The following is a 102,259-nucleotide window of genomic DNA, read 5'->3' as shown; positions in this document are numbered from 1 at the left end:
AGCTCATCAGCCTTCTGAAGCAATTCTTGTTTTTCCTTTCTGTAGGTCCTTTCATGTTCTTAGCCCATCCCCTTAAAAATTGCCTCAATCTTCTAATTTTATTTTGCCACCATTGTAAGGGTGTACCCCCTTTATTCTCCTTTTTCCACACTTCTAAGAATAACTAAAAAAAATCATCACGTAGCAGCCAACCAAGCTCAAATTTAAATTGAAATTGGGATTGATTTTTTACTCTTGTTCTCCTCTCCTGAATTTAACAACAGGGGAGCGTGATCTGAAATCTCCCGACTCAAAGCATCCACCGTTGCAAGAGGATATCTTTGCTCCCATTCAGTGCTGATAAGCACCCTATCCAACTTTTCATAAGTTGGTGTCGCCAAAGAGTTAGCCCAAGTAAATTTTCTTCCTGACATTTCAATCTCTCTCAAATCAAGACCATCAATAATGGCATTGAACAAGAAAGACCACTTATCATCATATCTCTCATTATTTTTCTCGCTCGCACTTCGGATGATATTAAAATCACCACCAATGCACAGAGGGAGATTTTCTTTAATGCACGTATGTACTAATTCAGTTAGGAAGATCTCTTTATATTCTGGCTGGGCTGCCCCATAAACAGCCACTAGCACCCATTTAAAATCATCCTTCTTATTTCTAATTTTAAACTTTACATAAAATTCACTCTCCTCTATGCTACCAATATAAAAAACATTAAGATTTACCCCCAATAGAATTCCACCAGATCTCCCATGAGGTGCAGTCCAATGCCATAAAAAATTTCTCCCAGCACTAAAATTATCTAGTGTCGACTGTGAGAAATCCTTTTTGCATGTTTCCAAAAGAGCAATAAAATCTAAATTTTGCTCCTTGGTTGTATCCGCTAAGAACCTAGATTTAGCCAAGTCACTAAGACCTCTGCTATTCCAAAAAATCACCTTCATTTGATATTACTCTTAGAATAATTAGACATCACAATCTTACGAGTCTTTTTCAAATGCGACTTAGCGCGGGACTTGTATTTTTTGGAAGTAGTTTTTTCCACACTACTTAGGTGGAAACTATCCTCCTCAAACACCTCCTCCATCAGATCACCTCATAAACACTTTAGCGCATCGATCTCTAAAGTCTCCAAATCTTCCTCTTCACTATCACTAACCGGCCAAAAAAACTCACCCTCACCAGGTTCAACCCCTGCCTCTTAGCATCTAAATCAAAAGGTTGTTGCAAATTTCTAATTCTATCGTTCTCACACGAACCAAAATTGATTCCTAACTGTTGTAAATTGCTAGATGCAACACCAAAACGCAAAGAAGAGCAAGGATCTGTGTGAGGCATACCTCCTGAGAGCTCGAGATTTTTCTTTGCCGCCCTCTCCTCAGCTCTAATCATGGTGTGATCATCTTTAGACTTCGCCAACCTTGGACTGGAGTAGACATGCGGCATTATCGCCTCCGGTATCATTGCTGCCCTTTCTATCTTCTTGTTGCTCTCCACTGAGTTCTCCATATGGTCTTCTGTCAAATGCATCCCATCAACCGTAGTACCCCCATCTCCTTCCTCACCAAAACCACTAAACCCCCCTGAGCTTGCTGTTGGAAAATCCTCTTCCCCCATCACTTTATCTGCGATCTCCCCCAAGACTCGATCAGCAGCAATATCCAGAATTTCCTCCACTTTCTCCTTTAGGAACATTCTGAATTCCTCCTCATTCATGTTCAACATTTGCTCTTTAAAGGTACTCAGATCATTTGCATTCAAGCAATTCTCTAAACCTGCAGCCTTCCCCTCCGATCCACCATTAGCACAAGAGTATTTGTGTCTCTTGGCCTCTCTCTCTCTCATGCTCTTCTTTCCTGGGAAAAAACTCCCTATCTCCCTTCTCTCCCTTTCCTTCATCATCCTCTTCCCCGCTCCACTCAAAAACTGCATCTTCCCCGTTCTCATCCACTCCAATTTTTTTACCTCAAAACCCAATTCGAAGTAGTGATCCCCAATAACCACATCAAGGCTTGCCAGGATAAGCTTTGGATTAAGGACAGCCACAAAGACGCGTCCAAAATCACTCTTTCTCATTGTCTCCATGTCCACTGTCTGTGTAGAACCAAGCATCAAGCCCACCGCCCATAGCTCCGAAAATTCCCTTAATTCCTTTCTAATGCCATAGATCCTTACCCATACCTTTGGTAGCAAAAATCCAGTCTCCTTTTCATGCCACATATCAAACCGAATCCTTACCCCCGAAGGGATGTCAGTACCTTTAGCATCTGCCCCTCCAAACGCATTTGTCCTTTGCAGTTCAATTTTTGATGGGAATGTAGTGATGAAAGAGTTATCTTCATGCTCACTAAGCTCCCATTGCCACTTTCCTGGGAAGATTCTCGCAAGTTGCCTTTGCACCTCCTCCTTATCAAGCTGCCCGCCCTCTACCAAAATCAGCGCCATATTAGTATCCTTTCTAGCCCTCAGCAAGGGAGGGTGAGGAATATGATAGAACCCTAGACCATGAACCGCATAGCCAACCGCATGCGCCACCGGCCTAGGCATCTTTAACACCGAGCATCTGAAATTGACATGGTCTTTCCGGTCACAAATAATACAATAAATTTCTGCTGTGCAGTTCGCTGCTGAGTGCCCTTTCTTCGTGCACCTTACACACTTGATTCCTATCCTCGCGTCAACACCTTCAGCTTCATCATCTCGTGATGCATCTATCATCTCTGTGTCTTGCTTGTCATGTTGATGCTTCCCCATCTCTTTCATCTTATCTTTGCTCTTAGTGCCCCCTTCAATGGAAGAAGAACAAGCCCTAGAGATCTTGTTTTTGAGCTGTTCCTGCGAGCTCCGCATTGAACCATCACTGGAATCCCTCCCTCCAATTGTCCGGCCAGAATTCTTCTCATGCCACCTTCGGCCCCTGAAGCCACCAGCATCATCTTGCTGAAAGTGGCCACGACCGCGCTCCATGAACCGCCACCTCCTCGCCCGTTGTTTCTGATTCACCCAGACTCCCTCGGAAAACCTCGCGCTTCATCGAACCTTCTTCCTCCCCGGTACCCGCCTTGCCCTTCAAACCTTGGCCGATGCTGGTCAGGCCACACACCTTCCTCCCTGCTGACGCCCATCGCGCTTGGCAAGATCACCAAAGCCATGAGACTTCTCCACGCCCTTCTGCCTACCAGCCATCGCCGCGTTCAATTAGTCGCTCGACGCGCACGGGAACCCAGGAGTCGTGGAAGTGAAAGATCGTGGCTTTGGGAAGACGGCGGGTCTCCCTGCTCTCATAAAGAGCATCCCTAATCACCTTGCACACTTGAAAATCCTTTGGGCCCCCAATTGTCCCTTGTCGGCCCAACATTCAGGCCCAGCAAGTTGAACCGCTATGCAGTTTTGAATTTCAAATTATGTATCTAGATCTGACGCAGACTTCATCTTCCCCAGCGACGGTGACCCCACGGCCGCTGGCGTTCGCTGAGCGCCGCAAAACTCCGACAGACTTTTTCTTGTTCCCTTAGCACGATGTGAACGAGTGTCTCACCACGATATCACCTAGTGATAACGGTGGGGAAGATCTCGCTAGCGGCAAAGGGCCTTTCCATGATTTGCTTTTCCGAGCTCTTCTCTCCGCCACTGCATCCACCACCCTTCGGACCAACATGCGTGGATGTTTCGCTTACCCTGCTCCGCAATTTGCTGAGCCAAAAACAGGAGATTGCACCTCCAGAGACAGAGCTTCTGCTCTTTTCAACTCATCAATCAAAAAACCTGAAAAGAGGGCGTCACGAACAAACTTACCATCTCTGCCCGACTCCGGCGACCCCTTACTGTGGCAGAACCGCCTAAATTATCCCGGCTCAAGTGCATAAACCATTACCATAAAGGCAACATTAGCTTAAACGCACTTCAAACGGAACAATTTTTGGTCTGTCGGGTAACGTCCCGATACAACCACCGATTCTCGGATCGAACAAGCATACCCCGCACGAAGGCGAGTTCAGAGATATTACAACCACAATTTTACAACACAGGCATATTAAAGATTACAAACCAGTTCAAAAGATTATTACAAAACCAACTTAAGTAAAACGGTTATACAAAACATAAGTGTAGAATCAGAGTTTAAAACAGCGGAAGATAAAACACGACGGCTACAACACGTCGCAAAAGGATACCAGGCTAGCCCAGGCATGGTATCACTCGTCATAGTCATTGCCGGCCGAAGACGTATCCCACTCTACGGACCAGCCAGGAGGCAACGAGCAAGGATAGGTCAAGCTAGCGATCTGATCCTCAAAACTCATACCTGAAAAAGGGTTTCAACAGCAAGGCTGAGTATTCTAATACTCAGCAAGACTTAACCGACAACGGGTATAAGTAGCCCACCTTAGTTAGACTATGCAAGGCTTTGTAAGGCTCTGGTTTTTCCTTTGCTGAAAAGCAATAAAGAGTAGGTCCTTACTTTCAAGTTTTAGCTTCAAGATTCTAGTTGATTAACCATTCTATGTATGCATCTACTAACCAAACATGGTGGAACTTCTAAGCAAACATCAAGATTAATAAGAATATTGTTGCTCTTATTACTCTGTGTGGCAAAGAGATCAAGCAGTCTCATTTCATCGTGAGAGGCGGACGATTCTGAATCGAAATTCAACCTTGCAAGGGTAACCTAGCACACACGTCTGGAATACCGTCGGGTCATTCCCAAACAACCGTTGACCTTTCTTTCCGGCTTGTGGATAGGGTCACTCTCCCCGACTACAGGGCTCCAAGGCCGAACCTTGTCCCTAGAAGTCGTAGTGTTGCGCAACATATAATAAAACCTATCCCTACTGAGAGAGTGAAAGGTATATCCACTCCCCGGTCCAATCGGCTACTAGGCTTGCCGCGTACCATATTTACGGCATGTGACTAGTACTTTCAAAAACTTAACCAGCACTACCACACACCGCGACCTTAGCAAGTTCATCAACACAGACGGGGTCTCACATAGGACATGATATCGAACACAACCCCGTCCGTCGTCCTTATATTGATAACAGAAAGTAAACAGGAAATTCCTATAAAGCTCGCGAGTGACAGGCAATCACTCGACTTTTACCGGTCCTATAAGCTTAGCAATTATTCGAACTCAAGTCTAGTGTTCAGTACATAGGTTCCTAGGATCATGCATCTAGAGTTTCAATTCAACTCCTATGAACTGTAAATGCACAAGTAAAATATTACAGTAAATGAAATTAATTTGAAGTATAGGTTATGTCCGGGGCTTGCCTTCTCGGTAGTTGCTAACTATTTCAGCGCTAGGCTCTTCCGAACTTTGGTTCGGGGCTTCAGTTAGTTCCGCAGTGTTCACTTGAGCTTCGAGATCACCTCCGTCAGACTCCGGAATCAACTCGTACGTCCCGTCTGACAAAGTAGTCGTATCTATATGTAATGCAAGAACAACATTATAAACAAACATGGGCAATCGTTTATAGAGTAGTTAAATAACAAATTTAACTACACAAGGCATCATGATCAACAGCACAAAAGAAGTTGACTAACTTCATAAACAAGTGGGGGTGATTTCCTATACAATTAAGTCACGGTTTACAAATAAATCAACAACTCAGAGTACAAATAGAAATAAATTATACCAAAATTACACTAAACAGAACATGAACATACTAAGCTACCCTGCAAAAATCATATGAAGACATGTAACCATTTAATCACAATAAATCATTTATGCAGGCAACACTTAGCACAAGCTTGAATTATACAGACTAAAATATAGCAAAGTAGAAGCTCAAAATTTAACAGAAGATCTACACAGGGATGATTTATCTACTGTGAATTTCTCACGATTTTATCTATAAAGAAATAATTCTGAGAAAATAAATAAAACAGACATCAGTTTAGAAAGATTAAATTTTAGCTCCTGTTCTAACCATCAACTGATTCTCAACCTTTCTGAACAAGTTAAGATATTCTAGATGAACACTCAGGAATATTTTTAGGATTTAACAAGAACAGAAACTATTTATCATGATTAAAGTCTACTAAACAAAGATTAAATCAAATAAATAGCTACACAAGGGAACTGATCATGAAATTTTTATATAAAAGCTAGTGTAACATGATTCAACTACCACAAAAATTTCAGAGCAATACAAGCTTTTAAGCATCAGATAAGAAAAAGATTAAAGAACAAGTATTTATATACCTATTAACACAAAACCATTTATACAGCAAAAGTTTGCAACTAAAGCCTAACATATTATGGTTCTACTGCATAGAGCTCTTCAAGAGGATTCCAAAACATCAAGATTTGCTATTTTACGAATTTTCTACAAATTGATATTGAATTTCAAAGATCACAGCAAACTATTTCAAACAAGTCCTTAGAGCACTATTCCTCTGAGTCACTGACATCGCAGACAACCCCCTGAGCTTTCTTAAATTCAAAACCGAGGTCCTCGGGTCGGGTCAGAGGGGGAGGCGAGGTTTGACCGGCGGTTTCCCGGCGAGGGGCTCACCGGCGGCGAGGGTGGAGGGGTGCGTGAGCCTCACGGGTTCAAGGCGCACCTCTGGGTGCTTGGAATCGAGGCTAGGGCGGTCGGAGAGGGGGTGTCGACGGCGAGCGGCGGCTCGCGGGCTCGGAGCACGGCGGCGGGGTGGCTCCGGTGGTGTTCGGGTGAGGGAAAATGGCCTGGGAGCTGCGCGAGGTCGAGGCGGTGCTAATGGTGGGGGATGTAGGGGTGGAGCGGGTCTGGGTTGGCGGGTCTGGGTTGGCGGCTCCGCGGTGGGGTGGAGCTCGCCGGGGTTCAAGCGGGGCGGCGATGGTGTTCTGCAGCGTGGGAGCGAGGAGAGAGCAAAGGAGCGAGTGAAATCGAATCCTGGGGTTCTTGTAGTGCTCAGGCGCGCGAAAGATCGAGAGCTGGGTCTCTGGTTTGGGCTCTCCACGGCGGCGTCGCGGTGGCGGCCGCCGGGGAGGTTCTGGGCGCGGCGGGGGTGCGTGGCGAGGGGTGGGGGCTCCAGCGCGAGGCAACAGGAGGGGGAGGAGCTCGCCGGCGACGCGTGGAAGCCAGCGCACGGCGAAGTAATGGCCGGGAAAGCCGGGAAGGCGCTCCACGGCGGCGCTGTCGGTGGCCGGCGGCGAGAGGCAGAGCAGGGAAGGGGAGATGGTCATAAGGGCGATTTTGCAATTTCCAAAAGTTCCAGGGACCTTTCTGTAATCAAGCAATAACTTTTAAACCAAAGCTCAAATGAAAAAGTGCCCAACATGAAAGTTGTTCAACTTTTCAAGATCTACAACTTTGATGTTGTGCAAAAATTTATTTGACCAAAGATTCAAGAGCTAAAATTAAAATCATTGAAGGGATTTTGAATTCCAGGAAATTTGTCTTTTTCAAAGCAATTTCACTTCAAATGTAGACTTACAAGCAAAAATGACTACCATGCATTAAATGCACTAAAATTTTGCACAAACACCCTCCACTAAAACTATAATTACACAACCTATTCAACACAACTGCAGAAAGGACCTTGCATAAAATCATAATTACACATATAACCTTTCATAATTACAAAAAGATCCTTTTTAAGCATTTCAAGCACATGATGCATAGTAAACAAACACAATTTCTGTGCAGACACCTATTTAATTACTGTGTAAACACCCGGGGTGTTACAGCCTTCCCCCCTAAAAGGAATCTCGTCCCGAGATTATAGTAAGAAAAGGGTGCAACGACTTGGTACCTGGGCTGGTTCTAAGAAAGTCGGGAAAGTTTCTTTGGAGAAAATTTTCAGTTTTCCAAGTAGCTTCTTCTACAGTATGCTGATTCCACTGAATTTTGTACATTTTAACTTTCTCCCTTCTAGTACTTCTTTCTTTTGTGTCAAGAATCTTGATTGGATACTCCGTATAAGATAGATCGGATTCAATCTCGATATCCTGTGGTTCAAGGATTTCAGTAGGTACCCTGGTGCACTTCCGAAGTTGTGATACATGGAAGACATCATGAACGGCGGCCAACTGAGATGAAAGACGAAGTCGGTAGGCAACGGGTCCACAAGTTTCGATAATTTCAAATGGTCCGATATATCGGGGTGCTAATTTCCCTTTTAAGCCAAAGCGTTGAACACCTTTAGTAGGAGATACTCGCAAATATACAAAGTCTCCTACCTCGAATTGCAAAGGATCTCTTCTTTTGTCTGCATAACTTTTCTGTCTTGATTGAGCTGCTTTAAGATTAACCTGAATAATTCTGACTTGCTCCTCTGCCTCAGAGACTAAATCTGGCCCAAAAATTTTGCGTTCTCCAGCTTGGGACCAATTCAAAGGAGTTCGACACCTTCGACCATATAATGCTTCAAATGGTGCTATTTGCAAGCTGGATTGATAACTATTATTGTAAGAAAACTCTGCCAGTGCTAGGCACTTAACCCAATTCTTGCCATATTGAATAACACATGCCCTCAACATGTCTTCAAGGATTTGATTGATTCGTTCAGTTTGCCCATCTGTTTGTGGATGATAAGCTGAACTACGAATCAATTTTGTTCCAAGGGATTCCTGCATTTGCTCCCAGAAACGTGCTATAAACTGAGGCCCACGATCAGAAATAATCGTCTTTGGAATACCATGTAAACGAACAATCTGATCGAGATAAATCTCTGCGTACTTCTTGGCAGAATAAGTGGTGTGTACTGGAATAAAATGAGCGGTCTTGGTGAGTCTATCAACGATTACCCAAACAGAATCATGCTTATGAGGAGTAGTGGGTAAACCAACGATAAAATCCATACTGATGTCCTCCCATTTCCAGGATGGAATAGATAAAGGTTGGAGAGTACCAGCTACTTTCAAATGACTAGCTTTAACTCTTTGACAGACATCACACTCAGAAACATATCTGGTGATCTCTCTTTTCATTCGAGTCCACCAGAAATTTTGTTTGAGATCATGGTACATCTTGGTACCACCGGGATGAATCGAAAATTTCGAAAGATGTGCTTCATCAAGGATTTGCTTTCTAAGCTGATGATCCTTAGGTACCACCAGTCGGGATTCAAACCATAGAACTCCCCTATGATCCACTCTGAAACATTTATACTTTGCTTCTCCCTGTGATAACTTTTCCTTGATGACCTTGATACCCTCATCATGTAATTGTCCCATGATGATGCTATCATGAAGTGTAGGCTCAAGGGATATATGGTTCAAACTTCCGTGAGGTACCATTTCTAGATTTAACTTCATCATTTCCTGGCATAGAGTTTCATTGAATGGTTCTACAGATAGACAATGGCATTGTGACTTGCGGCTGAGTGCATCCGCAACACATTAGCCTTTCCTGGATGATAGTGCACTTCTAGATCATAATCCTTTATCAACTCTAGCCAGTGTCTCTGTCTCATGTTGAGATCAGCTTGAGTGAAGATATATTTGAGGCTCTTATGGTCAGTGTAAACGTTACAGTGAGTTCCCATAAGATGATGTCTCCACATCTTAAGAGCGTGAATAACAGCTGCTAACTCTAGATCATGGGTTGGATAATTCTTCTCATGATCCCGGAGAGCTCTTGATGCATAAGAGATAACCCGGTTGTCCTGCATAAGCACACAACCAAGTCCCGTACCCGACGCATCACAATAGACATCAAAAGATTTAGTACTGTCCGGTGTAGACAATACTGGAGCGGTAGTTAATCTTGCTTTGAGAGTTTGGAAAGCTTCTTCACACTTATCATTCCAAACAAACTTCACTCCCTTCTTCAATAACTCCGTCATAGGCTTGGCTATTCTAGAGAAATCAGTAATGAATCGACGATAATATCCAGCTAAACCAAGAAAACTGCGAATTTGATGAACTGAAATAGGAGATTCCCAATCCATCACTTCTTGTACTTTAGTTGGATCAACAGATATACCATCACTGGATATAGTGTGACCTAAGAATTTCACATTGTCCAACCAAAATTCACACTTGGAGAATTTGGCATAAAGATGATGATCTCGTAATCGTTGGAGAACGATACGCAAATGTTCAGCATGATCTTCTTCATTCTTGGAGTAGATCAAGATATCGTCAATGAAAACCACGACGAATTTATCCAGCTCCGGCATGAAGACTGAATTCATCAAGTACATAAAATATGCTGGGGCGTTGGTAAGACCAAAAGACATAACTAAATATTCATATAGTCCATATCTGGTAGAGAAAGCAGTCTTTGGAATATCACAAGGCTTGATCTTTATTTGATGGTAGCCAGAACGAAGATCAATCTTAGAGAAAACCTTAGCTCCAGCTAACTGATCAAACAGAATATCAATGCGGGGAAGAGGATACTTGTTTTTAATAGTGACCGCATTGAGTGGTCGATAATCAACACATAGCCTCAAACTATTGTCTTTCTTCTTCACAAACAGGGCTGGACATCCCCAGGGTGAAGAACTTGGACGTATAAAACCTTTGTCAAGAAGGTCTTGGAGTTGGACTTTCAATTCTGCTAATTCATTTGGAGGCATTCGGTACGACCTCTTAGAAATAGGGGCGGTACCGGGTTGAAGTTCGATAACAAACTCGATGTCTCTGTCAGGAGGCATTCCAGGTAAATCATCTGGAAATACATCCGCATACTCCCACACAATAGGGATATCTTCAAGTTTAATTTCTTTTGCGGCATAAGCACAAGAGTTAATGTATTCTAGTTGTGGTAGATAGAGTATGGTGGCTCCTTGATGTGGTGAATCTATCTCGATAGCTCGGGAAGAGATATCTAACAGTACTTTATGTTTAGTCATCCAATCCATGCCCAGAATAACATCCATGGCTTCTAAATTCATTAAGATTAAATCTGTCTTGATCAATTTACTACCCAGATTAATTGGCACATGTCTAGTGATTTGATTGGAAGCTATCTTCCCACCAGGAGTTGTTATCATAAAAGATCCCTTAGTATGACAAAAGTCCAATCCTACTCTTGCTCCAAATTTTGCACTTATAAAACTATGAGTTGCACCAGAATCAAATAATATGACTGCGGGTTTATTGTGGATAGAGAAAGTACCCGTCATAACTGGTGCTCCTGCTGGAAGGTCTGCAAGAGTAGTAAAATTAACTCGCCCTTGCCGGACTTGCACCATTTGCCTCTTGCCCTTGCCTTTGTTGTTGTTGTTGTTGTTGTTGTTGTTGTTGTTGTTGTTGTTGTTGTTGTTGTTGTTGTTGTTGTTGTTCTGATTTAAATTTTGATTAATGTTGAACCTAGTATGTCAAGATGTTGAGACAGATTGTAAAAAATGTTGAATATAGTATTTTTTTAAAAAAAAATATTTCACTGCAGTTCTAGAAAATGTTGAATTCATTCTTTTTCAATGTTGAACTATTTTTCAAAAAATGCTGAATTTAATTAGACCTCTAATGGGCTGTGTTTCTAGACCTCTAATTGAATCCATTTCAGAAGTTACTAGAAATGGTATGGCCAGTGTGTGGGCTATATTTTTCATCGTATGTTCATCGAGGGAGGAGAAGATGGAGGCAACATAATGGATATATGGTGCAAGAAGAACATAAACATCTTATTCACTTAATGGCTAGGTAGAACTATATAGGGAAAGCTTACTACTACAAAATTCCATTAACAACGAACTTTTAAAATGGGCCCTGAGGTGGGTAGGCCGGCGGCCCGCCTCTGTTAATCATAGAAGAGAGAACTTTGTAATTCTTGAATAAGAGAAATAAAATATGCTTATGCTGCAGAATTTTTTTACAACCACATCAAGAAATGAGTTTACCAATTCTTAATAACAATCAGAATTTACATAATTTTTAATGAAAATTTTAAAGGATATTAATAATCGTTGACCATTGGGGGGAAATATTCCAGAAATCTTTGTGGTGGCAGCATGGTCCGGGAGTGATTAGAAAGTTCAAAATAATAGGGTCAGGGACACAAGTTCCTTGCCAAAGGTTGCAAGAGAGAAGAACCACAAGGATGACAAGTTGCATCACAAAAGCATTACTAATTTACTACAAGGTTCATGCCTACCCCGATCAACTGCGCTTCATTTTCTTTGCAGGATCATGGATAATATGGACATACATGGTGAGCCTCTTCTCCTTCAGCAGTTCAAACAGGCAGATGTCTCCCTATCGCAGCGTGTTTGTCTTTGATGAACTAATTCCAGCATCCACCAAGATGATACAACCCATCGCTCTGATCAAGAGTTTAGCTTCCCACTCTTCAGTATGAGCAGCGCCCTTCTTAAGCCTTCGGAGCATCAACTGTTGCTCTTCGTGTGGGAGATACTTTACAGCCAGTATTTTTCAAGCCCTGGTTGCGATGTGCATGGAAAATGTTATATAGGAATCGAAACATTCAACTGCACAATTGAGATCTAATAGCAATTTTTTGCCCTTGTAAAATGGTAAAAATTAATAAGTTGTTGAACATACCACACTCACGAACAATCCATTTGTCAAACGGTGATACAGCTAGGAAATCCAAACCCTTGGAATTATAATTCAGACCATTTGATCTTCTGGTGTAACACAATTGTACAAATGTGTTGTTAGTGTAGCAGCACTCTTCAATAACTGTTGAAAAACAAGTTATGTAACTCACTATCTTGTAATCCCCAGTACACCCCTTGGCAAACACAAAAATTGGGGTTTCAGACTGAATAGCTTCGACCTTTTTTACTATTTCCTCTTCTGCTGATTATCTAGAGTCTAGACAGGTTCTTTATCAGACACTCAGACCGCATACCAAGGTTCAGTATCTTCATATACAGAAATTTTAGAAGATGTAATTCCTTCCGCAGAATTTGTTTCATGTATAAAGTGTATCATATAAGGAATAAGTGTGAACTGCACTGTATAGGTCTACACCTAAAGCTCATATCTGGTACAACATGCTAGTAGTATACAAAAAACACCTGATGGATGGTATCTTTTAAGAAGATTAACGGTCATTGTGGTCCTTGTCTAGCCTGTTCGATGCTTCAGATATAGAAATATCACCTTCTTGCAACCCATTATCATGAAAAAAATCTGATAAGCCAATAGAAGAATGTGTGTACCATATGTGTTGAACTTGAAACCGGCATGCCATTTCTTGTTGTTGCTACGATGGCAAAGTGTGATGATCTGATATTCATGTGAAAGATGCTTGACAGCATAATCCTTGTCAATTATGAATTACCTATAACGAACATATGGAGGTTAAAATAATATCACCGGCTTCCATTAACATCTCTGGAAGCTGTAGCTTGTAGCCGTTAAACAAGTAGAAAGAAGAGTAATGTTTTGTCAATGAGTTCAACAAAGTTAGATGGTATACTTCGAATCTGAAAAATTAATATTTCTAGTTTAAAAAATTATCATGCAACAAAAGGTACAGTCTGAGTCAATTGCAATATGCAATTGAACATACCAGAAATCAACCAGACAGACTTGACTTGTCTTGTTAAAGTTTGTGACATACAATCCAATGTGGTGCCTAAGTTTCTGCTCAAGCATGAAAACTCTAGCCTTTTACACTGTAATCAGATTGCACCCTGTGGCTAAGGCAAAGTGAGATTGGGTGGGTGCCCCCATGTTGTGCTATAAGCGTGTTGCGTGCATGCAGTATATATAAGAGAGTTAGAAGGTAAGGATCAATTTAAATTTATACTTAAACTTTAGAGAGATGTTATATTCTACTGCTGTCAGAGGGTTTGAAGTATGATTTCTTAACAATAAAACATAGAATGAACTCCGTCTACCAAATATGTAATGAGAACTCATAATCTAGGAAACATGAAAAAAAGGAAGAGGTGATTGGCTGGAGCAGAACATCGAATACCTGCTGGCTGCCTCGTCGCCACCATCACAATCCTTGCACTGCTTGTTGGAATTATCTTGCAGCACCTCGTATCAAACACACATAACTTACCAATGTTTTTTCTCCTAAATCCTAATGCGCAATGAGGCCACAGCGCTACAGCAAACGAAGGCAAGAGTCCAAGAGGCTGGTTGGGTTACTTGAATCGAGCGGATAGGCAAGGATGAGCGTCATATGCAGCTCTGCTCCTTTCAGTGCTTGCGAGGAGGAGCCGTGGAGGGGATAAGACACCACGCGTCGACCCGGTTCTTGCTTTGCGCTCGGCACCGGGTCGCCACGGGAGCCACGCTCAGCTCGGCAGCCTTGATTTTGAGCAAGGAGGCGCTGAGCAACAGAACGCACAAGGCACTTTCCCCGGGCCGGTTTCACTTTTGGGTGGCTGTGTCGGATGTTCGAGGCTGGAAGCCTGGGACCAGAGGGGAGAGCTCTAGTGCGGGGCACTGAAGAACAGAGCGAGGAGGTGGCGTGGCTGGAGGAGGCAGAGGGTGGCCGGATAGGCAAGCACAAGCGGCGCAAGAGGCATGCAAGGAGGTGGCAGCAACGTCGAAGAGGCCAGCCGCAAGGCTTTGCCTTTGTGCAATAACCAGATTCAGGAGCTTCGGCGTAGAAGCGAAGGGGAGGCCCGAGAGCTGGGGTACGAGGCGGCTACCGCAGCACGGCAAGCGCCGGGCGACGAGCGACGCTGCAAGTGATGGGGATGAGGTGCTCACTCGGGCAGATTTTGACGTCGGGCGACGGGCGGCACAGCAGCGGAGCCGGCAGGCAGAGGGCTCCACCGTCTCGCGGGAGCCGCCACGCCGTGGCCTCGGCCTGGTCGCGGGATCTCGGCTCACCCAGCAGAGCTTGCGCCGGAGCTCCGCCCGCCCAAGGAGCTCGCGCTGGATCTCCGCCCGCGCAGCGGAGCTCGCGCCGGAGCTCCGCTCCACCCAGGGGATGTCGTGGAGGGGGCGCTGGCAAACCAGGAGTGGTAGGCGGAGGGCGCGATGGCGGACTCGGGAGGCGCCGGGACGTCGCGGCCAGCCGAAAGCTCGAGACTCGGGGCGGAGGGCAGAGGTTGGCGGGCGGAGGGTACGACGGTGGACTGGTGAGGCGGCGGCGGCGGCGATGTTGAGGAGGAGAAAGGGAAAGAGGAAGATGGAAAGGGGGAGGGGACTAGGTCTAATTTCGGTAGAGATTGAGGGGTTTTTTGAAAAATTACTGGGATTTGCCCGATCTGAACCGTCCGCCAGGCCGATCGGACGGCCGGTAATAGCCGGCGATGTGGCACGCTGACGTCGCACCTTTTGGTGCGCGAATCGTAGTTTGGAGATATAGGAGCTCCGGTTGCACTAGGCTATTTTTTTCCGAGCTCAAAGAAACTTCAAATTTTTTTCTCAAGTCTTAAAATAAATAGCTAAACCGTTTGAAGTTTGAGCACATTAGATTCACATGTGATTAATATTACTCCCATGCCGCGAAAGGTCGAGCGGCCAGTTGGCTAGCCCGGTCCGGTAGCGTCGCGCCCCAACAGGTCCTGAGTTTGATTCTCATCAGAAGTGAATTTCCGGCTATTGGGGTAAAAAAAACCCTCGCTGTGCTCGCCGCGAGGCTTTGCCCTCTCGGGCATGGGCCAGGGTTCGGGGTTTTCTCTACCCGGGTAAGCCGGTGTGACTTCCTCTTAATGAAAAAACGGTGGGGCCGTTTCCTCCCCCGGGTAGAGTTTGGTTGAGGGTGTAAAAAAATTTCGCAAATAAACTTCGTTTAGTATTTCATGCATGCATTCGTTTTTTTGTGTAAAAAATTTCGCGGAAAGAACCAAACACGGCCATTACTCCCATGCCAGGACACGGCCGGAATCCTTGGGCATCAGAAACCGAGTCGAGTGGATGTCCAAAGTCAACTCAAACCCGCACAGAAGTACAAGCTTGTGCGTTACGTTTTCGCTTGTCCAGAACTGCAAGCTAAGCTTGGAGACGAACTCAAGTCTCAACGGATTAAATTCTACGGAGTGAAAGCTCTAATTACGACGTCAAAGCCAACAAATCCTAAATCTCGCTGAATATTCAGGAGTTTTAAGTTCGGTGAGAAAAAGCGACGGCCGCCCCCTGCTGCGTCAGATGCTCTCATCATTCTGCAATGTCAACTGCTGCGGAGCGGAGGTCGCCGTTGCATTTCCTATTTCGATCGCCATTGCCCATTATTCTGGAGCTCACTACTCGATCTAACGAATATCCTGAACAGAACTGATGATATCATTGACAGCATGACAACTCAGTTGGCGCCTATATATAATTTCTCACCAGAAGCTTCCTTCAACGGTCGCGTCGCGTCGTTCGTGGCGATAGATAGAATCCGTTCAGACCTCAGTCTGTCAGACAGCGTGGTTTTTAGGGTTTCTGCTGCTGAAAGGTGGAACAAACTGCTCAGCAGTATCGCAAAGCGTATCGTTTCAGTGTCTGACAACGTTGTTTGCTCTCCAATCTCAACGGGAGATTCTGCTCATGCATGAAGGCAACTCATTTGGCTGCTCTGACGGTATTCAGTTCCTCGTGCGAATTATTTTTTTAATGCGATTGTGTGAATGACTCAACTTCAGAAGAGGTTTAACTTGCTTGTACTCAAACAAGGACAGAGCTGTAAACTGCGTGCACAGCTGTAATCCACCATATATATAAGAAAAAAGTCTATGTGTTGATTTAGTTATGGATTATGGAAGATTCAGAGGTGTAGAATATCCCAACCAGATTACCTGAATCATGCATCAACCAAATCTGACTCTGGAAACCTGCTTATTTGATTGGGCTTGAACATGTCAGATCTGATGAAATACGAATGTGACAACAAAGCTATTGTTCGAGTCTCGACCGTATAGTTACTTCTAGTAATAAACTGTACGGTTTTGTACAGCACCTGCATACCAGAATGTGAATTGTGGTAGTTTACGGTGTATTGCTACGGGTGTGGATTGTGATCAAAGAAATCAGCTAGCCGGCATAAACCAGGGGCACATCGTCATGTGTAATATGATATCTATAGCAGTTGTTAGACATGGAGTTTTGTCGGTTAGCGCATTGGTCGTTGACTTGTACTTACACGTTGACCATGAGCTGGACAATGAAATTGAATCTACCATTTTCTAGGCAAGGATAAGGAATCAACGATTTTGTACGGTCATCAGTACAAATTAACGTGCTACTCTCAAATAGTATAATCGAGGTCAAAATTCAGGCATCTCTCTCGGCCTTTCCCGTCGAGGTAGCTATCATGCACTGTCACGCTTGTCTCAATAGTACGTATACCCATATTTGTATTTTCTTAGGAAGAAAAGCTTTTTTGGCTTTAACTTATGAATTTAGTATATTGAGGTTCCTTTGGAAATCATTTGATTGGTGTTCGTTTTTTCCAGCATAACTAGACGTATAGCCCGCGCATTTGCACGGCTAGTATTAAAAATTCAAAAATTTACATGTCGTTGTATCCTTACTTAGATATTATACTATTTTTTTATCATACATCATCATGTTCATTATCGTAAATTATGTCTTATTGTAGTTAAAATAATTCAAATATGATTTACATATAATAACAATTTAATTTGTTGAGCTTTAATAATATTATGCATATAATTATTCTAAATTTCCTTTTATTTTGATTGATTGTTGTAACAATTTGATTTGTTGAGCTTTAATAATATTATGCATATAATTATTCTTATTTTCATTTTATTTTGATTGATTGTTGTTAGCTTTAGTTTTTATTAATAGTATATGTTTGTAATTGATACATAGCTAAATGGTATTTTATATTTAATTTTTCATAATGGCATTGGTGGGTGATTTTTAATTAGGCATAGGGGTATTTTAGGCTAATTTTTATTATAATGGCAGTGGTTTGTAATTTTTATTTTTTTATTTTTCTCCAATTAACGTGGAAATTTCTAGGCCTTGAGAGCGAATGTGGAGGCTCCGTTTGTTGGTCAAATAATAAGATAACTAGGCGTATAGCCCGCGCATTTGCGCGGCTAGTATTAAAAATTCAAAAATTTCAATATCGTTGTATCCTTACTTAGAGATTATACTATTTTTTATCATACATCATCATGTTCATTATCATAAATTATGTCTTATTGTTGGTTAAAATAATTCAAATATGATTTACATATAATAACAATTTGATGTATTGAGCTTTAATAATATTATGCATATAATTATTCTTATTTTTGTTTTATTTTGATTGATTGTTGTAACAATTTGATTTGTTGAGCTTTAATAATATTATGCATATAATTATTCTTATTTTTGTTTTATTTTGATTGATTGTTGTTAGCTTTAGTTTTTATTAATAGTATATGTTCGTAACTGATACATAGCTAAACGGTATTTTATATTTAATTTTTCATAATGGCATTGGTGGTTAATTTTTAATTAGGTATAGGGGTATTTTAGGCTAATTTTTATCATAATAGCAGTGGTGGGTAATTTTTATTTTTTTTATTTTTCTCTGATTAACATGGGAATTTCTAGGCCTTGAGAGCGAACGTGGAGGCTCCGTTTGTTGGTCAAATAATAAGATAATAGATAGATGTATTAGTGTATTTTTTTAAGATTACACAGTACAACCCAGATACTCGCATAACGCACGTACACTCACATTTATGGACGCACATACACAAATACTACCTCTATGAGCATCTTTGAAGACTGAACCTGCAAATTCTCGATTGATGAAGTCACCACAGACGTCTCACTGTCGACGGGAACGTCGCCTATCACTAAGAACGCAACATCATTAAATTTTAGAATATTCTCTATTATGGGGTCGAACCCAAGACTTGAGATGCTACGGAGATTCTTTTGACCACTAGACTACATGGTTTTTCGCTGTATTTAGTATAAAGTATCTGAGAAGTGGATGTTTATTTTGGGGGAATGTTGCACGCACAACCATTGTGCGTAACTCGGCTACAAACACGCATCGAAAGTTCTAAACTGCTCATATATTGATGATCGAGTTTCCCATCTAGGTGGATATATAGAATCACTACATCCTAATAAGTTGTGGTAGACAAGATGTACACAAATGGTTATACGTGTGGCAGTACTCGTTATTAATTTTTAATTCTAAGAATTGAATCTCAATAGAGTATGTCAGGGAAGTACACATATGCATGACCAGAATGAAACAAGCACCAATCAGCTTACCACAACATGGCGAGCTGCAAATGTATGGTACAGAGTAAATCAAACTCTGTTGAATTATTAATGGGCTTTATCGTATCTGGCAAGAACCTTTCCTTGCGTAGGCCTAGGCCTGCAAAAATCAACGCTAAGCGCGTGCTGTGATTTGATTTTCACGCCACACAGAAAAAAGTTGTTACCTGTTTCATCAAAAAAAGAGAGGAAAAGGTCATACACAGCGACAGGCGCAGTGAACCAGTGGCGGAGCTAGAAATGAGCCGTACGGAGGCCATTTTGCCTAACTTATAAACATATATACTAGCAAGCTGTTGCAAAGAAATTCATCTTCCATCATATTGTGTAGCCCTATTTTGACGATCTTCAAGGTAGAAAAGGCACACTCAATGCTCGCTGTTGAAACTGGCGGGGGGGCAAAAACCTTGTACTGTGAAGACATCAAAACCACTTCTTTTCTTTATATTCTTACTGAAAATGAAACAAAGAAGACAATATGCACGGTGGTTGCTCTTTCAATACTCTAACCAAGAAGGAAAGTCATTGAACCAACTTTGTTTTGGGATGGTTGTAAATGTGTTATGTTAGTGAACCAACTAAACTTGAAATGATGCTATGTGATTCCATGCAGTGAACTGGTGAGAGAATATTCTTTTTTTTAAGGAAGTGAGAGAATATTCAAACGCGCGCGCCTGTCAAGGTTCATGCATCTGCATCTCCTTGCTAACCTAGCCTAAAGATTCTCAGCTCCCGGCCGCAAGAATCTCTCTCTCCAGTTAACACTTGTTTCGTATTTTGAAAAAAGAAAAACACTTGTTTAATTTGTTGGTGGTTGGTGCGCCGGTCAGAACTCAGAACTCGAGAGGTGACGACGGCTCAGCTGCTGGCTCGGAGGCCATTCACACCACAGCCTGACTCTCTCTATCAATATAACGGGAACCAACAGCTCCTCCTGATGAGGTTACTAGCAGGCAGACAGTTTCACTCCCCTGGCTGTGGCCTGCCTCCTCAAGAGAAAAGAAAGAAAAAGAAAAAAAGATGTCGGCGTCGGGGGTGCCGCTGGCGTACCAGGGCTCGGCGTCGGCGCCGGAGTGGCTGAACAAGGGGGACAACGCGTGGCAGCTGACGGCGGCGACGCTGGTGGGTCTGCAGAGCTTCCCGGGTCTGGTGGTGCTCTACGGCGGCGTGGTGAAGAAGAAGTGGGCCGTGAACTCGGCCTTCATGGCGCTCTACGCCTTCGCCGCCGTCTGGATCTGCTGGGTCACCTGGGCCTACAACATGTCCTTCGGCGACAAGCTGATCCCCATCTGGGGCAAGGCCCGCCCCGCGCTGAACCAGGGCTTCCTCGTCGGCCAGGCCGGCCTGCCGGCCACGGCGCACTACCACGCCGACGGGACGACCATCGAGACGCCGGCGGCGGAGCCCCTCTACCCCATGGCCACCGTGGTCTACTTCCAGTGCGTGTTCGCCGCCATCACGCTGGTCCTGATCGCCGGGTCGCTGCTGGGGCGGATGAGCTTCCTGGCGTGGATGCTCTTCGTGCCGCTCTGGCTCACCTTCTCCTACACCGTGGGCGCCTTCTCCGTCTGGGGCGGCGGCTTCCTCTTCCAGTGGGGCGTCATCGATTACTGCGGCGGGTACGTGATCCACCTCTCCGCGGGGTTCGCCGGCTTCACCGCCGCCTACTGGGTGGGCCCGCGCGCGCAGAGGGACCGCGAGAGGTTCCCGCCCAACAACATCCTCTTCACGCTCACCGGCGCCGGGCTGCTGTGGATGGGGTGGGCGGGCTTCAACGGCGGCGGGCCCTACGCCGCCAACACGGTGGCGTCCATGTCGGTGCTCAACACCAACGTCTGCACGGCCATGAGCCTCATCGTCTGGACCTGCCTCGACGTCATCTTCTTCGGCAAGCCCTCCGTCGTCGGCGCCGTCCAGGGCATGATCACCGGCCTCGTCTGCATCACGCCCGCCGCAGGTACGTACGGACTACTAGTATTCTTCTCCTTCCTTCCTTGAATTTCTCGCAACGGTGATGAGCACGAGCGCGCGGCGCGGACAAGATTATCGTCGTCGGATGCTGGTTGACTATTTGACTTTGAATTCAAAAGAGTTGTGCGCCCAGCAAAACTGGAGGCGCGGGTTACCTGGCAAGCAACCACAATTTTCCCGTCTACGCTTAGTGTCAATCAAGCAACTTGATTAATCTTGCTCTTGCATTATTGATAGATTCATCGTATGCCAGCCAAAGCTCGGAAACATAACCTATCACCAACGCAAGAAAGCATTTTAATTTCCCATAGCTAGCAGTGACCTGACCTCTCTTGTTTGTTTGTGCACCTAATTATTCAAATTTCCTCATCAGGTTTCCTGTCAGTCGTTAACCGCTACAAACAGAGAGTATGGACACAATCTTTTTATTTGGATTCTGATGCGAGTGCAAGATACTACTAAAATAGCCACGCGTAGAAATTTCGTCGGGGGTCACGAATCTCATGCTTGTGTGGGTGTGCCGTTTTTGTCGCTGTTGTCAGTACTTATCACCACAACTAAAGTAAAGCAAAGTCAAGGTCAACAAATCTGTCTCTTTTATTCAGCAGCTTTTTCATTGCAGACAAAATTTCAGTCGCATTCAGACGTTTACAGTCATTATTTTGCCAAATTTTGTGCAGTAGAATATATGCCTGGTGGTTTTACTTCTTGACCTCGCTATCGATCTGAATCTGATCTTGTATGCATCCATGGCTTTTCTGCGCCGATGATGGATCGGACGACGCAGGTGTGGTGCAGGGCTGGGCGGCGCTGGTGATGGGGGTGCTCGCCGGCCTGCTCACGGGCCTCCTCGCGGACCCCACCCTCTGCAACCTCTTCCTGCCCGTCACCAACTCCCAGGGCGCCTTCTACGGCGGCGTCGGCGGCGCGCAGTTCGGCAAGCAGCTCGCCGGCGCGCTCTTCGTCATCGGCTGGAACGTGGCCGTCACCTCCATAATCTGCGTCGCCGTCAACGCCGTCGTCCCGCTGCGCATGCCCGAGGACAAGCTCCTGGTCGGCGACGACGCCGTGCACGGCGAGGAGGCCTACGCGCTCTGGGGCGACGGCGAGGTCTACGACAGCACCAAGCACGGCGTCGACGAGACCGAGCACGGCGGCCGCGCCGCCGTCGCGCCCGTAGCGACTCCCCCCAACTGATGATGGGAGATTGCCCGCGCATTAATGCATGATCATTGATGTATATTGCTCCGCCGATCGTGTTAACCGACCGGCCGTCGTGAAGAAACCAAGCGATACTAGCAGGCTTCAGGTTTTGGTCTTCTGAATCTTTATTAATGTTCGTCAGCTGCGACGTGTAAAATACGTTCTGTTTTTCTTCTTCATTCAGATCAAAGGCATGTAAATCATATTGACACAATGCAAGCATGAATGCATGTAATGGGTCAAGAAGCAAGTCTGTCCATAACAAGTTTGTTCGTTCGTTGTGCATTCGACTCATCTTTCCATGTCATGTCGAAGAGAGGAGGTAGCTAGGATCTGGGAGACTGCTATTTTTGGAGCTGTGGTAACGGCATTCCCTACCGTCCCGACTGTGGAGCGCCGCCGTTCACTGCGGACCCCTCGTCCGATCCCCTCTCCTCAGAAACTTTTGCCGGCCTGAGAACACATCGCGGCTTCGGCTGAACCACGAACCGTATCTCTTGCCATGAAGCATCCGGCGTCCATCTCTCTCGTTCTCGTCCTCCTCGCAGTCGCGACGGCGTCTGCTGGCGCCATGGACGGCGGCGGCGCGGCCAATTACCTGGTCTACGTCGACCCCCACCCCCCGGGCGTCGACTGCCAGAAGTACCAGCTCGGCATCCTCGCCGCCGCCCTCGGCGGGTACGTACGCTTGTGTGTGTGTGTGTGTGTGTGTGTGTGTGTGTGTGTGTGTGTGTGTGTGTGTGTGTGTGTGTGTCTCAACACGATCGGCCATGATCTTCGGCTGGAATAATCTGACCACAATCCAACAAATTGACTCCACGGCAATGAAAAATGGCTCACCAATTTTGTTGTTGTCTTTCTCTGGGGGCCGGGGCGGATGGATCATGGATGAAGTGAGGAGAAGGCGAAGGCGGCCATGGTGTACAACTACAGGAACGTCATGAGCGGGTTCTCGGCGAGGCTGACGCCGTCGGAGCTGGAGGCCGTCAAGAGTAAGCAAGCTAATTTCATCTCCTCGCTAATAATTAAGCATATTATATTGTTAATTATATATTATCTTGTAATCTGATTTGTTTTTTATTTGTGCAGAGCAACCTCAAGTGAACCGGGTGCTGCCGAGCGCCACGCTATCGCTGATGAGCAGCAACTTCGACGGCGTCAGCTAATTTATCTCAATCCTGCCGGCGAGCCGGCGACCAATCTCTTCCCTCGCCAAACATAAAAAGAAGAACCTCGGTTTTACTCGTGTTGGGCAACCTTATTTTGTGATTTATCCTTCTTGTGGTAGTTGTTCCGATCCGATCCTAGCCCATCTATATATAACGTGTTAAGGAACACAATAGACCTGGCCCACATAAGATGACTAGGCTTAACTCAGTTGGAACCAAATTACAGCCCGAGTACGTTTTTGAAGCCAAGAGGCCCAGCAAATTGAAGGTCCATGATGGTGCTGGTGCGTCATAATAAATAGACCTCCTCAAGATTCATATTACCATCAAACTAAGCACATTTTATATTACTAGTAAGGTGGCACGTGCGGAGATGCCAATTAAAAAACCTGCGTGTTGCCAACAACTTCTGTGACGACAACAATTTCTGCGACTCCCGATGCGAGGTGATCGTCAACGACTTCGTGCGCGCAGCTACGGACATCTGCTCTTGCCAAAGCATGCGCCACCGTAGGATATTGGGTGAGAGCGACAACAACTTCAAAAATATGTGAAAGCAGCAACGCTTGCAGTTTCAAAGTAGCTTCAACAGAATTGAGCAAGGCATTAAATTTACAATCTTCACAATCTCAAATTGACACACAGTCAGTTTTAATTGAGCAAAACATTCAATTTACAATCCCAAATTGACACCAATTTAGAATCTCAAATCAACATCATGCTAGCGTTGTTTGCCCAAGTCTGAACATCAACTTCTGAAGGTACTCTACAAAGCAGTGTGCAGTGCCCCGTGGCCACTCTTCCTCCTGCGTGGGTGCCTGGCCCCACATCCTAATCCAGCATGCACACACTCGTCGCGGCTTCACTCCGTCAATCACCAATTCACCATGCTCCCCGCCGCTCTCCTTCCCTCACCGGGCCACCTGCTTTCTCCCGCTCCTCTCCGCTGCCACGCATCGACAGCCGACCTAGCAATCCTCTACCGCTGCAGATGCCCACGACCTCCTCCTCCGCAGCGCAATGCTGTAGTTCGCGAGGGCGCCGGCGACGAACGAATGCAGCGCATCCCGCAGTGAATGCCTTGAGCTCAGGGTAGGCCTCTCCATGGCTAAGCTCCATCCACGCGTCCGGGGAAGCGGGCTCGTGGGGGCCATGTCGCCTCCACGCGCGGACAGACGGGAGTGGCGCGAGCCTTGTCGACGGGTACCCTGCGGCTGCCTCGCGCGCGCCCAACGAGTGCCGCCGTGCGCCGCGCTACTGCGCAGGGTCCAGGAGGAGCGGCGCTAAGGAACGGGAGGCAGCAGTGCCGTGGATGGCGTCATCGGGAGGGTCGGAGGGGCAGCGTTACGATCAAGGTGGGAGGGGTGCCGCCGCCGGCGTGCCGTGCGGCATCTATCTGGACTCTGGAGTTTGGCCGGGTCCGAAAAACAATGGGTGAAGTTTGGCCGGCTGGTAGCTGAGAGATTGGTGAGGAAAAAATTAAGTTTTTGGCAGAAACACGCTGCAACTCTCGGTTTCTATGGGTCACCACCCCTTCCCACCTCCCTCGATTCTGACAGGTGAGTCCAGCGTGAGGAATACAGTAGACCAAATGTGGGTGAGAAAGGTTTTCAATTATTTTCGATTTTAATAGTATAGATAGATAAAGATACATCTTACATTTCTGGATGATTGAGTTCCCGTAATCTACGATTACAATCGGGGCGGGGAGGCCCCCGCGCAGCCTGGCCACGGTGGCTGAAAATCGGCTTTTCTTACGGCTGTGCTTATCAGGATGGCAGTTCCATCATCTGGCGGTTTACCCGGCACGTGCGCCCGTCGACGAGCACTCGCCGTGTAGCGGAGGCTGGAGGAGTACGAGGCCACGCCCAAGACCTTCCACTACAACGAGCCAGCGACGTCGGGCCCACCTGCGTCGCCGTGGGGAGCTCCCCGCGCTTCAACATGTAGGACGTGGACTTCGGATTCGGCAGGCTGCAGGCCCGAGCGTGTGCGCAGCGGCGGCAACAAGCTCGACGGCATGGTGGACTTCTACCTGGTGTGTGGCGGCGAGGGAGGCATCCATGTCGAGCTGGCGCTGCAGCCGGAGCCGATGCAGGACGCAGACTTAAGCCTCCTGCATGCTCCGTCCTGATTTAATTAATTTATTGCATTGATAGATCGATTTCTTACGAGCAACCTGTTGGTTTATTATATTAGTATTCGGTGTTGCTTGCTTTAATTTGTCATTCCAATCATCAATCGATTCTACTCTTGTATCTTGTTATACGTACATAGGGGTGGTAATGGGCCATGGCCCTAATGGCCTCTTCACAGCCCAATAAAGCCCTTAAAATTTTTAGTTCAAAAATACATATGTTTAGAGCCCGGCCCTTTTAGGGCCCGATCCTTAGATTTTCTAGTTCAAAATGTTGGGCCCTTTACCACCCCTACGTACATACCACTGCAATCGATCGTCAAGAAGGGTGCTTCGTGTGATTAAGGAAGCGATTACAGCAAAGAGGCGTATCATCATTTGCACCGGCCTTGATAAGTACTCCCTCCACTTCATTTCAAATTATAGATTATTTTGACTTCTCTAAAAATATAGTGATATATATACAATTATAATTAGATACATAGCAAAAAAATATACACACCTATAAATATCAAAACGATCTATAATTTAAAATAGAATAAGTACAATCAGAAAAATAATGTCCAAAGTAGTTAGGAGATCTACATACGGTCAAAGTATTATCCCCGAATATAATTTGAGATCCTGAAACCCCGTACCATAGTATTAGTCATGAATGTTTGTATTATCTGATGAACTGTATTTTGAGTGCTAGATTGTTGTTTTGGGATGGTTGGCACTTGGCCGGCCAATCTTCATATTCTTTTTGAGCTGCTCGGAAACAAAAATATGGTTAACATACAACCGATTCTCATGTATTTTGAACTTCTTTCTTCACATTTTGCACACGGCTCGAAATGGTATAGTCATCCAAACTGAGCCTAGGCAGATTCTGACCGCTAGCCTGCAGAATGGAAACATAGACGCTGAACAAGAAGATAGAAATTAAAGCTCATATATACCTCGCTCCCTTCAAGTGCGTCCCTGTTGACCACCATCTCAAGATCCTTAATTACCAAGCACTTACAAATTCAAGCGAATAAAAAATAATTGTACACTTTTCTATATGCAGCGCATCAACCAACAAACTGCAAGGCTGATCAACAACCATCCCGGCATAGGTCGTCCTTAGATCGCTTCAACCCATGCAATCCCAATTGTAATTTACAATGTCGCACTCTTATGTAATATATGTAAACTAAAGATAGTTTAGTTCGATCAACTAGACCTGCAGTTGTATTAGTACTCACAACTACTCCCTATTTCCACTTCCATTATAATCTCTTTTTAAGTTCTTTGCTTATCCGCGCGCCTAACACTAGTATCTTACATTTCTGCACCTGAGGGCTGAGGAGCATCTGCGTGGTGGCGGAGGCGGCGGAGACGATGATGTCTTCCAGGGCATGTCGGCGGAGAGACTCGACAAGAAAAGTACACGGCCTGGGGATCCCTGGGCCGTGGCCCATATTTTGCGGTGGCCGGACTCCCTGCCACAAAAGTTAATGGGCCAGCCATGTGGGCCTGATTTTCGCCGGGTGAGGGGCCAGAATCCTCCCCTCTCCTCGGCCGCACAACACTTTTCATGTTCTTTTTTTTTTTTGAATACTGGGCAGGAGCGCTGCCGAATCATATTAGAGGGAGGAGAATGCAAAGTTTTACAAGAGGTCTATTACATAAATAACTTAAGCTCGCTCTTAACACTAAGAAGGATAACATTAGTAACTAAGTAACCACTGGATGACCACACGCTCTAGAGCGCAGGTTAACCTCCTCTTTTATTAGGTGAAGCACCACTACCGGTTGAGCCTCCCTTGCTTCAAACGTCCTTCTATTTCTTTCCTTCCAAATGTTCCAAACTGTGTACATGTTGATCGCTGCCCACGTTCTTCGCTGCGTCTTTGTTGGCAGGCGCACCTCCTGAGTCCACCAGTCGACAATGGTCATGTTGGCTGTTGGCTTCTTGATCATGCCACTCGTCCATGTTTGTACAAGGTCCCAGACTTGCTGTGCAAACGGGCAATGCAGGCAGACGTGAGCTGCAGTTTCAGGCACCTGCCGACATAGTGAACACAAAGGATTGCATGGCCAATGTCTCTCTATCAGTTTATCAGCCGTCAAGATCTTTTCCTGAACCAAGAGCCACATGAAGAATCTATGCTTGGGCTCAGCATGTGCAGACCAGACCCTCTTCGGTTGGAAGCAGCAATAAGATCCTCTGAACTGAACATCATAAGCTGATTTTGCCGTGTACAGGCCATCAGGGCTAAACTTCCAAGTAATCACATCCTCCACATCAGTGAGCTGTACCTCTTGCACCACTTTTCATGTTCTGAACTTGTGATGTCAAGGCACATATTTTCGAGTTAAAGGGCCTTGCTTGATCCTGTCCATAAACATTGCAACAAGACAATAATTCACAGTTTACAGTCTCGTCAGAAAGTAAAAGGAAACCTATGTTATATCCTACCCAGAAACAGCTGACGACGTACATCAACGCCACATTCTCAGTACTGACTGACTCACCCTACTGTTAAAACCTGCAGGTAGCCACCATTAGCATCGCCTCCAGAAGCACACAATTAGAAGGCAAATTCGGATCGTTTTTGTTCTGACGCGCGCCGGCAAAACCGTGCAGCTGAGAGCACATCGTCCTTGCTAGCGAGCCCAATGATGGGTAAAAAAGAATTTCAGTATTAGCATGCCAGTGATAGCTAGGGATGAAAAACGAACGGGAACGGGCGGGAAAATTCATCAACCATTTCCGTTTCCATTTTTTATTACGAAAATGGGAGCGGTAGCGGAATAGCGGGGTACGGAAGCGGAAACAAAATATAATGGTTACGGAAATAGGCGGGAACCGAAAAATCTACCGGAATACATTATTATTAAATCACCACTCATTTTGCATGAATATAACACTAGACACTTCTTTGCACAAGCTATTTCATCATGAATCCTATTCCTCACGCACGTGGATGCATGAATGCATGACGACGTTTCTAGAGCCGTGGGCTGCGGCCCAAAAAGGTCCAAGGGGCAGATAAGGTCCCTTTCGCGGCCTTCAAACCCACCCGTAAGACGGGACGATCGGATAACTCTCCTTGCTACCTGCTGGGCAATGCTAGGATTATTGCGCTCTCTAGTTTATTTTGACTTGGTAACTACTCACTACTTGCCAGATAAGCTCCAATAAAAGGGAATGATCTTTATTATTAGAATATTTGGTTACTTTACTGGTAGTAGCTTAAACTGTATGCCTAGGCTCACAGATGACTTGCCATGAATTTACTAGTGTTATAATAAACCTGCAAAGTCTTTGTTGATTGCTTTTCTTCTCAATACGCGCATACATCATACATGGGTTATGTGGCCTACGAGAAGTGTATATATATGTAGCAATATACTAGAGTATTTTGAGTAAAAGAAGGGAAATTGACAGCTGACGGCAGGCATGTCATTCAATACTTCCTCGTATATAAAATTTTGTCCCAAATATAAATTTTAAACTTTGACCATCAATATCCACATCTGACTTATAGCATATGCGCAATTATGCATGTGCGTTGCTACGGACAGAATTGGTATAAGCATCAGATACATATAATTGTCTGTTCGTTAATTTGTAGGGATCTACGTGATTGAGCCGTGGATGGAGGGTTGGTCCGAATCTCATAATAGATGAACTAAGATCCACTTGTCAATGACACAAGACGGTTCAAACCAAAAATTTTTATGGAAACCTTATTTGCTTTAGAAATATATATACTAGGCAATTGTCCGTGCGTTGCTACGGACAAAGTTGGTATAAGTATCAGATACGTTTTGGTACCCCTACATTAATTTGTATGTATCTACGTGATCGAGTCGTGGACATAAGGGGTCGGTCTGACTCGCATATAGGATGGACTAAGACCTATCAATAACACAAGACAGAGCAAAACAAAAATTTAGGTAGAAGCCTTACTCACTTTATAAATAGGTATAGATATAGATTAACGTTGCTAGATTCATTGTAAAAAATATTTTCGTAGTAATATAACTCATTTTGATTTGCTTAAGATAATATATCTTTTTATATATTGCTAGCCTGTGTACTTGATATCAACTCGAATTAGCATCATACTATATGACTTGCAGGCCAACAATCGTATGGACGATTAGAAGAAGAAATTGGAGAGAGAGAGAGGGAGAGAGAGGGAGAGAGAGGGAGAGAGAGGGAGAGAGAGAGAGAGAGAGAGAGAGAGAGAGAGAGAGAGAGAGAGAGAGAACCTACGTTATCGTCGGGGTGTCTGCTAGGTGTGAACCTACGCCCGCAATCAGATACCCAAGAGTAAGAGAGTAAAAGGCATACGGCGGTGTCTAGTGTGAACATCTGGAGATAGCCAGATGCTCGAGAGGGAGAAATGGGACATGTATGAGGTAGGTGGTCAGGCCTCCGACTCCGAGACAAAAACAGAGGTGACCACCATTGAAGCAAACCATCAAGACTGATCACTTGATCAGCACCGTACCGCCGAGCTCCGGCAAACGAGCGACCAGCTGACAAGTCAGTCACTCCGGCGAGGTCAACCAGCCCATGGCTATTTTCAACGCGTGGGGGATTACATCTGGGCTGTTCAAAAGGCCAGGGAGGGTCGCTTTCGTGGCCCAAAGCAGAGCCCCAAGAGCCAGCCACAGCCAGAAACCACCACGAGACACCCAGACGACGCCGGTCAACCAACCCGGCCGTGCGCTGCCCTCCCTCGGTGCCGCCTGCCGTCTTCCATTCAGCTGCCTGCCTGCCGGGGACAGTGACGCTGACGCTGACGCTGACGGAAGAGGTGACCAAGTCCGGCCGTGAGCAGCGCGCCGCCGCCGCCATGGAGCCCACGCACACGTGGCGCCGGCAGCAGCAATGGCACCCTTGCCTGATTCCCCGGGCAGCTTCATTTTCCATTACCCTATATATATAACCAGCTTGATTAGCTCAGCTGGACACACGCACTTCATCAGTCAGCACCGACACACAAAAGACCAACGGGTGATCCGACAGAACTTGATCAACCCCCACTCGATTATTCAAGATTATTCTCTCTCGTAAGTAGACGCCGATATGCATTTTACAAAGATTGTTGTTACTTCGTTTGGATTGTGTTTCTGTTCCATCACCTTCTCTGCATTGGCTGATGATAGATCCACGTTCTTGCTGCTTCAGGGATTGTTTGAGATCGATCATGGAGGTCTGGAACAATGTTGAGAGCTCCATGATGGAGGTTCATCGTGAGCTGCACGATCATAGCCAAGAAGCTGGGGGCTCGGGCTCCGACGACCCAAGGACGACGGTGCTCACGTACCTGACCTTCCTGGAGCACAAGATCGCGCACCTCCGCGGCATCATCTGCTCGGCGCCGCAGCCGCCGCGGCAGATCGTGTCGGCCGAGCTCAGCTGCATCGCCGTGCAGCTCGTCTCCATCTCCAATTCCCTCGCCGCCGCCAGCGGGGCCACGGCGGAGGAGGACGCCAAGTCCCCGCCGAGAGCGGCGACTCCGAGCGAAGGGGACAGCGACTCGTCCGACGACGAGCGCCTGCCGCCGGCCGGCTCCTACGAGGTGATCGAGCTCGGCAAGGAGGAGATCCTGGCGCCGCACGTGCACTCGTGCAAGGTCTGCGGCAAGGGCTTCAAGCGCGACGCCAACCTGCGGATGCACATGCGCGGCCACGGCGAGGAGTACAAGACGGCGGCCGCGCTCGCCAAGCCCGGCAGGGACGCGCCGCCGCCGGCGTCGGCGGCCCGGTGCTTCTACTCGTGCCCCTTCGTGGGGTGCAAGCGGAACAGGGAGCACAAGAGCTTCCAGCCGCTCAAGACGGCGGTCTGCGTCAAGAACCACTACCGCCGGAGCCACTGCGACAAGAGCTACACCTGCCGCCGCTGCAACGTCAAGCGCTTCTCCGTGCTCGCCGACCTGCGCACGCACGAGAAGCACTGCGGCCGCGACCGATGGGTCTGCTCCTGCGGCACGTCCTTCTCCCGGAAGGACAAGCTCTTCGGCCACGTCGCCGCCTTCGACGGCCACGCGCCGGCGCTGCCGCCCGAGGAGGACGACGCGGCGGATCACTCTGCGGCCAATGGCCTTGGCAATGCCTCTGATCAGATGCTGATGGGAACCGAGGCAGTAAGCAGAATGGCGAACGATCAGGAGTGCTTCTCTGATAGCATCTTTGATGATCTCAGCTGCTCTGACATCAAAGGATTTGCTCTCACCGATAGGCAATGTTTGGACGACGGGCGAGGGTCCCTCTCCCCGATGGACCTTTATTCCTGTGACTTCGATGGATTTGATCTCTTCGGGGCACCAGGAATTGCTGATTTCTAGACCCTGAACATGATTGGATTTATCAAAGAAACAGAAAAACGATGAATAGTTTTAGAACTTTTTTAACTGGCTAGCCTGTAGAACAACTAGGAAAGTGTACACTAAACATATCCAAATGCAAATTACCTTTTCCCCTTTTGAGTGAATTTTTTAGAACCCAAAATGATAGGTCATTGTAAATGCGTAATAGTTTTGACCAATCTATTTCAACACAACTTTAAAAAGGATCTAGTAAATCTTGCATCCGATACAAACCAGATTACAAGTAAAAGGAATTGTAAAGAAATCTTTCAATTGGAAGCAAGCAATTTATAGAATCATACCACCGAACTGTTACCACCTTTTACGTTTTTCACCTTTATATTTGGAAACAAGTCAGGATAATGGTGGATCATAATAAGACAATCATGGGCTCATGGCAACAGCAATCCAGAACAGAACAAGAAAAAATGATTGAAGTGTCACAGATTATTGCAACTCTCTTACAGACAGTATTTGTTTGGCTCTTTGAGAATGTATACATAAACTAACACAGTGTATATCCATCAACTACAAAAGCGCTGGTGCTGCTGCATTTGCCAGGCGCTAGTTTACAGAAAAATGCACAGTGAAATGTCATCTCAATTTTCCCACAGCCAATGGAATGCCCTCTGAAGCTTCTGAACATTCATGTGGTCATGTACTAGAACAGAACATTTAGAACCTAACCCAACAACGGGTGCACTGGGCCATACAATCCCCTCTGCAATCAATATTATAGCCTAAAACTTTCGGATTCCTCAGAAGAAGACTCCGCAGGGTTTTCCCATTAATTCCCCAGTCACTGTCCAGCTTGCTCACATTCAGCTTTACCTCCTTGTCAAGATCACACCCAAGAACTTCTGGAAATTTCTTCAGCACCTTGTGAAGGTCTTCATCAGATAGCCCGAGACTCCTGATGTAGTTCAACACTCCATTTACCACCTCAGCACTTGGAACCTCCTTCTTTCTCTCTTCACTCCAATATGGTGAGTGGATCCATCCAAATGCCTTCTTCAACATCTTCTCAGCGTCTTCACTGGAGAACTTTAGGGAAGTGAGCACTTGTTTGCACTCTTCATCAACATCTAAAACAGAAGCTTGAGCTTGATCAGCTGATAGAGTCCGCCATTTCCGACTTGCATCTCGAGGTCTCCCAAGCTCAATGTTTTGCTGGACATGCAATCTTCGTCGGCATTTCTTGCTCGAGAGTTTCACAACCGGTGAACTCAAGATATTGCCCTGGAGGAATAAAACGTGTAACTGTAAGGACCATTGCTTGCGAAGAGGTGATTTACAAACATCTTGCAGAGGGACAAGTTAAACGGTGCGTCTTACAGTAGTGTAGAAGCCGAACGCAGTAGTATCAGTAGTCACCAAAGGCAATGCTGGTGATTTTCCCAACATCCTGCACACCAACGGCGAAGAACAAAAATGCGGTAAGATTGTAAGTTGAAGCTAGACCAGGGAAGAGAACAATGGCATGAATGAAAAGCGTCGCAGGCGTGGTGAGCACGCTGAGCAGAGCGGAAAATTAGAGGCGATTTCCAGCAACTCAATGGAGAGGAAAGCAGGACACACTGCAAACCAAACCAAACTGAAAATTTGCTTCAGTTGGAATCAATTTAATTAAAAAAAATCAAATCCCATGGAATCAATTTTTCTCCTGGCTTGCAGTCCACTGATGGCCCGTTCAGTACAATCCCCACGGTTGTTACTTGGAAGGAAATCATTTCATAAGTAACTCTTCAATCGAATGCCCTCCGAAAGAAACGACGAAATCCCTAGGTTCTCCAAATCCACAAATAAGAGGCAATCAAGCAAACGCGGCGAAGACCATGATCCCCGGCATACAGAGACAAAAAGGCCTCTGAAAGCAATCGATCTCACGCAGGCAGACGCAGCGAAGCAGCAAGCAAATCTGAGCACGCAGACGCCGCGAAGCAGCGAACAAATCTGAGCGACGGAGAGGGGGCAAGAGCATCGCGTACGAGGTGGATCGGCTCGGCCGGGTGCACGCGCGCGCGCCTCCTTTAAAGCTGTCTCCGCCTCCTCCTTGTTTCGCCTGTGGCTTCTACACTAGAGCTGGTCCACGCCACAGCAGCGTGTCGGCGGCGGGTAGGAGGAGAGGCGGGGGCTCCTCCTCCCCGGGGTCGCATCTCCACCGTACCCCTCGCGACTCACGAGCAGCCAACAGCCGCACACGCCATTCCTTGGGAGACAGGAGAGCCAGCCATCAGGCAAGCCAAGAGGAGGCCTCTCTCCGCTTCGTCCTCTTATTCGTCGCGGGCTCGAAGCCCACAGAGACCATGTGGGCATGTGGCCGGCCCCCGACGATTCCTAAAAGCTTTGTGGGCTCGCGAGTCTATCAGCTTCTGCATTGCAAGGGGCATGGACGACATGCACCAATAGGCAAGAGAAAACTCAGCATTCATTTTCGCACCAGCCTCTCAAAAAAAAATCATTTTCGCACCAAGAACAGCCAAACAGGTGCAATACTGCCAATACCATCACGCAGAATGCAGCAACGACAACATGTTCGATCGCATTCACAGCTTCCCGATTCCCCAGAGCTTGTCTCTTACTCGGTTACTCCCGTACGGCCATACCACAAGCCCAACAGAAAAACATCTAATTACACCGCCACAAGTTCATTTTAACAGTGCTTACGAGCGTCCAGTCATCTAATTATTACATCCCTTATCTGCAACCAATACGCATGGCAAGCATCAATCATGTATCGCTTCAGATCCAGTTCAGCGATGCGATGCTTTGTTTGTCGTCTATGACAACGCAAGTGCCTCCATGTTCACCATTGGCTGCTGTTAACATGTCACGGGAATCAAATAGAAATTCAGTTAGTTTAGCACATCTTCCATGGGATCGGAAATGAAACAATACATTCATATAATTGAAAAGGGACGTGTGTATCACATAGAATTGACAAGAATTGGACTTCTTGAGAATGGAACCACATTTTCTCATAATAAGATAGGCACCATTTATATATAATTTGTTACTCCTTGCGATCCCACCATTACAGTTCACAGTTCTCGATGGTGGGAAATCTCAATGGACTCCCCGGTGAAAACAACAGGCCACATATGTAGTTATCCATGTTCAAAATTTGTTGACCCCATGCAATGTCTGATATTATTGTTAACAACAAACAAAAGCAGGGACTTGGTAGTACTTCCCCATGTCATAAATAATAAATTGAGTTACCTGTAGTAGTAGCTGATGCGAAGATGTCAAAGTTTTAGCTAGACTCGCTATAGTATGTGGTATATGATGCACAAGTGGAGAGTGGGAAACACCTGAAAATGGTTTATTGGCAACATAAAAAATTAAGTCAGGAGTTCTTAAAAAACGTCACTAGTATATAACTGTATAGAAGCGGAGGCGGCACACCAGCGAGTCCCGAGCGGAGCGCCGCCGCATCACCATCGAGTACGGGGTTGTCGAACCTCCTAGGGTTTAGGCGCCTTTTCTTCCTTCCCACAAAGAGGGGGACGGAGACGAGAGTTCGAAGACAGGAGAGCGAGGGCCGGTTGGGTACTTGGGTGGGTTTGGTCCGGTTCCGATCCAAATTTTAAATTCTCTTCTCTTTTTTTTATTCGAGGGTCTTCTCTTCTCTTCTCTTCTCTTCAAAGGAAAGGAAACTCAGTCCCTTCGTTTTGATTTTTTTAAACGATTCGTTTTATTGTCATATATAAATTGAAGGATCTAATAATAATTTTTTTCTCAAGTCATTTAGCCCGGTTTATTTGAGCAGCCAGAGATAACTTTAGTTGTGCTAGGAACTATTTGTTGTTTTTCTAAACCTAACCCTTCTTCGCATATAGTGATATTCATCATCAGATCAGAAAACATAAAGGACATCTCCGGATTTTTAAATTTCACTTATAATTTTTCCATCTGCACGGCACCAAGCGACTGCGCCTCTGCTACTACTAGGTAGGGGTGTCGATTGGTAACCCTTAGATGCCCCTCCAACCCTTTTTAGTTCAAAATTTTATACTAATTTTTTAGAATGAGATCAATTTTGAACTAAAAACAGTTGGAGGGGCATCTGAGCATCACCAATTTGCATCCTACTGCTAGGCTTCAGCCCACGTCCAAAACGAAACGAGGGACAAGCCTCAACTTGAGGAACAGATGATCAACTATTCCAATCTTATTCAACTAATCCTCTACGTATCGGAGAGATTGACAGGATTTTAATTTGTTGAGGATCTGCGGAGGTCAATATTTATCCTCCTGAGAACATCTCTAGGGGCCGCGTTACAAGCTGGTTTCTTGGTAGGCAAGTTGATTGGCGATTGCAACGTGAGTTTTGTGGGGCCGGAGAGCGGATCTCATTGGCAGGCATCCTCTATTCCAGGGGAGGAAAGTTTGTTGGACGTGTGGGCCATACCATACCATACCATACATAATATATAGTGTTACGGCCCTGAGGATGGGAGAAGAAGAGCACGCAGCCAGCACCGCACCACCACAACGTTATTTACCGCTGGAGAGCAGCCGAGCCGAGCATTGCCGAGCAGGGCAGGTAAAAATTCATTCTCCCTCGCGTGCTTGCATCGTCTCTCTCTGCTCGGGGATCGCTCATCGCATGGTTTTCTCGGCCCATTTTTTTCCAGATCGCGTCGTCGTCGCCGACGCGTCTACTATGTTGCTTGGTTGCGATCGATCGGCTAGGATACACCACCATCTCCATCTCCATCTCCATCCCCATCCGGCCACGGTGGATTGGGCTTGGTCAGACCTCGACACCAGCGCCTTTTTCCCTACCGCGCTTCTTTTGCTTCCTCTGGTCTGCAAGGTGGCTCAATTGATGCATGGTAACTGCTTTGTAAATGATAAATTACTTTGATTGCTGCAGGTCCATGTTCTTCGGCGAGGAAGCCGGCTGGGCCATCGGCGCAAAAGATGGCCGACCCAAATCTCAATATGGAGGAGTAAGGGTCTGTTTGGATAGGACCCTGGGTGATTTGCCTGGGCAGTCAAGCTGCCTGAGACCTCCCTGTGATCGATTGCAATATTGCCTGGTCAGGCAGACCTTGATTCCAGGTGATGTTTGGTTGAGGCCCTGGAGAAAAGCCTGACTAGATAAAAGTGCCAGGTAGCGTTTGGTTTATGAGTTGTCTGAGATTACAATCACCATTCGTTAGAGGTGTGGTGAGGTTACCCCGAGATGAAGGATATCTTGCAAGATAGTTCTAGCTAATATTTGAATCATTTTAATTCACAAGTTTGAGAAAAGGCCAAAATGAATATTCAAGTGGTGTTCAAAACAGAGCATCCATTTCATAGGCTAATAAAAAGTTTATAATTACATTACACTAGATGTCTCAGTTCACATTCTGAGAATATATGACAAATAGATAACTCTACGAGGCCAAAGAACATGCCCCCAAAAGTTAGAAGTTTCCTATCCAGCTTCATGCACAAATAAGTTTGTGGCACCATGCATGATTATACCAGTTACCTAACTGGTAGTTAGCAATTGTTTAAACACTGGGAGTGTAGCAATTGCATGACCAAAAGGGTGCAGCAAAAACAAACCCCATCATCTAGTCAAAAGCCTTGCAATTCACATAGCAATTTAGTGGTTCCCTACAGGATCATCACCAGATAAATACTTGTATCCCAACGTTCAAGATATTCTTGGCCCATACTGATAAGGAAACTGCGATTAACTTGAAACTCTAGCTTGCAAAGGTGCATCCCTACTGCGATCCTGTCATCTGGTGCTAGTGCAATGTTTTTCAGCATGTCCCAAAAAGGTTTATTTGGGTCTTGTGGAGCAGAAACTTGCACGAGGTTTTCAAGGGTCTTTTGGATTCCCTTCAAAGTGCTGGTAAGCACCACATCCATATCATCATTGTTGTCAGCTGATACAACATTTGCTTTTGACTTCTTGTTAGCCAATTGTGCTGAAGCAGGCAGCGTCTTCGACTTCCCAACCTTTTTAAAACTCTTCTTGTTAAGCTTTAGTGACTCAATATTAGATGAGGAAACTTGACTTGCAGCTGCAGCCACCTCTTAACAATCATCACTATCAGACTCTAGCTTGTCTGAGTCCACACCTTTTGGACCATCAGATTCATCATAGTTGGACATATCATCATCCATATTATGAGTATCATCATTATCAGACTCTCCTGCAGTGGAAGGATCATGCATAAAGGAACCATCAGCTTAGCAGCCGCTAAATAGTTCTTTCAACTTGTCAAAGAACTGAATTGGTTTAGTGAGAATTCCTCTGTCATTTGGCTGCATAAAAAACATAATAAGAATCATTTGCGACAGATATACATATGGTAATATCTTTAAAGAATATATATATATATACCGTTAAGTTCTCCAAATGTGACGACACCTATGTCGACACCACTGGATAATAGCCACAACAACGGCTAGGACACCTAACATTCTAGCTCGTTGAACAATGCAACCAGGACTTGGTTCGAAATCCATCTGAGCATTTTATTACACAGAAAGGTAAGAAGGAAATATAGATAATACTAAGAACAGGAGAATTATTGGTAAAATTGGATCGAGAGAAATACATTTTCCATTGTGATTCGAATAAACTTGCTTGTGCATCTTATATTACTCTCCTTAAACTGAGAAAACAAATAGAAGAACAGAGAGCAGAAGGAGGAAAAGTGATTTACGCTCTTACCTTTGCCTCTCAACGAAAAGACCTTGGATGCGCTGCTGGAGGTCGATTCATGAGGGGAAGAAGCACTAGTCACCAGATCTGCAAACTAGATTAACTCCTTTAAAACATCTTTCATGTTCAAGGAGAAATCTTGATTTTTCTCTTCCAGGAAAACCTAGCTACAAGCAAGAGGAAAGGGGAAAGTCAAGAGGAGGAGAAGAAAGTAAGCACAGGAGGGGAAAAGTGGTGGGCCGTGCTGTGATTATAGCCAGGCAACCAAGCACAGGCATGTCCTTCCAGGCAAAAATCCCAGGGCTGCAACCAAATGGACTCCAGGCAAGTCACAGGCAGGGGTCGTTGCCCAGGCAAATCACCCAGGGTCCTATCCAAACAGACCCTAAGTGTCTAGTTGCCTAAAGTCGTCATCATCATCTGTGCGATGTGATGCAATGTGATTGCGATGTACCAGTCGGTTGTTGTTGTCCATGTTCTAGTAGCTAGCTAATAAATTGCTTCCTCTGATCTGCTGCAGGTTGCTGATGCCACTCAGGTTTGATAATGACCTCGCGACCCTGGACGCCCCGCTCAAGGTCGGACGCTGGCTTGACACTGCAGAACATGTGGCCAAGTGACTCCTGATCCACAAGAGTGCCCATCCTGGTATAGGCCACGCAGATAACATGCTGAACGAGCACGCTGAGCTCATCATCTTACTTCACCAGCAATGTGCTCTAGACCTTCTGGTCGAGGGCAAGCGGGAGCAGGCGCAGGAATACTACAACTAAGACATACCAACTCATTCTGGAGTCGGTTAGCCATTTCAATTTCTAGCTAGTTAGTGTATCAGGTCCTTTCGATGGCATAGCCGCCTTATCGTTTCCGGGTGGCAGAGCCTACCAACAGATGAAGCTGGTTTGCGGGAGGCAAGAGACTTTCTATGATGAAATTCAGACCCTTTGTGATCTCGGATGGCAGAGTCAGCCTACGATAGATCACAATTTATATGTTACAGTAATTACTTAAAAATTGGGAGACTAACACTTACAACTCAAACTTTTATCCATAACTCAATTTGATACAACACGATATGACATTTACACTCTTTATGCGGCTATCCTACCATGATACCATTACACTACATGGCAACCTTACCATCTCCTACTTAAGACCTTTTATGCTATAGTTTGTCAAGGAAAAGGAGAACATCCCTATTTATAGAACTTCATGGTTCATATGGTGTTGCCATGTGTGTCCACCTGCTACAATCTTCTATATTTCTAGAGTTTTCTCCATATTTATCATATCATACAAATATTTTTCCTCAAGAAAATTCTACATTTCACCATAAAGAATGATAACTATTACTCATACTTGCTCTCCACTCTTCTAGAACCTTTTTACCTTAGCATGACCTTATCCTCATGCATTGCAAAGTTAGTTTCTTGTGATTTGCACGATCTTCTAGAATATTCCAAGTATGCATTGCATATTTTAATAACAACTACACCATCTTGGGACCAGTGCACCTCACCCACCGCACTCGACGAGATGCTCTTCAACCTTGGGGAGACCATCGCACCCTGGCCTGCCGCTGTAAGTCTGAATTTCCAGCGGCGATCGATCATCTGATCCGGTTTTTATTTCTTTCAGTTTCAGTCCAGTCAATCCATCCATACATATGGATATGGTACCTAGCTAGCTAGATTCTGCTCAATGCATTGCTCATGCAGTTTGTGTCTGTACTGCTGCCCTGCAGGGACTTTTTTTAGATAATGAATTGAAATTCCGGCTTCATCTACCAAATGGTAGAATCGGACCAAAAATACAACCTTCAACAACCAGCACAAACCGAAGAGATCTGTAGGAACAAAATCATAGCATTAATTTAAGATCTCAAACAACCGAAATAAAATTTTTAACTACACAACACCAACTCTCCTAAGAGAAAGCCAGCTATTGAAGTGGAAGAAGTGCAATGCTGATGATTCAAACATGCCTGGCTGCCCTACAGGGATCTACCTGCTGAGAGGCGCATGACGTGCACAAATGTGTGGGACTATCTCCGGGTGTACTTTCCAGAGTTCGGCAGGCAAGTTGCATTGCATTGCACATACCTAGCGTACAAGCTGCCAGATGCTAGCTACTTCATGAACAATTGGAACATGAATGCATTGCTCGATCGGATCCACTACTGAGCTGAGCTGAACTGATGCAAGTGATGATCGAACTGCGGCGGCGATGCAGGGGTGCGGCGGCGATGGCGGCGTCAAGTGGTGTGCTGTACGCGGCGGCGCCGTTCGGGGAGGTGGTGGGCGAGAAGCAGTACCGCTGCCTGGCGTGCCACCAGTCGCTGAGCTTCCACAACGTACCGGACCAGCGCCTGACCGAGCACCTGCACGACTACTGCCCGGCGGTCACGCCAGCCGTCCGCAGCTGCCTCCCACGGCGGAACCGCCCGCCCTGGAGATATGATATCCCGAGGGATTCCGCCACTACTGACTACAGATACCTATAGCTACCACTAGCTGTTAAACCTTTGCAGTTTTGCATGCTTTATTTTCGAGCTTTTTGTCCACGATAGATGTGTAATAGGGAGGCCTATTAGGAACAAATTCGGAGTTCAGGTGGCCCGTGGCCAGGCCCACGATAAAACTTGCATGTAGCCTTGTATGAATTGGGGAACGTTTGTGTCGACAGCGAGGCGTCTATGGTGACTTCGTCAATCTCGATGATTTGCTGACTCGGTCTTCGAAGATTCTCGTAGGGATAGGGTTTACGTACGTGTGTTCATAGGGGTGTGAGTATGCGTGTGTTGTGAGTGTCTGAGTTGTACCGTGTAATCTCAAAAAAAAAAACCTGTTGGTCTGTCAGAGAGACATTTCATCTATTATCTTATTATTTGATCAACAAACGGAGCCTTTACGTTTGCTCTCAAGGCCTAGAAATTCCCACGTTAATCGAAGAAAAATAGAAAAATAAAAATTACCCACCACTGCCATTATGATAAAATTAGACTAAAATACTCATTTGTCTAATTAAAAATCACCCACTATTGCCATTATGAAAAATTAAATATAAAATACCAATTAGCTATGTATTAGTTACAAATATATTCTATTAATAAAAACAAAAGTTAACAAAAATCAATCAAAATAAAAAAATAAGAATAATTATATACATAATATTATTAAAGCTAAACAAATTAAATTGTTATTACAGGTAGATCATATTTGAATTGTTTTAATTAATAATAAAACATAATTTACGATAATGAATAGGGTGATGTATGGTAAAAAATAGTATAATCTTTAAGTAAGGATACAACAATTTGCGAATTTTTGAATTTTCAATACTAGCCGCGCAAATGCACGGGCTATACGTCTAGTTGGTATATACTACGTAGATAAAATTTACTATTGTCATATATAGTTACAGGAATAAAACAAATGAAATGGTATAAAACATCGCAATTACAGCACGAACAGCCGTGCTTATCCGGACGGCAAGCAGAATAAAACAGGGTTCCACTTCCATCAACAAAAGTTTGCGGCAAACAGGGTTCCAACATGCACCAGCAACATAGCACTGATTCGTTGCCTTAATTGCTGCCCGGACCGAGAGCGCGGCGTGGCGAGATCCCAATGAAGGCCGACGCCGCAGCGCCTGCACGAGCCGGGCTTTTAAACCGGCGAGGTGATCGAGGGCCACGTCCAAGAATGCGCGAGGCCCACCACGGGCACTCGGTGCCCGTGCGGTGCCGTCCGTCGAGCTCGTCGACGTGGACGACGGCGTCGGGGAGGCCCCGGGCGCGGTGGTCGTGGTGAGAGCAGAAGGCGGAGCAGAAGGCCTTCCGGCAGAAGAGGCAGAAGGCGTCCCTGGCGTGCCGCGACGTGTAGTCCGCCGCGGATATCATCTCCACCATGCACCGCTTGATCTTGTGCCCCTCGGCGGTGTGCGTGGGGAAGACGGGGCGCCCGCCGGCGTCCAGGTCGATCTTGACGACCATGTTGGTGCCCAGGTAGTGGTGGAAGTGGTGGTAGATGCAGCAGTGGGAGCAGAAGGCCTGATTGCACGAGAGGCAGAACGAGTCCCTCCGGCAGGTCTCGGAGAATAGACGGTACTCGTCAGTTCCTAGGTCCCGTGCAAGGCGCGGCAGCTCCGAAGTACGCAGCGGCGCCGGAGCCGGCGACCAACCAGGCGGCGATGACATTGGTCTCGCCTGGGGTGCCAATGGGTAACTATTAGATGCTCCTTCAATCCTCTCTAATTCAAAATTTTATACTAATTTTAAAAATTAATATAAAATTTTGAATTAAAAAAAATTGGAGGTGCACCTAAGGGTCACCCATTTGCACCCTCTCGCTGCTCGTTCGATTAGCTTTTTTTAATAACGTAGACTACCAGCCTTTATCATATATATATAGCGTGAACAGCGGTGAAACGAAGAGAAGCCGCCACCGCCCACCGACCCGGAGACGGGTTGTGCGGAGTACGCGAAAGGAAACTTTCTTGTCTCTCTAGGAATTTGGGGCTCCTTTGGAACGCAGGATTGAAAAACATAGGAACAGGAAAAATATAGGAATAGGATAGGAATGCATATGTAATACAGAGGATTGAAAAACATAGGATTTCGGTTGGAAAAGTTGTTTGGATGAGGCATAGAAGAAACTCAGGAATGGAGGGGAGTATGGTCCTTGTTTATTGTTCCGAACCAGGAGAAGTCACTATAGCTGCTGCTTGTTCTTGCACTGATTTCCAATTCTGCAGTAGCTAATGATGAGCTTTGCCTCAGCCATACGCAAAGGAATGAGAAAAATAAGGTCATCAAGTTGGATGTTAGTTTTCCTGTGAAATTCCTTTGAAACCATAGCGTATGAATAGTGTTCCTCTGGAAATTGATTGGTGCATTCCTATGATCCAAAGACATGAATAGCACCAATTCCTTCGGAATTCCCAATCCTTCATTTTTTCCTTTGGAAAGCCTACGTTCCAAAGAAGCCCTTGATTGTTTGGTCCAAACAAATCCGATGGATGATCGATCCCTCAACGAACCGATTTAAACGGAGGAATTACTGATTCAAACGGAGTATGCACATAGATGGAATTACTTATGTCGTAGTCACAGTTTTTTTTTTTTTTGCAAAAGAGCCGTTTTAGTCCCTGAACTTTAATTCAAAGGTCAAGTTCATCCCTCAACTTTCAAATAGACCAATATAGTCCCTAAACTTTCATTTTTGGGTCAAACTCATCCCCTTATGCTGATATTATACTCGATAATAACAGAAAGTTTGTGCAAAAAGTCCTGTTTACCCTTAGCTCCTTCCCCTTCTAAATTTATTTAGGAGCTAAACATGACAAAGTGTTTAGTTTGGAACATAGAATTTATTTATGCATGCATCATATTGTTTTGCAGATTCATGGAGAGTAAATTTAAAGCTATATTGCATAACTACGTAACTACCATATAAAATGTTGTGGAAAGTTGATATGGAGTGATATGGTATCCAACATTGGCACAACAAACAATTTGTAATCCATGAACTATGCAGATCCGGCAAGCTGAAAAGAACAGAGTTACACTTCCAGCAACACAAGTTCACCGTGTCAGGATCGCAAGGAAACAGGCGTAGCAGAACAGTACAAAACAGGCACAAGCTAGCCATCCTTCATATCAACCTACTTATCACTCTTCCAAAGCTGCTACCACCTCGAAAACTTCTCATAATCTCATTGGAACCCAGCTAAGTAAATGGCTATGCACAGCACGTCAGCACCTTCTATTGCCCCCCATGGCGGTACAGGAGCAATGACCGGTAGACGGCGGCGAGGTGGAGGAACACGATCAACAGAATCAGCAGGTCATCAACGAATCCAAAGAGCCCCAGCACACCTGCAGAATGCAGAACCAAGGTCGTGATGTCATATGGATATATTTGATAGTTCTGAAGATAGCTGAGGTTTCTTTACTAAAAAAAAAACTGAAGTTTATTACAAGGGTATATGGAACTTACTTTCCGGGAGAATGTCAACAGGGCTCAGCACGTAAATTGCGCTCAATGCAACCTACACGTTCGAATCAGTCAGTATATCAGATTCATATATGGTCTCGTCTCTCACATCCACTGCACTGGGCGATGGTATGAAACTGAGGTCAGAAACAGCACAACCTGCTTGCTTTCCGATTCTTAGTAGCTTTCCAGCATAGCATTAAATAGGAACATTGAATAAGAAAATATTTAAATACTATCAGGCTTACCATCATCATCATCCGCGCCCTGAACACAAGTGGGAGAGTCCTCTGGGGATCCATTAGTTCTCTGAACAGTCTTCGGATGAAGAAGGGTAGGTCTTGCAACCTCTGAAGAAAAACACAGAATAAAAGGTGGGCTGTCAAAAACAAGAAGCTAGATGAAAACCACCCACGAGATTATATGCTAGATGTTAAGAGACATAAATGTTATGACTGAAACTACTGTCATATTCATTATACAACTGACAGCTGTATTTTAGATATATTCCTTACACAGCTATGACAACTCCAATACCTATACCTGTTATAACATGAACCCTCAAACTTAACGAACCCTGAAATTAACATGAGAATTTCTAGCTTTGTTTCAAAGAGTGTATCATACTTTAAATTAGTAAGTCAGGTCCAAAAATAGGGGGGGGGGGGGGGGACATTACCAGATGGTAGTAGATATAGTCACAAGTCTGGAAGAAAGCAAGTTATCAAAGTAATCAATAATCATATGCTAACAGTACGGTCAATTAAAATCACCATGCTCAAGGCACGTGCACAGTGGTCAGATTTGTTGGAATATGATTTCCCAATCATATATTAGAAATCCTATTAGGGACTGGAGGAGCCTTTTGAATTAAGGATTTAGGGTGCTCTAACAATAGTAGCAGTGTGCAAATGTCAAATGCAGCAATCATTACCAATCTCCAGTGTGGATTTTATTATTTGAATGTACAGTGCACAAACCTGAGTCAGGCTGCGTGGTGCTCCACCAAATATACAGTTATAGTGCTGAATCTCTCCTAAAATACGGTGAAGTTGTGGATCATCCTCCTGCTCTGATAAAGGTGCCGGTACCAGTAGATTGATAAGGCGGCGACAAATGGGACACTTGCAAGCCTGTACTGCAGGCCCATGATGCCAAACACGGATGATGCACTCTCCTGGAAAAGATCAATATAATACCACCACACTCAGTAATAGAAGAGATTCAATGGCAGTAAAGTTAGGTAGGCATTAGACAGTTTATAAGCTCATTATAGTAGTTCACTAAATTGGGAAAGAAAAAGTCATCTGTCTCTTTAGGTATGTGTGCCCATCTCCACTACACAAGGCCAGATAACTATATTTGTGGTAGTACTGAAGATGAATACAATGCAATGCAGAAGTTATACACACTTCTAAATCAAGAAAACATAACCGTTCTTTCCATAGGAAATGGCTGAGATACTCAGTTCAGAGCAGCACGCCTTTTTTTTTTTGCCCCAGAACAACTTATCCTATTCAGACAGGCATCATCTGAATCCATTACAATTCATGAATACTACGGATAAGTTGTTCGGCTGGGCTCATGATCGATATATTGTTTGGTTGGCTCAGTAATGAAGGTGAGTTTCAGCATTTAGCTGCACGAGATGAGGATATGTGGAGATGCTCTCCATCAGTTTCGGTTGCAGGACACCACCCTTCTAGATCCGGGCCTCTCTTTAGCATCGATTCGTGATGTTGACTCCCATTAGCCTGGCTCTATAAGTTCGATTGTTTCAGTACCCCCTAAACCCTCATTTCGCATCGACTCGAGCAGTTGATTCCTAAGCCGATTCTATGAGACTATGAGAGAGCGAGATCACAGGCCGATTCTGGCACCCTACTCGAAAATCGCAGTAATTGAGGAAACCTCCGAATTATCGACAACCCGAACCAATAGAATCGCTTCCTTCAGTTCTATCACACGCGCAGACGAATTGAAATGTATGAAAATTACAAATCAAAGGGTCGGGGGGCAGGACGGAAGAGGAAGGACTTGCCACAGAACCAGTGGGAGCAGTTTGCCTGGCACGGGATCCGGAAGCGGTCGTGGCAGACGGAGCAGACGTCGTCCTCCGGCGGCACGGCCGACGCCGACGAGGAGGAGCTCATCTCTTCTTCCCCTTCGGGCCTTCGCCTCTCTGCCCCACGGGAAAATCGGTCGGGGACGCGCCTGCGCTCCCCGCTGGGGGCTGTTTCCCCGTGAAGTCGTCGGCGACTGGCCGACTCGACTGGCCCGCGGGGTTCTTTGCCCGGCCACTCGGTGAGGTATTATCTGTCGTTCGATACGAGGCAACGATAGAGACGCCGACGCTAAGCAATCTTTCATTCTGATTATTAATTAAAGTATTAAGAAAACTATTTTTTAGGGGTATCAAGGCTATTTCCGGTGTTGGTTCGGGTTGGCTCACTTTTTTGTGTGTGATTTTCGGATTATATCAGATTTTTTTATGTTTCAAATCAAATATTTCATTCCGTACCCAATCCATTACTTTGGATCGGATTTTTTAGGCCAGTTGGGTCGGGTTTATCAGGTAAGGTGGTTCGTGATTAGATCTAGTTGCAACAAGTTTCGTAGTCTTAGAAACCACATTTCATCATGATGAAACTCCTTATGTTTCTTTCTTCATAATTATCTTCCATGTCACACACGTGTCACTATATTTAATGCCTACGAAATCTATATAAAACTTGCACTGGGATTAGTCTAAGAAAACTATTAACAATCCATGAATTAATACCAACCCGCAGTCCTGCTACGGCCGACATTCACCGCCCCAGTCTGATTGGGCCCATCTGGGTTCTACAAAATTTTCTAAGTGAACCCAACCATGGAAGAGTACCCATCGTCAATAACTCAATATTCGATTCGAACATGTATACAACCACGAGCCGTGAGCACCACTAAAGAACAACCTCGAATCTAGGACAGTATGTCAAATTCTAACACCAATGGAGTACCCACGATTTCAATTCACATGAGAGCAAAAGTGACACCATGAGGATCTTTTTTCTTTCACAAAAGAAAATTATTGACTGCATGTTGCCTTGCATCCGCTCTACAACGTTTTAGTGATCCAGTACAAGCCAGAACTATAGACACGGTGTGCATAATACAAGCTTATAATACTATTGATCATGAGAATATCGGCCATTTCGTGTCGCCCATTGCATAAGAGATGATGTTCCTCTTCAATGGGGATATGTACTGGGCACCATGGAAGGCAGCTGCTCTTGCTACATTCAGGGGTCCAAAATCAACAGAGTACATCTTCTGGAAACCATCAAGCACTGCTGTCATCGCCACATTGGCAGCCTTCCGGTCCTTCTCATACCGTCGCAGCAAAGTAAGCTGCCATAGGAAAAGAATAGTTAAGAAGGGGATCATTTATAGTTGAACGGATATAATCAACAATTCAAAGCCAACATTGGAGCCATTATTCACAAGAATGATCCAGATGGAGCATAATCAACTCTATGTTTAAATTTCAATGGAAAAAGGAGAAATAAAAATAGCAATAGATACTTACGTCCCCTACATCTGAGCCCACAGAAACTCCTTCAGCAATAACTTTTGCTAATGCAGCAGCATCACCAAAGCCCAAGTTGACGCCTTGGCCTGCTAAGGGGTGGACTGTATGAGCAGCATCTCCAACTAATGCCACCCTTTTTGAAACATAATCATGGGAGTGCATCAATGACAATGGAAATGCCATTCTCTCAGAGACTACCCCAGTTGCTCTTGGTGGTACTTCAAAACTTTCTTTTGTAGATGCTGCAGTATTCCCAATGCCAGAAAAGAATTTTCCCATGAAATGGTCAAGGGCATTAGAGCGAGGATGCGGACCATAACCAAAATCCAATGCACGGTTCACTGACATCACAAACTCTTCAGGGCTCATTGACTTATGGCGCAGTGAATCCTCTGGGCTCATTGTCCATACAATGTTGCTGAAGTTGTTGCCTATTGGAAGTAGTGCAATTGGACCAGAAGGGAGAAACCTCTGCCATGCACAATCATTTTCCACAACATGTTCCACTGTACAGATAATTGCACTTTGTGGATAATTCCACCCAGTTGTTTTTATGCCTGCAATCTGTCTAACATTGGACTTGGAACCATCAGCTCCTATCTGCAACAAAGTTTAAATAGGAAATTAAGGGAATGGAGTAAAACAAAGTTCGAAATAATGCAAAAGAAGATAAACAAGTAATTACCACCAATTTGGAATATAAACTCCTTCCATCACTCAGGTCAAGTTTTACTAAATTACTGCGATGTAACTCTTCTGTAGAATGAACAACAGATAATGGTTCACTTGATGTTGGCTTCATTCCTGCTTGTCTGCTCTTCGACGGGAAAGTTAGAGAAGCCAATCTGGTAGGATATATCACATTTTCGATGTCATCCAATTCTTCCTGGCCAGGGAAACATTTCTAAGCACATTAGACTAAGTTGGCTATTTTCACAAAAGAAGAAGAAAGGCAAACAAGAGCAAGAATCTGAGTTGCACAACACCAAATTATAACTTCCTTGTGTTCTTGAATATTTGAGATTATATTGTTATAATACAAACATGTAAGCACATCACATTGAAAAGGATGTTCTATTGGTATTTTGTACAGGTAACAAAACAAATATATGGGCCTTACGCAGCAAAAAAGCAAACTCATCCTTTTGCATAAATACACCATAAGAAAACTTTGATAACTACAGTGCGCAAACAGCAAGGTGCAATATGAATCAGTGTTGATGTTAAACGGCTGCGAAAAGACATACCTGTAAACGTAAGAGCAGTGAATTGCAAAGCACCTTGTTCTCCACCACGCATCTAAACAACCCAAACACAAACTGAAAGGTTCACCACTGAAAAAAGTTGAACTAACAAATTACAGCAGCTTTTGTTAAAGCATACCCAAGGTATTCTTTGCCCACATCTCGAGCATTATACCTCGTGTAACCAAGTCCAGTGTAATCCCACACCTGCCACTCGTAAGTAAAACACACAATGATGTCATTGTGTGTTTGTGTGCAAATAACAGAGAGAGAAAGACCAAATAAAAGGAAGGCAAGTATTCATGCATACACGTAAGCTTAGGTGATAGTTGTACTTTTGCAAAATACACCATACACTAAAAGCCTGGTATGTTAGAAAATATGAACATCTATTTTAGAAAATACATAAGCTTCAATTTTTATCAGTAATCAGAACTGAGACAGCCTAGTAAGCAGAAGCATAATAGAGTTATAGTGATGTCTTTATGTTCAAATTGGAAACTGAGCTGGACAACTTTTCGGATACCATAGGCTTGACTTATTTGTATATTGCAAGCATAATGTAAATCACGCAGTAGATGAAAATTCAATTGCTTAGTTAACTTAGTACAAGCTCATCGCCAACTTGGCATCTTATCAGCAAAGCTCAAAAGTGTAAATGCAACGAGAATGTGTTCGATCAAAAGAGGCAGCAGGTGACAGATAATGGGTGTATATTATGAAATAAATTGTTTATAGATCAAAGGATGTTCTCTCCTCACCTGCATTTTACCAAAGAAAGCATGTCTTTGCTGTTGAACATGCTCCCACGCACCAATATCTGCCACAGTAATGTGTACAAGCATGAGGAATAATACCAACAATACACTATTGTTTTTCCGTAGAAAAACAAGCCATGCACATATAGGAAGGAAAAGTTATATACATTACATTTTTCAGTTATTCTTTGGGCAACAGAGAAAATTTATTTTTCAATCCAATGTACAAAAGGCACAGAAATTTTAACCCAACATTGCACTCAACTAAAAGTCTAACCTGGTGACCTAAAAAAAGGGTACCGTTGCCACTGCCACAACGAAGCAGAAACAATAAAAGAATGACATGACAATCAAATTAATGACAATAATGTATGGTAACTTTGCCGCTGCAGTGATGAGGTAGACACTTTGAAGAATAGTGGATCAGCAAAGACAAAGAGTTATAGACATATCTTTGGCCTGCTTGTTTTGTGTGAAGTTGCAGCCTATCGCAAATAATATCCACGGTGTTGGAAGTTGAGCAAATATTGAATGGAGATTAAGATATTAATGAACTGCCGAACATTGGGTGCTGATGACTGTGCAAAATGATGTACAAACATAATGTGAATATGAGATATACGCTTTGCCATACTTCATTTGGCAACCAAATCTTGTAGACAAACTTTTGGCAAGTTATAAATAGAAACTGGGTGCTTCTGGGTTCAGTGCTAATAAAGCACGGAAAGCTACAAACAACTGAAATTGTGAAACCAACACTAAATAAGTTGATAGAACTGGCCAGACTTTGGCAAACTGTGGTAATTAAGAAAATGCCCCCCTCCCTCCTCTTCTCCTCTTTCGTGTCCAATGTGGCCATGTTATGTAGTTGATCAACTTAAGCATAAACAACATGGAAGATCAATCTAGATGAAATGCCACCCAGACACACAGGGCAAACTTGAACTCTTTAACCCAAATATCCTTAGAGACGGCTGAAAGTAAGGAACATAATGCACAGATTTGGTCCAGGATCATACCTTTGAAGAAGGAAATGGTTGCAGGAGTAACAGTACTGACCCTAGAATCTGGTACAGTGCTATTAGTCAGGTAATTTCGTGACTTCAATGCAGGGTTGCTGTCGATTATGGCGACTCTGAGATTTTTTGTCAATGGCATGTTGGCTGCATACAGGATGTACAAGAATGTGAGAAATTTTAACATACAAGGCACAACGTGACGAAGCAGTCCAAAAAACAATCTGCATGAACAAAATACAAATGCTAGTGGTTAAAATTTCATGCTGAACTAGTGAACTATTAACAGGCAAATGACGCTTTGGGGTGATGCAATTAATGATTAAATACTAGCTCAACAAGGGAAGGAGCATCAATCGGCAGCCAAACCCATCAACAACTTAAACGGCAGGAGAAACCGAGAATGCACACGAACAGCAATACCTACACAATGCACAAGCAACAGCCAAGCCCACCATGCCTCCACCAACGATAGCAACGTCGAGCACATCAGGCGCAGCCTTCACGCCACCAACCTCCTGGGTGCGATCCTACACGTCATTGAGAGAAATCAGTGCTAGCAGCCGCGCTAGAGGCAATGAAACCTCAATTCCACTACCACGGAGCATCGCACGCCCCCCCCCCCCCCACACACACACACACACACGACGCAATCCCCTAAACCCTACGGCACAACCCAAACGCAGAGAGAGAGGGAGAGACACGGTGGGGGAGGGTTTGAGGGAGTACCTGCGACCCGGGCACCCCGCCTGGCGCCGCATCCTCGCGAGAAGCCGGCGCGTCGCAGAAGGCCCTGGAGAGCGGCCGGATCCGATTCGCCGCCGCCGCGAAGCATCTGTTGGGGAGGAGAGAGAACACGAGAGTCAGCAAAAATGCGCGGTGCGGGGGGAAGGATCGCGCGCCAGCTCACCTTCGCCTGGAGAGCATGGCGGAGACGGCGGTGGCTTGCATCGGCGAAGTCAGCGACGAGGGGGAAAGCGGCGCTTGCCTCTGCCGGTGGAGGTGTGGAGGTCTCCTGCGCCGCGCGCCCGGTGTGCGGTGGGGGGATTTCGGCGTGTTGGATTGGGCTGGACTCTGGTTTACATGGGTTGTGATGGGCCGCGTCCCGGCTCCTTTTTGTCACAATGGTGTTGTCTTGAGAGTGTTCCACTGGTAGAACGTGCAAGTTTCCTTCTTCTTTTTTTTCTTTTTTGAGCGATGGTTTTGTGCTACTCACGAGTCCACGACCCGAAAGGGAGCTACCGTTGGATTGGAACTGGAAGTTCCCCAACAGTAGCACAGTATCTCTACAGCCGCAATACCGTCAGCAAGAGTCATCAATTAACATGCCGAAACGGCAGCGCCTTCATGTCATGGTAACCTCTACTACTACTACAGTACTACTACAGCATTCCAGCCATAGTAATTAATCAAAAAAATACTTAAGGATATTAAAAGCAGCAGCAGGCAGGGGCAGGCTATGGCTAAACAGCCGAGTAGAGATGAGGAGGGACAGCCCGCAGGCAATCACTGCGGTGACGGCGGCGAGGCGACCATATATATCCACCCCCAGGCAGGGAGGCAAAGGCAAGGCAACCAGCCGGGCGCAGAAACAAACCGCCGCCGACGCCTCTGCTGCCTCTTTCACACAGAGCACTAGCAGTGGTGACTGCACCCGTTGGGTTGGCATGGCCATCCCGCTCCAGGGGAAGGACGGCAAGGGCGGCGGCGGCGGCCAGGTGGGGGCGGGCGACGACCAGCCGTCGGTGGCGGCGGAGCTCCGCGCGCTGTGGGGCATGGCGGCGCCGATCACGGCGCTCAACTGCGTGGTGTACCTGCGCGCGCTGGTGTCCGTGCTCTGCCTCGGCCGCCTGGGCCCGCTGGACCTCGCCGGCGGCGCGCTCGCCATCGGGCTCACCAACATCACGGGCCACAGCGTGCTCTTCGGCCTCGCGTCGGGGCTCGAGCCGCTCTGCGCGCAGGCCTTCGGCTCCCGCAACCACGACCTCCTCACCCTCTCCCTCCAGCGCGCCATGCTGCTGCTCTTCCTCGCCGCGCTCCCCATCGCGCTGCTCTGGCTCAACGTCGGCCCCATCCTCGTGGCGCTCGGCCAGGACCCCACCATCTCCGCCCCCGCCGCCGCCTACGCGCGCTTCGCGCTCCCGGACCTCGCCGCCAGCGTCGTGCTCCAGCCGCTCCGGGTGTACCTCCGCTCCCAGGGGATCACCAGGCCCATGGCGGCCTGCTCCGCGATCGCCGTCGCGCTCCACGTCCCGCTCAACGTGCTCCTCGTCTTCGGCCTCGGCTTCGGCGTCCGCGGCGTCGCCGCCGCGCAGGCGCTCACCAACACCAACATGCTGCTCTTCCTGCTCGCCTACATCCACTGGGCGCGCGCCTGCGACGACACGTGGAGGGGGTGGGCGCGCCCCGCCGCGGTCGCCAGCGGCCTGCCCGGGCTCGCCAGGCTCGCCGTGCCCAGCTGCGTCGGCGTCTGCCTCGAGTGGTGGTGGTACGAGGTCGTCACCGTGCTCGCCGGCTACCTGCCCAACCCCGCCGCCGCCGTCGGCGCCGCGGGGGTGCTCATCCAGACCACCAGCCTCATGTACACCGTGCCCATGGCGCTCGCGGCCTGCGTGTCCACCAGGGTAAGCGCACCTTATTAACCCATCCAAAAATCTTCATTTGCGCCAGATTTTTTGGCCAATTCGATGGGGTTTTGGATGGTAATAAGATAGCTAGCTAGTCACTGAGATTGCTTTCACCAGGTTCACATCGCATCACCAATTCACCATTCACCTTGCATTGCATGCACACCCCCAAACTTGATTATGCTGGGCACACGATTTTTATTGTCTATTTTTTTTCTATTTTTCCTATGTCGACTGATCCAAATTCCAATATTCTTTGGAGGCAGTACGCTAACTTTCGATCTGCTTTCAGCGTGTGCATGAACCGAGAAAAGAACATCCGTTGAACACCTGAACTCTGTAGTAGTCCTACACTACATTCTCTACCATTTTCAGATTCGTCTCTCCTCCCTTTTCTTTCTTAAACAATGCATCTTAAAAAGTTGTAGCAGTGCATACAGATCGTAGAGGCCTTTTAGCCTTTTAGGTGTAGGTTGTAGGCAATAGGGATGGCATAGCATGCACCCGCTCAATCTTTTTTTAGCATCATGAAATCAAAATAAATAAAAGTAACAATAAGTATGTGCATGGTGAGTCTGCCCTCCTCCTACTGAGTATTGACATCCCCACCATGAGCGGCAACACAAAAATTGGCCTCCACAGGTGCGGCGCACCGTCCATATTTTGCGTGCCACGCCATGCCCCGCTACCACGTCATAGTCCTTTCGTTCGTGCATCCATGCATAGACACACACGACAACCAAAAAAAAAGGTTGGCGCTCCATGTTCCTCATTTTACCCGGCGGTCCCTTGTTTGGTAGATTCCCAGGTTCCTCATTTTACCCGGCCGCATCCATGGAAGTTACTGTGCGTTTTTACCGATGGAGAAACGACAGAAGAGGCGGTGGAAAGTTTCTTGCACAATTGGCCCTTGGTCTCCTCATGTCACTGTGTGTCTGTGTTACTGATGAATGATGGTGCCTCGGTGCGCGTGCAGGTGGGCAACGAGCTGGGCGCCGGCAAGCCCCGGCGCGCGCGGATGGCGGCGATGGTGGCGCTGTGGTGCGCGCTGGCGATCGGCGCGGTCCACGTGGCGTGGACGGCGGCGCTGAGCCGGCAGTGGGTGGAGCTGTTCACGACGGAGCGGGCGGTGGTGCGGCTGGCGGCGGCGGCGATGCCCATCCTGGGGCTGTGCGAGCTGGGCAACTGCCCGCAGACCACGGGGTGCGGCGTGCTCCGCGGCACGGCGCGGCCGGCCGTGGGCGCCCGCATCAACCTCCTCTCCTTCTACCTGGTGGGCACCCCCGTGGCGGTGTACCTGGCGTTCGGCGCCCGCGCCGGGTTCAGCGGCCTCTGGTTGGGGCTCCTCTCGGCGCAGGCCACCTGCGTGGCGCTCGTGCTCGCCGCCGTCGTGTGGCGCACCGACTGGCAGGTCGAGGCACTCCGCGCCAAGAAGCTGGCGGGCCTGGAGCTCACGACCACCGCCGCCGCCGAGGAGAGCAAGCGCCTCGTCGCCGCCAACGGCGAGCCGGCGGAGGACGTCTAGTCCATTTTCTGCTACTCGCTCTGCGTCGTGTGGTGGCAGACGCTGGGACATCGATCCCAGTCGTCGTCGTAGCTTTAGCTTTAGATTTTAGGGGTAGCTGGTGGAGAGAGCGCTGCGTTGCACTACTAGTATTGATTTGCTACGCGGTGGTGGTGGCCGTCGCCGCTTCGCCACTAGCATGCAGATGCAGCGGATGGGATCGGAAGATGATGCATGGGAGCAAGTGGTTGCCGTGGTGATGGATCGTAATCCGGACCCCTCTTCTGTTTGAGTGGCTTTGCGCAAATAAAGCCGCTTTCTGATATTCCCCTTTTGGGAGGACAGCGCCGTCGCCTTCGTCGCGCGCGGCCTCTCCATCGGCTCCGGTTACGTTTCAGAGCTTGGGTGTCCTCTCGCAAAGATGGCGGCGGCCGGCGGCATGCGGCCCCGCCCGACGGCAAGAGGGGGCTGGTTACGCGTCCACGTCGTCGGGTCCGCTCCCGGCGATGACGACAAGGCCATGCACCGCACGTATGGTCGTGGCGCAAGCAGGCTAGCTGAGTGGATGATCCGGCCCGGGCGCCCGGCACGTACCTGTCAGCAGGCGTGTGTGTGCAGGTTGCTGGTGTGCACGGAGACAGACAACTTCACGATCTGTCAGGTGCTGGTGCCATGACGGACGACGTCTCACAAGATCCACTACAAAATGAAACACACACTGTGCAGGGCGTCACACGGACGGATCAAAAGTCTGGAGATTGTGGATGTCCCTTTCTGCGCATGCCGCCGCGTCCACCAAAGGTTGCAATCAGGTGAGCCGTTGCTCCATCGGGATAATGGATTGATGGGGATTTTTTTCTTTTATTTTTTTTAAAGTTGATTTTTTCCTTCTTTTATAAAAAGCCACTTTTCTAGGGTTGCTGCTGTGCTGCGCGGAAAGTACTCAAGATTTGAGGATAATCATGTACGTGCTATAACTGAAAAAATATATTTTTCTAATGAAAAATGTACGAGGAGCTGGTTGTACGAGTGGAATGAGAATCGATCAGGCAAAGTTCGTGGCATGGTGGGCTATGATGCGCATTTATCGACTTTTTTTTCTCTCTTTTGGTTTGGGAGGGATGCTTGGCATACATACTGTGAGATGCAGCTAACAACATCCGCACCCAAGTCACGTCGACTCTTTTGCTCCTATATAAACTTCTTGGTTTAATCTCTTACGTATTCGACAAAGAAAAATAATCATACCTATATATGTAGGCTATAGCACTCCAGTCAATTTAGAGGTGGACTTCAGCAATCTCCAATTCAGAATATTTCTATATATTATTTACGCACCGCTCCGGCCACAGCCACGCTATCCACGTCGGTAAAAAAAATTTACAGCGTTGGATGGTAAATCAACGTTCAGTATTCATCCCACCGTGTGGTGTTGAGAGAGTTCTACGTCTTTCCCGACGCCTCTGTCTCCTCTTACATCCAGCCCCGCCCGCGTCTTGACCTCCTCCGAGCGAATAGTGGAGGCGGCGGCGGCCACTACGGACGAAGATGGCGCCTGCGACGGCGAGGACGCGGCGGCAGAGCTCATCGGCTGGTTGCTAAATCCGGCTTGTGCAGCCTCCTCCATGGAGGCCGATTAGTGCGGCGTCCAAGCTGGCGCAACCCCTTCCAATCAAAGGGCGTCCTCCGTCGGGCCGCCTCTCCACTGCTACTCCTCGCCATTCGAGCCGTGGGTGAGCGCCGCCGTCCCACCGCCTTTCTCGCGCGCGCGCCGGCTCTACCCCCGCTTGGCCCCCTCGCCTCCCCGCCTCGCGCCGCCGCCGGCCTCGACGCGGTCGTCGCCGCGCATCGTCATCCTCGACAGAGCAGTAGCAGTCACCGGGGCTCCGCACTTCGCGTTCGCTCGACCTTGCCCCCAGCACGGACCTCCGCATCAGCGGGAGCGCCGAGGGGGAGGTCGACGAGCTTTGCCGAGGCGCCGCATCCAGATCCACGAGCGCTGGGCTGCCACGGCCGTAGCCATTGTGGCGTCCGTCGCAACTGCCCCGGCCAACCAGCGTCGTCGCGCAAGCGAGGCCGAGCTCTCCGACCTGGCATCCGCCACGCGCGGCGCCCGCGGCCTCCTTCTTGGTTGCGTTGCGGAAGAAGGCGTTGAAGGAGCAGGCCACGGCAAGGTCCCTGGACAGCTTCAGCTTGCTGATGGATCAGACGACGGGCGGGTCCGCCCGCTCCTCGTCGCCTCGCCACGGACGCCGGCGCCGGCCACCGAGTTCATCCCGTCGGCGTCGACGGACCACGCGGGAGGTCAGTTTCTCCTCCGTATTTCTTCCTTCTTTCATTCCTCTTTCTTGCCCCCAACATTCATGCGCATCGCTAGTACTATTTCCTCTGCTACTTGCTCTCCCTCTGCTCCTCTCCTTCTTCCTGCAGTGAAGACCGCAAACCTCTGTATCGAACGGCCCTGCAACCTCAACCTCATTCAACACAAGCTCTTCCAAGTACACATCTGTAGCGCCTATTCTTTTGCCCTCTCCACTTTTAATTTTGTTTAATCATAGAAGATGTGTTTCATCTCAACATAGCAGTGCTCCCAGCAGAGTTGGTATTTCCCTCTACCCTTCGTTTTTGTTATTCTCTTTCTTGAATCTATCTGTAGATACTGTTTTGTAGTAGGTGTTCTGGCCAACTCAAACATCTGAACTCTATCATAGCACACACTGATTGTGATACATAACATGTACTGGTATCAAACAAAAAATACTTCTCTCATGATTGCATGGTTCTCAATCTCACTGAATCTTTTTTTCGTGGATGCTTTTCTCGGCAGGGATTGCCTGAGCCTAAGCTGCAAGTGTTGAAATTTGACAGGAATCTGCTTAAAAGGTAAGAACGTAGCTTCGATATGTGATTTGATAGTACATATGCTGAATAAAAAAATCTGGCATGTAGCAGTCTGGTGGTGCCAAAATTACAGGAACACACATAGTATCCATACAATGTAGTGGCACTACGTGATAAATCCTTGGAACAAAAAATGTGCATTTGATGAAAGAATTCAAAGGGATAGATACAGTTGACAGATTGTGATGACATTGAAACAAAGCTTATGGATAACACAACATAAGCATTGTTCTGATATAATACATGACCATATCTGATAGATACAGTTGACAGATCGTGATGACATTGAAACAAAGCTTATGGATAACACAATATAAGCATTGTTCTGATATAGTACATGACCATATCTTTCTGTCTCACCCAGGCCTATATAAGCATTGTTCTGATGTATTATGGCATATATAGTATTTTCCTGGGAAGGTCAAGTACACCAAATAAGTTTCTTATATTTCTACCTCTCTTTCCAAACAACATTTCACTATTTTGGTTCAAGTTTGTTTTACCCAAATAAATTTCCTACTTTATGGGGCTACACGTCCTTTATCCACATTGTTATCCAGTGTTGTTCGCTACTTTCTTGGGTCCAAGTAATAGGATGTTTTGTGTGCATGCATGTGTGCCTTGAGTTTGAGTATTCTGCACGGGTTAACAGGAATATCTATTAAGACAGCACCTAGCATTTTTCGATTGATTTTCCCTTGTATTCACCTGTCAAATTTTATCGTGCCGTTGACGCATTCCTATAGCCATTTTTACTCTTCATGAGTACGTCATTGTCATAATGTCATTCTCCTGGTCACAATGGCTCGATTTTGCTAGCTACATCATAAGGCGGCATTGATACTTAAAATTATAACCTCTCTCTCTCTATTTTGTATCGATGCTATTCTGGACGAACATGATTCGAATGGTGAGGTATTGCTCTTTCTTTTGTGGGTCCAAGCTGCTGTCCCTAATTAAGTCCAGGCAAGATTTAAGTCCATAGTACCAATTTCATATTGACATTTCATGTTTCTCCATTATTGTGCGTAATGTATATTCTCAACAATCATCATTTAATTTTTACAGTCTATCTTATGGGATAAACAGGTGTACCGTGACACAATCAAGGCCATAATTCCAATTATATTTCACAGAATGGAAGCAACATGTTCTGCTCATGGCCAAACAGGTTAGTTCTCACAGGCACATAGCAAGCTTATCTTATACATTATATTTTTATGCATAAATGAATTTTGTGATAGTTTCTGCTGATCATGTCAATATCATATTGCGACCTTTTTTTGGCATTAGTATACTACTAGAATTTATCAACTGCTTTGTGACAGAATATAGTGCTATCCTTCCTAAAAGGTCAGATAATCATATACCTATTGAAAATGCTAACAGTTGTATTTTTGTTCCATTACCGAATATAATCGACCTCTTCTACGTGCCAATCACAGAGATTAGCAAATTTTAACTGACTTATGATCAGATCTTTTTTTTGGGCCATTTATGATCATAGTTTCAGTCATTCGCCTCTTATCTTTTCATTTGCAAACTCTTAAAATTACAACTGTGGGGATAATGCCTTTCCATATGTGAGGTTTGTAAAACCTATTTCAACAATGCTCTTTCAATGATACCATACTGTAAGATAAGTGGATCTTCACCAAACAACAATGCTAATAAGGTAATTTCTCTTTCCGATTGTTGTCTAGCTCATCCTCTAGCTGCTGCTATTCCAATAAAGTTCGATAGTAATAGTGTAGAACAAGAATAAACTTAATACCAGGTAAAGAAAAACACGTCAATTTTCGTTCAGATTATGAATCCTCATAAACATTCCCTCTTCATCGATTGTAGTATCATGCAAATTTGTAATATTTAGTTGCTTCAATAGATTAATTTATATGGCGTACTAAACCTCAGGTTAAGTGACAAATTTTGTACTAATAACATGCAGAATGTCATACTGAAATTTCTTTGGCAGATACAGCTTAGTCCCTCTTGTTTGTAATACCTGAAGAAGACTCCAACTTATCTCCTATTTCTATGTCTCTACTTATGTATGTTTACAAAACTATGAGCTTGTATATAACTAGATATCTACATCTGAACTCGCCGGCCTATGAAAATATTATTCATATTATTAAATTGTACTACCCTATCATTATCCTATTGTCTACATAAAATACAAACTGTTCTGCACAAATCATACCAATCTGCAATAATACTTACCATAAAAAAGCTTATTATCTCCCATATATCATGAAAAAGGAAAACGCTCAATGATAGCGCGCCAAGGGCGCGCGCAAAGTACTCGTCCAACTCTAGTGTGTGCCCAACTGTAAACATAATCAATCAACAACGTAGCAAATTAAAGCTACTAGCTAGAGAAGAATCTGCAAGTTGTATACAAATAAGAGAACCTGCATCTGCGCTTTATGGCTGTATCATCAGTATATATATATATATATATATATATATATATATATATATATATATATATATATATATATATATATATATATATATATATATATATATATATATATATATAACTTGTATATAACTTGTATATGGTGATCTTCCTTGTAATCACAAAAGGAAAAAGGCGAATAATAAGGCCCTTGCTTTACAACAGATCTCATTCATGCAGTTTAGTAGTGGAAGTATGGGGTGTCATGGTTTGCTCCTCGACCTATCTCTCTCTTTCTTCCCCCACAACACACACACACACACACACACACCTAAAACTAGCCGCGATAATGCTGTTGATGAAAACGCAGCGCCGCGAGACACATACAGCAACAGCAGAGAGCGTGGTATCCTCAAGTCTGAACTCTCCAATTAAGAGGACACGGAGACACAATGCAAACACACGCCGAGGAAGCGCGAGGAGCTAGCGGCAGTCAAGGATTGTGCTAGCTAGAGCCTATAGTTAGTTGTCCGCACTAACACAATCGATGCGATGATCCTTGCATTATCGGGACATGCTGCTTGCTGCCCAGCGAAAGTCAAACACTGGTCATATCACCTAGTAGTAGTAGTAGGAGTAGTAAAAGATGTGCATGCTGGGATGTCGTCGTCATTCTCTCCGCTTGGACTTGGACTGATGCTGGTTGCTAAATCCAGCAAGCCGCGACCCGCCGGGTGTTTCCGTTTTCCGGCCACCGTCGGCTCGACGCGCGCGATTCACGGCCGGCGGGCGCAAGCCGACGACGCTGCTGCCGATGGTTATCTGCTGCCTGCTGGTTATCTGTGAGGCCGTCAGGGTGCTGCGTATCCTATGCCACCTTTGTTTCGTGGACTCTTGCATCGATTATATATTTATTATTAGCAAGGCGTAATCCGGTTGAAAAGACGCTAGATTTGCCTCTGCCTCCTGTGTTCATCGCGTGAGTCATTTGCTTAATTAATGAAAGATGCCGATCTAGACGGATGCCCGGACCCTGAAAACGGGGAAGAAAGGTACGGTGTTTGTCAATTGAAAAATGTGGAAAGGGGGCGGAGTGAGGCAGTGATGAGCAGCACAGAGCGTGCGAGATCGTCGACAAGATTCGGGGCCACCACGAGTGGCCGTCCGAGTTGTGTGCTCGTCCATATTACTAGCTCACATGAAGAGAAGATGCTCACCATCTATCTAGACATCCTTATCTGTGTGATCGCCAACAGAACAGATCCCTGGAACACAGGGAAAGGGGCATGCAATGCAAGCCTGTCTGGCTTTCACCAGGACCTACAGACAATCCTCTGAAATTTTGACTCGTGTTTGGGAGCATCCTTGACTGCACGTTTGGACAGCAGTGAACGACGAAGCATTCAACAGCAGGCGTGGTGAGCAGAATACACGCACGGTGAGTACAAACAGTACTAGTAGTGTGTTTGTCCTGCTCGGAGTCGGGGACCAACATTTTCTAATGATCCGGGATTAGGATTAGCATTTTGTTCGTAGTACATGCAATGCCTGTCCTCCAGTCGACACCCGTGTTGGTATCCTCAAGTCTGAACTGGATCGCGCCACTAGATCTGGAGAGACGGACAGAAGGAGAAGAGCTTGGTCGAAACATGTCTCCCTGGCGTTCGCCGCTGCCGACCGCTCCGTCCGTTCGTGCCTGCGTGGACAACTAACCGCGTTGGATCTTCATGTCGGCCTGTATTAGCCAGGCCAGCACCGAGCAGGCAGCCGCCGCCGCCGAAACACTGCGCATGTGCCGCCGCCGCACTGTACGTGCACGCCCACACCACAGCAGCTAGCTGCCGGCCAGGTCCAGTACTGTCAAGTCAAGTCTCCGTCGATGCATCGCCCGGTCCCATCTCATCCCGTGCAGCACGACGCTGCCTGCCTGAAGCAGCTCTTGGCCTGGCAGGCAAGACAAGAGAACAGGTCGAATTCACTGACTGCTCGGTCGGTTCTCGATCGATTGCACGCGAACAGCCCTGCAGGCTTGTTAGTTTTGACGCTACGCTGCAAGTGTTATGCATTCATGTGAGCGCCTCCAGCCAACGGCCCACAGGATGGCGCTGCCTCTTGGAATGCAACGCACGAGAAGAGAGAAGAGGCTTGGCTTTTTATATCTATCACATTCAATATTTAATATCAATTCGAATGTTTGGATGTTAAGTAATATAAAACTAATTATATAAATTATAATTAGAGCTCTAGACGAATCTATTAAGTATAATTAATAATGTATGTTTAGCGGATAGTTAATGTAGCAATTAGTAAGCAAATTTTGAACTAATTATACTTAATAGATTCATTTCGTGATTAAGTTACGCTATATGAAATTAATTTGGCAATATTTTATATTTAATACTTTTAATTGGTGTTTAAACGTGCGATATAACAGAACTTACGAGTGAAACAGAAAAAACCAAACTTGACGAAGCTAGATCATTGACCCGTGGTGCCTGCAGCATAAAGACGTCTCACTGCAGGGGTGTAGGGCTATTCATGGCCTTTTTGGAAGTTCAATGAACGGTGATTGATCCTGACATGTTCCGGCCGCCGGCGTAGCATCAGGACCACGTACTACTAGGGCCCTGTTTAGTTTCGTTGCAAAAAAAATTTCAAATGAATCTTACTAATTTAAAGTACTAAATAAAGTTTATTTATTTTTTTTTACACACATGAGTTGTAAATCGCGAGACGAATCTAATCGCTGTTGCAAATCATGAATTAAGTAGGCTCATTAGATTCGTCTCGCGATTTACAGCCCATTCATGCAAAAAATTTTGTAAATAGACTTTATTTAGTACTCCATGCATGTACAGCCCATCAAATATTTGTCATGCTTGTGCCATCTGCGCTCAACTTCGCGTGAGACTATCGGTGTTGTTTCGATCGGGACGTGGACTAAGAAAGGACTGTCAAATTAAATAATTAAGCTAATGCGCCCGATATGTTCAAATAACGGCCATTACGCTTAATTTAGAGTTTTAATTTGACGGTTCCGTCACACTACCCTACCTAATTGCCCTACATTCATGCATGCATCTGCAGCTAGCTAGGTAAGCTTTGGTCCTTTGGACACGATCTTCTGCTAGATTTAATTTCTCTCCATGACTTGACCTCGCCAACACATCCTCGATCACTTTCTTCTGCCGCATGATGTCACACGAGCCCCAAGCTCGATCAATTAGTGATCGAGTTCATGATCGGCACCCCGCGGGGAAAGATAGGGCCAGGTGCATGCGCGCGGAAAGAAGAAAGGGACCAGCCGAGCCGATGGATGCGCATCATCACTCTCAGCAACTGCTTAAAAGTGACTATAATAGCTACTAGCGGGCTCAGTTCGTTGAGCGAGGTCGCTCCCTCGCTCTCGTCGGCATGCACTCGGCAGGTAGCGATCGATCAGCCCCGACCCCGAGGCGATCTCCGATTTAATAATCATCCCTCCTGGAGACGAAAGCTCTCGCTTAGCGCAACAAGCAAAGCGGCGCCCGGCGGGGGTGCACGCACAGTGGCCAGGTGCAATGCAAACAGCGCCGATGGCCACCGGTAGGGTTCGATAAGGCCAGTGCCTACCTTTGCATTGCACGCACAAGCAAGGTAGTGGTGGTGATATGCTCGCGCGCGGATGCGATGAGATGAGACCGTGTGACAAGGCAAGCTCGGGCATGCAGCTGATGACGATGAGTCCCTGTTACCATCAGAGAAAACAACTCATCATCAATTAATAAGAAGCTAGCTAGCTACTGTAGTTATGAGTCCACTATCGCTCGATCTCCTCTTCCCTATAGCTCTCTTGCCAAGCTAAGATACACACACATATATAGTGCAGTTTACACTCCAAGTGGTTGTACATGACACACAGCACACAAGCATATACACTATATATAGATAAAGCATTGACAAGCCGGCAAGGCATGTATAGATACACACATATATACTAGCTAGAACGGAACAATAGCGTGTTTGATTTGTTACTAGCTAGCACCACAGCTTAGTTAATCCATTAATTAATTAGGTACATGATGCCGTACAATGAGTGCACGCATGAAATCACACTGAGTTCAGTTGACATTTCCACTCACGTTGCCAGAGGTAGTGGTGGTTCCGAGCTTGCAACCCTTTTAATTTGTTGCCCATTCTTCTTTCTTTCAGAGCACATACTGCAGGTAGCAGCAGAGGCAGCTCAATTATCGTCTCCACTAACTAGCTCAGAAAAGTGTCAGGACACCTGTCCTCCGGCTACAGGCTCAGAGCAAGTGCACACTGCAGACACACCGCGGAATGCATGCATGCGTGCTTGCTTAGTTTTATCTAGTAGACGCACACGCAGATACCGCCGTTGTTATTAACTTGGGACGGAACTAGCTTTCGATGCCACTAGCAATGCAACGCCAACATTATTTTTGGTGATCGATCGATCGATCGATCAGTTGGATTGGATCGACAGATTAATTTAAAATCCAGTCTAACCGTTGGCACTAATAATTAAGATCCCAATCATGCATGCTTTAACCAACTACTACATACGTACTAGTATTTATTTAATTTTCAGCTAGCATAACCGCCTGCTGACGTGGCTCGAAGATTGAATAATCCAAACTGCAGTTATGCTTTACGCCTAGAGTAATACCAACCTTGGCCATTTCGGTTTACTTGTCACTCCTTTTTTACTGTAGCAACTTTGATCATCCTTTTTTCTCTTAAAAGCTTTTGTAGATACTTAAATAAAAGTATAAAGCACTAACAAAGGTTGCAAAGGTAAATGTTCATAAACATTTTGTAGGAAAAAACGGATGGTCAAATTTGCTACAGAAAAAAGGGAGTTACAAGTAAGCGGAAACGGAGGTTGGTACTCTCAACCTAAGAAATCAACCAAGCGCGTATCATTAGATCATAGTTTTTGTCAGTACGTACGTCTCGTCTGTAGCAGTGACTCCTGACGAGGCCAAAAACTTTGTGTTTTGTGCTACGACGGTCAGCAGAGCAGTGTTTTTGTCAAGTCTGAGGAACACGAACACCGCCGCCGATCGGCCTCATGTTCTCATCCTCATCCCGGGCATAGTGCAGGCCCACTCCAGATGCAGCCCGATAGATTTGGGCTAATGGTTTTCATCGCGGCCCAGGCTGTAGGCTGGCTTTGGGTCGGCCCGGGCCGTCGTTGGCGTCGACGAATGATGCGCCCGCCCTGTAGTGTAGCCAAGCAGCGGCAGGTGGAGGAGCCGGTTGTGTGGGGTGGGTCCGGGCATCGTGGCGAGCCGTGGAGGCAGCAATGGCCGGCAATTTCTCAGAAAGAAAAGGCCGGCAAAATTCTGCAGCATTTGTCTCTTCGCAGTGCTGACATGCGCCGGTTATGGAACCACACAAGTCAATGAGGAAAAAGGGGCAACAAAATTCAAGGAAGAAACTGCCGAGTACTCGTTCAGTTCTTCATTGGCTTTGTTTAGTTGCAAAATTTAAGATTCCAAAACTATCACACTAAAAGAGAATCTTACATGTATGGAGTATTAAATCTAGGCGAAATAAAAAAAATTGTATTGTTTTCTTATAAATTGCGAGACGAATTTAATGAGCCTAATTATACTATGATTAGACACTAAATTGGTACAGTTTTTTTTGCTACAATGCACATGTGCTAATGATTGATTAATTGGTCTTAATAAATTTATATAGTAGCTTACAGACGAGTTCTATAATTAGTTTTGTGATTACTCTATGTTTAATACTTCAAATGTGCAAACTTTTTTTTTACAGTCAACGGGAGAAAGATTCCCCACCTGTTTTCCATTAAAAAGGGCTCTGGAAGCCTGATTATACAGCAATTAGGTGTACTAAGGGGAGTAGAGTTTACTGGGGGAAAGAAGCGCACACCAAGACTCAACTATTGCCGGTGGCGGATCTATGGGGGGCTGGGGGGCTCTAGCCCCCCTACCGCCTAGGACACCATGGAGCCCCTCTAAGAATTTTTTGCGCTATTAATGGAGGAAGGGGGTGCTCAGGATCTCGAGGAAGAAGAAGCTTCAGCCCCCTATACTTTATTCCTGGATCCGCCCCTGTCCATTGCGACATCCGCTCTAGGTAGGCGCCATGCCCACAAGCGTGCATTTTCACGGCAGTTGCGTAAGAGTAGTTGCAGGGAAAGTTCGATGCTGTCGAACACAACCCGATTTCTGTGTTTCCAAAGATTCCATTTCAATTGAAAACTTTACGGATGTAATTACTAAACAATGACCTTGTTTAGTTGCGTCCGTAAACTTTTTGAAATGGATTTTTTGCACATTTGAAGCATTAAACATATACTAATTACAAAACTTGTCTGTATAGTACGAGACGAATTTAATTAAATTATCATTAGAGCGTACGCACTGTAGCAATTACTGTATCAATTTAGTGTCTAATCATAGTCTGATTAGATTCATTAGATTCGTCTCGCAATTTACAAGCAAACTATACAATTTATTTTTTATTTCATCTAAATTTAATATTTCATGTATATAAAATTCTCTTTCGATGATAGATTTGGAATTTTAAATTTTGCAATTAAACAAGGGCAATGTCCTTTTCTCTTTTCTGAGCTGGCAGCGAAGCTCAAGTTGACTCTCTGCCAAAGACCGGGCGAGCTCGACGCGCAGCTGAGCGACGCGTTCGGCGCCGGTGTGAACACGACGTCCACAACGCGGTCATGTCGTGGACAGCCGGCTGCCAAATAATGATGCGCTGTACACGACCACGCGGCTTGAGAGCGAAGCTAAGCCATGGCGGCCCATACGAGCTCATCAGCATTCAATCCGAATTGTTGGATCAATGATGATTGATGGTTAGTACTACTCTAGTGTAGATGAGCAGTGGGGATCACGACGATGCATCAACTGAGAACTAGCAGCTTCGATTGTTCGTTCATACAAACTGCTGCATATACATGTTGCACACGATTTTTTATTACTGTACACACACATGTCTTTTTTTTTGAAGTAAAACACACAACATGTCACACACAGAGTTTTCTTTTACGCGATCTTCTCGCTGTAGAGGAGACAGTAGTCGACGTCGTCCTTGGCCGCGCGTCCCCGGCGCGGCCGCCGCGTGAAGGGCAGCGCCAGCGACGTGGCGAAGCGCGCCGACATGGTCCGCCGGTGCTGCGACGACGGCGGTGGCGTCTCCGACGGCGAGATCGGCGGCGCCGAGGGCACCGTTGGGCTGCGCCGGCACGACGCGGATGAGGCCAGCGCGCTGACGCGGGCGGCGGGAGGGAGCGCCAGCCTCGGAGTCGCCGGAGGGAGCGCTGCCGTCGTGGTGTCGCTGTCGCCGGCTGGTGGCGCCTCCTTCTTGGGGATGCCCGGCTGCACCTCCCACTTGAAGGGGATGGAGCCTGGCCTCTTGAACGATTCGTCCACCGCCATCAACACCTCTCTGCTATGCTCTCAAGTCTGAACTCTGGAGTGGAGCCAAGCTAAACTAATCAGGTGACGGGCATGAGCTGTATAAGTAGCAGTGGATCGTGTGCAGACTTGTTGGCAAATTGGCCCCTGGCTTCTTCACTTATTGATTACAAGCAACAAATTCATACTACCACAAGCCAAGATAATCATTAGCTAGTGTTTACAGCTCAATCAAAACCACCCACCCGGAAATGAAACCCGAAAGCTACTGGCGAGCACTTTTGTTTGCTTCCATGTTTGGGCGGCCAAGCAAGCAACGACCTCAACAATTCCAAATAAAATCAGCTGACAACGGCGGCCGACGTGGACACCGGCCACACAAACGGCCTAACCGCGTGTAAGCAGACGTGCACAAAGAAAAAAAAGGAAAGGATACTGCCATGTTTCTGGGGTTGACTGCGTGGGACTGAACTGCAAAAATTTTAGTACGGGCAGATGAATACAAAATTGTCAGTCGTTGGGTTTGTGCAGCCAGCCAGGATGAAGCTGTGGGGTGGGTCCAGTTGTGCTGCCGTGGTTGTTGCCTTGTGCTCCAAGTGTCGCTTGGTGGCCGGCCATCACTCCCAGTCTAGTTGATAGGAGTAGCTTCGAGTCTTGAGCAGGCCTGCAGAGATCAAGCCGCCAAATCTCTCGAGTGATCGGAGATTTGTCTGGCTCAACAGAGAATACATCCAACCGCATGCAAACTGGGCTTCCGGACCATGAAATAAACGCTGATGCATGTAATCAGAAATAAACATGCTAGGTTTAGGTGATCGCTCAACTATCCACGCCCATCTGGACATCAACAAACACCACTTTTATGGTCAGGAACCATGCAACTACTGGCTACATCTACTACTTATCAGGGCCCAATACTACACAATACTAACTGTGCCCCTAATTCACACTTCATTGGCCAATTTCTAGGAGTCCACTTCGTGGCATAGAGCTGAGTATACACCACTTTCATCTTGGGCGTCAGGCAGAGCATCCCTATGCAGATTGGCGATACGACAAATACACATGGCCATGGATCCCACCAGTTGTTCGTAGGTAGTGTGAAAAACACCACCAGGGTAAAAATGTAATACATCAAGTACACCACAAAGAAAACATCCTGCAAGCAGAAACAAGGAGCAAGCCTAAAGTATTAGTTAAGAGGCAAAACAAACAAATACTCAGCTAGTTCCTGTGCACAAAAAAAGAAAGAAAGAAAGAAAGAGGGTTCATTAATAGTAAGACTCGTAGGTAGCAACAAAAGGGAACAAACATCATTTCCCAATTGGATGGAATAAAAAGCTTCAAGGCCAATAAGATAAGGACATTCTAATATTTCTAGTGCACATTCAACTCAAAAAACTTTATAGATCAGTAACTGCAAACATATCAAGGTTGCTATCAGCAGATAGTTTCATCAAAACTAGCAGCAAATAGAAACAAAAAAAAGGCGAAATTATAGGGGGAAAGATCTCTGGATAAAGAGCAGAGAACACTACTAATACAGGCTTTATATTGGCATTGTCTTCTCATAACATTGGACAGGGGGAAAGATATTTATTATTGTTCCTGTGGGGATAGTTTAATTAACACCAGCATGGTCAACTAATAATTACTTAACAACATTTACAAAGTAAACAATGATCATGTAGCGACACACTAATTGCAAAGAGGAGAACAACAAAAAATAAAGCTAAAAGGGATTGTTGTTTTTGTTTTAGCCGAACCATATTTACAAACACAGGGAATTTGAATGGATATAAAAGTACTAGTAGAGGCTTTTGGTTAAAGCCATTCGCAATTGGGTACTAAAGTGGATGTAGAAAGATTAGTTCACACTAGCAACACGGCTAAACTGAAAACAAACGTTATAGTTGAACACAAACAAACGTTAGTCAATGTACCAACCATAAGGTTATATTAGATAGTAACAAACAACAAGCAAAAGTGGATTTCCTAATAGATGAAAAAACAAAAGTAATTCCAAGACGTGATCGAGAAACGGGAACGTGGTACGGTACTTGGGATCGATTTTTACAGGATGGGGATGAAAAGGTTCTCGCGTTCCGTCCGGGACGTTCCCGGTGACTATGCTAGAAGGACAAGTGGGGAAGAAATATCCTCACCAGCGCGAGGTTGATCCAAAACGCCTTCCGAGCGTCAACGACGGCCACCACCTCCTCTTGCCCCGCCGCCGTCTTCAACCCTGCGGCGCTTTCCACGGGGGCATCCACAAGAGAATCGGAAACAGCCGTCGACATCAGTTCGATTTCCTGCGGTTGCTGTAGGCGGGTTAAGCTTCGCAGACTGGGAAGCGCAGGCAAGGAGCTGCGGTGGTGGTAGGGTTTAGCTTTTGTTGTGGTGGATCCGTGCTTGTTTTCTATATATGTATAATATAAGGGTTAATTGGATGCATACCACTGCAATTTTCGAAGTTCCGAGATCTACCATTATAATTCACCTATTTTGAAATTTACCATTACAATTCTTCATCTATATGATTCTTGCCATTTTATATGTCTTTTGGATGCATAGGCCCACTATCAGGTCGATGTACGCGTATAAATCTTCCGTGTGGACCAAAACACCCCTGTTGCATCCCTATCTCCACTCGCTGACATGTGGGTCCCATGAGTCAGCTTCTCCTTCAACCTCCAGGTGTCCTCCACCAGACAGCCGTTGCAGCCGCCCGCAGTCGCCTCCTGCTCGCATGTCCGCACGCGCCAGAGCTCACCGCGTCCGGCCGCCGTCAGCCATTCGCGACCATCAGCTCTGATTTGTAGTAGGGAGCTGCAGCTTGCATCTCGATTGGAGTGGAAGGCTGGGCCTGCATATAGGTTGTTTGCTCCGTAGATTTGATTTGGAGGAACCAAGGAGGAAAAGAGTAGCAGCTGTTGGCGTTTGATTAGGGCGATTCCAGAGCGAAAACGTCTACCGGTCCGTCGTTGTGCTCTGCTCCAGGAAGAGGTCCATGTCGAGCCGCGTGTTGCCATTGGAGCCGCCCCGAGCTCCGCCCCGAACGCCGACGAGCATCTCCGGCCATCCCTTGTCGCCTTTCAGCCCCCAAAACAGATCCCCAGCGAGCTCCTCGACCGGTCCGGCCCTTCCTCAGTTCCCCCGCTCGATTGCTCACCGCGCCGCCACGAACGGGGCGCCTCCGCGCCGATCAGGCCACCGTCGAGGTGCGCTCGCTGCAGGCTCGCCGCGCGCCGCCTTGCGCGGCCCTACACTACACCGCCGAGCGCCACGGCCTCCCTGGGCATTTAGGCCACGGGTCCGGCCGGCCCCGCCGCTGGCGGGAGCCGCACGCCACGAGCTCCGGGCCAGGTTGGTGAGGAACGCGGCGGTGCCCGTCCGTTGCAACGGCACATGAGTGCGGCCACGGTGGCGGGGTAGGAGGTGAGCTGCAGGCCAGCCACCAGCGCCAGCAGGGCAGGGGGTGTGTCGAGCAGTCAGGCATGGTCGAGACCGGCGGTTGCCTGGAGGTTGAAGACGAAGCTGACTTGTGGAACCCACGTGTCAGCGAGTGAAGATAGAGATGCAGCATGGGTGTTTTGGTCCATACGGAAGATTCATACGCGTACATCGACCTGACAATGGGCCTATGCGTCAAAAGACGTAGAAAATGGCAAGAATCATGTAGATGAAAAATTATAATGGCAAATTTCAAAATATGTGAATTATAATGGTAGATCTCGGAATTTTGAAAATTGCAGTGGTATGCATTCAATTAACCCATAATATAATGAGGTAGTCGTCTGTCGTCTCAAACTCGGCAGAGGACATGGATTGGAATCGGATGTTGGGCCTGATCCCATTTGTTGTTTGGTCGGAGGGATTGGGATTTGGGAACCTGCCTCCGATCCGCTTGCGCTCGTGCTCGCTGCCCCGGCGTCGGCCCCCTTCCTTCCTTGTTCCTTCCCTTCTGCCTGCCTGCCTGCCGCCGCATAACTGCCGCCCCTGCCCCAGGGGGGGGGGGGGGGGGGTGTGCAGGGCAGCTCCCAACCGCAGGCTGAAGACGAGGCCCAGGAGCCCAGGCCCAGAACCAGGTGGGCGGCAGCAAACTGGGCTTCCGGGCCCTGGATGCAGCCCATGAAGCTGGAGAAGGACTTCATCCGGTGTTATAATGCGTCTCGGCTTCCTCGCAAGCTTCGTTTTTTTTCTTTTCAATGGGTAAAGCCCGCCCGCCAAACCATTCATTGTGCCAACTTAACTATCCACCATCCTGGGCTCAAAAAAAAAACCTATCCACCATTCCCTACCCCTAAAAAAACTATCCATCCCCTTTGAGAAAACTAGGGAACAAAATCGATCTAAAAGTCGTTTCAAACTGGAGTAGCATGTGCCGCGTTTTCTCTCATGTTGCTAATAACGAGCAAGTGTTGGCAGCTGCAATGCTGCCATCAATAGCGTCACATGCGAGTGCTGCCTTTGCCTTGCACGTTGAGCAGGATCGATAGCTCGGGACACGGTCACATGATCAGCACTTGAAGAGACGAACGCGACGCGTTCCATTTGCAGTCTCCGCCGCCGTGACCCAGACACTCCTACTGCTGCGGATCCGTGGCTGGGGCATGGTGGGTCTCACATCCACACGAAACCGTCGTGATGTTGGACGAGCGCTGACTGATGATGGGTGGGTGCCTGGGTGGTGGCTGTCAGCGCTCGTTGGGCTGCGGTTTTGTCCGACGCGGGCCGTCGTTGCTGCCTGCCTTGTTGTGTTGGGTCGAGACTCGAGAGAGAGCCCCACTTGTGAGAAGTGGATCTGGCGCCGCCCAGACTGTGCTAGTAGCTGGGGCTGTACCCCATCAGTTCACGTCTAATCTCAGCTTCCAAACCGAATCTCCATCTCCATTATTGTGTGTGTGTGTGTGTGAGAGAGAGAGAGAGATTTCCAATCAGACAAGTGATCTTTCACCTCTGTTCATCAGCAAAAAAAAAAGAGTCCAGAGAAGCTGAGGCAACGACAAATGCAACATGGACCATGAAACCACTGATAACACCACATGAATTGCATCGTAGGGCCAGGGCCAGCAGTGGTTAGATAGATCTACAACTACAACAAAATCAACTTCCTAGCTAAATTAGCAACGCTACCACCACATCTCCCAACTAATAAACGGGCATCTGTTTTCCACTGCCCGAACGCAATCATCTCGCCAATCACACCCCCAAACACATGGAATCTGTACACACAACTCTGATCAATCGCCTCCACGCCGGAGATTCCTGAGGGTGCTAGTCGAAGCTCGACGACCGGCTCCAGTAGCCGTCGGCCGAGGTGTCCACGGTGCTGCTGCAGCGCGAGACCGTGTCGTCGTCCTCCACCCCGAGCAGCGCAAGGCTCAGATGTGACTGCATGTTCGCGTCAGGGGTTGAGGTCTCGTCCGAACCGTCGAAGCTGGCGGTGACCTGCGACCGTGCCCAAGCGATTGTTTCGTCGTCCCCTTGGAGCAGTTTCAGGACCTGGGTCGCATAATAAGCATGTTGAAATGAGGCTTGCGCAACGAGCGATGCTGTTTCTGATGAAACTGCAAGTGTTCTTCTTTCCATGTACTAAATCATGTTCTTACCAGTGACATATCTGGCCGAGAATGAGAAGATGTCCTTGTGCACAGCGAAGCGGCCAGCGTCATCGTCTCCATTTCATCGCAGTCATAATCGTTCCCCAAAAATGGATCAACCAGCTGTTTAATTTCTCCACTGGACAGTAAGGGCTTTGCCTGTTTACCATGAAGGGAGATGAGAAAAAAAGAAATCACAGTTCTCAGGTGCAGCAGTGATCAAATGTACCCATCACCGTGAATTTGAAAAACTGAACTAACAAACATGTGGCTACAGTATTGTTCTTAGGCCATGACATGGTACTGTTCAAGCCAGCTTGCATAAAATGTAGTGCTGTAAGGAACTTACCCAACCAACCAGGCTTTCCTGGCCCTTTGCACTTCCTGGTGTGATGGGTCTCCTTCCTGAAATAATCTCTAGCAGTACGACTCCAAAAGCATAGACATCAATCTTCTCATTGACCTTCCCGTATGAAAAATATTCGGGAGCCAAGTACCTGTATAAGAATAATTCGTTAACCACTTCAGATTTTATGTTCAATTAACAAAAACAGCAAACCATAGCTCAGAGATGATACAGACCCGAAAGTTCCGGTGATGTCAGTACATGTTAGGTGGGGAGTCGAAGCTGATACTTGCTTTGCTAACCCAAAATCACACAGCTGCAATTTCCAAAAGGCAATGATGTCACAACCATAAACAAGATTATTGACAAGTGTGTAGTTAGTGGTTGTTACAACGACATTCAAGAAAATGATTCTTACGGAGCATCATTTCTTACACATCAAGCTAATTTATTAACCCACATGTCTCACATTTTATCCTTAATTAAAAAATTATTCACTACATAGATCTAGATTGGGGGAAATATGAACTCTTGTCTGACTTATAGCTCTAGGTATTTGAAAATTTAATCTGAATATTTACCCGTGCCCCAAAATCCTCAGAAAGGAGGACATTTGAAGACTTAACATCTCCATGAATCACAGATTGGGTCACACCGCCAAGATGAAGGAATTCAAGTGCTCTTGCAATGTCGATTGCTATCTTATTTCTCCTCTCCCAGCTAAGAAAATTATTGTCATCATTATTTCCTGAAGAGCAATAGCAGTAACCAATAAGAGGCCAGCTAGCAGGAAATTTAGGGGCTGAAGAGATGGTGTATTATATCTTGGGGCTTACCATGAAGAGCTTTGTCCAAGCTTCCTTTGGACATGTGATCATATACCAACACAAGATTGTAGCTCTCAAAGCTGAATCCCCTTAGTGCGACAATGTTTTCATGTTGCAAGCTGGTTACAGTCTCAATCTCTGTAATAAACTCATGTATTGCATCAACCGAGGGTTTCAGAATCTTTATTGCAGAATATGTTCCATCATATAGTTGTGCCTTGTAAACTTGGCTGGTTCCACCCTTTCCAATTAGCATATCTGCATCACCAGAAAAGAAAAATAAGTTCATTTAGTCAAAAGAAGAAAAAAAAACGCACATAACAAAGTAATGCTAGTGTTAGAGGCAATTACCAGGTGAATAGTTGGATGTTGCAAGTTTGAGTTCTTCGTAACTAAACAACCTGCAAACTGAAGAATACTTCTCTCGAAGTGATTCCAATTCACTGGGAGGCCATGCTACATCATAGAAAACAAAAGAAAACATAGATTCTGGCTCAACAGCTGAAGTGGATTCAGTTTCAGAATCACAGTTCAACCTTGGACTTGCATCCGATTTCAATAGTTTGCTGTCTGGGTGGACTGAAGTGTAACGGCTTGGAAGCCTCATTGCCCATTGAACCATTGAGATTTTTGCCCATTCAAAAGATGAGCTTCTGTGATGGTTGAAGATCCTCCTACGGAGGTGGCAGCGGTCGGATCTTCCTTCTATCATCCTTCTCAGCGACATTGGAGAACTCAAGGGAGTTTCAGCATTTCGTGCAAAGTAATTTGATGAATCCTCAGCTTCTGTGGATACAGTAGAAGATGACCGTTCAGTAGCAGCCGTGCAAACTGAGCCATCCCTCTTACTAGGTGATGTCTGTGAGTTCACGTGAATATCACTGGAGAAACTACTGCTACGCCTAATCACACCTTTCATACCAACAGAACGTTTGGATCCCCCAGAACTCCTACCCGAACGTCCATTCTTAGGCAGCCGGCAGTACAGGTCGCCATCTCCTTCAAGCGCCGAATTGGAAGGTTTAGCACCTTTCCAACTCACAATTGAACGCTTAGAATCACCAATACTTCTGCCTGAATGACCATTTCTTGGGGGTAATACACAGTACAGCTCCCCAGCCCCTTCAGCTGGCAGATCAATTGAATCATGGTCCTGCCTACTTGAAGTACTTGCGACTGAATCGGAACTCCTTGCCGGAAGCACACAGTACAACACGCTGGCACCCTGACCAGGAAGCTCGGCAATCCCATCTTTCTGTTCAGCTGTTGACTCTTCAGCTTTAGCAGAAGGATCTGTATCAATCTGAACCTGATCCCTTGACCAATCCACAGGGTCCATGCATGACTCTTCAGCCTTAACAGAAGGATCTGTATCGATCTTAATCTGTTCCCTTGACAACTCCACAGGTTCCACGCATGACTCTTCAGCCTTAACAGAAGGATCTGCATCAATCTGAATCTGATCCCTTGAAAAATCCACAGGGTCCAAGCATGAAACAGGCTGCTCTCCCACGATTGTGTCCTCCAGCTTACTGCCCTTTGTGCCAACATCTTGCGTGGTGTCACCCTCACCAACATCTTTAGGTTGATGGGCTCGGAACGGCACTACGCAATACATCTCATCTTCACCACAAGGAGCAACTTCTGCTGAGACCTTGCCTGAGTGGATATTTGATTCTCTCTTGAACTCGATCTTGCCATTGTTCACAGCAAAGACCGCACAACTTGTGGGCAGCTTCTTTGCGCAATACTTTGCAACTGAATGCAAGGACCTGAAACAATAGAAAGCACTGGTTACAATAGTGGAGGTAATCATGGGGCGAAAAAAGCTTAGAGCTTCCATAGTAGAAAGCATTGAGCATCAAACGCTGATGGCACTCACGAAATTGCACGCCTTTTCTTTGCGAGGCCAAGGACAAGCTTGGAGGCCCCAAACAGTCTGGCTTCACGGACTAGTGCCTTGCGAACGGACGAGTCCTTGCAAATCTTGACCTTCAGATTGATCTGCGCACGCGACAGACCACCATTACAAGGTAGCACACAGAACAAAACAATAAATTGCAGGGAATTAACCACGGCAAAGCCACGGAAGAATGGGGGGCAAAGGACATGTACTACTAAAGGCAGTGTTTGGTTGGGGTATGAGAAAATTGTCATGAAAAATTTTCACCCCTTTGACCACTGATTAGAGGTATTAGATGAAGCTCAATTATAAAACAATCTTCACAATCATGGTACTGCAGCATGTACTGTAGATTATAAGGTCTTTGACCACATGACTAGAGGATGATTTGGGGATGGTACTGTAGCATCACTGTATCCAATAGAACTTGGCTCATTACATTCGTCTCGAATAATAAGGTCTTTGACAGCATGATTAGGATGATTTGGTGATGGTTACTGTAGCATCACTATCCAATCAGTGTAGAACTCATGAAAAGGTTTCGCAAATGAGCTTCGTTTAGTACTCCATGTGTGCATTCATCTTTTTGCGGGAATTTTTACCAAACACGGCCTAGGTCAATAGAAGGAAAGCCATAAATGAAGTGAAAATTTGATTTTGCAAGATAACCGTAAAAAGGCATAACTGCAAGGTGAGAACAAAAATCAGATTGCGCACAGATCGTAGGCATTCGTGGAGAAAATCCGGTGGCCAAGCATAATTTTGTATTTTTGCCATAAAATACGGAGGAATAGCATCGATCAACTTCGGGCGAAAAAAAAACAAATCTTTGCAAGTCCGCACAAAAGGGGAGGATACGAAATGAAGCAAAGACTTGAAAAATGGAAACAGAAGAAAAATAAATGAGGAAGACTAGTCATGTTAGCAAGGCACTCGCGAGCAGCACAATTGAATCGATAGCACGGCAGCAGAGAGCAGCGACCTGCTTGAGGTTGCAGAACCCCTCGTAGACGCCGAGCATGGCGTCGAAGTCGACCGCGGCGGCCGCCTCCGCCCGGGACGCCACCACGACGTGGACGGCCACGACCCGGTCCCCGGGCGCCGCCGCATTGACGAGCACCCACGTCAGCAGCGCCCGGCTCTCGTGGTCCGCGCGCACGCCGACCACCACCGTGGTCCCCTCCGCCTCCGCCTCCCCGTCCGGCGCCTTCCCCGAGCACCCCGCCTCCTCCTCCTCCCCCTGGACCGCCGCCGCGTCCATGGCCTCCGCCGCCGGCGAACCTTCCTCCTGCTCCTCCGGCTGCTGCGGCTTCTTCCTGGACACCTTCATCTGCGCGCCGCGTCGTCCCTCGCAACTCACGAGGCGGCGCGCGCGACCATGGGCACGGGCTGCCTGACGGGCGCGTGCTCTTGTGCCTCGGGCGCCGCGGCTGCTCCGCTGGACCGGCCCCCTCCTGGCAACCGTCGCGTCGTGCCTCCTCCTCCTCGCCGCGCGCGCCCTCTTGTTCCGTTGCTCGTCGTTGCGCCGCTCCGTGCCTCTCTCTCCTCCGCCTTGGAGGTCGCGTTGGTTCGTGCCCGTTGCTGGCTCTGGCTCGGCGGTTCCTCTCTCCTCTCCCCCCTCTGGCCTGCTTGTCCTGTGGCTTCTGTTCCCCACACCAGGCCACCACTTGGGTTAGTAGGTTGCCAGCAACCGCCGTTTTCTTTCTCCGTTCCGTTGCTCATTTCCCCTGCCGCCTTTTTTCTCCTTTTTTTACAGGAATCCGATAGAAATTTATTTTTTTCCTTTTTTCTTCTTTTTTTTCCTGAGGCGAGGCAGTTGACAGATGCACGTGGTGAAAAGGCGTGTGGGATTAGCGGGGGGCCCGCAGGAAAAAAAGGGTAAGATTCCGACAGCAGTGAAGGCCCAAGTCTTGGATGGCGGCGATCTGTGACTGTGCCGGGCAATAATTACTGCCACACCTGCCCTCGCTTTTTACCGGATCAGACACTGATCAGCATCACAGCGACAATTATCAGCAGTTAATCCCTGAAAACTTTTCAGGATGCTCCTGCTAAATCCAGCAATTAGCCACTGGTATTGGTAACCCTCTGCCGCTCTTCCAGGAAACGTACTGCTGCTTGCTCGGTAGACCTGGGCATCCTCCGGCCCGGGTCGGGTTCGGGTCGGGCCAAAAAAAAGCCCGGTGTTTTTTCTAGCAGCCCGTGCCCGACCCGGTGGCCGGGCCGTAAAATTGAGCCCGCACCCGACCCGACAGCCGGTCGGGTCGGGTTCGGGTCGGGTCGGACCGGGCCTATGTAAAATGTCGGGTTCCTTCGGGTTTTTCGGGTCTCGGGTCAAAATTTTTAGTCCGTGCCCGGCCCGTTAGTCATACCGGGTCAAAAATTTTGACCCGAGCCCGCCCATCAAACTCTTCGGGTCGGGTCGAGCTATTTTCGGGCGGGTTGGGTCGGGTCGGGCAGGCCATGCCCAGGTCTATTGCTCGGTCTACTCGTCTGGTGCCTTAATTTTGGTCAAACCTGATGGGTGGAGAGACGACTTGAACCCGAAGGTAAAGGCGACGAAAAAGTCGTCGCAGGTCTACGCTGGTCTTCATGTGCCTTCTTATTTATTGGATCCCTTTTGGATATAAGCGTCTCCTGGGACAGATTAATCAGTGTTTTTCTAGAGGACAGATTAATCCTGGCTGCAACCGCAAGTCAGTGTTTTTCTAGAGGATAGATTAATCAGGAATTCCGCGCTACTAAAGTTGTTTCCTTTTCATCTAGTAAGGGTGTTTAGATCCCAAAATTTTTTAAAAAAAGTCACATCGAATGTTTGAACACGTATATGCATGGAGTACTAAATAAAATTTATTTGCAAATTTTTTTGCACGGATGGGTTGTAAATCGCGAGATGAATCTAATGAGCTTACTTAATTCATGATTTGCAACAGTGATGCTACAGTAACCATCCGGTAATTATAAATTAACCATGGATTAATTAGACTCATTAGATTCGTCTCGTATTTTACAACCCATCCGTGCAAAAAGTTTTATAAATAAATTTTATTTAGTGCTCCGAAATAGTAAAATTTTCTTCCAAAAATTTACGCCAAAAAGATCTAAACACACCCACAACAAGGCCTTGTACAACTCTTTGGTTTTCATTCAAAATAAAATTTGAATCTATTGCTAGGGCAATTTTCAACGCGAGGCTGAACTTCTAGACAGCAGACACAAGACAAACCTTGTTCCTAAAGAAATGTGTTGAGCTCAGCTCCAAAAACAAAATACAAGTCTTCGGCTACAAGACCTTGAAGGAAATGCATAGACAAAGAGAATGCACGCATAGACAAGTCATGCCGGTTGGTGACCCAATTTAAAAGCAGCAAAGGAAAACCACAAATGGTCAAGGCACTTTCTGGCAATTTTTCTACACATGGACCTCTGAGGATTATCTATAACCATAGATTCGATCGATTTTGCAAAGTTCCAGCCGTGCCTTGGCAGCAAGGGCAAATTCCCCTGTGATGTGAAGAAACAACAAAAGGAAAAACCTACCTTAGAACAGGGAGAGACGGAAACAGTGGCCTTAAACGGAATTAGATCAACTACATGCATACATGCTGACGACCTTAAACGCTGGAACTGGAATATATCAGCACAATTAATATCACAAGCATGCAAGCAAGAGGTACCAACAAGATTTCAAGGACCACATCATCAGACAAACAGATGCATGGGAAGAAAGGACGAACTACTTGCAACAGTGGCCCTGTGTACTAGTAGGCAAACCACTTGTCCCTTTTTTTTTAAAAAAAACATTTGTCGGCGCATGGATGTTTTTCATGTACTAAACCACTGTGGAGTTGGAATGGACTTTTTTTCCCCTGTTGAGAAACAAACATAATACGCAGTGGGCATGCACTGTCACGGCTTAAAACGCTGAACGCATTAGCTGCACACAAGAAGCAAGCAATGCAAGCGTGTGGGTCCGAACGAATTTGCTCACGGTGCGTGCGTGGTGAAGGAATGAAACGAAACATCCCCATGAACCAATGCAACTCATGAGGAACCAAACCATTTCGTGTTAGCCAAACGGCCGGTGCACGTACAACGTACGGCTGGAGCTTTCGATTAAAATTTATTTGGGAAGAAAAGGCACCTGCTGCTCAATTATATTGTTGCGTTGGCGTACAGGCTTAGCCCTAACTGTTTTGCCCACACGCGTCTACCACAATTACTCTAGATATATACTAGTAGCATGCTTATTATGCTCCAAGGAAATTAAATCTATCCCTAAATGTTTGTGCGGCGGTGCAAGCAAACTTTAACTTGTTCTTTGAGCCATCACATCATCATAGATACTACTACAAATTTGCTTTGCTTAGGATGTGTTTGGATTTATTTACCGGTTATTAATTTTAGCTGTGTTGGATCCAAACCCCTACCGGGTGTTGTAAACTTTGAATGTGTTTGTGTTAATAAATATAAGCCGGCCTTGATCTCAAGAAACAAAAAAAAACTTGTTGATTGGAGCCATACTATAATATTGATCCCTTGGAATCGGAGTAGAGGTCGAGGGTGTGGTAAAAGTATTTTAAAATTTAGTCTAGATAATTCAGCAGCCCAGTTCAAAAAGAGTTATAAGGATCAAAATGAATTGTAAAGAGAGCTGCTAGGATATGACCCATTACCAGCGTGTGAAGTACACGATGCAATAGCAGTAAGGGGTGTGTTTAGATCCGCGAAAATCTGGTAGAAAATGTCATATCGGACATTGTAGCACACTGTAGTATTTTTCGTTTTTTAGTAAATATTGTCCTATTATAGCCTAACTAGGCTCAAAAGATTCGTCTCGCAACGTACATCAAAACTATGTAATTAGTTTTTTTATTTACCTACATTTATTACTCAATGCATGGGTCATTTGCTATATTTAATGTTTCGATGTGATGGAAATCGAAATCACATCGAAACATTAAATATAGCAAATGACCCATGCATGGAGTACTAAATGTAGATAAATAAAAAAACTAATTGCATAGTTTTGATGTACGTTGCGAGACGAATTTTTTGAGCCTAGTTAGCCTATGGTAGGACAATATTTACCACAAACAAACGAAAAATGCTACAGTATACTATAGTATCCGATGTGACCCTTTTTACCAGCTCTTCGCGGATCTAAACACACCCAAGTTTTCCTTCCGGTCACCGTCCGGTAGTAGAAGCCAAGTTGAGGCCGTGTTTAGTTCTCTGGCGTGTAAATGCAAAATTTTTTCGACGGAATCTTGCTAATTTGAAGTACTAAATAAAGTTTATTTTCACAGATATGTTGTAAATCGCGAGACGAATCTAATGATGCTAATTAATCTATAATTAATCAATAATTAACGGATGATTACTGTAGCATTACTGTTGCAAATCATGGCTTAAGTAGACGCATTAGATTCGTCTCGTGATTTACAGCTCATCTATGCAAAAAGTTTTGTAAATAGACTTCATTTAGTACTTTAAATTAGTAAGATTCCTTTGTAAAATTTTGTGTTTTTGCGTTTACGAGGTGGAAGGCCTGGAGTAAATAGCCCCCGTACACGTTGCTGACTTTAAAACGAGGCCGTGTAGCTGTTGCTGCTGCCACAGCCACTCGTACAACGTTCGCTTTGTTCAGCAATTTGTAAGGTGGAAATAAGAAGGGCGTGTTTGGCCGGGCTTCACCGGATCCGGCTTCGGCTACTGAGTCTACTGTAGCGCGGAGCCAGTGAAGCCATAGAAACCCAACTCCACCGGCTCCTCTCCTCCCGCCGTTGGCTGTAGCATGGAGCGCCCCGTCTCAACTCCGCACTACAGTGTAGCGCGGAGCCGGAGCCGCGGCGGACGGAGCCGTCCCAAACACAGCCGAACTCTGTGCACTGATACTACTCTATAATAAGATAGGAGCAGTGGCATTTTCAGAAAGCGTACTGTGCATTTATACCCGTTTGTGGCAGCTACAGTGTATGGTTGTCTGAAGCGGGCAGGAAGGCCATGAAGTTTTTTATGGATGCGCGGACCATGCTTCTGATCCACTACTACATCTGGATAATGAATTTACATTTTTCAAATAATGTTTACGTTTTCCATTTCACCGCAATTATTCATGGAACAAGGCCTGTTTAGTTACCACCAAATAAATCCCGTAAACAAAAAAACATCACATCGAATGTTTCGACATATGCATGGAGTACTAAATGAAATCTATTTACAAACCTTTTTGCATAGATGAGTTGTAAATCGCGAGACGAATCTAATGAGCCTAATTAATCCATGATTTACAACAGTGATGCTACAGTACCATCCGCTAATTATTGATTAATCATGAATTAATTAGCATCATTAGATTCGTCTCGCGTTTTACAACCTATATGTGCAAAAAGTTTAATAAATAGACTTCATTTAGTACTTCAAATTAGCAAGATTCCAACGCAAAATTTTTTTGCGCTGAAACTAAACACGGCCAAAATATAAATCCGGTAACAATAACAACAGTGCTTGTATCCCCAGGTCTGAACACGTGTGTTCATGAGCAAGACTGGTCGTCAGGTCAACACTTTTGCTTGCTTGGCAGGTCAGAAAAAAAATCATGACATCGCCGATTGGTACTGCACCGAGAAAGAAAAGAAGAAAAGAGGACAAGCAAATCGGAGGAACGTCTCAAACCAAACTACTCCACTCTGGACTGGTGCGCCCATCCACGTCATCAACCGTAAAATAGCGACCGGCCTTTCTTTTTACCTAACCAAAACCAACCCTTCTCCCATTGTGGTTGTGGTCTTGTGCAGTTGTGCCTTGTGGCCGGCGGCTAGCCAAGCAAGCCCGCCCGAGATGGCGGGCGACTGAACAGTGGGGCCATCCATGGCGCCAGCGGCGCAAGCCTGCCTGCCTGCCTGCCTGCCTGCCTGCGGTTTCCTTTTGGTGGCGAGCGCACGTGAGCACGAGGAGCCACCTCGGCGGGTTTCTTTTTTTTTTTCCAGCACAGCACGACCGCCTCCGTTCACACCTGGGGCTCTCTCTCTTCCGCGTTTCACACCGCGTTTCGACCGATTCTTATTCACCACACCAATTTGGACGGCAGATTCCATTGAAAGATTTTTTCAACCGAGTTCCATTCCAACTTCCAAGTGTGTTTTTGGATTATTTTTTTGGAGCTTGAGATCATTTGTTTGGACTATCTACTGCTTCAACTTTTTGCACAGTGTGTTCTCAAAAAATAATAAAACTTCTTGCGCAGTGTAAACTGCCAGGCGTTTGGATCGCCTGAGCCAATCTCTCGCTCTGTTCGACAGACCTGCAAGCTCAACCCAACCTTAAGCTCTCCCGGTGTCGATGCAGATTAGTACTAACGGTTAGAGCAAAGCTGTCAGCTACGAGCAGAGTAGTAAACTAATAAGAGTTAAATTAGGCTTAATGGTAGATGAGGCATGCCACAAAGAAAGCGAAAGGTGAGCGCTTTCTTTCCATGCCCTCTTTACAGTTTGCAGGCACCCTTGCCCTTGCGGATCCAAAATCCATCCACTTTCCTCTCGTTGCTTCAGGTTCCATATTGCCGGCCGACTCCTCTCTCTGTCTCTCTTCTTGAGTGGAGTACAGTTGAACAGATCAAAAGCTAAGGAGGATAGTGACAGTAACTTTTGTGCATGCGCAAAGTGAGCCCAGCAGTAACCACCCTTGGAATTTCACTCAAACAGCAGATCAGCCTTTGGATTGTATAATTTTGCAGCTGCGGCTGATTAACCATTTCGTCAGTAACCAGATTTTCTGGACTTGGTTCTTTCTCTTGTCAACGTCAGTGGATTAAGAAGAGTGCTCAGAGATAATGAGGATTCATGCCAGGTCGAGCAGTGCAAACGCATGCCCAGGCACGACCAGGACGACTGTTCCTCGTTGACTGACTGACTGGCTGGGCTGGGTCGATCGGCAAGCTACTAGCTGCCTCGTGCTGACCGGCCGATCTAGAACTAGAGAATGGATGGAGAATCAATAGATCATTTTCAAAAAATAGACCCAACAGACCAATAGGATTCATGAAATGCATCTGACAGTCCAGTGTGATTGAATTAAACAGGCCCAGCCACAGGCAATGGAGACAAGGTTCAACTTGTCTGACAGATTCTTATTCCCTCTTCTTCTTTCCAGCGGTTTCCTTGTACAGTCTACAGCCTATCATATTATCACTTGCTGCCGCTGCGTGCTAATTGGCGGTATTAACAAACGATTAGTTGAGGGGCAGACGGATTATTGGGCGATCAGCTCGTCATCTGATCTGAACGTGAGACGAGACAAAATGCAGCATGTACAATACGCATGTGCAGGGACTAGTAAGTGACATACATATGGCCAGCTCGATCTGCTGCACGCGCTCGCTCAATGACTGCATCATGCAACCTAAACTGAAAACCGGCTCTCCTAATCCACACCGCCCATGATGGTATACGCACCTGCTAGCTAATAAGATCCAGATTAATTTGTGCATGATCTTCAAAACGGTCGCCTACTTTCCGGAATATAAGGGAACAGGATACATGTGTAGGGGAAAACACGACTTAGTTCTTAGCTGATATATACAGGATCTAGCACCTAATTAAACTTGTAAGCATAATCCGAGCAAACATAAGAGGGATAGATCTAGACCGGCAGTCATCGCAAAGGATCGGAGGTTCCGGCCATTTTGGTTGGGGACGAGATTGACGCAGGCGCGTCCATAGTCATCGCAAAGTGGGTATGACGCTAGGTGATCTGGGGCTGCAACCACTTCTAGGTTGCACCTCCGATCAAGATGCGTTACAAGATCTTATCTCTTCTTATCATTCCCCCCTTTTCCTTATTTTTCGACGTTTTAACCACCGAAAATTCCAACAACATGCAGCGATGCTATGTGTTTCAACAAGAACCTCAGCTTTGCCGAAGAAATTGGGCACGCCGCAGCCCCTGCATTATTAAGTTTCTTGTTTTGGTCAGATGTAGCACCACTGTAGTCCATATATTCTATGATTTTGCACCAATATTATTCCATTCCATTGTTAGTTTGGGGCCCCTAACTTAATTTCGGCCAGCGCAACGCATATATACTCCACTACAGTACGTGATGAGCATCTCTATCTATCTCCATCATATCTCCGGTCATCGACCAAACTGCATATGCCAACCTTTGAGAAAGATATATACAACCAAACTGCCATTATTATTTCTTCTCCGTTCTTTCCTTAAAAAAGGAAAGAGATATGTAGAAGGCGCATCCCCTGCTCCTCTTTCTTTTTCGTCATTTTTCTGTCTTGTGCTGGCTAGGTGGCTAGGATGCCTTAGAACTTTTTCCTTTGTGTTTTTTTTTTGAAAGGCGCCTTGGAACTTTTTCGCTCTTTTTGTGAAGCTTCCACAGAGACACAGGCAACCAAAGTAGGAGCTGTCCATGTCGTGCCACGGCGGGCATGTAATGTAAAACCAGTAACCCACCAGCCACACCACTGGTTTCACCGTCCACTAGTTGGTGGTGATCGATATCGCGCTCAGGGACGCGTCATCATCGATTAAATAAATAAATATATATATAGTATCAGAGAAGATATGATTTTGAGCCTAGACACTCTAAGGTAGTCCGAATTACACTCTTAAACTATCGCAAAAGTTTGATTTTCAACCTTCAGCTATAAAACCGGATAATATAAACCATCCAACTGTCAAAACCGGACAAATTTGGCCCTTGGGGTGGTTTTCAAAGTGATTTTATATTTTTAATAAATTAAAGAAATTCTAATTAGATCTAAAAAAAAAATCAAAACTAACTGATTTTAAATTAGAAAATTTTGAAACTAGTACCAAATTTTTTCTAAAAATGTAACATATCTATTATGGCTCTATTTGAATCTTGGTTATTCAAAAAACATAGACATAACTACAAGCAAACAAATATTATAAAAATAAAAAATTGGATATAAATAATTGAAAACTATCATGCCGATAGATAGTTTACATTTTTAGAAAACTTTTTATATCTATTTTGAATTTTTATATTTAAAATGAATTACTTATAATTTTTTAGCTTAAAATTAAATATTTCTAATTCTCACAAAATAGAAAACCACATTCAAAACCAACCAAGGGGCCAATTTTGTCCGATTTTGATAGTTGGATAGCCTTTGTTATCCGATTTTGTAATTGAAGATTGAAAATCAGACTTCTGTGATAGTTTGAGAGTGTAAACATGATTTTTCCCTTTTCCCTTATAGATACTATGGGTTGGGATGCCCTTAGCTTTCTCCTTTCAAGTAGTAGCTAGATCTAGGTTACGACTAGCTAGCGAGGAAACAAGCATTATCTCTTTCATGTAATCATAACTTGATACGACTCAGATTTTTTTCTTCTCTTATATAACATGGCAGTGCTCCTGCCCTAGGTTTCAAAAAAGAAAAAACTGTAGCTGGCCCTGTTCTGGAACTGGAAGGAGACCTTGCAACGAACAGCCAGCGGCGCTGCATGCATATTGACCGACTGTCTGACTGCGTAATCGAGAGAGTCGTTTTCCTATCAGCTGAGACGTACCAGACCGATAAGCAAGAATTTAGATGCAGTCGTCACCATGTACTCGTCAGTAATTAAGATTTGGGGAATTAGGACTTGCAAAATCAAGTACGGTAGGAGATCTTCAGCGTCATGAGGATGATGTAACGTCTGAGCAGCAGAAAACAAAACAAACAAGAATATACCAACTCGATCGAACATGTCTTTGATAAGTATATTTGTATAGATATAATCTGCATATGCGACAAGCAGCTAGCGTCCGATCGCGATAGATGGCCGAAGCATTAAGTTGCGTGTACCAACAAATTAAACCTAAAAATTTAAATAGAGAGAAAAAGATGAGCAATTTACTTATACTTCAATATGAAGAAAAGGCGAGGAAGATGATGACAACCCCTAGCTAGCAGTACAAAATATCTACCATGGTTCGATGAGGTAGTACTTTCCAACAACCGCGCGCGATGGATCGGATAGATGGAGCTGTAATCAATTAGGCCACGAAGGTGTTTTCTGATGAGAAGAGAGCATGCATGTCACTACTGCAGATCTGCTGCGCGCGAGCTCGGTAGTCGTTCGGACATGGCCGTCCGTCACCTGCTCTCTCTCGATGGATCTTCAACTTTTTATTGTGTAGCAGACTGTAGTTTTGCAAGTTCGCCTAAGTAGCGTACGGTGTTGTGTCGACTGCCGAGTACTGTCGACCGATCGCATTCGACTGACCTGTGGCTGCTGTGCTCAGCATGCATCAAGCACTAATACTGGCCGGCGGCAGTATAATAACAGTAGTTTTTGGTAGGTGCTGCGCGCGTCGATTTTGGTTTAATTTGGTTTAATAGCGCTAGGTCAATGTAGCAAACTTTGGCCATTAATTAATGGTATTAAATAAAGACAGTTTATAAAATTAACTCTACAACTTCTGCGCTACTTCGCAAAACGAATCTAATGAGATCTTTGACCGCATAACTAGGGGATGGTTACTGCAGCATTACTGTAGCAAATCATGAATTAATTAGGCTCATTATATTCGTCGCGCAAAGTTGAATCCATTTCTGAAAAAATTTTGTAAATAAACTTCATTTAATATTTCATACATGTAAACTAGCGCTAGGTGTGATGGATGAACAACCAAAGCTAGGAATGCCCAGCGCGACGACAGAAACACAGCACGTTAACCAACCTGTCTTGGCAGATAGCTACTCTCTCTACTCTCACTACTTTCGGAACAATTTCAGATTCCAAAACATTCATATAAAGAATTACTAACATTTATATTTTAAATAGATATAGTATGAAAACATATAAAAGGATTAATTAATGATACTTATTTTGCAATATAAATATTCATATTATCTTGTATAAATTTAATCAAAATTGAATTTGTATGACTCCTTAAAAAGCAAAAAGTTGTATTCATTTTGCTGTGCTGGTGCTAGAGGCTGTTGCTGGAGTGGTGTGAGAGGAAAACACTGTTGGCTGACTGGTGACTGAAGGCTGCTGCTGGAGTAGTGTGAGAGGAAAACACTGCTGGCTGGCTAGAGGCTGCTGGAGCAGAACAAAATCAAAGAAGTAGCTAGCTATGCACATTGACAGTCGCCATGGATGCTGGTCATGTAATAATATTATTAGTTGCTGATGCGGGCACGGTAACGGTATCTTATTCATATACAGACGCTGACAGACGTGACACATATGCATGCATCATCTTTAATTTTTCTTTTTATTAAAATTGGTGTCAAGAAAAAAAAACATTACATGCGTGCACGTGCACAGTGTCGTACGTGTAGGCAGAGCACACACCTTTGACATGTGAAACAAGAGAAGATCCGAAGCGAAATTAAGCTCTCGCCTACCCTTCGTTTGGCGCCTCGGCTTTTTACAGGCCCAACAACGGCCGCGCCGCCTCCACCACGGCCCAAGGCGCTCGTTTCAAGGCTTTCAGCCTGTTGGACCAGTCCCGCGTCTCATTCTTATCTTTTGGTAGTAGCCCATCTTTTGCTTATAACTCTGAATTTCTTTTATTTTAGTATTAGATAATAACGCATGCATATGCTAGAAAAAAAAGATAATAACGCCTGCATAAAAAATCTGTCAAACACGATGCCCTGCACTTAGCTGGGTATTAATTTGTTACCCAAAGTAGGGGAGTTTCATAGTAGCTGCTAAAACCTGGCTCCTAAGTTTAGGTTCTGTGAGAACCGCCCAATTTGATATTATTTTAAACGAACCGTCGGTCATTATCATCTAGATGAGAGTTAACACGTGCTCGTTGGAGAGCGTGCCACGTGTTATCCCACATCTAGAGACACGAACAACCAACACGTCATTCATCCAAAATAATATCAAATCTGGTAGTTCCGGTATGTGCTCCAACATACGCCCAGAATCAGCATATGCACATACCGTTTACAATCGAATACATCGCTAAAAATCCACAAAGAGCAGTTTTATACAATCAGAGTTCACAGCTTAATATTACAAGTTCAATATAGGTGGGTTTCAAACTCCACTTACAAGCCTTGGGCTCACGAAAACCATATTAAACAGAAGCATAAAGTTTATTGCATTTATATGCTCTCACGAAGCTCGATTACGATAAAGACTTACTAAGGTAATGACGCCTTGCTCAAGGACATCATTACAGCCACCACGACCTATTCTTCCCCCGCGTTTGGATCAGCGGGGTAGAAATGGCCGAACACCACTTCGGACTCACCTGCAACTAGGTTTAGAAAGCAACCTGAGTACAAAAGGTACTCGCAAGACTTACGCGATTACGTATACAAGGAGCATGCAATGGCTCAAGTAAAAGCTTTAAGGTGAAGTAATAATTGCATAAGCACTAGCTCTCTACACTAACACCTATCAAAATTAATTAATCTTGCCCAACCCAAACACTTTTAGTTGATTAAGGGAGTAATAACAAATAGATCATTGACAAGACATGATTCCAAAACCAACAATACCGAAACTCTCTAAGAGGAATTCGGCGAACCAAGAGCTTGCTCATATCCGAGAGCGCGGCAATTCGAATTGATTATAACCTTGCAAGGGTGTACTACTTTACCCACACGACGCGAGGACCATGCGACTCACCCAACCGATCACGCCGGGCAAGGGGGTACTCACGTCAACCGTTCCCAACAAGGCTCAACCGTTGAGGGTACGCCCAGCTTGCGTGTGGAGACTTAGTTCCACCGAGGACATCTCTAAATTTTCCTACACATAATTCCACTCGGGGGCCTGCTAAGCCTCCCTGCATAGCCCGTTGGCCACGCATCTGGGACCGGGCTCCAATGATCAAGTCAAAGAAGGTATTGGCTCATCCGTTCCATTATATTGGATATGTAGTAGCACGGAAATGTGCTCAAGGCCGATGGCATCCACTCGGTCCTTAATCGATCCAAGCGGACTATGCCCATGTGACTTCATTCTCGAGGCCCTACCATTCCGCTCGAATCTCGATACTACCAAACTCTACTTGCCCCAGCTCAAGTGCGATCAAGGATAAACAGGTAAGTGTGATAATCCAAACCATTCCTTTCTAGCGAGCAATATAAGTATTCTAAGCAAAACTAAGCATCTAGTCAAATTAAGTTAATAGCTGACTAACATGTGGTAAGGACATGGTCAAACAATTCAAGGAAGGCTAGTGCATCAACGTAGGTACAAGAATGCAATACATAGATAATAAATATAACCCAACATTACCCGGTGAGATAGCTAAGCTAAATCAGATTAAATAGGTGCAAGGAATATGCTTAGCTGCTTGCCTGGGTGAACTTCAGACTCGACCATGAACGGGACTCCGGGTTCAGGCTCCACGGACTCGGCGGGTTCCACGGGTTCGTTCTCCGACGATTCGGTCACTAAAATGCATGAATGCGATGCACGAATTAAGAAATGAACTAAACAACAAGAATAAATCATGAAATAATTTGAGCATGTAGAGGACATCACAAAGAACTCATGAAAATTGATTTTTCAGCAAAATCATTTTCCTATAATTAACCATAAATAGAACAGTTTTCAGCCACTCTAAACAAAGTAAACAGAAAAGGAATGCAAACTGAACTAAACAAATCCAAGAAAATTACCATAGAAATTAGGCATGAAAACAAATCTAACAAAACTGGCTTGCCATTTTATCACTTTCCTGCACAAAGTTCTAGAATAAACCATTTTCAGACAAAGTATAGGAAAACAAACTAAAACTTTGATACACAGCAATGAACCAAGCAAACAAGGTGCACCACTGAAAACTACACCTAACAATGAGTCTAACAAAATTTGGTTTCACATTTTTCGAGCAGAATACAATTAACCAAGCATTAAACTCACTTTTCCAAGATAAATCTATAGATAAATCTACAACAAAGTAACATGCACAATAATATTTTTCCTAAGAAGATCTCATCTAGAGGAATCCAACAAAATAAGTTTCATAATTTTTGGAGCTATACATGATTTTCTATGGATTTTGCAAGCTTGCAGGAAAATAAAACCCTAGAAAAACCCTAGCAAAACGCTAGGAACACCCGGATCCGGCCACACCCGCCAGCCAGAGGCCGACAGGTGGGCCCAGGGCCAGCGGCCCACCCCAGGCCGGGTCAAGGCTGGCTGCGGCCTTGACCGCGGCGTGAACGCGGCCACGACGCCGCGTGCGTCGCGCGGCGACGGCGAACGGCGGCGGCGCGATGCGGCGCAGCGGGGCGGAGCCGGAGCGGGGAAAAAGGGCGCACGCATGGGGACGATAAGGTGGCGGCGAGCCTCACCGGCGGTGATGCGGGCGAGGAGCGGCGGCGGAGGGGCGGTACGACGATGTTGGGCGGCGGCGGGCGAAGGCGAGCGGCGGCGGCCCTGCAGGGAGGCGAATGAGGTCGGGTGAGGGGCGAACTCGGTCACGGGGAGGGAGATGAAGCTCCCCGCGCAAGGAATCAAGGCGGCGCTCACCGGCGACGGCGAATCGCGGCGGCGGGCGGCGACGAGAGCTCGGGCGGCGGCAAGGGAGAGTCGGGGCTAGGGTTTGAGGCGGGGAACAGGGGTCGGGCGAGCGCGGATAAGGAGAGGGGGCGAGGGAGGAGCGAAGGGGCGTCACGACTTGCGAGGTTGGCCGGCACGTGGCACAGAAACCGGGGTTGACCGGCGGCGACGCGGGCGCGCGGCGCGCCGCGAGCATAACAGAGGAGAGGGAGGGGCTGACAGGTGTGGCCCGCGCGAGGGATTTTCTTTTCTTTTCTTCTAATTTTTTTTTCAGGGCTGTGACAACTCTCCCCCCTTAAGAAAATCTCGTCCCGAGATTTTAGGTAGACAAGAGGGGAAGGATAAAACTCGGACTAGGTTGAGGCCATATTCACCTAGACAAGATAAACATCTAAGAGATGATGCACAAAGGCCGGATGATGTGGTGTGAGACATTCCTAGGGTCTTCTTGATGGCGATTGTGTACACATATAACGGTATCTAGGAAACTGAACTTCATCAAGAAAGTAGGGGGTGGTAGAGAGAGAACTTACTCATCGGAAAAGAATTCCGGATAGTCTTGATGTAACCGATCCTCACGCTCCCAAGTGGCTTCATCTTCGGAATGATTGCTCCATTGAACCTTTACAAACTTCACCATATTACGCTTCATCTTTCTTTCATCTCGATCAAGAATAGCAATTGGGTGTTCCTCGTAGGTAAGACCCGGTTGAAGATCAAGTGACTCAAGGTCGACGGCGTCAGCTGGAACACGATGGCATTGCTTCAATTGAGAGATATGAAAGACATTGTGCACTGCAGATAGTGATTGAGGAAGTTCCAATTGATAAGCCACTGCTCCAACTTTCTTGACGATCCGGAAAGGTCCAACGTAGCGTGGCGCTAACTTTCCTCTGACTTGAAAACGGCGAGTGCCCTTAAATGGAGAAACCTTGAGATAGACATAATCACCAATTTTGAGATGTAGTTCCCGGCGACGACGATCAGCATAAGTCTTTTGACGAGATTGAGCAATGTGAAGATTCTCACGAATAATCCTGACTTGCTCCTCGGCATCTTTCACCAAATCTAGACCAAAGAAAGGTCTTTCTCTAGATTCGGACCAATTGATCGGAGTTCTGCACCGTCTTCCATAGAGAGCTTCAAAAGGTGACATTTTGATACTTACCTGATAACTATTGTTATAAGAGAACTCTGCAAATGGTAAGCAAGTAACCCATTTCTTCTCATATATAAGAGCACAGGCTCGCAGCATGTCTTCTAAGACTTGATTGACTCTCTCGGCTTGACCGTCGGTTTGAGAATGATAAGCAGTACTATAAGTGAGATCGGTTCCCATAGCTTCATGCAGACTTCTCCAAAAGTGAGCAACAAATTGAGGACCGCGATCAGAGACAATTTTCTTAGGAACACCATGCAGACAGACAATGCGAGTGAGGTACAACTCCGCATATTGCTTGACATGATAAGTAGTCTTCACCGGAAGAAAATGAGCCGACTTCGTGAATCGATCCACAATTACCCAGATAGAGTCATACCCTTGAGAAGAACTGGGTAACCCAGTGATGAAATCCATTCCAATTTCTTCCCACTTCCATGATGGGATAGGCAAGGGCTGAAGGGTACCGGCAGGTTTAAGATGTTCGGCCTTAACCCTTTGGCAAACATCACATTCAGAGACGTACCGAGCAATTTCTCGCTTCATGCGAGTCCACCAAAATGTTTGCTTGAGATCTTGATACATTTTAGTACTACCTGGGTGAATGGAAAATTGAGAACTGTGGGCTTCATCAAGGATAATTTGTCTGAGGTTATGATCCTTTGGCACCACAATTCGCTTCCCAAAGAATAGAACTCCTTGATCATCCGTAGAGAAGCATCGAGCTTTGCCCTCATTCATTAACTCCCGAATTCGAGCCATACCCTTATTCTTCTTTTGGATTTTCTTAATTTGATCATAAAGATCAGATCTGACTGTAAGAGTAGCAAGATAGCCTTCTTTGACCATAGAAATTCCGAGTTTCCGAAGATCGTCACAGAGAGTATGCACAGGAGGAGCTATGGTCAAGCAGTTGCATTGAGCCTTTCGGCTTAGTGCATCGGCGACAACATTCATCTTACCGGGATGATAGTGCACTTCAATGTCATAATCCTTGATTAATTCAAGCCATCGACGTTGCCTCATATTGAGATCAGATTGAGTGAAAATATACTTGAGGCTCTTATGGTCAGTATAGATATTGCAATGATTACCGAGCAGATAGTGACGCCATATCTTTAGAGTATGGACAACGGCCGCAAGCTCTAAATCATGGGTAGGATAATTTTCTTCATGTCGCTTGAGTTGACGAGAAGCATAGGCCACCACTCAGCCTTCTTGCATAAGAACACAGCCAAGACCGATGCGAGAAGCATCGCAATAGACATCAAAACTCTTGGAAATATCTGACTGAGCAAGAACTGGAGAAGTAGTGAGACGATCCTTAAAGGTTTGAAAGGCTTCTTCACAGGCTGGGGACCACTCAAACTTGACCCCATTTTTCAGTAACTCGGTCATAGGCTTCGCAATTTTAGAGAAGTTCTCTATGAACCGGCGGTAGTATCCCGCAAGTCCAAGAAAACTCCGGATCTCATGAACATTCTGAGGTTGCTTCCAATCCAGAACATCTTGCACCTTACTAGGATCTACAGTAATACCATCCTTGGAGAGGACATGACCAAGAAAAGATACTTCTTCAAGCCAAAACTCACATTTGCTAAACTTGGCATAAAGATGATGCTCTCTAAGCTTTTGGAGGACGATATGAATATGACGAGCATGATCTTCTTTGGTCTTGGAATAAATAAGAATATCATCAATGAAGATGATCACAAAGACATCCAGTTCCTCCATGAAGATGCTATTCATCAGATACAAGAAATAAGCCGGTGCATTAGTGAGGCCGAAGGACATGACAGTGAATTCATAAAGACCATATCTAGTAGAGAAAGCCGTTTTCGGAATGTCTTCAGTTCGAATCTTGATTTGATGATAACCCAACCTTAGATCAATCTTGGAGAAATAACGAGCTCCGAAGAGTTGATCAAACAAGATATCAATCCGTGGAAGAGGATATTTGTTTTTGATAGTGACTTCATTCAACGGATGATAATCAACACACATCCGTAAACTATCATCTTTCTTTTTCACAAAGAGAGCCGGGCATCCCCAAGGAGAGGAGCTCGGACGAATGAAACCCTTGTCCAATAAAGTCTTGAGTTGCTTCTTCAATTCCTTCAACTCATTGGGAGGCATTCGGTAAGGCTGTCTAAAGATAGGAGCAGTTCCAGGCTTGAGCTCTATGACAAACTCCACCTCACGATCAGGAGGCATACCCGGTAATTCTTCTGGAAAGACATCCGGATACTCACAAACCACGGGAATATCTTCTAACGCCGTGGCTTTGGTACCCGCCAAGGCATATAAACCAGATTCCATCTTAGCAAGAGAGAGTAGAACTCTATTCCCAGAGGGATGCAAAAGATCGATGGTACGGGGCCCACACTTAATAATTCCATCATTCTTACCCAACCAATTCATCCCAAGAATCACATCTAAACCCATCTGATCTAGGACAAGAAGATTAGCTTGGAAAATAGCTCCCTCGATGAGAATTGGAACCCTATCCACAAAGTTTCTAGAAATAATCTCTCCACCCGGTGATTCTATATGGTATGGCACTGGTAGGTTTTGCATTTCAAGCTTACTATGCAGCACAAATTTCTTGCTGATGAAAGAAAAAGTTGCTCCAGAATAAAAAAGAACCATAGCAGGGCGAGATTTGATTAGGAACGTACCCATGAGGACTTCAGCATTCTCCGGAATTTCCTCAGCAGTGGTGTAGTTGAGACGACCACGCTTAGGAGCCTGTTGTGGCTTAACTTCTTGACGCTGTGCTTGAGGCAGAGGAGTATTGGGCCTAGGTGCATTGAAGGCACCACCACGCCTCGGAGAGGGGCAGTCCCTGGAGATGTGGCCTAGGCCACCACAATTGAAGCACGGACCCTTTGCGGTAACACCTGGATTGTTCCAATAGGCATTGACCGGCCTAGGAGCTTGTCCTTGAGGAGGTTGAGGGTGGCGCACAATCCACATAGGGCGGGGAGGTTGCGTACCCGGTGCCCGAGGTGGAAAAGGAGAAGGCCCCAGACGTGGACGTAAGGAGCTACTGCCCGCAGAGGTAGGAGCAGGACACTTGTTCTTTGCCTCAAGATTCTTCATCTTGTGCTCAGCTCTGATAGCAATATTCACCAAGTCATTGAAATCTTCAAACTTGGTAGTGGAGAGCTTGTCTTGTAACTCTGCAGAGAGCCCATCATACAGGCGTTCTTGCTTCTTAGCATCGGTGGCCACTTCTTCAGGTGCATATTGGGAGAGAGTGTTGAAGGCATTGACATAGGCCATCACATCACGACCTCCTTGAGTGAGATTCAGAAACTCCTTCTTCTTGATGTCCATAATACCCTTGGGAATATGGAAGGAGCGAAAAGCTGTGCGGAACTCCTCCCATGTGAAGCGGTGGTTGGCAGGGTGAGATGCCTTGAAATTCCGCCACCAAACCCCAGGGGCATCATGAAGTTGGTGAGCAGCAAAAACAACCTTCTCATATGGCTCACACTAAATAAGACCCAGCTTTTCTTCAATCACATTGAGCCAGAAATCCGCATCCAGAGGATCTTTGGAGCCACGGAAGATGGGCGGGTTGGTGCGGAAGAAATCCCCAAACCTGTTCACTGGGGGCTCAGCTCTTGGACCATGGTTACCGACATTGCCCATCTGATTGACTATGGTCGCCATCAGTTCAGTTTGCCGGGCCAAGACGTCCGTGAGATTTGGGTGAACTGGAGGATTAGGAAGGGGATCCTCGTTGTTGCGGTGGTTATTGCCACCCGAACCACTGGCACCATCCCTTTCATTTCCCGAATGCAACACCATCCTGTTAATAAACAAAACGGTTAGCGGTCAGGTATGAAAGATAGAGAATGATACCCAAAGGCAGGGTGGAAAGATAATGTGTAGATAAAAATCTAACACATACCAACACTAGAACAACATATCTAAGAGAAAGGATAGATTTGGCCCATTAAGATTAGCAAGAACGAGTTCAACGGAATCTAGATCACGACACACTAATTTGATCAAGTACAAATTTAGAAACCACATGAAAAAGTATGCATGCATGCGAAGTATGAATGCAATATGTCGTCTCCTCACATCGTGAGCACGCCTTAACGTTCTAGCACTCACGACCCGAAACAACCACATTGTCCAGCAGCGCTACAACCCTCCTACTAGCACTTAGGACAATGGGTGATTCTCACCCTCTCAACCCCGGTAAAGGCTCAAAAGGTTTCCAGCAGGTGAAAGGGTTTTCCTACGCTCCCGCTACTCATTCAGACAAGAGAGGTTAAGCATATCTTAATTAGACGAGTGAAGCAATAAGATAGAATTAGCTCTAAGACAAAGGAAGAAAGGTAGCATTTCACCTTAAGTTTAAATTTTTAACCAAAGTAAATCTTAGTGCAAGTGATCAAATTTTATTTTACTCTCACCCCACTAAGCAAATTTTTAGATTCACTTCATGGAAACTCAGCTCTGATACCCGTTGTGAGAACCGCCCAATTTGATATTATTTTAAACGAACCGTCGGTCATTATCATCTAGATGAGAGTTAACACGTGCTCGTCGGAGAGCGTGCCACGTGTTATCCCACATCTAGAGACACAAACAACCGACACGTCATTCATCCAAAATAATATCAAATCCGGTAGTCCCGGTATGTGCTCCAACATACGCCCAGAATCAGCATATGCACATGCCGTTTACAATCGAATACATCGCTAAAAATCCACAAAGAGCAGTTTTATACAATCAGAGTTCACAGCTTAATATTACAAGTTCAATATAGGTGGGTTTCAAACTCCACTTACAAGCCTTGGGCTCACGAAAGCCGTATTAAACAGAAGCATAAAGTTTATTGCATTTACATGCTCTCACGAAGCTCGATTACGATAAAGACTTACTAAGGTAATGACGCCTTGCTCAAGGACATCATTACAGCCACCACGACCTATTCTTCCCCCGCGTTTGGATCAGCGGGGTAGAAATGGCCGAACACCACTTCGGACTCACCTGCAACTAGGTTTAGAAAGCAACCTGAGTACAAAAGGTACTCGCAAGACTTACGCGATTACGTATACAAGGAGCATGCAATGGCTCAAGTAAAAGCTTTAAGGTGAAGTAATAATTGCATGAGCACTAGCTCTCTACACTAACACCTATCAAAATTAATTAATCTTGCCCAACCCAAACACTTTTAGTTGATTAAGGGAGTAATAACAAATAGATCATTGACAAGACATGATTCCAAAACCAACAATACCGAAACTCTCTAAGAGGAATTCGGCGAACCAAGAGCTTGCTCATATCCGAGAGCGCGGCAATTCGAATTGATTATAACCTTGCAAGGGTGTACTACTTTACCCACACGACGCGAGGACCATGCGACTCACCCAACCGATCACGCCGGGCAAGGGGGTACTCACGTCAACCGTTCCCAACAAGGCTCAACCGTTGAGGGTACGCCCAGCTTGCGTGTGGAGACTTAGTTCCACCGAGGATATCTCTAAATTTTCCTACACATAATTCCACTCGGGGACCTGCTAAGCCTCCCTGCATAGCCCGTTGGCCACGCATCTGGGACCGGGCCCCAATGATCAAGTCAAAGAAGGTAATTGGCTCATCCGTTCCATTATATTGGATATGTCGTAGCACGGAAAGGTGCTCAAGGCCGATGGCATTCACTCGGTCCTTAATCGATCCAAGCGGAATATGCCCATGTGACTTCATTCTCGAGGCCCTACCATTCCGCTCGAATCTCGATACTACCAAACTCTACTTGCCCCAGCTCAAGTGCGATCAAGGATAAACAGGTAAGTGTGATAATCCAAACCATTCCTTTCTAGCGAGCAATATAAGTATTCTAAGCAAAACTAAGCATCTAGTCAAATTAAGTTAATAGCTGACTAACATGTGGTAAGGACATGGTCAAACAATTCAAGGAAGGCTAGTGCATCAACGTAGGTACAAGAATGCAATACATAGATAATAAATATAACCCAACATTACCCGGTGAGATAGCTAAGCTAAATCAGATTAAATAGGTGCAAGGAATATGCTTAGCTGCTTGCCTAGGTGAACTTCAGACTCGACCACGAACGGGACTCCGGGTTCAGGCTCCACGGACTCGGCGGGTTCCACGGGTTCGTTCTCCGACGATTCGGTCACTAAAATGCATGAATGCGATGCACGAATTAAGAAATGAACTAAACAACAAGAATAAATCATGAAATAATTTGACCATGCAGAGGACATCACAAAGAACTCATGAAAATTGGTTTTGCAGCAAAATCATTTTCCTATAATTAACCATAAATAGAACAGTTTTCAGCCACTCTAAACAAAGTAAAACAGAAAAGGAATGCAAACTGAACTAAACAAATCCAAGAAAATTACCATAGAAATTAGGCATGAAAACAAATCTAACAAAACTGGTTTTGCCATTTTATCACTTTCCTGCACAAAGTTCTAGAATAAACCATTTTCAGACAAAGTATAGGAAAACAAACTAAAACTTTGATACACAACAATGAACCAAGAAAACAAGGTGCACCACTGAAAACTACACCTAACAAGGAGTCTAACAAAATTTGGTTTGACATTTTTCGAGCAGAATACAATTAACCAAGCATTAAACTCACTTTTGCAAGATAAATCTATAGATAAATCTACAACAAAGTAACATGCACAACAATATTTTTACTAAGAAGATCTCATCTAGAGGACCGTGGCGTGAACGCGGCCACGACGCCGCGTGCGTCACGCGGTGCGCGCGCACGCGTCGCGCGCGGCGACGGCGAACGGCGGCGGCGCGATGCGGCGCAGCGGGGCGGAGCCGGAGCGGGGAAAAAGGGCGCGCGCATGGGGACGAGAAGGTGGCGGCGAGCCTCACCGGCGGTGATGCGGGCGAGGAGCGGCGGCGGAGGGGCGGTACGACGACGTTGGGTGGCGGCGGGCGAAGGCGAGCGGCGGCGGCCCTGCAGGGAGGCGAATGAGGTCGGGTGAGGGGCGAACTCGGTCACGGGGAGGGAGATGAAGCTCCCCGCGCAAGGAATCAAGGCGGCGCTCACCGGCGACGGCGAATCGCGGCGGCGGGCGGCGACGAGAGCTCGGGCGGCGGCAAGGGAGAGTCGGGGCTAGGGTTTGAGGCGGGGAACGGGGGTCGGGCGAGCGCGGATAAGGAGAGGGGGCGAGGGAGGAGCGAAGGGGCGTCATGACTTGCGAGGTTGGCCGGCACGTGGCACGGAAACCGGGGTTGACCGGCGGCGACGCGGGCGCGCGGCGCGCCGCGCGTAGAACAGAGGAGAGGGAGAGGCTGACAGGTGGGGCCGCGCGAGGGATTTTCTTTTCTGTTCTTCTAATTTTTTTTTCAGGGCTGTGACAGGTTCAGTGCTATCTGCAGAAGTACAGGTATGCAGATTTAGTCTTCAGAAGTTGCAGCGATGAACCTGGACGCAGGTGATTACAGAGATGGGTTCCGAGCAGCTCGTGGATCTGTAGCGCTCCAGGCTTTCGCAGAGGTCGGAGATCTTGACGATCATCGATGATATTCAAGAGCTTAGTATCTCTTTTTCCACTTTTGATCTTGTGTATGTCAGGCAAGATGTTGTGAAATTTTGCGAAGGAATCTTGCTAATTTGAAGTACTAAATGAAGTCTATTTACAAAACTTTTTGTATAGATGGGCTGTAAATCGCGAGACGAATCTAATGAGTCTACTTAATCTATGGTTGCAACAGTAATGCTACAGTAACAATCCGCTAATTATTTATTAATCATAGATTAATTAGCATCATTAGATTCGTCTCGCGATTTACAACACATCTGTGCAAAAAGTTTTATAAATAAACTTCATTTAGTACTTCAAATTAGTAAGATTCCATCGCAAAATTTTTTTGCGTTTACACGCCAGAGAACTAAACAAGGCCTCATTGTTGTGCTAAGGAAGCCTTGTCTGGTAGATGTAGCGTCCTGTGGGAATCGCATCACGCAGACATCTTGCTGCATGTGTGTTGCAAGAAGATTGTAACCCGTTGAATGAGGAGAGGTCCGCGTGACCTCGGGTCCGGTGCCGATGCCACACAGCCAGGGGAGGCGGGGAGGCGGCCCGCGACTAGTTGGTTTTTCTTTTTGCTCTCTCCATGGTTTTTGTTTTTTCTCCAAATGGTTTTTGGTTGGGCCGTCGGAGAGAGTGGGAGAGCCGGCTAGAGTAGTCTCATTTTGTTGGTGCCATTTTTTCCCTGACGAACTGACAACTGAGCGAGCTAATAACTGACGCGATTTACGTGCAGTGGTCGTAGCGAATTTAGGCCATGTTTAGTTCCCAAAAATATTCAAGATTCCCCGTCACATCAAAGTTTTGGACATATGTATGGAGTATTAAATGTAGTTTTAAAAAATAACTAATTGAACAGTTTAGTTGTAAATGATGAGATGAATCTTTTGAGCCTAATTAGTCCATGATTGTACACAAATTACCAAACAAAAATAAAATGCTACAGTAGCCGAATCCAAAAAAATTCGCGAGCTAAACACTCCCTTATTTGCTTGAATTTTCTGCATGCGCACTGTTGCTGATTGCTGTGAAGAAACTTCAATCAGCACTCAACAGGTTATCTATTTGCGCATTTAGAACAGAAGAAGAATAGATAACCTGTTGAGTCTACATGTGCGTGTTTCTCGATCGATCGAATCTGTTCCACGGAAATATGCCATCGTTTTGCACTTTTGGTTATGTGCACGGGCATTCATCATTCCTGCCTAGTTGTTCTGTTCCTTTCGGATTGCCAAATTTCTTTCCACGGGCCGCAGCTGCTGATGATCTGGGCAGTGCAGTAGAGCCCGTTGGGTTGTGCCTGGCCTGGTCGATCCCTGGAGGTTTTTGTAGCAAAGGCCTCCCTCCCT

The 102,259-nt window shown here is 46.0% G+C and overlaps 10 protein-coding genes and 1 long non-coding RNA gene across 16 annotated transcripts; 5 read left to right on the top strand and 6 right to left on the bottom strand.

Moving 5' to 3' along the window:
* Window positions 1–19,983: 19,983 nt before the first annotated feature.
* LOC120692585 (ammonium transporter 3 member 2-like) lies at window positions 19,984–22,513 on the top strand. Its single transcript, XM_039975940.1, has 2 exons — window positions 19,984–21,011; window positions 21,813–22,513. The coding sequence occupies exons 1-2, from the start codon at window positions 20,075–20,077 to the stop codon at window positions 22,220–22,222; spliced, it is 1,347 nt and encodes a 448-aa protein (XP_039831874.1). The 5' UTR covers window positions 19,984–20,074; the 3' UTR covers window positions 22,223–22,513.
* A 163-nt stretch (window positions 22,514–22,676) lies between these two features.
* Window positions 22,677–23,458, top strand: LOC120688600 (subtilisin-like protease SBT3.17). The gene is made up of 3 exons (XM_039970966.1): window positions 22,677–22,906; window positions 23,123–23,220; window positions 23,318–23,458. The coding sequence occupies exons 1-3, from the start codon at window positions 22,731–22,733 to the stop codon at window positions 23,392–23,394; spliced, it is 351 nt and encodes a 116-aa protein (XP_039826900.1). The 5' UTR covers window positions 22,677–22,730; the 3' UTR covers window positions 23,395–23,458.
* A 7,033-nt stretch (window positions 23,459–30,491) lies between these two features.
* Window positions 30,492–32,004, top strand: LOC120692403 (protein SENSITIVE TO PROTON RHIZOTOXICITY 1-like). Its single transcript, XM_039975680.1, has 2 exons — window positions 30,492–30,589; window positions 30,708–32,004. Exon 2 carries the CDS (start codon window positions 30,727–30,729, stop codon window positions 31,864–31,866), a length of 1,140 nt encoding a protein of 379 aa, XP_039831614.1. The 5' UTR covers window positions 30,492–30,589; window positions 30,708–30,726; the 3' UTR covers window positions 31,867–32,004.
* A 298-nt stretch (window positions 32,005–32,302) lies between these two features.
* On the bottom strand, window positions 32,303–33,887 carry LOC120691970. The gene is made up of 3 exons (XM_039975175.1): window positions 33,775–33,887; window positions 33,223–33,292; window positions 32,303–33,126 (listed from the first exon to the last, which is right to left on the bottom strand). Exons 2-3 carry the CDS (start codon window positions 33,289–33,291, stop codon window positions 32,563–32,565), a joined length of 633 nt encoding a protein of 210 aa, XP_039831109.1. The 5' UTR covers window position 33,292; window positions 33,775–33,887; the 3' UTR covers window positions 32,303–32,562.
* A 3,822-nt stretch (window positions 33,888–37,709) lies between these two features.
* LOC120692349 lies at window positions 37,710–39,522 on the bottom strand. Its single transcript, XR_005682594.1, has 2 exons — window positions 38,576–39,522; window positions 37,710–38,163 (listed from the first exon to the last, which is right to left on the bottom strand). It is a non-coding gene; the product is annotated as an uncharacterized LOC120692349 (long non-coding RNA).
* A 4,497-nt stretch (window positions 39,523–44,019) lies between these two features.
* Window positions 44,020–46,865, bottom strand: LOC120691387 (E3 ubiquitin-protein ligase RNF170-like). Its single transcript, XM_039974442.1, has 5 exons — window positions 46,604–46,865; window positions 45,543–45,739; window positions 44,811–44,912; window positions 44,566–44,617; window positions 44,020–44,444 (listed from the first exon to the last, which is right to left on the bottom strand). The coding sequence occupies exons 1-5, from the start codon at window positions 46,713–46,715 to the stop codon at window positions 44,332–44,334; spliced, it is 576 nt and encodes a 191-aa protein (XP_039830376.1). The 5' UTR covers window positions 46,716–46,865; the 3' UTR covers window positions 44,020–44,331.
* A 729-nt stretch (window positions 46,866–47,594) lies between these two features.
* LOC120692270 (ubiquinone biosynthesis monooxygenase COQ6, mitochondrial-like) lies at window positions 47,595–52,223 on the bottom strand. 6 transcript variants are annotated; one of them, XM_039975534.1, is made up of 10 exons: window positions 52,065–52,223; window positions 51,884–51,989; window positions 51,578–51,684; window positions 51,158–51,378; window positions 50,142–50,200; window positions 49,520–49,587; window positions 49,384–49,435; window positions 48,822–49,040; window positions 48,134–48,736; window positions 47,595–47,955 (listed from the first exon to the last, which is right to left on the bottom strand). In XM_039975534.1, the coding sequence occupies exons 1-10, from the start codon at window positions 52,103–52,105 to the stop codon at window positions 47,740–47,742; spliced, it is 1,692 nt and encodes a 563-aa protein (XP_039831468.1). In that variant the 5' UTR covers window positions 52,106–52,223; the 3' UTR covers window positions 47,595–47,739. The 6 variants fall into 6 exon arrangements, with proteins under 6 accessions (XP_039831468.1, XP_039831469.1, XP_039831470.1 ...); XM_039975535.1 differs by having other exon boundaries at window positions 48,822–49,022; XM_039975536.1 differs by having other exon boundaries at window positions 51,158–51,301; window positions 51,582–51,684.
* Window positions 52,224–52,617: 394 nt separating this feature from the next.
* Window positions 52,618–56,264, top strand: LOC120692271 (protein DETOXIFICATION 54-like). The gene is made up of 3 exons (XM_039975540.1): window positions 52,618–53,778; window positions 54,758–56,097; window positions 56,201–56,264. The coding sequence occupies exons 1-2, from the start codon at window positions 52,636–52,638 to the stop codon at window positions 55,304–55,306; spliced, it is 1,692 nt and encodes a 563-aa protein (XP_039831474.1). The 5' UTR covers window positions 52,618–52,635; the 3' UTR covers window positions 55,307–56,097; window positions 56,201–56,264.
* LOC120693236 lies at window positions 55,707–60,344 on the top strand. Its single transcript, XM_039976646.1, has 5 exons — window positions 55,707–55,871; window positions 56,926–57,589; window positions 57,716–57,783; window positions 58,113–58,168; window positions 59,255–60,344. The coding sequence occupies exons 1-5, from the start codon at window positions 55,707–55,709 to the stop codon at window positions 59,301–59,303; spliced, it is 1,002 nt and encodes a 333-aa protein (XP_039832580.1). The 3' UTR covers window positions 59,304–60,344.
* Window positions 60,345–67,472: 7,128 nt separating this feature from the next.
* On the bottom strand, window positions 67,473–68,292 carry LOC120691355. The gene has a single exon (XM_039974400.1). It carries the CDS (start codon window positions 68,024–68,026, stop codon window positions 67,634–67,636), a length of 393 nt encoding a protein of 130 aa, XP_039830334.1. The 5' UTR covers window positions 68,027–68,292; the 3' UTR covers window positions 67,473–67,633.
* Window positions 68,293–73,004: 4,712 nt separating this feature from the next.
* Window positions 73,005–78,333, bottom strand: LOC120690245. The gene is made up of 9 exons (XM_039972835.1): window positions 77,667–78,333; window positions 76,664–76,785; window positions 75,133–76,553; window positions 74,791–75,039; window positions 74,536–74,702; window positions 74,191–74,270; window positions 73,958–74,105; window positions 73,618–73,767; window positions 73,005–73,510 (listed from the first exon to the last, which is right to left on the bottom strand). The coding sequence occupies exons 1-9, from the start codon at window positions 78,012–78,014 to the stop codon at window positions 73,283–73,285; spliced, it is 2,913 nt and encodes a 970-aa protein (XP_039828769.1). The 5' UTR covers window positions 78,015–78,333; the 3' UTR covers window positions 73,005–73,282.
* Window positions 78,334–102,259: the final 23,926 nt, after the last annotated feature.

Source organism: Panicum virgatum, chromosome 9N (assembly GCF_016808335.1).
Source record: "Panicum virgatum strain AP13 chromosome 9N, P.virgatum_v5, whole genome shotgun sequence".
Taxonomy (NCBI): Eukaryota; Viridiplantae; Streptophyta; class Magnoliopsida; order Poales; family Poaceae; genus Panicum; species Panicum virgatum.
The sequence above is the reverse complement of the archived record's forward strand: the minus strand, read 5'-3'. Positions and strand labels throughout refer to the sequence as shown.

What these genes read in the sequence shown, in the direction of transcription:
- LOC120690245 (XM_039972835.1), bottom strand. Translation starts at nt 78,014, where the DNA reads ATGAAGGTGTCCAGGAAGAAGCCGCAGCAGCCGGAGGAGCAGGAGGAA. An exon ending in GGTTCTGCAACCTCAAGCAG is followed by an intron (nt 76,786 to 77,666) that starts GTCGCTGCTCTC and finishes TCGCGTGCGCAG; the next exon opens with ATCAATCTGAAGGTCAAGAT. An exon ending in CTTGGACAAAGCTCTTCATG is followed by an intron (nt 74,703 to 74,790) that starts GTAAGCCCCAAG and finishes ATTGCTCTTCAG; the next exon opens with GAAATAATGATGACAATAAT.
- LOC120693236 (XM_039976646.1), top strand. Translation starts at nt 55,707, where the DNA reads ATGGCGGCGGCCGGCGGCATGCGGCCCCGCCCGACGGCAAGAGGGGGC. An exon ending in GTCGACGGACCACGCGGGAG is followed by an intron (nt 57,590 to 57,715) that starts GTCAGTTTCTCC and finishes TTCTTCCTGCAG; the next exon opens with TGAAGACCGCAAACCTCTGT. An exon ending in TTCAACACAAGCTCTTCCAA is followed by an intron (nt 57,784 to 58,112) that starts GTACACATCTGT and finishes TTTTCTCGGCAG; the next exon opens with GGATTGCCTGAGCCTAAGCT.
- LOC120692271 (XM_039975540.1), top strand. Translation starts at nt 52,636, where the DNA reads ATGAGGAGGGACAGCCCGCAGGCAATCACTGCGGTGACGGCGGCGAGG. An exon ending in CGGCCTGCGTGTCCACCAGG is followed by an intron (nt 53,779 to 54,757) that starts GTAAGCGCACCT and finishes GTGCGCGTGCAG; the next exon opens with GTGGGCAACGAGCTGGGCGC.
- LOC120692403 (XM_039975680.1), top strand. Translation starts at nt 30,727, where the DNA reads ATGGAGGTCTGGAACAATGTTGAGAGCTCCATGATGGAGGTTCATCGT.
- LOC120692585 (XM_039975940.1), top strand. Translation starts at nt 20,075, where the DNA reads ATGTCGGCGTCGGGGGTGCCGCTGGCGTACCAGGGCTCGGCGTCGGCG. An exon ending in CTGCATCACGCCCGCCGCAG is followed by an intron (nt 21,012 to 21,812) that starts GTACGTACGGAC and finishes CGGACGACGCAG; the next exon opens with GTGTGGTGCAGGGCTGGGCG.
- LOC120691387 (XM_039974442.1), bottom strand. Translation starts at nt 46,715, where the DNA reads ATGAGCTCCTCCTCGTCGGCGTCGGCCGTGCCGCCGGAGGACGACGTC. An exon ending in CACCACGCAGCCTGACTCAG is followed by an intron (nt 44,913 to 45,542) that starts GTTTGTGCACTG and finishes GTTTTTCTTCAG; the next exon opens with AGGTTGCAAGACCTACCCTT. An exon ending in GGGCGCGGATGATGATGATG is followed by an intron (nt 44,618 to 44,810) that starts GTAAGCCTGATA and finishes TCGAACGTGTAG; the next exon opens with GTTGCATTGAGCGCAATTTA.
- LOC120688600 (XM_039970966.1), top strand. Translation starts at nt 22,731, where the DNA reads ATGAAGCATCCGGCGTCCATCTCTCTCGTTCTCGTCCTCCTCGCAGTC. An exon ending in CTCGCCGCCGCCCTCGGCGG is followed by an intron (nt 22,907 to 23,122) that starts GTACGTACGCTT and finishes TCATGGATGAAG; the next exon opens with TGAGGAGAAGGCGAAGGCGG. An exon ending in GGAGCTGGAGGCCGTCAAGA is followed by an intron (nt 23,221 to 23,317) that starts GTAAGCAAGCTA and finishes TTATTTGTGCAG; the next exon opens with AGCAACCTCAAGTGAACCGG.
- LOC120691355 (XM_039974400.1), bottom strand. Translation starts at nt 68,026, where the DNA reads ATGGCGGTGGACGAATCGTTCAAGAGGCCAGGCTCCATCCCCTTCAAG.
- LOC120692270 (XM_039975534.1), bottom strand. Translation starts at nt 52,105, where the DNA reads ATGCAAGCCACCGCCGTCTCCGCCATGCTCTCCAGGCGAAG. An exon ending in AACCATTTCCTTCTTCAAAG is followed by an intron (nt 50,201 to 51,157) that starts GTATGATCCTGG and finishes TTACTGTGGCAG; the next exon opens with ATATTGGTGCGTGGGAGCAT. An exon ending in CTTTCTTTGGTAAAATGCAG is followed by an intron (nt 49,588 to 50,141) that starts GTGAGGAGAGAA and finishes TACGAGTGGCAG; the next exon opens with GTGTGGGATTACACTGGACT.
- LOC120691970 (XM_039975175.1), bottom strand. Translation starts at nt 33,291, where the DNA reads ATGTTGGGAAAATCACCAGCATTGCCTTTGGTGACTACTGATACTACT. An exon ending in CGTTCGGCTTCTACACTACT is followed by an intron (nt 33,127 to 33,222) that starts GTAAGACGCACC and finishes TTATTCCTCCAG; the next exon opens with GGCAATATCTTGAGTTCACC.